The following is a 144,179-nucleotide window of genomic DNA, read 5'->3' on the forward strand; positions in this document are numbered from 1 at the left end:
CCTGGTGGGACTCAGCATCCAGGGCTGCTTCCCACTGGGTTATGTGATATTTAGAGATGGATATTCTACTGCAAGGGACGCGGGTGGTGCTGTGGGTTAAACCACAGAGCCTAGGACTTGCCGATCAGAAGGTCGGTGGTTCGAATCCCCGTGACGGGGTGAGCTCCTGTTGCTTGGTCCTTGCTCCTGCCAACCTAGCAGTTCGAAAGCACATCAAAGTGCAAGTAGATAAATAGGTACCGCTCCGGCGGGAAGGTAAATGGCATTTCCATGCGCTGCTCTGGTTCGCCAGAAGCGGATTAGTCCTGCTGGCCACATGACCCGGAAGCTGTACGCCGGCTCCCTCGGCCAATAAAGCGAGATGAGCGCCGCAACCCCAGAGTCGGCCATGACTGGACCTAATGATCAGGGGTCCCCTTTTCCTTTACCTTATTCTACTGCAAAATGCTACCTGGCAGGAATGGCTCATGTGTGCGTTATTTAGCTCTCTCACTTTAAAATACATATGAGCTGTGATTAGGGCTGGATGAGGCCCCCACTCTCACACACAAGCACACACACAAGCCATTCAGACTTAGGCAGCTCATGTAGTTTGCATCTCCCATAAGAAGTGTGGAAAATTGGCCACTACGTTCCAAGTAAAGGTAAAGGTAAAGGGACCCCTAACCATTAGGTCCAGTCGTGGGCGACTCTGGGTTGTGGTGCTCATCTCACTTTATTGGCCGAGGGAGCCGGTGTACAGCTTCCGGGTTATGTGGCCAGCATGACTAAGCCGCTTCTGGAAACCAGAGCAGCGCACGGAAACGCCGTTTACCTTCCCGCTGGAGTGGTACCTATTTATCTACTTGCACTTTGACATGCTTTCGAACTGCTAGGTTGGCAGGAGCAGGGACCGAGCAACAGGAGCTCACACCGTCACGTGGCTTTGAACCGCCAACCTTCTGATCGGCAAGTCCTAGGCTCTCTGGTTTAACCCACAGCGCCACCTTTCCCCTTAATAGAGCTGTGGATTGGGGCATCAGAATGTACGTAGCTCGTTTCTGGGTTCAACTGAGTGAGCCAAGCAATCAGAAATAAAGAAGGGTACCCCACAACTTCTGCCTTGAAATTGATAAAGTTCTATAAAAAGGCCATGAACAGTCCTACAGCAGGAAGTGAAGAGGCATAAATACTGTATATAGAAGTAAGAAATTCATTAGAAAGTCGAACAGGAAAGACCCCTTTGGGGCAGCCAGTATCTCGCCCCCCCCCCCCCAGCACATACAGAAGCGTAATGTTAGTCCCAGAGTATTTGGTCATCTGATCTGTGTTTCACACAGGGAAGAACAGGAATGATAGTAAGGCAAACACTACGAGAATCAAGAGCGACACACACAGCATTTCTGAATGCTTCCTGTTCAGACTTCTGCAAGGAGTGGAATATTTGGGACAACAGAACTAATGATACCGTTTTTTTGACAACAAAAGATATAATGGAACAGGGTGGGTGGGTTTGACTCTTTATCCTTAATGCCCTTTTTCGTTGAAAATGTTATTTTATACACAGTACTAAAATACAGTGTGAAAGAGACAGAAAACAACACAATTTCAGGAGTTAAGTTCCTTTCTTACATGATCTAGCAGTTCCTATGATTTGTAATAGAAAAACTTGAGTAGAAGTCCAAACGTAGAAATTTTGTAACTTTCAGTTTGTTATTATGACTGATTTGTTGTGTCACGTGTGCCTATTTTTGATTTGTAGGTTATCAGGATTGTAGCCAACCAAAGGAGTACTCAGAGCAGACCCACTGAAATTAATGGACCTATGTCCATTAGTTTTAATGGGTTTACTGTGTGTTTTACTAGTACTGGACACAATGCTCAGCTTCTCTATTCTTTCTGTACAATGGGCGCAATCCAAGCAAAGTGAAGAATCACTGATTTTAGTGGGAGCGATTCCTATGAAGCATTTGACCCGAATGAAATCAGCAAGACCCTGGAGTTCTGTTTACTGACCGAATTGTGCTTGCCCCCATTTCCCCCCATAATACAAATAGCTACTACTTCAAAAGCTTACAGGATGCACCCGGACTGACATGTGACATTGTCATTTGCACCACCAGAAGGATAAAATTCTTTCTTTTTTTTTTTGCACATGATAGTAATTCGAAGTAGCCAGAGATTTAGGCTTAAGCCCACCTGGATTTAAAATTTTTTGAACCACCTCATTCCAATATGAAATGTAGTTTCATTTCTTGTTAGAAAGCTTTACAACATTTTCTTCCTCCAACATTTTAGGTTGGCATAATAAATGATATTGCTAGAAATTTTCACTCGAGGCATTGCAGGAAGCCTTATATTTGAATATTTTTTTCTAAACTCTGCAGCCCACGAATTAAACTTGCTTTAAATTTGCTCTTTCCTGATTTGTTGGTAGTAAAATATAAATGGGATAAGCAGAGATTTGTTGAACTAGTTTCTTATTAATTTATGATCAATTGTCAGGGGTGAACCCGTGGCTCCTGCAATCTATGGCAGAGCACACTTTGTCATAGCAATAGTTGTGTTTTTTGGTTGGAGTTGCCTCACCTGCCTCGGGGTCTGTCACCGTGATGGGACTATCTCTTGCAAACACCTCTGTAGACTCCCTCCATATGCAGTCTGCTGTCACCTTGAAATTATAATTGTGACACTTTGGTCTAATCACTTGTGTTGCATTGCTGAAAATCTGTCGGCTATTTGAAGTAGCAATTTTAATTTTCAGCGCTGCATCCACTCGATCCACTACAGTATAAGTGCCTATGCTTCCATCATCAAAACCTACAATGATGTTCAAATGCCTCTGGGAAAGAGCGAGGAAAGTCGGTGTTTTGTAAAGGGAGCAAGCACCAATGTTTTTGCCATCTGCTAGTCTCATTACAATCAAGATAGAGATTGCACCATTATCATCATCCTCTTCACCAGTGCGAAAACAAATGTATACAAGGTAGCGGCCATCCCGAGACAGCTTCTGCCTCCAGATGATACCGGAAGCATGGACAACGCGAAGTTTGCCACTGTGAAGATCAAGTACGTTGATATTCTCATCGCCGCGGGATATGATGCCCAGTTTTCCATTGGGTGATATTTCAAAATCTTCCAAAGTCTTCAAGAAAGTGTTGGGCAGTTGCACACGTCTACAAATTACTTCTTCAGTAAGACTCCAGATGTTTACAGTTTCAGTAGATGTTATGAAGACTACAATATCAGGGCAATCTGGGATCAGCTTAATATCGACGATGGCAATGCCATCATCGCAACAGAACTTCTTGGTTATACTCCCTGTCCACAAACTCACCGCCAAGACTTTATTTTTCGTCATTCCAACGACAAATGTGTTAGCGGTAGTTATAAATGCATTCTGTAAGGCTACAAGAATATTGCAAACTCTGTGGCCTGTTGCCAGTCTCCAAACCCTTGATGCATTTTGCTCACAGAGGGAGACGACAAACTGATCGTTGTGTGTTATCAAGAGCTGACATATCTTTTGTCCGTTGATACGGAACAGATTTTCACCAGAGCCAGTGTGCCATACATACTGACTGGATTTATCATCAGACGTAATCATCAGATCACCAGTGGAAGTCAGCACGCAGTTTTCAACAATGCTTTCATGCTTAAACACAGCTTCAATGAACCCCGTGCCAAAATTCCACTTATGTATAGTTTCAGACCCATCGAGTGTATAAATCACTTCACCCCGGGCAGACAAGACCAATCTTTGGATTGGCTTGCCTGTTTTGTCAATGTTGGACATAGCAGTTATGATATCTATATCCCATACAGAAAGGACACCACTGGTAGATAAGGATAGCAGCATGTTATGATGGTTGGATTTAATTAATCTGACTATGTTCCCTGAGATTTCTTGTAAACTGGCCATGCACTGCCCCGTGTCTCTCCTCCAAACAAAAATGGCAGAGGTATTTTCAATGGAAGCAACAATACAGTCACCATTTTTGGACAGTACAGCGGATACAAATCGCTCGTTATGTTTCGCTCTAAACTTTTCAACTATTTTCCACATGGCTGTGTCAAGAAGTTCTATATTGAGGGCCTTACATATTAAAATTGCACTTTGATCTTCAGCCAGTTCCAAGCTGACAAAGTCACTGTCCCCTCTCTTGCAATCAAAGTCATCTGTTAGTTGGGGGTTGGCGACATCCTCCGTGTTCCAGATCGAAAGACCACCTTCGCTGTCCACCATCACCATTTCTTGAGCTGTATCTAGGACAAGAAGGAACTTGACAAAGCCACCGGAAAACTCAGAGGTCACAGTGGCCAGCTTGTCCCCGCTACCTAAATGGAATATCGATGCAGTATTCAAGTACTGTCCGCAGAAAGCATACATTCCATCTGGGGAACACTGGACACAAGTCACTTCATACCAGCAATGGAACTGATAAAGTGGCCAGCCATAAAGTAGATCAATCACGGTAACATCTTTGCTAGCTTCTAGCCAAGAAAGGGCATGGTTTACTGACAATGTAAATCCATTTATAAAACTGGAATCTACACCAATCCCACCGTGTTTTGATCCCTTAATCTCTACCTCAGACAGAAGGCAGGAATTTAGGTTGTCATAAATCAAGAGCGTGTTCTTTGTTGTGGCCACCACAAGGTATTTTTCATCACTTGTAAGCTTCATGCCCAAGATGACTGACTGAGCTGTTGTAATTTGCCTCAGTAGCTGGCGGGTCTCCACATCCCAGGTACTGATGGAGCCGTTTTCTAGAGCCACAATGACCGTATTTGGATTAAAAGTGGGCAGGATTTCTGTCACTTGAGTGCAACTGGAGGACAAAGGCAATCTCTCGGGGCTGTAACTCACATCCATAGAGGAATGCAATGGAACAATGGAGCAATATTTGGGGCCATCTTTGTCACATTCCAGAAGAAGCTGCCTCAGTTTCGGCAAGGAGCTGGCAACTGGGAGAAGCCTCTGTTGCAATTCAGCTGAGAGAGTGCCTGGGTATTTCATCACTTTGTATTTTATCGCACGGAGCGTGGTTGCAAGGAACTTCAGCTCTTTTTCCTGCGAGTAGCTATAGGCCAACTCCACATCAGAGAGGGCTTTGTCAAACTGCCCAATTTTGATCATGGTGTACAGCCAACTGAAGTTCATAATGACACCGTACAACATGTCATCTGTTTTCCCACATCGTGTGAGGTGGTGCAGAAGCTCTGTCATTTTCCTGTGGTTGACAAAAAATATGTCAGGCTCCAAAGGGTTGCACTGGAATACCCAAGGCTGATCAGGTGACTGCCTATCAAAATTTGTCTGGTCCATGATGTGCCTCTCGTCATCATTCATGCTCCGGCTGTCGCTGTCAAGGCAACCATTCAGATATTGATCTTCACTGTAAAGAGATTTCCTTCTGCCTCCTGACCAAACACCCAGAAAATACTCTGCCATCACCGTATGCATTTCGTGAACGTCTTCTTCGTTGTGAAGATACATCTTTTGGGCTATAAGTTGCAGGTGCCTGTTTGCCCAAACTAGTAGCGTAACGTTTTTTACTTGCCTTTCTATCAGGTATCCTGTTAGTCCTTCTTTCAGCTTTGCAATGTAGATGTAAGGTACCCTCAGAGGGTTGTGTTGCCTGATGCTTTCGTTTAATTCAAACATAACCGTGTTGTCAAGCGCTAAAATGTCTTCCAGTTCCATTTCACTCAGACCGGATTTTGCCATGGTGATGTAGCCAAGGGCTCGGGACAAAAGCCTTGGCCCACAGCTGGTCTCTAGAGACCAGAACATCTGCTCTATGCTATCGTGAACAGTAACACAGAGAGAAGACTCATCAACATCCTTGTGAGATCTCCAGTTTCGGACTTCTCGGAAGGTTAGATTTACAAACATGGGCAGTGTGCATTTGGAAAAAGCTTCGTTGACATAAATTTGCTGGCCTGATGTTACTTTTCTCTTGACTTGTAGCAGCTGCTGCTTGAGAACTTGACTACACATCTTCCTGTCCCTAGGAGTCAATTCAATATAGTTATCATCGTCGTGTATAAGGCACCTCAGTTTTTGCAGTATTCCATGTTTGTTCGGCAGTGTTGACAAAATAATTCGGACCGAACGGGGCAGATGAACAGGGAGCCACCATAACTTTCTAGCATCATCGTTATCCGAAAGCTGCTCTAGAGCATCGAATATCAGAACCAGAGGTCTATGAAATGAAGACTCATTCAAAAGGTTTATAAACAAGTCCCGAAGGTCGTGGATTTTTTTGGGGTAGCTTTGTACGAGGCATCGGTAGTTAATTGCTAACTGCTCGCAAATACTTTGAAGGAGATTCCTCAGATCTGTACTCATCTCTGTGGATCCCAAAAACCTTATAACTACCACAGGGTCAGATTCTGGTCCCATTTCTTCCTTTAGCCAAGTATAAGCCTACAAATGCAGAAGTATAAATAGATTAATATGTGGACTAGGGGAGATAATGCAAATCAAACAATAAAGAAAGAACAATAAAAATGTGACAGACAGAAAGCAGTTCCACTCTGCTTTATGAACAAATATTAAGTAGTAGAGATTTAAGGGTAATATCCAACTAAATCATATTCATTCAGTGAAGTCAATGACTAACTTTCACCCATTGATTCAAATGGATCTATTCTGAGTATGACTTAGTTAGATAATAATAATAATAATAATAATAATAATAATAATAATAATAATAATAATTTATACCCTGCCCATCTGACTGGATTTCCCCAGCCACTCTGGGCGGCTTCCAACAGAGGACTAAAAACAGAATAAAACTTCAAACATTAAAAACTTCCCTAAAGAGGGCTGTCTTCAGATGTCTTCTAAAAGTCAGCTAGTTGTTTATTTCCTTGACATCTGGTGGGAGGGTGCCACCACCGAGAAGGCCCTCAGAGCTGGACCTCAGTGTCCACGCTGAACGATGGGAGTGGAGATGTTCCACCCTTAGGTTGCAATCCTGGGAGTGAGCCGCAGTGAATTTAGTAGGACTTACTTTTGAGTCAAGGTGTGCTGTAAGTCTGTGTTGGGGTTTTCCACTCTACTGTGGAAGTAGATGCTACACAGCCGCCTACCAAGTGAGTTGTGGCTCTGCCCCTAGTACTTCAACCTTGTCAGCACCTTCTTACTTTCCCTACCGATAACTTTGGAAGCCATAACCTACCATTTGGCTGGCCCACTGAGGAGGTGAACAAAGTTGGGTGCTGGAGACTGCAAACATGATTATTATTCTATTCTGTGATATTCAAATGAGCAACAGGAATATTGCAAGGGATACTGTTTAAGTCTGCAGGTCGCTATTGCTAATTAATTACATCATGTGGCTTTCTCTTTTATTCTCTTTTTAATAAATGGAAAAGTCAGAGATGTACTATTTTTTTCCTGGATATTCTATACAAGATCTTTGTATGAATTCATGTTTGGGCAGTGTAAATCGTAGCAACTAGACAGGAACTTAGGGCTTCACCGAATGGCAGGTTCTACATGGATCCTACTGAGGTAGTCATGTTGAAAATAGTGGGTTGGATCCATTTACTCATGCAGATATATATAATTTTTAGGAAAGATAACCAAGTGGTGGTAGGACATTAGAGTTAAGGTACATGGTTATTTATGAGGTGGAAGACCCACCTTCCTCAAATTTCACATTATAAAAAATGGGGAAAATATCCTTATGTGCTACAAAATGATTTCCATAAAGCCTTGACTTTACTATATTGTGCAAGGTTATTTTAGGTCAGGAAAGCCGAGAAGGAAAATCACTTTTTGGTGCTACTTCCACCACACAATTGACTGGCATTTACTTTTTAACAGTATTTATAGGTTGCCCTGTGGCAAAAAAACACCCCACAAAACTATTTGGGTGGCTCATAAGAAGAAATAAAACCATTTGGAATTAAACAACAATAAATCTAAAGATATAATACAGATAAAAACATTATGTTTTTACCTATATATTTCCCCTGAAACACTCCCCGCCCCCAATGCTAACCATTCCACCAGAATGATTTCAGGAGTCTGTCTACAGTGACAAATGTTGCATGGGAACCAGTCCCACTGTTACATATGGCAAGTCATTAAAAGTGCTGTTAACAATTTAAGTGCAGTATTGTTTGCAATGGAAGTGTAATTCTTGCACATTTAATGAAGTGAGTGTATGGCTGCCTAGCTGGATTTTATTTTTTCTTATCTACACAGTGCTGTGGCTTGAGCAGGTGCTCAGTTCAACAGCGGAGGAAGTCTATACATGCATCTCCCTCACAGGAAATTGATGGATCACAGCATGCCAGCAATTTTAATGCCTGCGATAGAAAATCAGGGGGGTTTCTCAGTGGTGAGAAAAATAATGGCCCACAGGTTTTCCTGAAAAACAGTTTCAATGAAAGCCATGGTGGACAGTTGGATATATTCCCAGGTAAACGTTCAGTTCACAAATGGCAACGTTAAGGCTTAAGAAGCCAGCATATTACTTTATGCGAACTGACTGGGCCTCCTAGAACATGCTCAAGAATTTTCTGTGCCAGATGAGCACATACTCAGGGGTTTCTTGGCGCAGAAAGAATAGTATTAAAAGAAGGACAATTTGCCAAACTGCTGGATATTATATATGGGATGAAATGTACCCCTTCTTCAACAAGATGTAAAGAAAGCAAATATGTCTTTACAAAACATACTTTTATTTTTTAGCAAAATGAAGACTGTGGTCACTAAAATAATCCACCCACCCTCAGAACCTCAGAGCATAGGAAAAAGAGGGTGTGTTGACAAATTTATGCAAATTTATTGCAATTTTTGTACCAATCTGCTCTAAGAATAGGACAACACAGTGGGAGTCTTTAGGAGCACCTATAATGATAGCTGAGGACGTGGGTGGCATGAGGACGTGGGTGGCGCTGTGGGTAAAACCTCAGCGCCTAGGACTTGCCAATCGCATGGTTGGCGGTTCAAATCCCCGCGGCGGGTGCACTCCCGCTGCTCGGTCCCAGCGCCTGCCAACCTAGCAGTTCGAAAGCACCCCCGGGTGCAAGTAGATAAATAGGGACCGCTTACCAGCGGGAAGGTAAACAGTGTTCCATGTGCTGCGCTGGCTCGCCAGATGCAGCTTGTCACGCTGGCCACGTGACCCGGAAGTGTCTGCGGACAGCGCTGGCTCCCGGCCTATAGAGTGAGATGAGCGCACAACCCTAGAGTCTGGCAAGACTGGCCCGTACGGGCAGGGGTACCTTTACCTTTTATAATGATAGCTTGTCATAAAAATATGGGTTTATAGATGTACTCAAATTAAAACATAGTATTTTTGCAGTTAAATTTACAGCAGCAAAATAAATACACATAGGTGTTTGCGTGTGTTTTACCTTCTTTGCCACTTCCGCTAATAAAAATGTTTTTCCAGTGCATGGTCCTCCATATATGACAAGAGGGTTAATGTGTCCCATTTTCCTAGGTAGAATGTATTTGTGCATAATATTCCTAGCATCACATCTGTACTCATAGAATGACGAGTAGGTTCTACATAGTGAGGAATGTTGAAGGACTTCATCATACAGCCAGTCTGTCTCTATGTCAAAATTCTGTTGCACAGTTGCCTGGATTATATCCACCATGTCTTCGTAGAACTGTTTGCCAAGCCCTTCGATGTAGTGGTTCTCCACTTCTTGGGTGTAGCCATGTTTGATGTCGCAATGAGTAACAGAGGTGTAGACTCTCAAATTAGATGAAGCAACAATGGTAGGAACAAATTCATCCCTGAGTTTGATGAGTTTCTCCAGCGCTTCCGGGTCCCGCAGAAACTTTCCACCCGTATGAAACACGTCCATGTATTTCTCCATCTCGGGAACTTTAACAAAACGTTCTATGTTTGCAATCTTCCGAATGTAGCAAACGCACTTCTTCAGGAAAGCTGGGGTTTGTTTTCCTAAGGCAAAATCAAATTCATCTTCGATAGCTGGGAGGGGAACAAAAGAGCAAAGAGGAAAACTAAAGTCCCCGCAAAACAGAATGAAAAGTGCTCTGTCACATTCAAAACTGAAGCAGACCACCTAAGCTTCCTCCAACTCTTCCCTTATACAGTGGTACCTCGGGTTACATACACTTCAGGTTACATACGCTTCAGGTTACACACTCCGCTAACCCAGAAATAGTGCTTCAGGTTAAGAACTTGGCTTCAGGATAAGAACAGAAATTGGGCTCCGGCGGTGTGGCGGCAGCAGGAGGCCCCATTAGCTAAAGTGGTGCTTCAGGTTAAGAACAGTTTCAGGTTAAGAACAGACCTCCGGAAGTACTTAACCCGAGGTACTACTGTATTCTGTTGCTGGTGACAAGGTTCCACAAGGGAGGAATCGATGCACTTTGTAGTCTCTGCGTTGCCTTCTCTGTCTCTTGGTTGCTCAGCGCCATGACCAAGAGACAGAAGTTATGCATGGTCATAGTCGATTAATAATTACACACAATTATTACAATCAAAATAAAAGGAAAATGTTCCCTTTTTTGCATGTACTTGGCTGATCACAGAAATATATGTATGTACACTGCATGCCCAAATTCGATGTTTACCAGAGGAAAGATATCCGTGGAAGAATGGCAGGTGAAGGTTATAGACTATATGGGACTGGCAGAAATGACCGGGAGAATCCGAGACCAGGGAAAAGAGACGGCGGAAGAAGATTGGAAGAAATTTAAGGACTATCTTAAGAAACATTGTAAAATTACTGAATGTTAGAACGATGTTGATTTAGAAATCAAGTGGTTTCTAGCTGTAATGATTATGTAATTAAGAAAAGAAAGGCCAAAAATTAAATAGAAATAAGGGGAAGGATTTGCTGAATTGAAATAACTAGAGATTGGAATACAGAAAGGGGAGGTATGAGGAGGTCGGGAAAGTAAGTTTTATGAATATAAGGGATTGAAATTATACTTGTTGTTGTATGTGTTTTGTATGTATTTTTGCTTTTGCTTTTTTCTGCTTTTTCTATTTTATACAAACGTTTGAAAACTTTAATAAATATCTTTTAAAAAAAAATACCAGAGGAAAGATATCTCTTTGCTTGATTGTGTTTCATTTTCCCTTTTTCATAAAGTATCTTCACAGCTGTCTTAATCATCATCTTAATCTCTTCTGATATCTCCTGCCATTTGCTGTCACTGACAGGGTTCGAAGATGCTTCCATCTTTAAAACAACAACAAAAACAAATAGTTAATTAAATCTGAAGATGCCAGCATCAATTTCTTCACCAACCACCAAGGTTGTATTTAAGAGATCGGGCAACAGTAGCTAAAATAACATAGCAAAGACAAAATTCCCCCATAGTTAGAAATTTCTCATTTTTCCTTATTTCCAGGAATGCCTAGAATAGATGGGGCTTGCACCATGAAGGATAGGAAATAAGGAGTATAACACCTACTGAAAATAAGGAAAGTCTCATTACAGAGCTGGCCTGCACATCCATATCCCTAACAAGATTACTGCAACATCAAGTGACAAATCGAATGTTATAATTGGATATCAGATACTCTAGAGAGAACTGTGATATAATATTTCATGCTGCTTCATGTCACCTGATATGCAGTGCATTTCAATGGAGTCAGTTCATACATTTAGCTGCTGTTTATCAAAGCTGAGTCTACACGCGCTTCCAGTTCAGAATTCTAGCCCAGTGTGAGGTGAAAGGGGTGACAGTACCACTTCTGTCTACACACATTGAAGACTCTCTCACATTAAAAAATTACAGAAAATAAAGGCTAACAAAGCAGGGGGAAATGTTCTAGGTTAGCCCATTCCCTGCTGTGGGAGTTTTCTGTTTTCAGAAAAGCAATGCAAATTTCTCCCTCAGCTGCCTTGAGTTTGAAGTGGCCCTGTCTATTCTGCTGCACACGTAGATCAATCAATGTACAGTAACAGAGTTATTTACATGCAAATTTGAGGAAGACTTATGATTAGAGAGTGATAGGTGTGAGGCTTAACAGCACACAATAAAGTACTACCACATATTATCATAAAATTGTTCAATAACCCAATAACTCTGCAACCCATCCCCTCTGCAGGGAGGTGGGACCAATTCGGATGGTCCGCCCCCGCCACTTAATGGATCCAAATGGTTTCCAGAGAGTGGTAGGGGATGCTTTATCCCATGTTGATGGCCTTTCAGCCGATTCCCTGGTGGCCCGCTGGAATGTGGAGTTAACCAGGGCTATTGACTGTTTGGCTCCAAAGCGCCCTCTCCGATTGCATGGAGCCCGGAGAGCCCCGTGGTTCTCCACGGATCTGAGGGCAATGAAACAATCGTTGAGACGGCTAGAGCGCCGGTGGCGGATAACCCATTCCGAATCTGACCGGACACAGGTTAGAGCTCAACGTCGAGCCTACCAAGTGGCGATAGCGACGGCGAAGAAGACGTTCTTCGCCGCCTCTATTGCATCTGCAGAAAACAGCAGCAGGAGACTTTTTCAGGTGGTTCACAATTTAGCGGAACCACCTGCGACATCTGGGCCCAGTATGGGCCACATGATCTCCTGCAATGATTTTGCAAAGTTTTTTGCAGATAAAATCGCTCAGATTTGGGAAGAAGTAGACTCCACCGTGGGAGCAGAGCCAGGGCGGGAGAGTGCTAGAGTCCTGTCTAGTCAAGTTGTGTGGGATCAATTCCAACCTGTTACCTCCGAGGATGTGGACAGGCTGCTTGGACGAGTGAAGCCAACCACCTGCCTCCTGGATCCTTGCCCATCCTGGCTTATAAAAGCTAGCCGGGAAGGACTGGGCGATGGGCTTCGTGGGGTGGTGAATGCTTCCCTCCGTGAGGGAGCCTTCCCAGACCCGCTGAAAGAGGCGGTTATTAAACCGCTTCTTAAAAAACCATCTTTAGATGCGGCCACGATGGCCAATTATCGCCCAGTCTCAAATCTTCCATTCTTGGGCAAGGTGATTGAGCGAGTGGTTGCTGAACAACTCCAGGCACGCCTGGAAGAAGCGGACCATTTGGATCCCTTCCAGTCGGGATTCAGGCCTCATCATGGGACTGAAACTGCCTTGGTCGCACTGGTTGATGATCTCCGGCGGGCTAGGGACAAAGGTGAGAGCTGTTTCCTAGTTCTGCTGGATCTCTCAGCGGCGTTTGATACCATCGACCATAACATCCTTCTGAACCGTCTTGAGGGGCTGGGAGCTGGGGGCACTGTCATACAGTGGTTCCGCTCCTTCCTCCTGGGCCGTGTTCAGAAAGTGGTGGTGGGGGATGAGTGTTCAGACCCCTGGGCCCTCACTTGTGGGGTGCCTCAGGGCTCTGTCCTCTCCCCCATGCTTTTCAACATTTACATGCAGCCACTGGGAGAGATCATCAGGAGGTTTGGGCTGGGTGTTCATCAGTATGCGGATGATACCCAGCTCTACCTCTCTTTTAAATCAGAACCAGTGAAGGCGGTGAAGGTCCTGTGTGAGTGCCTGGAGGCGGTTGGAGGATGGATGGTGGCTAACAGATTGAGGTTGAATCCCGACAAGACAGAAGTACTGTTTTTGGGGGACAGGAGGCGGGCAGGTGTGGAGGATTCCCTGGTCCTGAATGGGGTAACTGTGCCCCTGAAGGACCAGGTGCGCAGCCTGGGAGTCATTTTGGACTCACAGCTGTCCATGGAGGCACAGGTCAAATCTGTATCCAGGGCAGCTGTTTACCAGCTCCATCTGGTACGTAGGCTGAGACCCTATCTGCCTGCGGACTGTCTCGCCAGAGTGGTACATGCTCTGGTTATCTCCCGCTTGGACTACTGCAATGCGCTCTACGTGGGGCTACCTTTGAAGGTGACCCGGAAACTACAACTAATCCAGAATGCGGCAGCTAGACTGGTGACTGGGTGCGGCCGCCGAGACCATATAACACCGGTCCTGAAAGACCTACATTGGCTCCCAGTAAGTTTCCGAGCACAATTCAAAGTGTTGGTGCTGACCTTTAAAGCCCTAAACGGCCTTGGTCCAGTATATCTGAAGGAGCGTCTCCACCCCCATCGTTCTGCCCGGACACTGAGGTCCAGCTCCGAGGGCCTTCTGGCGGTTCCCTCACTACGAGAAGCCAAGTTACAGGGAACCAGGCAGAGGGCCTTCTCGGTAGTGGCGCCCGTCCTGTGGAACGCCCTCCCATCAGATGTCAAAGCGATAAACAACTACCTGACATTCAGAAGACATCTGAAGGCAGCCCTGTTCAGGGAAGTTTTTAATATGTGACATTTTAGTGTATTTTTTATCTTTGTTGGAAGCCGCCCAGAGTGGCTGGGGAAACCCAGCCAGATGGGCGGGGTACAAATAATAAATTATTATTATTATTATTATTATTATTATTATAACACTGTTTTAATGGAAGGAGTGAAAACCCAGTCTTCTGTCTCGCACATTAAAATCAACATTGCATAAAACCCCTTATATGTGGCTAGTTTATGTCTCTAATGTCATATAGTGTTATTCAAAATACATTTACATTCAGCGCAGACTTCAAGGGGGATTGCAAGGTAATGCACAATTTCAGCAAACTTAAGAAATGTGAAAAAGAATAAAACATCTGGATAAAAAACCAGTAACAAACATAGCTGTAACATTCTTCTTTTTTTTTTTAAGCAACAAAATCTATAAGTCCAAAATAACAGATGTGGGGAACCTCAGGTCAGGAGGTCAAATATGACCCCCCCCCCATAAAAGATATAAAAATCGTAATCCTAGTTGTTATATCAAGGAGTCCAGTTCATAAACTGTGCAGCATCCCTGTACTCCCTATGCCTGAAAAAGAATTTGAGGCCTCAGTGTACTGGGCTTTGGTTTCAGACCTTAAATCTCCTGTAGCAGCTCCAGGGGTGCCAACTTGCCCCCCCCCCACATTGAGGGGGGTGCGGTCAGGTGACGTGTCACATGACTTGTCACATGACACGTCGTGTGATGCTGCCCAGATGATCGTGGTAGAGGACGACCTCTGGGCTGCTGGGTGGAGGCTGGGGCGTGTGGTGGGTGGCGGCCCCCTAAATATTGGGGTGCTGCTGTTCTCTGCCCCAAAATATTGGGGCCACTGAGCAGCTCAAAAGCCTGACACCTCCGTATTAATCAAACTTAACCAGGTTAACTCTTGTTTCAATATGTGGTAACTGTGCCCCTGAAGGACCAGGTGCACAGCCTGGGAGTCATTTTGGACTCACAGCTGTCCATGGAGGCGCAGGTTAATTCTGTGTCCAGGGCAGCTGTCTACCAGCTCCATCTGGTACACCGGCTGAGACCCTACCTGCCCGCAGACTGTCTTGCCAGAGTGGTGCATGCTCTGGTTATCTCCCACTTGGACTACTGCAACGCGCTCTACATGGAGCTACCTTTGAAGATGACCCGGAAACTGCAATTAATCCAGAATGCGGCAGCTAGACTGGTGACTGGGAGTGGCCGCCGGGACCACATAACACCGGTCCTGAGAGATCTGCATTGGCTCCCAGTACATTTCCGAGCACAATTCAAAGTGTTGGTGCTGACCTTTAAAGCCCTAAACAGCCTCGGTCCTGTATACCTGAAGGAGCGTCTCCACCCCCATCGTTCTGCTCGGACACTGAGATCCAGTGCCGAGGGCCTTCTGGCGGTTCCCTCATTGCGAGAAGTAAGGTTACAGGGAACCAGGCAGAGGGCCTTCTCGGTAGTGGCGCCTGCCCTGTGGAACGCCCTCCCAGCAGATGTCAAGGCAATAAACAACTATTTTAATTTTAAAGGACAACTGAAGGCAGCCCTGTTCAGGGAAGTTTTTAATAGTTAATGCTGTATTGTTTTTAATACTTGATTGGGAGCCGCCCAGAGTGGCTGGGGAAACTCAGCCAGATGGGCGGGGTATAAATAATAAATTATTATTATATATTTCAATACGGTCATTCATGCATAAAACAAAAAAATATATAAAAGAAAGCTGCTTTTGTGTTTGTCTAACAGCTGAACAAGTTTGAAATCAGTTTGAAGTTCAAGGGGATTTAGTTTGGCACAGTGTTATCGCCCTTTGAACCTATTAGTTTACAGATTTCAACTCTGCTAGGAGCTGTGGACAACTTTAGGGAGGGATCCCGTTCTGCTTTACAAATGTATCTTGACTCTGTAGCTGAAGAAGAGGATAATTCATTCTCATGAAACGTTGGCTGTTCTGCTGAGTGCCAGGAAGAATGCCAACCCCGGAATGGTGTGCATGTTTCTGTGTGTGCTATGGACTCTTGCCAGCTGGGAGCTGGATTGCAATCAACAATTTATTTTGCTCAACAGCCGCTAGATATGAATGCCTCCCTATCTCTTCCAACCAGCGCAGTGTTTGAACTTTTTATTCAAGGGTGGTCTGACTTGGGCTCTTGAATTGCACTCGCAGCTCCTGGCCAGCGAACCGATGCAGAAACAGATGGAGGAATAAGATGGAGATGTAACAGTAATAGAAGCTAGATCGTGATAACAGAAGGGCCTTTGAGATGCCTGTGTAAGCATAAGTCTACACAGTAAGTTTAGCAATTTACTGTATTTTTCGCTCCATAGGGCGCACCTGACCATAGGGCGCACCTAGTTTTCAGAGGGGGAAATCAAGGGGGAAAATATGATCCCTTCCCCAGCCCTCCCAGCTCTGGGAGAAGTGGACAGGCCGCACGCAGCCTGTGCGCTTCTCCCAGACCTTCTCCCTGCTTTTGCGGGAGGTGGGGGAATTCCCCCACCTCCCGCAAAAGCCCACAGGAGGGAGATGGGACTGACTCGGCCAGTCAGTCCCTTTTCCCTTCTTGGGGAAAAGCCCCCAAGAGCGGTGCGCTCTTTAAAGGCTGCACGGCTCCTGCGGGCTTTTCTACGAGGTGGGGGAATTCGCTCCAAAGGCTTGCGGATAGCTGCCTGAAGCCCCCGGAGCACAGCGGCAGTTCTGCGCTCTGGGGGCTTCAGGCGGCTTCAGCGAAAGCAACACGAAGCCTCCGGAACGCGGGGGGGGGGAGCGCTCCCTCTGCGCTTCGGAGGCTTTGCGTTGCTATCGCTGAAGCCAAGGAGCCTGCATTCGCTCCATAGGACGCACACACATTTCCCCTTCATTTTTGGAGAGGGAAAAGTGCGTCCTATAGAGCAAAAAATACGGTAACTGCCACGACTTTCTCAATGAAAACCTGAGAACTGTAGGATGCTGAGAGTTCTGTTAGAGACCTCTAGCTTTCTTGCAGTCCTACAATTCCGACAGATTCTTGGACAGAACTGCAGAGTTTGCATAAGGCAGCAAACCTCCTTGTCCCTTCCAACTCCACAATTCTATGATTCTATGAAAAAAATATGATTGCTAAGTCATAGACCAAACCTTGTGTTATGTACTGAGTTGAATAGGATCCAAAATGCAGCAGTCTGATTGGTCTTAGAACAATAGGATTCAGAATGCAGTAGTCTGATTGGTCCTAGAACAATGCAGCAGTATGATTGGTCTGCAGGAGCCACCCAATCCAGCTCCAGATGGAAGTGAATCCACAACCTGATTGGCCTAGAGGAGAATCCCGGAATAAGCCAATCACGTGGGGCCCATTGTGTAAATAATCCATATAAAGCAGACATTCTGGGGGAACTTCCATTCCTCCTCACCACTATGAGCTGAATAAAGAGCATGAAATCCACTCTCGATTCTGAGTATATTTCACCTTGCTTCACACATTGTGATTTGTTTGGAGCAAAATAGACGATCCCTAGTTTGGAAGCAATACTAAGTCATGTAGTTTGTTTCTCCTGCTCACACTGGGAAGAAGTGAAGCAGAGGTCACCTCCATAAACGTGGTAAACTGTTAACTATAGTCAACTATGACATTCAATGACTATGAAACAAATGGAAACCTATACATTTCAGGAAGGCGATTTACCATGTTGGGATTGTTCTTCGGCATTTCAAATTTTGGTTTGAGGTAATACATCGGTGGCACCGAGTTCTCATCTCTGCAATACCACTCTTCCAAAATCTTTGTTTCCAGCTTGGCCTCGATAGCAGCATCCAGAATCATTTCAAATTCAGATGCTTCCACTTCTCCTGGTATTCGGATGCTCCCATATTTTTCTCCCAAAAGGCCCTGTGTATGTGCAAGACAAAGTAAAGTTTAGTAACAAAGCTAAAGACATATTAAGTGATGTCTGAGTTACCTAGTTTGTGCATGTCTTGCTTGCTATGAAGATACTCTTGCCCATTGGGGAGGAAAAAACTCTTTGTTTCTGTTGTGGTGTTCTGTTCTGTATGCTATAGTGTTATGGTTTAGTCTTATTCTAAGTACAGTTATACCTTGGGTTACAGATGCTTCAGGTTGTGTTTTTTCAAGTTATGGACCCGCCGAAACCCGGAAGTACCAGAACGGGTTACTTTCGGGTTTCGGGGGTCATGCATGCGCAGAAGTGCTAAATTTCACTTTGTGCATGCGCAAAGCACCGAATCGCAACCCGTGCGTGCGCAGATGCACCGTTGCGGGTTGCGAACGTGCATCTCGCATGGATCACATTCGCAACCTGAGCGTCCACTGTACAGTGGTACCTCGGGTTACATACGCTTCAGGTTACAGACTCCGCTAACCCAGAAATAGTGCTTCAGGTTAAGAACTTTGCTTCAGGATGAGAACAGAAATTGGGCTCCGGCGGTGCGGCAGCAGCAGGAGGCCCCATTAGCTAAAGTGGTGCTTCAGGTTAAGAACAGTTTCAGGTTAAGTACGGACCTCAGGAACGAATTAAGTACTTAACCTGAGGTACCACTGTATTGTAAGTTTCATTGCAAGTGCTGCCACTGGATTTTTATGGATTGTGCCAATCCTGAACGTATTGGATTTGTGACCATTCTGCTCATTTGCCTTCAGTAGCAAGTAAAGCTCTGCTGGATGAAGTACAATTGCCTCTGGTCTATTTTTGGGGAACTCTGCATCGTGTTCATGCAAACTGACAGATACAGGCCTGGTTTGCACATTACGCTAAACCAAACCATGGCTCAACATGAACAAACCATGGCACAACGTGAATGTGCTGCTTCTTTGCTTCTCCTTGGTTGTTGGTCATACTCCCTCCCTGCAGTAAAGATGTATCAATAAAATTTAATAACAGACTGTTGCTATCGTTTAAAGCAGTGTTGCAAATAGCAATTGTTGTAAATAGCAATTGGGCTGCTTGTGTGTGGTAAGAAGAGACCAAGAAGGGAAGCTTTACAAGATTATTTTTCTACAAAATGAAGGTAGGTAACTGGTGATTCTCTTGAGCACCTTCAATACAAGGTCACATCACACTAAAGGTAAAGGTAAAGGTAAAGGGACCCCTGACCATTAGGTCCAGTCGTGACTGACTCTGGGGTTGCAGTGCTCATCTCGCTTTACTGGCCGAGGGAGCCGGCGTACAGCTTCCGGGTCAAGTGGCCAGCATGACTAAGCCGCTTCTGGCAAACCAGAGCAGCACACGGAAACGCTGTTTACCTTCCCGCCGGAGCGGTACCTATTTATCTACTTGCACTTTGACGTGCTTTCGAACTGCTAGGTTGGCAGGAGCAGGGACCGAGCAACGGGAGCTCACGCCGTAGCGGGGATTCGAACCGCCGACCTTCTGATCGGCAAGTCCTAGGCTCTGTGGTTCAACCCACAGCGCCACCCACGTCCCTACCACATCACACTAGATAACAATTTAAAACAAACCATGGCTTAAAACGAACAAGCTGTGTGATGAAGTTTTCACACTGAAATTCCCACACTTCTCTAAAGCTCCCACAGTGCTCCTCTTCTAGTTCTGCTACATCACAGATGAAACAAGCTAGAAAATGATTGTCATGCTGTGCAAACCTGGGATCATGCTTTGTCTTCCCCAAACCACAGGTGGTAAGCTAAGAACAAACCTTGCTTACTACTTGTGGTATGTTTGGAGGAAGCAAGCCATGCGCCTGAGTTCAAATGACATGGAAGCCAGCCTCTGGTTTGTTTTGGTAGCAGATGATGTGGGTGCTGTGGGAACTTTTAAACACCCTGCATTAGCACACTGCTTGTTCACATAAGCCCCATAGCTTGCTTTAAACCACGCCACTGTATTTTTATCTACCCCCTGCAACTTGGTGCCATTTGAATTTCTGTCTGCCGCTTAAAATCACAGACTCTTGGTTAGTTGGGAAAATGGCAAGTAAGGGGAAACAGGTACTTCTGACTTAAACAGCCAAAGCTAATAACTACTAAATCTACTTACCTACCTACTTACATTTTAAAAGGCACTATTAAACAACACAGTGAATACATAAAAGTTGAATTCGCAAGGATTTCTGAAAAGTGCCTCTTTGTCTTCTGGAAAAGTCAAACTGAAATAATTTAAAGTGCTAAGGTTTTAAGCTGAAGACCATTGTTCAAAGCAATTAAAGCTAAATTACTGGGGAGCTTGAAATGACAATAGAAGTGGAATCTGAAGGCGCTTCCAGATTGTCAGTATTTTGGGGAAGGGATTCAAGGGTAAAACCAGGATATTTGTGAATTAAGATGGATTAAGGTGCTCTGTTGCCACAGAACAACAAATACACTTAAAAAATAATAATCAACTTTTTGTGGTTAGGAAAGTGACAGGGAAACACACAGATACTCCACAAGTACCGTAGATCAGGATGAATGCTCTTTGCAATGTAACTTCCCCACAAACAATTCCAAAGGAATGCTCAATAAATAGGTAATCTGGATGAGCCCCAAGAAGGCTTTTCATCCTGAGGTTCTTTAAGATCCCGGGTGAGTCATGACGTTGATGAAAAGCACCACACATACTCTACAGACTTTGAGGTAGATTATCTTCCTAATTTATACGCAGATAATAGTAGCCCCTCTTGACTTGATTCCTGTACAGTTGATTATTAACGAGCGTAATCAAAGGGGAAAGTGGGACTACAAACAACTTAGCTCCCAAAATAAAACCTGCCACAAATGTTCCTGACAGCGAAGTGAAACCAGAGCAGAATAAGGTTCAAATCTTCCAGTCATGCACGGAAAAGTAATTTATAATAATGATGGAAACAATCCCACGTAGAATTTCTTGCTATTGAGTAACTGCCACCAAGTCAGTGGCACTTACTTCTGCGTAAACATTCAGGATTGAGTGGTAAGAATAGCGGGGTAAGGAGAGCCACATCTTTCAAATCTGACAACCCTTTGGTTTCAGATAGTACATAGGTAGAGTCTAAAGAGCCTAGGACACAAATTTTCACAGCTCCCTAGCAGCTATGGTGGCTCATTTACCAAAAATAATGTATTTAGCATTAACTCTGGAAGTGTATAGACCAAAATATACATCAGGAGCCTTAGTTTGGTCAGAATCGAGTATACATTTCCAGTATTTAACATAATGAGCAGATTAAACAAATTTAAAAATTTCCAACAATCACACATGGAACTAGCATATAATATTGAGCCACTAGATGGCATCATATTAGAACTAGTTGATTTTTAGAAATTAAAAAAAAAATCATATTCAAAGACAGTAGGAATGTCTAAAAGCTGTTATGCAAATAATTACAAATTCTTATTTGTCTCAGCAACTGAGTTATTGAGGTGAAAAGGAAATGAGTTTCTTTCTTTTTAAACCAATTTATTATATTTTTATCTCACCATTCCTTCAAGAAATCCCAACACAACTTATGAGGTGGGTTATTGTGAGAGAACGTCACCAGTCCAAATTCAGCTACTAAGTTTCATGGGGAGTAGGGATTTGAACATTCCATCCACTACCACACTAACTTTAAAAACGTAAAGATTATGTAAAAATGTTCCCACTGAACTACTGAAGTGGTTTTTCTTATAGAAGGTTTATAATATAAGCTTTATATGCCACCTTTGTGCAGCTTCCAGAGTGATTTACAAAAGCAGGATGGAATATGCAAATAACACATAGAATCAACATGTTAAAAAGAAAAGTACATTCTCTAGCCATTGAAAAACTTGAGGAAATAAAATCTATTTTCTTAGCTACTTTGAAACCACCTGTAGCAAAAGCAGATGTTTCAAATACTGCCAAAGATTTGTGAAGAAGAAGAAGAAGAAGAAGAAGAAGAAGAAGAAGAAGAAGAAGAAGAAGAAGAAGAAGAAGAAGAAGATTTTTAACAAATTGAACGTGGAGAACATTTCACACAGTGACCAAATTTTACATGTATCTAGAGTCTGTTGAGAACACAATGCAGATTCCCCACTCTTCCCTTTTCTTTTCCTTTTGTTTCTTGTCTGTTCCACTGCAACCAGCTAGCAGGGATTTACCGTATTTTTTGCTCTATAAGACTCCATATTTTTTGCTCTATAAGACTCACTTTTTCCCTCCTAAAAAGTAAGGGGAAATGTGTGTGCGTCTTATGGAGTGAATGCAGGCTGCGCAGCTATCCCAGAAGCCAGAACAGCAAGAGGGATTGCTGCTTTCACTGCACAGCGATCCCTCTTGCTCTTCTGGCTTCTGAGATTCAGATTCCCCCCCCCCCCCGTTTTCCTCCTCCAAAAACTAGGTGCGTCTTGTGGTCTGGTGCGTCTTATAGAGCAAAAAATACGGTATTTTCATTTTCATTGTTTAGCATTCAGAACATCATTTAGCAGTTTATAAGTAACAGTAATGGTTTTACAGAAATTCAATTTTTGACTTTTAATTTTTCAGCTCCCCTCCCTAAAAAACAAAACACACCAGTGCATATTTCTGCTTTGTCATAGTCCGGAGCAAACAATGGACATGATTCGGAAAACAGCTGCACTGACTCTGCCTCCTGCCCAAACCAGCACAAGCAATCCTGGCAATCGAGGGGTTGGAGGATCAACAGCTCTCAGTTCGGTTCCCTTTTATTTAGGGCTCACTGTTAGTATCCAAGCCAATGCTAAAGAGAGGCTTTGAATAACAGGACATCATGGCCCTTAAGCAATACTTTTCTGCCTCTTGGCTGTCAGACCAAAAGATGAGAAAATAGTGCTCGGTGTTTCTCTGTTTAATCATGTTTTGTTTCTCTGAAAATTCAGGCACATGTGGCCTGAAAATAATAATATTTTGCCTTCATCTTTTGAAATGACATTTGATCAAAGTGAGGGATGGCTAGGCGTTGACCTTTCTGCTACAAAGAAGAACGGAAGCATCAGTGTGTCCTTGTGACATACTGGTGTCTGTGTGTGGGAGAGAACGACGACTTCTGCACAAACTGAAATTGCGATGCTGGAAGAGCACGTGATGCTGTACAAAAACCTGGCTCATAAAGAGATTGGCCTCTCAACAGCAGTGTGACCGAAGGCTTGTAGGAAATGACTACTCCATTTGAGCAGAGCTATGGTAGCCTTTGGGACGCGGGTGGCACTGTGGTCTAAACCAAAGAGCCTAGGGCTTGCCGATCAGAAGGTCAGTGGTTCGAATCCCCGTGACGGGGTGAGCTGCCGTTGCTCGGTCCCTGCTCCTGCTAACCTAGCAGTTCGAAAGCACGTCATGTGCAAGTAGATAAATAGGGACTGCTCCGGCGGGAAGGTAAACGGCGTTTCCATGCAATACTCTGGTTCGCCAGAAGCGGCTTAGTCATGCTGGCCACATGACCCGGAAGCAGTCTGCAGACAAATGCCGGCTCCCTCGGCCTATAGAGCAAGATGAGCGCGCAACCCCAGAGTCGGTCACGACTGGACCTAATGGTCAGGGTTCCCTTTACCCTTTATGGTAGCCTTTGGGACGTGGGTGGCGCTGTGGTCTAAACCACAGAGCCTAGGACTTGATGATCAGAAGGTCGGCGGTTCGAATCCCCGCGACGGGGTGAGCTCCCGTTGCTCGGTCCCTGCTCCTGCCAACCTAGCAGTTCGAAAGCACGTCAAAGTGCAAGTAGATAAATAGGTACCGCTCTGGCAGGAAGGTAAACGGCGTTTCCATGCACTGCTCTGGTTCGCCAGAAGCGGCTTAGTCATGCTGGCCACATGACCCAGAAGCTGTACACCGGCTCCCTCGGCCAATAAAGCGAGCTGAGCGCCGCAACCCCAGAGTCGTCCGCGACTGGATGGACTAACAGTCAGGGGTCCCTTTACCCTTTACCTTTACGGTAGCCTCATTGAGGAAAGAAATGCCTACCAGCAAAGTTAAAATTATAGGCAGTAAAGAAGCAAATGGATCAAACAGCAACGGCACCGCAATTTTCTCGCCAACATTGCTGGTGCAAAGCTCCAAGGTGGCTGCTTAACTGCAGAAGCTGGTATTGGCATCTAACAATCAACCATCGGCCATGCCAATCACAATATGTTTCAAATATGGAGGTGAGCTATACAAGCAGCTCACGATTGTTGAATGTGTTGTGAAAGAAAAAGTCATTCCACTGAATTGGTGTTGCACTCAGTGGAATGGCAGGAGGTCAGGGAATCTCTGGGTTAGTTGCACACATATCTGCAGGGAAGTTGCTGCTACCCGCCCCCTGCCACCCAATTGCTTTGCTGAATTTGCTGCTATGAATAGAGAAGACACAACAAACATGAATAGAGAAATATCTTCTATTACTTTCCTATTATTCCCTGTTATTCTTTGGTACAGAGCCATAAAGAAAAGAAAACTCACACAAAGCTATATTAAGTGCTTATCAGTGTCCCGTACTACAATTCTTCCTCCAATTTCTCCACTTTTTTTTAATGAAATGAATCTGTTGCTTATAACTTTGTAATCCAGGACACCCATTAACAGATCCAACAAGGAAAAAATATGAAAGTATCTCCACAAAATTGAGCCTGTTACAAATACTTCTTGAGATGGGATAATCTATGAATGGAATTGTTCTATTAACAACCACTGTGATTCAGCACTCTGGTAATCTCTGCACTCTGAGCATTAAAATTCTAAGTTGTGATTGGAAAATTGTTAGAAATGAGCTACAGCTCAACTTCTTTGAACGCATTAGCATAACCAGCAATTAAAAGCAAACATAAGTCTGCATAACACAAAAACCGCCAACAAGTGACAAAGGCAATTTCTACATTTTCCCTTCGGATCTGAAATTGTGGTGAAACTCTTTATGGCCACACAAAAAATCTTAGCGAAGTTGTCTTGTTTAAGATAACTCACTGGCTAAGAAGCCTATGCTATATTTGGCAGTTTTAATATACTCCTATTGATGGTCATCTTCAAACAATAAAAAGCCAAGATGGTTCTTGAACCCCCAACAAAAAACAGGTGACTCTTTGTCTCTCTAATATTAAAAGCATCTATCTCTAAAAGCCACAGGCCTACAGCATATGAAACAGCAAATTTTCAACTACTGTATTGTATGCATGTGAGCAAACCATGAGCAAACCATAGAATAGTTTATCCATTTTGATTTATTGCTTATTTGTATATTTCTCTCTCTCCCTCCACCAACTTCTTGCCTCCTCTCTCTCTCTATTCCCCCTTCTCTCTTTGCTTATCTGCTCATTTCTTTCTCTCTCTCTCCTCGCCTCATTTTCTCACAGCACCTATTTTCCCAATCCCCCCCCCCCCATCTCCTTCTTGATACATAAAGTGTTTCTGGTAAAAGTTCGCTGCCACAAGCACAATCCCCATGGTAACTTTTTCACACCTCCTGCTTATTCCCTGACACTCCCATTAGGTCCACCTGTAGTATCTTCACCTGCCAGATTTCCTCCCTCATCAAGCTGCCATAGGGAGAAAACAGGCCAAGGCAAAGAAGGTGGCCCCAGCTCCTGTTCTGGTCAAGAAGCAGGAGACCGTGAGGGCCGTCAACACACTCTTTGAGAAAAGGCCCAAGATCTTTGGCATCAACTCCCATCTCTTGCAGGGGTGCAATTAGTGCCAGCACCGTCCGTTAAGAGTTTGGGTGTAATCTTCAACACCTCCCTTTCCATGGAGGCGCAGACTGCAACAAAGGCGGCATTTTTCCATCTCCGCCAAGCTAAGCAGTTGGCTCCTTACCTCTCTCGCCCTGACCTAGCCACTGTGATCCACGCGACGGTAACCTCCAGACTGGATTATTGTAACTCGCTCTACGTGGGGCTGCCCTTGAGACTGACCCAGAAACTCCAGCAGGTGCAGAATGCCGCGGAGAGACTCCTTACGGGGTCCTTGCTGCGGGATCACATTCACCCGGTGCTATACCAGCTGAACTGGCTCCCGGTAGAGTACAGGATCAGGTTTAAGGTGCCGGTTTTAACCTTTAAAGCACTATACGGCCTAGGACCCTCGTATCTACGGGACCGCCTGTCCTGGTATGTCCCACGGAGGACCTTACGGTCTTCAAACAAAAACATCTTGGAGGTCCCGGGCCACAGTGAAGTTAGGCTGGCCTCAACCAGAGCCAGGGCTTTTTTGGCTGTGGCTCTGATCTGGTGGAATGCTCTGCCACAAGAGACTAGGGCCCTGCGGGATTTGACATCTTTCTGCAGGGCCTGCAAGACAGAGCTGTTCCACCAGGCCTTTGGCCAAGGCACAGCCTTTTGTAATCCTCACAGAACTCTAGCCCAATGGTTGCCATCAATTTGATTTGAACTGATTTTACAATGAATTGATTTTAGAATGCTGTATTATTTTACAGTTATTAGCCGCTCTGAGCTCAGCTTCGGCTGGGGAGGGTGGGATATAAATAATTTATTATTATTATTATTATTATTATTATTATTATTAGGCAAGATAGCCAGCCCAAATGGGATGTGACCCACTTTGGGAAATGGTCTTGTTAGGTCTGACCAGGGAGCCATCCTCTGCAAAAGACTGAAGGTGCCCCTGGCAGATAAATAGCTCCCACAAGCTACTCGGCTTCTGAAACTGGCTCACAAATACAGGCCTGAGACAAAGCGAGAGAAGATGATTCTGGCTTGAGTGGAGCAAAACGCTGCAAAGATGCTTCTACCCAGAGGGCTCCTGGGCTCAGAGCAGGCATCAGTGCAATTGCAACCCTGGAGGAGAACAAGAAGATACAGCTGGTGGCGATTACAGATGATACAGAGCAGGGATGAGAAACATGGGATGAGGAACGGCTAAGGGAGCTGGGCATGTTTAGCCTGGAGAAGAGGAGGTTAAGGGGTGATATGATAGCCATGTTCAAATATATAAAAGGATGTCACATAGAGGAGGGAGAAAGGTTGTTTTCTGCTGCTCCAGAGAAGCGGACACGGAGCAATGGATCCAAACTACAAGAAAGAAGATTCCACCTAAACATTAGGAAGAACTTCCTGACAGTAAGAGCTGTTCGACAGTGGAATTTGCTGCCAAGGAGTGTGGTGGAGTCTCCTTCTTTGGAGGTCTTTAAGCAGAGGCTTGACAACCATATGTCAGGAGTGCTCTGATGGTGTTTCCTGCTTGGCAGGGGGTTGGACTCGATGGCCCTTGTGGTCTCTTCCAACTCTATGATTATATGTGTCACTTGGAATCCAACTGCCGTCAGCCCCAGCCAGCAAGGCCAAGTATTGAATGTGTTACAGCAAGGAATAGTTTGCTGCTGAAAATTTGCTAGTCTGCTGCGTCTGTTTGTGGGTTACCGCAATAGTTTTATTGTGGTGGCGGCTGGTGTGGTGTCTTCCAGAGGCTGCTAGACTGAAACCCCCATCATTCCTCACCACTGGCCATCTTGGCTGGGGCTGATGGAAGCTGAAGTCCAGCCAAGATCTGTAGGACTGGCTACCCCTGTTTCACCCCCATTCAAAACATCCGAAACCTGAAACAGTTGCTCTAAAAACAAATCTGCAAGCGTTACGTAAAATATATACTCCCTCCAATGAAGCAGCAAAGATTGAGGTCAGCTCCTGTGCCCCATAATTTACATAACTAATTTTCACAGGGGTGTCAGTAACATCATGAGGTTATTGGAAGAGTTGCTGATATATAGGCACTCTGTAGTGAGGTTGTACAGAAAAATAAAGTGAACTATTAGGTTGTTTGTTAAAGGTATGTCCTTAGGAAAGCATCTATAACCACACTACGGCTTGTAGGTTAATTAGATAAAGCATTATTTTTATACCCACAACAAAACATGGACCTGCAGATGTTTTCAAGCAATCTTCTAGGAGCCTCATACGAGTTTTCTGCAACTCTGGTCTGTCCCATTCTTCGGGTTCCACTCCCCAGTATAGGTCAATGACCTGGAAATCCAACAAGCAACGTGGTTGTTAATACGCTTCACAATTTAACATCCCAACATAGAACAATGAAGCAGTCAGAGATTTGGGGTTGACTTTGTTTACTTGTTTGAGCTTGATCCCTCTTTTAATCTTGGGTGGTAGGGGACCCCAGGCATAGCTGTCAACTTTTCCCTTTTCTTCCGAGGAATCCTATTCGGAATAAGGGAATTTCACTTAAAAAAAGGGAAACGTTGACAGCTATGCCCCCCCGTGGCACAGAACAAGAACAATTTGGGGGGCCCGCCCAGAATCCTAGAGACTGAAGCTATTTACCTGTACAGAGGGACACGGGTGGCGCTGTGGGTTAAACCACAGAGCCTAGGACTTGCCGATCAGAAGGTCGGCGGTTCGAATCCCCACGACGGGGTGAGCTCCCATTGTTCGGTCCCTGCTTCTGCCAACCTAGCAGTTCGAAAGCACACCAGTGCAAGTAGATAAATAGATACCGCTCTGGCAGGAAGGTAAACGCCGTTTCCATGTGCTGCTCTGGTTCACCAGAAGTGGCTTAGTCATGCTGGCCACATAACCCGGAAGCTGTACGCCGGCTCCCTTGGCCAGTAAAGCGAGTTGAGCGCCGCAACCCCAGAGTCGGTCACGACTGGACCTAATGGTCAGGGGTCCCTTTACCTTTACCTTACCTGTACAGAGCCTTGATTGCCACCAGCAACCATTTATAACTATGAGGGCTAGAATCTTTTTAAATGGAAAAAAAAGATAAAGTTTCTCAGTATCCCAAGTGCCCATGAGAGAAAAGTTCTTTTGTATGACAGTTTGCATGTGCCATTCAGGTCTTGAAATATTTTTTAAGAAAATGTTTGGTGTTTTCTGGGGCCTGATTTTGGTGCGGGTTCATTGGGTGGAACCACAGAGCTAGTGAAGATGAAGTCCAGAATTTGGGGTCAGGTTTGAGTGTGGATTCCACCACTCTGAGGAAAGATCAGCCTCACATCAGTCTCTACATTTAAGGCCAGCAGTTTGAGAAGAAAGAAATAGCCTTGCTCACTTTCGGCAGGTGGCTCAAAAGTTAAAAAGGAAGAACAAACAAATGAACGAAGCAAAGGAAAATAAAAAGAAGCCAGGTTTGAAACCACCACTATACCTTCCATAGAAGACAAGCCACTACAACTCAGACCCCCATAATGCCATTCCCGTCCCCATTTAATATTTTGTTGTTTTGGAAGCAATAGTCCCAGTGAATATAAAATGACAGATGGCTTGCTGTTTAGACTTTCGATTTTGCCTAAAGATCTAATTTGAATAATGTTAATAAGATGCAAGTTACGTGTGTGTTTGTGCGGGGGGGGGGGGAGAAGCTGTTATATTTATTTAAAGAGATTAAGTGAGACAGTGTGGCATCACTTCACTTCATAATTTAGCTCAGATGGAAAAGAGGGACACTGCCGTGTTTAAAGGAGCAAAGACTGGCAAAATAATTCCGGGCAGTATGTTTTGCCTATACAGTGGTACCTCAGGTTACATACGCTTCAGGTTACAGACTCCGCTAACCCAGAAATAGTACCTCGGGTTAAGAACTTTGCTTCAGGATGAGAACAGAAATCACGCGGCGGCGGTGCGGCAGCAGCAGGAGGCCCCATTAGCTAAAGTGGTGCTTCAGGTTAAGAACAGTTTCAGGTTAAGAACGGACCTCCGGAACGAATTAAGTACGTAACCAGAGGTACCACTGTATCTGCTGCTGCTGAATTGCACCGTTTCCCCTGTGCCTGCAAATTCTGACATCCAATTTACACATTAGGGCCCCAATGGGGAGATCAGCTAAAAAACCCAAAACCTTTCCCCATGATGAAGTATGGGGGATATTTGCAGGGTGTGGGGGCTAGGACTGTGCAACAGGAGGAACAAGGGAAGGTGTGGGAACAGGAGAGAAGGAGACTGCATGTGGAGTGCTCTGAGAGGGGGTGTTGCAGCTGCTATTATCAGCTCTTCGTTTGTCTGGTGCCAACAATGTGCTATGAAATGAGTCATGACAGGAGAAAAGCTGCAACTCTACAAACTTTTCGGTCTGCTATATGCTCCAGATGCCTGGGATGAAACTCCGCTCTGTCATTTGTACAACTCTACAACAGTACAGTCCTATGCCTGCTTACTCAGAAGTTAAGTCCACGGGATGTACCCTTAAGTAAGAGAGTACAGGACTGCATCCTTCAAAGCCTTGAAAAACTACTGTAATGGTTTCTAAGGGGTTGCTCGTGCGCAAGCAGGCAACTATCTCCCAGGCTGGGTGCAAACACCTGGCTGGGCTGCCAAAGTAAACTTTATCTGTCCGGACCGCCACTCACCCGTGGCTGACTCAGTCGCTGGCAGAATCCGTGAGTGGGCGTTTCTTAAACTTCTTCCAGCAAAGAAGCTCTTTGACGCCTAGTCTCCGCCTACCCTCTCTGCGCGAAAGCCTTCTGCGCAAAGAGGGCGTGGGCAACGGAGGACCCCTACTCTCCCCGCTGGTCCCAGGCAAGGAGTCATGGGACCGCCTCACCACTTCCCCCACCTGCCCCCCTTCTCCACTGGTGCTACGCTGATTCTCTTCCCCAGAAGATGGGCTGTGTCTCCCGATCCCTGGACACTCTCTGGAAACCCTCTGGCTTTTGCTCTCTCCCTCCGGCACTGATGGCAGTTCCCTGACAACTACATTATGAGATGAATTCACAATCATCATCACCATTACCGTTTATTCAGTTTCTATACTGCCCTTCATCTGAGGGCAGTGTTTACAATACAAGGTAAAGGGACCCCTGACCATTAGGTCCAGTCGTGGCCGACTCTGGGGTTGCGGTGCTCATCTCGCTTTATTGGCTGAGGGAGCCAGCGTACAGCTTCCGGGTCACGTGGCCAGCATGACAAACCTGCTTCTGGCAAACCAGAGCAGCGCATGGAAACACCGTTTACCTTCCCGCCGGGGCGGTACCTATTTATCTACTTGCACTTTGACGTGCTTTTGAACTGCTAGGTTGGCAGGAGCAGGGACCGAGCAATGGGAGCTCACTCTGTCACGGGGATTCGAACTGCCGACCTTCTGATCAGCAAGTCCTAGACTCTGTGGTTTAACCCACTGCGCCACTCAAGTTTACAATATAAAAACACAAAATTACATAATAGAGTAATAAACCAAAACAATACCTCCTGCAGTTTCAAAGGGCCCAATTGTTAAATTAGACAAAGAGGCCTGGGAGATGAGGAATATTTTTGCCTGGCCCCTAAATATATGTAATGAAGATGCTAGGCAAGCTTCCCTGGGGAGAGCAAACAGGGAGGCACTTAGGAAAAGGGCCCATTCTTACGGTGCCATCTTCCAGACCTCTCAAGGAGGAGGCACACAAAGAAGGGCCTCGGATGATGATCGCAAGGTTTGGGTTGTCTCATATGCAGAGAGATGGTCCTTGAGGCATTGTGGCCCTGTGCCATTGACAGCTTTATACCGTATTTTTCACTCCATAAGACACACTTTTTCCCTCCTAAAAAGTAAAGGGAAATGTGTGTGCGTCTTATGGTGCGAATGCAGGCGGGAAAAGCCCCCAAAAGCCGCACACACGCGCCGCGCGGCTCTTGCGGGCTTTTCCCCAAGAGGGAGAAGGGACTGACTGGCCGCGTCAGACCCTTCTCCCTCCTCAAAGAAAACCCCGCAGGAGCCGCACGCTCTTTAAAGGGTGCGCGGCTCCTGCAGGCTTTTGCGGGAGGTGGGGGAAGGGACAGAGGGCAGCCCCTCAGGCCCTTCCCCCACCTCCCAAAAAAGCCCCCAAGAGCCGCACTCCCTTTCACGAGCGACGTGGAGTGTGTGTGTGGCTCTTGGGGGCTTTTCCCCCCGAGGAGGGAGAAGGGCAGCCCGCCACTGATGGCCAATAAAGTGAGATGAGCGTCGCAACCCCAGAGTTGGTCACGACTGGACCTAATGGTCAGGGGTCCCTTTACCTTTACCTATGCAAGGCATGGGACACTGCTACTGGCACAATCCCTGGTTGGTGGGCTATGCTGGTTTTCTCCACGGACAACAGCGAGTGCGTCTGTCATTTTTACATGCTGTTGGAATTTTGTACACTTGTGTTTCCTCCCCTTTCCCTTCTCGGGCCGAGCACTTATTGGATATGCAGACATTTCACTGGAACAGTGACAACTCTATTTCTAGTCTCCATATGATGAAAGTACAGGATTGCTCTGTCAGTTGCTATCGACAATGGGAAGCAGTCACTGAAATAGAGAGGGTCTTCAACTCTTGCAGGAATGAGAGAACAGGGATAGCCCATGTTACTGTTTCTCCAGTCTTTCCAGAATTTAAAATATAGCAACACGGGTGGCGCTGTGGGTTAAACCACAGAGCATAGGACTTGCAGATCAGAAGGTTGGCGGTTTGAATCCCCATGACGGGGTGAGCTCCCATTGCTCAGTCTCTGCTCCTGCCAACCTAGCAGTTCGAAAGCACATCAAAGTGCTAGTAGATAAATAGGTACCGCTCTGGCGGGAAGGTAAACGGCGTTTCCGTGTGCTGCTCTGGTTCGCCAGAAGCGGCTTAGTCCTGCTGGCCACATGACCCGGAAGCTGTACGCCGGCTCCCTCGGCCAATAAAGCGAGATGAGCGCCACAACCCCAGAGTCGGCCACGACTGGACCAAATGGTCAGGGGTCCCTTTACCTTTAACTGTAGTTAAATAAGTTTTAGTTACTAACAGGGGTAATCCTATGCAAGTTTATTTGGAAGACATACCATGGAATACAGTGGGCCTTGCATCCTACTAAGTGTGCACAGATTGCTCCTTGAATTAATTGCAAAGATTTGCATACTATCACCAGAATAGCTTCTGCATTGGGTATGTTTGTGTTCCGGCTGGATAACATAAGGACTGCAGAACAGTTTTGCTAAAGATCATGGTCTTCTTAACAGCACAGGCACTTGAACATCTTTCTTGTTTATATTTACATCCCTACTACTGCTATTTATAGGGACACGGGTGGCGCTGTGGGTAAAAGCCTCAGCGCCTAGGGCTTGCCGATCGAAAGGTCGGCGGTTCGAATCCCCGCGGCGGGGTGCGCTCCCGCTGCTCGGTCCCAGCGCCTGCCAACCTAGCAGTTCGAAAGCAACCCCGGGTGCAAGTAGATAAATAGGGACCGCTTACCAGCGGGAAGGTAAACGGCGTTCTGTGTGCTGCGCTGGCTCGCCAGATGCAGCTTGTCATGCTGGCCACGTGACCCGGAAGTGTCTCCGGACAGCGCTGGCCCCCGGCCTCTTGAGTGAGATGGGCGCACAACCCCAGAGTCTGGCAAGACTGGCCCGTACAGGCAGGGGTACCTTTACCTTTACTGCTATTTATTGAATATGGCCTACTATTGTATTCTTCAACATCTATTGTGCATCACAAGCTTCTGCCAATGTGCTAACTCTTGGATTCAGAAAGGTTTGAATTAAACAGCTCTTTTAATTATCTCAAGGATGTGTAATTTAAAGAAGGAAAGCAGAGAATTGTGAGAGGTTGGGGACTAACCTTTTTTTTCTAAATGGCATGCCTGATAAGGAACTCTATTACCAGTATCTTAAGGTAGCGTAGGGCCTATTGAAATAATGCTAGGATTTATTTAGGATTTCCTTTCTATTGAACATAGTTTGCAGGCTAATCCCCCAAATAAGGGATCTAGTCAAGGCTTGTGGAAATAAAACCTTATGGTATGGAAGTCACTGAAGGTACCAATATTAAAAACACAACAATTCTCTTCTTGGATCAGATTGAGGGGCCATGTATTCTGGTTTTCCATTAATAGCCAGCCAGATGCCTCTGGGAGTTCCCAAACAGGGCACAGCGATAAAAGCTAAGCCCTGTCGCTTGTCACCAGCATCTGGCATTGAAAACAGGTACTAAATGTGTAAGTCAAAAGTGCAGATTTTTCCCTTTTGTCCTTGAAGGCAGCAAACCTCTGGATTTTTACTGTCGATATATTGGGAACTTCTTCTGGTAATGGGTGTTGGGATTTCCTCTTAATATTCAAATTTGCTAATGTTTCTGAATCCAATAATATAACCATGTCTAAGAAGCTGAAAAGAAGGGGAAGAAATGGAGGCAGTGAGAGATTTTACTTTCTTGGGCTCCATGATCACTGCAGATGGTGACAGCAGTCACGAAATTAAAAGATGCCTGCTCCTTGGGAGAAAGGCGATGGCAAACCTAGACAGCATCTTAAAAAGCAGAGACATCACCTTGCCAACCAAGGTCCGTATAGTTAAAACTATGGTTTTCCCAGTAGTGATGTATGGAAGTGGACCATCAAGAAGGCTGATCGCCGAAGAATTGATGCTTTTGAATTATGGTGCTGGAGGAGACTCTTGAGAGTCCCATGGACTGCAAGAAGATCAAACCTCTCCATTCTGAAGGAAATCAGCCCTGAGTGCTCACTGGAAGTACAGATCCTGAAGCTGAGGCTCCAATACTTTGGCCACCTCATGAGAAGAGAAGACTCCCTGGAAAAGACCCTGATGTTGGGAAAGATGGAGGGCACAAGGAGAAGCGGACGACAGAGGACAAGATGGTTGGATAATGTCTTCGAAGCTACCAGTATGAGTTTGACCAAACTGTGGGAGGCAGTGGAAGACAGAAGTGCCTGGCGTGTCTCGTCCATGGGGTCAACGAAGAGTCGGACACGACTAAACGACTAAACGACAAAAGAAGCTGAAAAAATAGGTGGCATGTATAAATGCCACAAAATATAGCATCCGACACACGTAACTGCACTAATCCTTTACATTATCAAGTTAGAAGGGAGGGTGTAAAGTAACAACAACAGCAACAAAAACCATCCCCAAACCAACAACTACTTAACATCAGTATTCACACAACGTGCAACTGAAAGGCAATTCGTTGACCTTTAAAAAGAGAGGAGCTTGCAAACGAAAAGCCTGCCCTTCAGCGTAAGTTGGCATACTACTGTCCCAGTTCTGGTTTCCATGTGCCAAGCATAATCACATCATTGCAATTCAGTATTTTTGGCCACTGAACAGCAATACTTGGATGCCTGATTAGGTATGCACACATTCTGTTGTACAACATAAGAACCGAGTCCCGTTTTGTGTCTGTGTTCCTCGTTCGTTAAAAACTATGCAAAGCTGATGCTTCTGTGTCACAGCCCTATGACGTTAATGTTGACGGGAAAACCAAGAGGAGCTGAGAAGCACCTGATTCAACATTATTTACCCCTTACAGCTGATCAGCTGAATGTTCTGGGTTTTCAAACTGATGATGAGATAAGATACCAAGCCTGTAGAGACAATCGACAGCCAAGGAACTACAGTGGTACCTCTGGTTACGTTCTTAATTCGTTCCGGAGGTCCGTTCTTAACCTGAAACTGTTCTTAACCTGAAGCACCACTTTAGCTAATGGGGCCTCCCGCTGCTGCCGCAGCGCTATTTCTGTTCTCATCCTGAAGCAAAGTTCTTAACCTGAAGCACTATTTCTGGGTTAGCAGAGTGCGTAACCTGAAGCGTATGTAGCCTGAAGCATATATAACCCGAGGTACCACCGTACTGCAAATTGTATGCATGAAAGGTCCATAAAGGGTACGATATATTGTATATATTTTCAAGGCATTTGTATGATGCCTTATGTTGCCTTATTGGGTTACAATTTACACAGTTACAATATGTAACAAATGACCAAAATCAGCCTTTTTACCTGAGGATTAGAAGGTAACTGATTTTGTAAAAAATTCGTTTCAAAATAACTTTTTCTAGGTACTGGAATTACTTCCTCTAGTAATGTAACCTGCTGGTGAATGTTGACAGAATTGTAGCCAAAATCAGTAAGAAACAAAATGAAGATATCAGCATTGTTACGCTAAACCCCAGGTTTGGCAGAAGTATAAAAGGCACACAGGAATGTTGCTTCCGATGTCAGTGAATACTTTGAAAACAAAACAAAACATAGCACACCTAATGGAGCAAAACAAAAAGGGCCCAGCGAGAACTGAGGTCACAGATAATGGCCACAGATATTGCCCTTCCATTGAGTACATCATATATGTGTCTCATTACAAATGAGAACTCGGAAAATTGTAGGTTCCCCTGCCAATGGGAATATCCCAAAAACTAGCCCAACTAATCCACTGTCTATAAACCATGATTTCTACACATTTCATTTGGATTAGTGTTAGCCATGATTGGTGGAGTTATTTCAATTTTTTAAAAATGCATTTATTTTTCTTCCTAGTTGCTTATTGTTTAGAGATTATCTTTTGATATATTGTAATCATGTTAAGCTCAACATCAAAAAAACGAAGATCATGGCCACTGGTCCCCTCACCTCCTGGCAAATACAAGGGGAAGAAATGGAGGCAGTGAGAGATTTTACTTTCTTGGGCTCCATGATCACTGCAGATGGTGACAGCAGTCACGAAATTAAAAGATGCCTGCTTCTTTGGAGAAAAGCAATGACAAACCTAGACAGCATCTTAAAAAGCAGAGACATCACCTTGCCAACAAAGGTCTGTATAGTTAAAGCTATGGTTTTCCCAGTAGTGATGTATGGAAGTGAGAGCTGGACCATCAAGAAGGCTGATCGCCGAAGAATTGATGCTTTTGAATTATGGTGCTGGAGGAGACTCCTGAGAGTCCCATGGACTGCAAGAAGATCAAACCTATCCATTCTGAAGGAAATCAGCCCTGAATGCTCACTGGAAAGACAGATTCTGAAGCTGAGGCTCCAATACTTTGGCCACCTCATGAGTAGAGAAGACTCCCTGGAAAAGACCCTGATGTTGGGAAAGATGGAGGGCACAAGGAGAAGGGGACGACAGAGGACGAGATGGTTGGACAGTGTTCTCGAAGCTACCAGCATGAGTTTGACCAATCTGCGGGAGGCAGTGGAAGACAGGAGTGCCTGGCATGCCCTGGTCCATGGAGTCACGAAGAGTCGGACATGACTAAACAACAACAACAATCATGTTAAACTGTGAACCATTGTAGAAAACCTAAAAGTCAAATGCATTTGGTCAAAATTCAATATCCCTGTTGCGTCCAACTCATGAATCACTTCCCCAACCTGGTGCTTTCCAGATGTTTGGGGCTACAAGTCTCACCAGCCCCAGCAATTGTCCCGGCTGGTTTGGCTGATGGGAGCTCTGGTCTGAAGGGAAATGTCTGAAAGGTGCTAGGGGAGTTGGAAACGAGTTTGTGATCTCCGTTGAGTGAAGGAGAAGCTGGCAGGGAAACTATGGTGCCCACCTAGATTTGACACAGGAACTCATCTTCCGAACAACACCTATGTATGCAAGAGCAGTTAAGTGTGTTTCCTTGCCAAAGCCACTTTGCTTGTTGATTAATAATAGGCACAGTCCAGTCATTATAAACTCAAATCCGACTGATACGTCCAAGTTGAAATTCATCCCCACGATTTAAAGACTATTTGAATAAATATTGTCACATTAAAAATTAGAAATTACTTGAAAGTACTAAATAGGCCTAGGATGAAAGTAAGTGTTAGTAAAATAATTGAGATTTAGAACTTGAAGAAAAATTAAGAAATTTGATTTTAGTTGGAATATTGTGTTTTAATAATGATATTAGAAAACTGCTACATTTAAATACAAGGAAATTCAGATGGGGGGGGCTCAGAGGAAGTCAAAACCATGTTAATGACGTAAGAAGTTTAAATAGCCAGTTAATTTGTATTGTTTGGGTGTTTGTTGATATGTATTTTTATTTTCTTATTTTCTCTTTTGTTTATATTTGTGATTTTGTTTTCTGTTGTAGTATGTGTTATATTTGTAAGAAACTTAATAAAAACTATTATTATTATTTTTAAAAAGAAGAAATTCATCCCCATGGGGTCAAAGCAAGTGATGGATTTGGGAGCCTTCATTATTACACTAACCTGTCTGGCTCTCAGTCACTCACACACCATAGCGTGCTGGCCATTACTTGCAACAGGAGTCCAGTGCATGTTGATATACGATATACGATATCTTTATTGTCATTGTCCCATACAGAACAATGAAATTGAAAAACTACATAAAACATTCAAAAACCCCTAAAAACTCTGAAACCCCATTTTAAAATACACTATACTAAACTATACTATAAAAAGGTAAATGTACCCCTGCCCAAACGGGCCAGTCTTGACAGACTCTAGGGTTGTGCGCTCATCTCACTCTAGAGGCCGGGAGCCAGCGCTGTCCGCAGACACTTTCGGGTCACGTGGCCAGCGTGACAAAGCTGCTCTGGCGAACCGGCACCAGAGCAGCACACGGAATGCTGTTTACCTTCCCGCTATAAAGCGGTACCTATTTATCTACTTGCACTTAGGGGTGCTTTCGAACTGCTAGGTGGGCAGGAGCTGGGATCGAAAGGAGCTCACCCTGCCGCGGGGATTCGAACCGCTGACCATGCGATCGGCAAGCCCTAGGCACTGAGGTTTTACCCACAGCGCCACCCGCGTCCCTAAAATATACTAAAAAATACACTATACTATTGAGACCCCTTATGCTGCGTTTAGAACCAGAATTGCATTTGCGTAGAAACTGTTTCTCAGGCGGCTAGCCCTGGCCTTTATAACCCTATACCTTCTTCCAGAAGGCAGAAGCTGAAAGAGATCATTTCCGGGGTGCGCACTATCCTGCGCTATCTCTGCCGCTTTCTTATGGCACCTGGCAGCATAGATTTGATCTAAGGTGGGAAGAGTGCACCCAATTATTCTCTCTGCAGTCTTTACAACCCTGGATAGCATTGTTTTTCCCCTGGCCACGTCTTGTACATGCTCATCCATTTGCCCCCTTCTCTTTTGCAAGGCCTCCTCAAATTACTGGGCTGGTGACAAAGAAGAGCAGAGGAATGGGTGGAGGTATATAGAGGCATGTGACACTCTCCTTATGGAAGTAGTAGCCAGTGCCGTAGGATGTGTCTGTAGCCAAGAGTCAGCCAGGGAGGAGGAGGAGGGAAGAGATGGTTGCAATGAGCTCAAACTGATCCTTCCCACAAGTGTAGCTACACCTGCGTGTGGAATGATCACACCCCCTTTTATTTTTTTAAACAAATTCTGCATAGAATGATACCTTAAGGTCCACTGTACAGCATCAATCTAAAAGATTCCCTGCATGTGCATCACAACTTAAATACCTGAAATTCAAGTCCGTAGTTTTCCCTGCAGAATTCTCGTAGTTTAGGATACACATGTTCTCGTAATGCGCTTCTTTCTGCTACTGTATCTGCAGGCAACAAAGAAACGAGGCTTGTTAACAATAGTTGTGACAACTGTGGGCTTAAATAGCGCTGTAGTTTCATGCAGGAAAGAACACTAATCTTAAAAGCTGTGAGCGCAAGCTTAATGCAGCAATCTGAACTCGATGCTCTAGGGAATATCTTAGTGAGCCAAAATGCTTGTTGTGACATTTACCAATATTTAATTTAACACTCACTCCAGTAATTCAACCTTGTGCTGTTGTGTATAATACATTATTATTATTATTATTATTATTATTATTATTATTATTATTATTATTATTATTATTAGCAAGGAAGAAGAGACATTCCAAAGGCTAGCAGCAGCCCAGCAGTTACAGTTAATAAACATTTTAAAAGATTTTCTATTATACTTTATCATTTATCAATGCTACATTTTTTATAAGTACAGTGGTACCTCGGGTTAAGTACTTAATTTGTTCCGGAGGTCCGTTCTTAACCTGAAGCACCACTTTAGCTAATGGGTTAGCTAATGGGTTAGCTGCCGCCACGCAATTTCTGTTCGCATTCTGAAGCAAAGTTCTTAACCTGAGGTACTGTATACTCTTGCAAATGTAAGCTGGGGACAAACCTGATTTTGCAAACTAAGGTATGATACACATATAAACATTAATGCATCAGAATTGGCTGTAGCCCTGTTAAGGGCATTCTTAGCACCAGACTTGAGTTTGCTATGAGTAGTGTATCAAACAGTCCACTACAGTAGATCACCGTAGCACAATAAAAGCAGATCCAGTCTTTCTCGGTAACTACTTCAAAATGTTGTAAGAATGGGATATTTTTACATTTAACTGAAAGAGAAAGTGAAGGTTACCTAGGCTGACAAAATCCTTAGCAAATACCCTTTGCTAGACTCTGGGACAGGCATAAGCAAACTCGGCCCTCCAGATGTTTTGGGACTACAACTCCCATCACCCCTGACCACTGGTCCTGTTAGCTAGGGATGATGGGAGTTGCAGTCCCAAAACATCTGGAGGGCTGAGTTTGCCTATGCCTGCTCTAGGGTCACTCACAATGAGAGATCTAAAATAGAAAACTGGATATGCAATTCAGCTCAAATGTGTATCAGAATGATACAGTGATCATAAATAAATAATGATAAAATGTTTTGAACAGTCCAATAATCCACAATCATAGTTATTCCAGCAACAATCAATTATCTGGAGAAGGTTTTGGAGTGGATGAGGTTGAACAAGCTTAAGCTTAAGTGGTTCACCTGGACAGAAATGCAAGCAGTAAGTCCTTTGTTTCTTCTTATGACCTCACAGTGGGCCAAGCTAAGCATGTACTCTTGAAATAGATTGAAATAATAGTCGAGAACTGAATCAAGCAGTGATTGAAGAGAGCCAGTGTGGTGAGGTGGTTAAGAGCGGTAGACTCGTAATCTGGGGAACCGGGTTCGCGTCCCCGCTCCTCCACATGCAGCTGCTGGGTGACCTTGGGCCAGTCACACTTCTTTGAAGTCTCTCAGCCCCACTCACCTCACAGAGTGTTTGTTGCGGGGGAGGAAGGGAAAGGAGAATGTTAGCCGCTTTGAGACTCCATCGGGTAGTGATAAAGCGGGATATCAAATCCAAACTCCTCCTCTTCACTAGATGATTTTGACAGGTGGATGGGGCTACCCACCTGTCAATTACCTGCCACCATAGAATCATAAAATTATAGAGTTTGAAGGGAACCTGAGGGTCATCTAGTCCAACCCCCTGCAAGAAGAATGATCTCACCACAAGAGAATAATTTGTGGACATGGCTCCAGCCAAACCTGCAGAGGAAGAGCCACTCTGTTGCCAACTTCAATTAAAGCCAATGCAAGGGAATATTGGTGCTTAAAGCAGGGATCAGCTATGGATTGGCACTTTTGCACATGTGTTTATTCCGCAAACCACTTAAAAGGCAGAATAACTCTCCCTGCTTAAATAGAGCGTGTTAACGATTCTTATAAGTATGTATGTTAGAAATTCCTGCACACCCTCCTGTCTTTCCGGGGTCTGGTGCTTCCGAGCTTGGAAAGGAAATGACACATAATTAAGATGGAAGGAACTAATTAGGTTGCATGACAGATAACCTGGTTTAATTACATACAAATCTAAACCGACTTTTCATGATGAGAAGTCTGCGGGATTAGCTCACTCTAAAATAAAACAAGAAAGAGCTGTGCCAGAAGGGAGGTTTTCAAACGCCAGCCTTCTGCACAGGAAAATACAAACTTAAATGTCCTTTTGCTGCTGCCAAAATAGAAATGGACCACAAGTTATTTTTGTATCACGTTAATTAGGCATTCTGAAATCTGCGTGTTAGTGGGCATGGGAGCCTGTTTGTAAAAAAAACCCCAAAATGAATTATGTGCCAAGAATCTTTTAGTGTCTTTGAAGTCTCAAGTCACATAAGAATGTGTACAGATAACAGGTTTTTTCAGACTGACAGCACAATCCTACAAGTTTAAAATGGCCCTTCTTGTTGGAGCTTTAACAGCAGTGTGCACCAATTAGCAAACGATAATGTTTCTCCACCTAATTCTGGGAGGTCATCTGCTGTTTAAAAAAAGCACAGCTACAGGGCTGGTTGAGCTGCTGAAAATCCTTAGTATGACATGTCTGCGCAGGGACTGTATCAGAGATGACAATATAGCAGATGCAAAAAATAGAGCAGAGGCAGAAGGGAGAATTTCAGCAGATGCAGATTGCAATGCCTGCTCTTCTGTGCACAAAAGTGAACAAGTCCTTGTCTACTTTTGCTTCTGGCCACTCAGTCTCAACACTACTGCTTTTATGATCCTGTGACATTATCTTATGCTGCCTGTGTTCAACAACCAACCTATACACTGCACTGCTTGTCTCATTGCGCTTAAGAGGCAAGGATTAAAGTATAGCCTTTCTCACAATCAACAGGAGGTGAAACACAAAAACGGAACTCACAAAAGGGCTACACAGCTAGTGGCAGCCTAGCTCAGTCCCGGCTCCAATTTGAATGGCAGACTGGCAAAATGAAGCACTCAGTTATCAGTCTTACCCAGTCCTCAATGCTTCAGGCAGGCTGCTCACAATCTATCTACAGTGGTACCTCGGGTTACTTACGCTTTGGGTTACACACTCTGCTAACCCAGAAATAGTGCTTCAGGTTAAGCACTTTGCTTCAGGATGAGAACAGAAATCGTGCTCCGGCGGCGCGGCGGCAGCAGGAGGCCCCGTTAGCTAAAGTGGTGCTTCAGGTTAAGAACAGTTTCAGGTTAAGTACGGACCTACAGAATGAATTAAGTACTTAATCTGAGGTACCACTGTATATCTATCTATCTATCTATCTATCTATCTATCTATCTATCTATCTATCATCTATCTATCTATCTATCTATCTATCTATCATCTATCTATCTATCTATCATCTATCTATTTATCATCTATCTATCTATCTATCTATCTATCTATCTATCTATCTATCTATCTATCATCTATCTATCTATCTATCTATCTATCTATCTATATCTATCATCTATCTATCTATCTATCTATCTATCTATCTATCTATCTATCTATCATCTATCATCTATCTATCTATCTATCTATCTATCATCTATCTATCTATCTATCTATCATCTATCTATTTATCATCTATCTATCTATCTATATCTATCTATCTATCTATCTATCTATCTATCTATCTATCTATCTATCTATCATCTATCTATCTATCTATCTATCTATCATCTATCTATCTATCTATCTATCTATCTATCTATCTATATCTATCTATCTATCTATCTATCTATCTATCTATCTATCTATCTATCTATCATCTATCTATCTATCTATCTATCTATCTATCTATCTATCTATCATCTCTCTATCTATCATCTCTCTATCATCTATCTATCTATGCCAAATTCACCCTTGCCCATTAATTAATTAATTAACAGGTTTCCCTACCCCCCCCCAACAAATCAGTAATTTCAGCAGGCATTTGAAGTCATTTATGATTTTATGGGTAGTTTTTAATTGATTTTATCCTTATTGTATTTGCTACGTTTGTTGTACGCAGCTTAGAGATGATTACAATCGTAAGTGGCATATAAATAGCATGGAGGCTGTAAATGGTGCAGAATGAAGCAGCCAGAATGAAGTCCGCCATGCTTGTAAAAACTCCTATTACACCTGAAGCATCTGCAATGCTTCTGAGCCCAATTCAAGGTGTCTATGTTAATGCATGAAGTCATCAGCAACCTGGGGCTCAAATACCTGAAGGAGCACCTCCTCTCCTCTCGTGCCAGTTGGCGTATTGAGATCAGCAAAGGCCCTGTTGATAGCGCTGCCATCCTTAGAAGTCTCAGGGGGCAATAGCTCATAGCAGGGCCTTCTTTTTATATGCAGTGGAACCTTGGTTCCCGAATGGCTTAGTTGCCAAACAAATCGGCTCCCAAACGCCGCAAACCCAGAAGGGTGTGTCCTAGTTTGTGAACGTTTTTCAGAAGCTGAACATCCGACACGGCTTCCGCTTGAGTGAGGGAAGCTCCTGCAGCCAATTGGAAGGCACACCTTGGTTTTTGAACGGTTTCGGGAGTCGAACGGATTAATCCTGGAACGGAATAGCTCCAAGAACCAAGGTACCACTGTACCCTGGCCTTTAAAAGCGTAGTGTGAGTTTTTCACTGACCTCCCTGTAAACGGTGTTATCAGTTACAGTTTATGCTTCATGCTTTTATTGCTGGTTTTATGGTTTGTTCATTATGCGTTATTTCGTGGTTGAGTTTTACTTCACAGAACCCACCCCGGGACCTTAAGGTGAAGGGCAACGAAGAAAAACCTGGAATAAATAGGTCAGTAAATAGATCACCAATTACATTCATTAGTATATCATATTGTGTATGCTCTATTCAGTCCACTGCTGTTTGGAACTGGGAAAGATCGGCTTGAATCTCTTGTTAAATACAGGGGGCAGGGAGTGACATTTCAATCACACACAACAATATCCAGCAACAAATAATTCCCACTAAGCAGCATTTCTTTCAGAGAAATTGCTTTGAATCGCTGTGTGCTGCTCATGTTACAAAAAGCTTTTGAACACCACCGAGGAAAATAAAGCTGTCAGTCTTCTAGTGTTATGGCAATGTTGTCTCTGCATATAATGCCCCAATAATCACAGCTATCTGAATTTCTACACACTCTTTCATCTGAATCTCTCAACCCCCTTTCCCGACATTAGAGAAGCTGAAAGTGTAGGAGCTGCCATTGTATAGAGAAAACTGCTTTTTTTTTTAGGTACAGCATCCATCCTTCAGAAGATCCTTGAGCTTCAAGTCCAAACTCCATCTAAGGCTTTGGCAAAGCTTTCTTTCGCCCTTTTGAGCTGATCTGTAAATGCAGAGCACTTGCAAGTGGAAGTCAGGGATATGGAAAAACTTCATGGGGGAGATGTATTTGGGTGGGTTTTTCTTCTCTTTCCACTGTTCTTCCAGGCTTTCTTTTCCTCCTCCCAGCTATCTTCAGATGTATGCTACCTTCAAACAAGTAAAATAGTCTGAGCTGGAGGCCAAGGTGATGACCCCACAGTTCACCATACTGTGATTGCTTGGCAATCACAGGGGTTGATGTTTCATATTGCTCAAGAGGTGCCTGGATGAAGACCCAGTATATATATAAATTGCTGTATTTTTCCATCTATAAGATGCCCCCATGTATAAGACGCCTCCTATTTTAAGAAATGTAAGAAATTGGAGGAAGATGGCCCAGAGTATAAAATCCTCCCTAATTTTTGACTTTTTTTTTAGGGGGGGAAACCAAGTCTTATACACGGAAAAATACAGTAGATTCAAAGGTGAGTTGACTCTCATAGCTCCAACAGGACAGAACTTACCCTGGGCTCCCCAGGACTCAGAATACTTCTGCTTTGCTTTAGGGACAGGTATACTTTCCTCCCCCCATTTATCTATGGTCACATATCTGCAGACCTTTTAGAAAAGTTATGGCATCCTTTGCTCTTTAATTAAGGCGTGTATGTATTGTAATCTGCTAAGATCATGGCCACTGGTCCCATCACCTCCTGGCAAATAGAAGGGGAAGAAATGGAGGCAGCGAGAGATTTTACTTTCTTGGGCTCCATGATCACTGCAGATGGTGACAGCAGTCACAAAATTAAAAGACGCCTGCTTCTTGGGAGAAAAGCAATGACAAACCTAGACAGCATCCTAAAAAGCAGAGACATCACCTTGCCAACAAAGGTCCATATAGTTAAAGCTATGGTTTTCCCAGTAGTGATGTATGGAAGTGAGAGCTGGACCATAAAGAAGGCTGATCGCCGAAGAATTGATGCTTTTGAATTATGGTGCTGGAGGAGACTCTTGAGAGTCCCATGGACTGCAAGAAGATCAAACCAATCCATTCTTAGGGAAATCAGCCCTGAGTGCTCACTGGAAGGACAGATCGTGAAACTGAGGCTCCAATACTTTGGCCACCTCATGAGAAGAGAAGACTCCCTGGAAAAGACCCTGAGGTTGGGAAAGATGGAGGGCACAAGGAGAAGGGGACGACAGAGGATGAGATGGTTGGGCAGTGTTCTCGAAGCTACAAACATGAGCCTGACCAAACTGCAGGAGGCAGTGGAAGACAGGAGTGCCTGGCGTGCTCTGGTCCATGGGGTCACGAAGAGTCGGACACGACTAAACGACTAAACAACAACAACAAAACCTGCTTATATTGTAACTTTGCTGTCTATAGCAGCATTTTTATATCTTCTGTCACTCCTGTTTTCTATAATAAACAAGCTTTCTTTGTTTCTTTACACAGGAGCTTCTTGTGGGCATAGATTAACACACATTCATAACAAGCACAAGCCATAACTCCAGCAAAAGATCCTAAATCTCTCAGCACTGGGTATACGAACATACAATAGTCCTGGCTGTGTACAAGCGAGTCCAGGTACACACTCATTGCAGACTTTCTGAAAGTAATTACCGCCCACTCATCGAAACAGTGGGCAGAGTTTGCGACCGTGAGTGGGCTTCCCGTGCCAGGGTGACACCCCCCTTCAGTTCTTGGCTGTTGCTCCGCCCCCTCCCCAGCTACCCAATTGGCGGCTAGCTGGGGGGCGGAGCAAAGACCAAGTACCGCTGGGCTCCAGCTGACCATCTCTCCATTCGGTCTCTGGAGCATCACCCACCCCATGCCTTCCTCTAATTTTAATATGGTTTTCTTGTAGGCTAACCTTTTCCTTTTCAGGTCTCCATGGGTGTTGCTACGGTCGCACGATGGTTGCCATTTTCCAGAGCCGGGAAGGAATTTTCCCTGCTCTGCGGGTTTTGCCTTGCCCGTAGCAATTGTCCCATCTTTGGTGGTTTTTAGGCCTTGGATAGAATCCTATAGTCTATCTTCAGATTGGGGGGGGGGCGTATGTGGCGGCATATGCAGGGCCCGTTAAAGGGTTGATTGCGGGAGTCACTGGCCTAGAGTGGCGGCATAAGGCCAAACTCCCTACATCAGGTGAAGTGGGGGGGGCACGCTGTGTAAATTCTTATTTTACAGTCCCCTTCACAACACCTGTCTGCCCTGCGCATCCTCAGACCCAACTGGGGCTGAGAGGGATGCCGCCCAATGCCTAAGTATATCTGAAGGACTAGTATACCTGAAGGAGTGTCTCCACCCCCATCGTTCTACCCAGACACTGAGGTCCAGCTCCGAGGGCTTTCTGGCGGTTCCCTCACTGCGAGAAGCCAAGTTACAGGGAACCAGGCAGAGGGCCTTCTTGGTAGTGGCGCCTGCCCTGTGGAACACCCTCCCACCAGATGTCAAAGAGAACAACAACTACCAGACTTTTAGAAGACATCTGAAGGCAGCCCTGTTTAGGGAAGCTTTTAATGTTTGATGTATTACAGTATTTTAATATTTTTTTGGAAGCTGCCCAGAGTGGCTGGGGAAGCCCAGCCAGATGGGCGGGGTATAAATAAATTATTATTATTATTATTATTATTATTATTATTATTATTATTATTATTATTATTATGCCAAGGTTTTCTACATCTGAAAGTTTTGGCTTAATTTGATCCCATACACTTGTTGTCGCGTCTCCTTATTTACGGGCTAGCTCCCGGGCTGGGGGGTTAGCACATGGGCTCGCAACTGTGTTGGCCTCAATCTAATAATAATAAACAGAACTCAATGGAATCTGAAGGATGACTGTCTTTCTCCCTCCTCTTTATTCTAGAGACATTAGAGAATCAATTATAACATTTTTGATAACCTTACTCACCATGGAAGAGAAAACATCAATGTTTTAGGTATTTCCCCAAACCTCTAGTAACTAACAGATGTTTTTCCCCACTTGAAGGTGCACTTGACTCACCAAAAAGGTTGCTTTTAGAATATGAAAGCTGCTTATCCTCAGAGGATTTCACTTCCTGTGCAAACTTTCCTTTCCTGAGCAGCAACCCAGGTGCAGATTAATGTTTGGAGTGACAGATTACTAAATATACCCATAGCGATTTGGGATTTTAAAAGTGCTCACAATGGGATTTTCACCTACAGTATAATTCCAGCTTGCCTGGAACATATCATATGAGAATATCAAACACTGGTTCACTCACCACTTTTGCCCTTCCCCTTGAAAATAATGTAAAAGGAGATGAATGCTGTTTGTGTGTTTGGTTTGCTTACATTCATTCCTTAACAAGAAATATTTTTTAAGATTCTTGTGAATGAGATATTTGTGATGTCACAGGAACAAAACAAATGACACCTTGCACAACACCCTATTCAAACTGAACTGTTCCAAAATGCTTCAGAAAACAGTTTTACATACATTACGGCTGGATGCAGTGAGAAGGCCACCAACTACCTCATGATCTTCAAATTTTATATCAGTCACCTGCATTTTATTACATGCTCAGATTGTCTGGCTTACTGGTGCAAAGAAAGAGAGAGGGCTGGCAGAATATTAATGAGTAATAACACAAGCATTACACTTTTGCTATGCAGTCTTTCGGGTTTCAAAATTTAACTCCTTCTGTATTTTAAATACAAATAAACGATACACCGTGTCTCATTAATTCAATAGATTGGGTTCGTTGCATCCATCTACTTTTTAACTGCAATACTACTTCTGATTACCGTTATGCTGTTGTCACACATTTCGTTTCCTTTTAGAAATCACCCAGGAAACATAATCTGAGTACAAGGAGTACTTGTTTTTACAAATTAATTTTGATTGCGGTAATTCTGGTCCTTGTAGACTTTTCTTCAAAGAGCTCAAGGTTCAGGCTAAGGTGCCTGGTGTATGCATATGAAGGTTAGGGAAAGGATTCCCTCAGGAATGAAGGCATACTAATATATTAATCATATTAATTTAATTTAATTTTTAAAAATATTGATTTTATTTATATCATTTTTGTTAATGCAGATTGTTGAATGGCATTATATAAAGGGCCATAATAAATAAATAAATGACAATAATAAAGTAGTTTGGGCTGCTGGAGCTAGCTGATAAGATGCATCTTCGGGAAGGTTCAAAGTGTGCTGTCGCATATGGGATCTGACACTGCTTTAGGACTAACAATGCCTATTTGTGTGTCTGCTTGCTTTCTACTTCATCTGTTGTTGTTTAGTCGTTTAGTCGTGACTGACTCTTCATGACCCCATGGACCAGAGCACGCCAGGCACTCCTGTCTTCCCCTGCCTCCCACAGTTTGGTCAAACTCATGCTGGTAGCTTCGAGAACACTATCAAACCATCTCGTCCTCTGTCGTCCCCTTCTCCTTGTGCCCTCCATCTTTCCCAACATCAGGGTCTTTTCCAGGGAGTCTTCTCTTCTCATGAGGTGGCCAAAGTATTGGAGCCTCAGCTTCAGGATCTGTCCTTCCAGTGAGCACTCAGGGCTGATTTCCTTCAGAATGGAGAGGTTTGATCTTCTTGCAGTCCATGGGACACTCAAGAGTCTCCTCCAGCACCATAATTCAAAATCATCAATTCTTCGGCGATCAGCCTTCTTTATGGTCCAGCTCTCACTTCCATACATCACTACTGGGAAAACCATGGCTTTAACTATACGGACCTTTGTTGGCAAGGTGATGTCTCTGCTTTTTAAGATGCTGTCTAGGTCTACTTCATCTACATATTTGTAAATATATAACATTTGCAAATATGACAAACACGTAATAGATCTCCAGTGTTCTCTCCTCACAAGGAAGCTGACTTTGCTGTCAAATGTATTCCCACTCAGGGACCTGGATGGGGGTTACGGTTGCTGAATAATATTGGCCTCCAGGCTGCAATCATGGCCAAGGCAATGACTACACACATGCGAGGCTGTGCCCGCAATACAATATCCTTTTCTGCATCAGGAAAGTTATATGCATCATTTTATGGGCTTGACACCAAGTATAGGCTTTTTGGTTTCACCCGGTTTTTGGCCATCTATTGTTTCACCCAGGTTTTCCTCCATATGCAACAAGTTTCAGAAAAGTACATAATTTGGTAAAGTAATCTCTGTGGCAGCAGGAGTCCACTGCACACTTTTAAAATGAGCAACATGTGAGAAAGCACATGAAATGCTAAATACAGTCAGTAAATGTAGTTGTGAAAAGTGCTCAGAGGGAAGATAATACCTTAAGAGTTTTGAGCCCCTGCTTCAGTTCAGGGATGACCTAATTACAGTGCCTTTTTTTAGCAGACTCCTAGTTTCACAATGTGCCACTGTCGGTAAAGTGTACCGGTTTAATTCCCTCAATTTTACGTCTGTCTATCTTTTCATTTTCATAATGCTGCATATCAGGCACATAAGAAACCAACTGTATATTCGCTACGTACGACTAAAAATAAAGTTGGGTAAGTATCAGGTTGCTTGCTCCAAACACGAACTGGGGACCCTTGAGCAGCCGAACTGAACAAAACCTACTGCTGTGCTGGTTGGGATGTTCAGTTAAGCCATTGGAGATGGCCAAATCCCTGCTTCGTTAATAAAAAGTAATTATGCCTACATTCCGGAAGACGCACTTGCAGCACAACTCTAACCAGTCTTAAGGATTGCAGCCTTAAATGCCATGTACAGCTGTACCTTGGTTTTCGAACAGCCTAGTTCTCGAATGTTTTGGCTCTCGAACGATCGAAACCCGAAAATGAGTGTTTTTGAATGTTCTTTTGGAAGCCAAACATCTGATGGGGCTTCCGATTGGCTGCAGGAGCTTCCTGCAGCCAATCAGAAGCCGCGCTTTGGTTTCCAAATGCTTTCAAAGTCGAACAGATTTCCGGAACGGATTCCATTCAACTTCCAAGGTACGAGTGTACTGAATTAGCTGGTTATAAATGTATAAAAACATACCAGACTTGTTTGCAGAAAGCATGACTTAAAAAACCCACACACCATAGTGGCCATAGTCAATCAAATCTTAGCTTAATAAAGCAAGATATCATACCTTCCTGCTATGTTTGAACCAGGAGTGATAGCTAATAGCTTCCAAACAAACCAGGACCTGGAAGCCAGCTTTAAACCATTGCTTCATATTTTATCTTGCTTGGAAGCTCTTAACTATAGTGTTTTTTCAGTCCTTCCTGATTTTCATTTTGCAGACTTAAAAGACACCAACTCCATATGCCATTCCCTTAAACCAAATCTTTCAAAAACAATTCTACAAGTCCACAGATACTATGTAGCATTCATAAATTGTAGCATTCTTTATTAACAATGCTTAAAGGTACCTTTAAATATATATAGAAACAAAACACTAAACATAACAGGATGAAAAGTTACATGTTTTTATGCTTGCTTGTTACTTGCTCGAGGAGTTAATAACAAACTGGGTGCCAAACTAGCTGCTACACCAATGCAATCTCACACTCACAAGGCATCCCTAACCATGTCTACTCAGAAGCAAGTCTGTTTGACTTCAGTGAGACTCACTCCAAATCTTCTCCATGTGCCAGGTGGCCTTTGACACATGAAAGATATTTTAGCACCCACCCCATTCTTCTGCTTGCTGGTATTTGTTTCTTTAAGGCTGATTTCAAAATTGCATTTTTATATTTATGGTGAAAGGTGAGGAAGAATTCCTACAAATATTATTATTAAATATCATTACTAATAACCCCAATAAAGCCACTTGGAGGAAACCACTAGGGGTGCAGTTAGCAGTTTGATGTGTGATTTCCATAGAAAAATGTCATAGACAAAAGGCTAAAAGCCCATTTCCATTCTCTGTAGCCCTAATTCAGATGTCCCCTGGAGTTGCTTTTAGATTGGTTAAAGGTAAAGGTAAAGGGACCACTGACCATTAGGCCCAGTCGTGGCTGACTCTGGGGTTGCGGCGCTCATCTCGCTTTATTGGCCGAGGGAGCCAGCATACAGCTTCCGGGTCATGTGGCCAGCATGACTAAGCCGCTTCTGGCGAACCAGAGCAGTGCACGGAAACGCCGTTTACCTTCCTGCTGGAGTGGTACCTATTTATCTACTAGCACTCTGACGTGCTTTTGAACTGCTAGGTTGGCATGAGCAGTGACCAAGCAATGGGAGCTCATCCCGTCACGGGGATTCGAACCGCCGACCTTCTGATCGGCAAGTCCTAGGCTCTGTAGATTGGTTAAAGGTGTGCAAATACTTGGTTTTGTCTGTCTTGAACCCAATGCCAGTTTCACTGAGCAATTACCATGTTCCACACCCGCTGAGAAGGGAAAAGACCTCTCTAATCTTCCAAATAACCACTAATTTCACATATCCTTGCTATATCTCCCCTTACATCATATTTTTTCTAAAGTAAAAACACCCAAACGCTTCCACCTTTTGTTGCAGAGAAGGCCGGTCCTGCCTATTTATCCTTTTTCATAGTCCCTTTCTGCATCTTTTCCTACTCTAAATCAGCCTCTCACCAAGAGCCCGCAAAAGTTACTAGCCTTCAAAGGAATTCACTAGTCTCCCAGGGGATGGCAGAGGAGGAACAGTGGGCTATGCCTTCTGGCCCCTTAGCACCATACTTGTTTTCTATCATGGGTGCAAAGGAGGGATGAGGTGCTAATTCCCTCTAAACCACAGAGCCTAGGGCTTGCCAATCAGAAGGTTGGCGGTTCAAATCCCCGCGACGGGGTGAGCTCCCATTGCTCGGTCCCAGCTCCTGCCAACCTAGCAGTTCAAAGGCACACCAGTGCAAGTAGATAAATAGGTACCACTCCAGCGGGAAGGTAAACGGAGTTTCTGTGCGCTGCTCTGGTTTCGCCAGAAGTGGCTTAGTCATAGACCCAGAAAAACTGTCTGTGGACAAATGCTGGCTCCCTTGGCCAGTAAAGCGAGATGAGCGCCGCAACCCCAGAGTCGTCCGCGACTGGACTTAACTGTCAGATTAAACCACAGAGCCTAGGACTTGCCGATCAGAAGGTTGGCGGTTCAAATCGCTGCGACAGGGTGAACTCCCTTTGCTCGGTCCCTGCTCCTGCCAACCTAGCAGTTTGAAAGCACATCAAAGTGCAAGTAGATAAATAGGTACCGCTCTGGCAGGAAGGTAAACAGCGTTTCTGTGCGCTGCTCTGGTTCGCCAGAAGCGGCTTAGTCATGGTGGCCACATGACCCGGAAGCTGTACACCGGCTCCCTCGGCCAATAAAGCGAGATGAGCACCGCAACCCCAGAGTTGGTCACGACTGGACCTAATGGTCAGGGGTCCCTTTACCTTTGCCTAGTTTAAGAGTGCATTCAGCTTTTTGTGACTGTGATAAGAGTTGGATGTGCTGATGCCAGGGGTACATCAGGATGCAAGGCCATCTCTTTTCTGAAGCAATCACTAGCACCGTAAATTGCAGGTACTCTGCCCCCCCCCCGGATGCCCAGTGACGACCACCAACATCACTTATGAGGCCCACATACGTAAGTCAATAATTAGGCACAATGGATGATGACTCAAGTTGCAGTAAACAGAACTAAATGACCCACGAAGTCCTTTCCAACTTTATGCTTGTATGAGTTATTCTAGATTTATTTGAACTTAAGCATGACTGACTCTGCCCTCCGATCTGATCCTCTGTTATCCTCCCTTAATTAAATCCCCAGAAAAGAGGATAAAGTAGCTATCTTAAACTCTGCTTACATTAAGGAAAATGCTCCAAGTTCTAAAAATATTCCTCGATTATTATTCTGGCTGAAATCATCAAATTTTTTCTTGTAACCTAGATTATAAGCACCAAAGCATATTGAGCTACTCCAATGCTATTAGGGGAGTCATAACATGACATGTGCTAATTCTTCTGCCGCCACTAAAAATAATGCTTACAGGGACCTATACAATGATCACGTTTTTCCCCAGAAGCCTTTTTTATCAGAAGTGTATCTGCTGGGCACAATAATTTTATGAAATTAAAATCAACAAAGGCAATGTCTTTCATTTCAAACCGAAAATCCTGGTGCTCAAATCATATACCCTACTTGTGTGCAGCTACAACCAGATTCCAACAATATATGGGGGCAAAGGCACATGTCAGCAATGATGCCAAGTCAGCAACGTACAATACACAAGCAAGAATTGTTTGTAGACTTTGGATTTATTACATGCTATTCACGGCAAATGGTAACCAGTTTAGGCAAAAAAGCAGCATAAAACCATCTAAATAACAGGTGGGGGGGTTGTTATGGGAGGGGTAGTACCTCTGGTGGGGGACATGCTGTGTTTCTTCTGGGGTAGTTTGTCCACCTTTGAGCCCCACCCTGCTCTCAGCTCCCACCAGCGGCTCCAAGAAGCTGTCAGGATTCGACAGTGGCCACACCCCAGGAAATGGCTTCAATTAGCTGGCTAAACCAGGTGAGGGTAGCCAATGGGTCTCAAACCCTTGGTGAGATAGAGAATTCCGCTGCATACAAAGACAGGCTCTTGTGGATTGACCAGATAAGACTGATAGGGGTCCCAATGGTCAAGAAGGGGGTTTCTGCATGTCCTGTACAGGGAAGTGAGGGGCGGATGGGGCTCAACAACCTGGGAAGGTAGTCCATCTAGGAGAAGGAAAACTCTGATCCTAAACCTCTGCTGCTATGTGGGATATATTGGGAAGAAGAAAAGGCTAAGGAGTAAAACCCTACACAAAACTGGAGTGGAGTCCCTGAGATGGTTGGATGTCACCTTGTACACATCCTTCTGACGACTACTGCAGCCAAGTTGGTGCCAAACATATTGCTCTGTTTTCCTTCGGACCACATCAGCCCAGGACCTCCATACACACTGCCCAGGCTTGTACCATGGGGAGGTAACTTCAGCACTGCTAACACAGCAGTTTGGCTTCACCCCCAGAGATGCACTCTACTGTCTTTTGAGGCAGATGGATGCCAACATCACCACCACCACCATCATCAGACCAAAGCTGTCGACTTACAGATTTGAAAATAAGGGACCAGCAGCCTCGAAAATAAGGGATCAGCAGCCAAAATATGGGATTTTAGACAACCAGCTGAAATACGAAGTTAAAAGGGACCAGATAATTTTGGAGAGATTTTTAGCCGGTTTTTAGCCCTTTGTTTCCAGAGGTTGCTGCTCAAGACACCAGCTGATGAAACACTGCAATTAAATAACTACAAGCAGCAACCACTTTTCACGCAAAACGAAGTCCAAGCTACAAAGATGCTGCTGCAGTTCTGTATCTTTTCTCTCGTGCCCCATCTGCAGCTCTCAGTTCCATCAGGTGGGGCAGGAGGGAGGGAGGGAGGGAGAGGAGCTGCTTCCTTTGAAACCCGGGAAATTTAAGGGACATCATCAATAAGGGACAGCAGCGGGACACGGTGCTGGGATAAGGGAGTTTCCCACCAAATAAGGGACAGTTGACAGCTATGCATCAGACAGATTGGGATCTGAAGAATTGTGCAATATATGTAGGTTACAAATGCCCACGGCTGATATTCCCTCCATGTCAAGCGCATGAAGGGGCTGTATATATACAAAGAGGCAGTGGGACCATGCCACTGGCTCAGCCCTGGCACTGTATGCCTTCCACACACCTGCTGTCCATGCTTTACCATGGATGTTTGCATTGGTGAAGCCTATGTGCAAGTAGGCTTCAGCGGAGGCTGGAACCCTGATTACAAAGCACCGGCTTGAATCCTACTTATTTCTGCAAGCTCTTATGTAAAAATATGATGTATTTTTAGGGAACTGCCAACAGTATCTGTTGGCTTTAGTATGAATTTTTCAGGTGTGGTTATCTGCTCTTCTAGTGCATCATTGTATTAGCTGAGCTCCAATACTTTGGCCACCTCATGAGAAGAGAAGACTCCCTGGAAAAGACCCTGATGTTGGGAAAGATGGAGGGCACAAGGAGAAGGGGACGACAGAGGACGAGATGGTTGGATAGTGTCTTCAAAGCTACAAACATGAGTCTGACCAAACTGCGGGAGGCAGTGGAAGACAGGAGTGCCTGGCGTGCTCTGGTCCATGGGGTCACGAAGAGTCGGACACGACTAAACAACAACAACAAATGGTTTTGTATGTTTATAACCCACCAACAACGATGAGTGAGATATCCCACCCTCAATAACTCAAAGAAGCATTACTAGAACAATTTTATACGACCTTGTCTCCATGTACTACTTATTAATTTGTGTTCTAAGAAAGCCAGCACAGCCAAGCAGATAGGAAAGATCTCCATGTTGCATCTAAACATAAAATATTTGTTAACAGCTTAGCATATGGCTGTTGGGGCTTTAATAAGGAAATAAATAAAAATTGCTCTGCTGAAGCAGCCACTACAAAAGGAATGGAATTCTTCTCTCTGCAATGTCAGTTGCCTTATTTGTGAGGTTTATTTACGTTCTGTTGCTCTTGCATGCAGCTGTGCATGCAGTTATGATGAACGAAACCCACTGCGCCACTACACATGGATGTTTAAGGATCCAGGAAATCCTCATTAATTGGGCCAAAAGTGGGCCAATTATTCGGCAGAAAGGGCACTCTGTTGTAGACTATGGGGAAACTGACTGTTTGTTATGATCTGCCAGAAGAGGATGTGCCCCTTTTGCTCCCTATACATTATGTCTTCCCCTTAAAAGCTGGGGCTTTTGTGTTGAGGGGATTACTGAGGGGCACAAAATCATTACCTCTCTGTGTAAAGAAAGATTGGCAGTGCTTTCTCTGTCGCTCCAGATCGATACAGATCCAGGCAGGTGCTGTTTGTGTTTATACTTCAAAAGTACCTGGAGACTGTGCTTGTATTTCTCAAAAACCCCAGGGAGAGAGCTAAAAGAATCTGGAAACAAAGCAACTGTCAGTTTTGTATCTTCCATCATGTGGGAGTGTAGAAACCTGCACTTGGGAATTAAGAAAAAGATATGAAATAGGTGGATCTAAGGAACGCTGTAGTCAAAACCACAGCAGCCTTCTGCCTCTCGCCATAAGGAGGTAAACACAGTTAAAGATGTGAATAATATACCCCCCCCCCAAGGCTCACATCATGTTAATCTGAAGTACGATTGCCACTTTTCTTCTTCCAACAGAAATTCGGAATCTTTAGCATATAACTGACAGGCAGAAATGCAATAAGTGCCGTGTTTCCTGACACAGAGACGGGAGATGACACACTTGTTGAATTTCTGTCAGTCATGCAAATATTAAAGTCACAGAGATTTTCTCAAGACAAATTGATGGCAACCTTAAGTAAGGAAGACTTACAAGTGCCAGAAAGAGTCAAACAGTAGAAGCAGGTTTTGTTTTTTTAAAAAGAGACACTTTCTACAAGTTGAAAACTTAAAATCTGCTTTTCTTAAAAAAGCATGTAAATACATAAATATAAAATTACTTTTTTAAATGGCTTTTTAAAAAAATTCACCCTGCAAGGCCAGAGGTTAAGTGATACACAGCACTTTGTCCAACGAACCCGTTCCCCATTACGCCATGTTCCTTCTTGATTCTGAATGTACACACCCCTCTAAATGCAAGGGTTCTTTAGCATTGCTGAAACATTGATCTGCCACAACAAGCTGGAAAGGCAATTATAACTGTGGTTCCAAATGGCACTTTTATTGCCATTGATACCCACAAAATGTGTGCAGTGGGAGAGGCAAAAAGTGTGTGGCATTGCTGACCTTGGATTTCAGCAAGTTCTGAAGAATGCTTATTAAGAAGTCCTGTTCAGTGCAAGAAGACATATTTCTTAGGACTGCAGCCTCTCCTATGGTGCAGGATTTTTTTTAAAAAAATTACAGTTCCTGTGCTGTGCCTAAGCATTAATAGAAGTGAAGAAAAACATTAATACTTAGCATCCTTGAGGTAGTTTTATGGAGCGCTGGTAATGTTTACTCCTCCTTGTTGGTCTATACTGTGCAATGGGACTTGCTCTCTGGAAGGTGTGCTTAAGTTTGCTTCTGGAGCGCAAGTCAGCCAGTGAGAACGGTGTGTGCCATCTGAAGAACAAAAAGCCACTGTCACTTGTTCCTGCTCTATTTCCTACTTTCTGGAAGGGCGCCGCTATCCCCTTGTGCAGATGGTATGGCTGCAATTAAACTGCAGAGAGTGCAGAAGGACTGTGTGAGGATGTGCCAGCAAGTGTCCCAGGGCTGAAATGGGCTTCTCACTGCCTCAGGGACCAGAATCTGTAGGGTGGTCAGCTGCAGAAGAGGACCTGGCTCCTGCAGCTCTAATAGTTGTGAGGAAGGAATTTCAGCAGGTGTAGCAGAAATGTGTGTGTGTGCATACACGCATGAGAAGAAAATTCAGAAAGAAGGAAGAGAAAGGAGGATATATATTGTAATTTTAAAAAGTGTATTCCATGTTTCAGGTCTGGAATGGTCTTTATGATATATATTCATTGAAGAAAGAACCTTTTTTTGTTTTGTTTAAAGGCCAAAAATGAATTTGCATATTTAATGCTTGTTTCTGATTACTCAGAGACAATGTTGTGTTCTGTTCCATTAGGCAATGAAACATACCGTACTCTTGTGCTCTCAAAATACTGATTGAAACATTTCCCTCCTAGCTGCATAACCTAACCTATGTCATTTATTATTACGACTTGAATCTTTTGTGACGCTCCCTAATAAATATTTCACCACAATTTGCATGTGAAAAGATGAGGACCAAATGCTAATTGAGCCGAAGCGTGAAAGCAATGTCTAACTTAAGACATGATTAACAACGCACAAGCTTGATCTTCAAGTTGTTATTTATCGCTTTTCTAGCACTTCTTCAGTATGCAAAGCTCCAGTTCAGATCTCATTTACATTAAGCAATTTAAATACACAACACTAAACATGCACTGTTGGATCAAAGCAAAGCAGTTACGTTTGCTAAGCTCATTCATAAAAATATTCAAAACACAGTATCCCTAAACTCAATTAGAATACTGTTCTCCAATTTTATGCAAATTACTGAGCACAGTAGGCAGTATGGCAGCTACATTCTTACACAACACTAAACCATGCTTAGGAGCTACATATGTGGATGAGCCCGAACAAAGTTTCTGGCTCACATGTTGTTGTTTAGTCGTTTAGTCGTGTCCGACTCTTTGTGACTCCATGGACCAGAGCACACCAGGCACTTCTGTCTTCCACTGCCTCCCACAGTTTGGTCAAACTCAAGTTCGTAGCTTCGAGAACACTATCCAACCATCTCGTCCTCTGTCGTCCCCTTCTCCTTGTGCCCTCCATCTTTCCCAACATCAGGGTCTTTTCCAGGGAGTCTTCTCTTCTCATGATGTGGCCAAAGTACTGGAGCCTCAGCTTCAGGATCTGTCCTTCCAGTGAGCACTCAGGACTGATTTCCTTAAGAATGGATAGGTTTGATCTTCTTGCAGTCCATGGGACTCTCAAGAGTCTCCTCCAGCACCATAATTCAAAAGCATCAATTCTTCAGCGATCAGCCTTCTTTATGGTCCAGCTCTCACTTCCCTGGCTCACATGCGACACCCCTATTGCTACACTTCCACAGAGTTTTGTTTCACTTTTAAAAAGTCATAGCTTAGCATTAAACCAGGGTTCCTGACTTAAAACAAACTCTTTAATCAAGTTTAAACTTTTAACAGCACAGAGATTCTTGGTAAAACTTGGTTTGTTATGAAGCCTAACAGAACTTGTTTAACCAGGATTCCTGGTTCAAACATATCACCAAGTCAGGAACTTCAAAAGAAAAACTCAGCTGCACAGGAAGAAGCAATGGATGGAAGAGGAGGAGTATGCAAGCTCAACGCTTTGCTTGGGCTTATTCAGGCACTGCTAAACCATGGTTTAATGCTCTGTACTCACTCTATTGTCAGCAGGAAATGATGGTTGTTAGCATTTAGCGGGTAGTGGTTCACCTGATGGGTTGAAACTGCAACGGCTACTTCCTGTAGCCAATCGAAAGCCGCGCCAGACGTTCAGCTTCCGAAAATCGTTCAAAAACCGGAACACTCACTTCCAGTTTCAATTGTTTGGGAGCTAAGGCATTTGAGACCCAAGGTACGGCTGTAAATGATGTCAATTTTTATCAGTTTCCGCCACAAGGCAGTTATGCTAGACTACTAAAGTTTAAGGTGCTTTTGCAATTCCAGTACTCTCTCACAGGTTGAGAAGGGGTCTTGACAAACAGGCTGTGCGGTTATTTTTAAAAATTGTTTTAACAATGTCTCTTAGGGGTGAATGAGATAGAGAATTGCTATATTAATTTGGTGTGTGCGTGGTGTATATGTGCGCGTGGTGTATATGTGCCAAACACTAAAATTTTACTGAGCTTGCAGGAAACTGTGCTGTTTTAACGCACTCTGTGAGGGGCTGCCCTTGAAGATGGTTCAGAAGCTGCAACTGGTGCAGAACACAGAGGATAGGATGCTGACATCCGTTCTTTAAAAAAGCTGCACTGGTACTTCTGAGCCCAAGTCAAGATGCTTATGTTGACATAGGTAAAGGTAAAGGGACCCCTGACCATTAGGTCCAGTCGTGACCGACTCTGGGTTTGCAGCGCTCATCTCACTTTATTGGCCGAGGGAGCCGGCGTACAGCTTCTGGGTCATGTGGCCAGCATGACTAAACCGCTTCTGGCGAACCAGAGCAGCACACGGAAACGCCGTTTACCTTCCCGCCGGAGCGGTACCTATTTATCTACTTGCACTTTTGACGTGCTTTTGAACTGTTAGGTTGGCGGGAGCAGGGACCGAGCAACAGGAGCTCACCCTGTTGGGGGATTCGAACCACCAACCTTCCGATTGGCAAGCCCTAGGCTCTGTGGTTTAACCCACAGCACCACCCGCGTCCCTCCTATGTTGACATACAAAGCCCTAAATGTCTTGGGCTCCGAATATCTGATGGCGTGCCTCTTCCTATATATGCCTGCACAGGTGCCGAGATCTTCCTATATACACCTGCAACAGGTGCCCTGATAGCACTTTCGCTGCTTGTGGTACAGTGGTGTGTAAGAGGGCAGCTTTGGCAGTAGGATTCTGCCATGCTTCCTCTTCCACAGTGCTGTGCTGTTATCTCTGGTCAGCTGAGCAAGCAGGTGGGAGAACAGAGTTCCTGTTGCAGTTCCCCCCTGCAGCTAATTTTATCAGTGATAACAGCTCAGCAATGGGGAGAAGGGGTGCAAGGAGACAGGGTGGGGTGGGTCTGGGCAGTCAGTTCTGCATCCTTGCCCTAAAAAGGCAGTTGATTTTTAGATTAAAGTGTGTATATCAGAGTTTTGCAGTCATTTCGTCTCTTATAAACTAATTGTAAACTTCCACAGAGTTGGTGTATGTAAAAGAGGGCATGTAGCAGAAAAATAGCTTGAAAAACCACATGAAACATTTGAGCTGCCAAGTAATTCAAGTAGCTCATTGTTGATTTGGCAGATGGGCTTCAAAACATGGTTGAGCTGCTGATTATTCTCAACAGAACACATATAAAAATAATAAAAGGCAGAGGCTTTTTAAAGCATTTGTTCCAATCTAACAAAAGTTAGAAATAGCTATGGCTGTACTCCTTTGCACACTTAACTTGGTAGTGAGACTCACTGAACACAGTAAAGACTTACTTCCAAGTAAATCTACATAGAATTGGGCTGCAGTTCTTACTGCCCTATAAAGGACTGCAGCCTTACAGTCAATAAATCTTAGGATCTTTGCCAACAATGACAGATTGCTTTATCATTTTAAGTACCTGCAGTTATTGGTTTTTATTATTGGGATTTTGGGGGGGTACAAGTTACTTGCAACCTCCAGCCTAATTCTATGCGTGTCTGCTTGGTAGTAAACACTTATTCTGTCTAATTCCCAAATCCATATGAACAAGCTTGAAGCCTAACTCAAGTCTCGTTGATTTCAGCTGAGACTGACTTTGGCTGGATTGAAACTAACTGCCTGCTTTTAAAACTAATTCATTGCTGATTATTCTGAAGTAGCTTGCAAATGAAAATGGCAACAAGCAGCTTGTCTAATGCACGCTAAACTACTGAACACATAATTGTGCTGACATATACACTGCATCCAAATATATCAAGTCTACGAGTATGCAGTAGTTTCTCTTGCAGACCTATCATATGAATATAAATGATTTGGTTTAATTGGTATATGTCCTATCCAAAATGCACATGAACACCTCCCGAAATGTTTAGAAAGCTTTGTAATTAGCATTTCCAGAATTAGGATTCCCAAACACTGATGGCCGACAATGAAATTGTCTAAGTGAGTTGACAAGATAACTTGGTTATCTTTGTCCTTGACTTATGCATGTACAATGGAAATTCCTCCTAAGTTTGTATATGCAGAATCACTGCATGACAGCCATTAAATCTTAGGATCTTTGCTATCCATGCCTATTGCTTTATCACTTTAAGTGTAATATTCAGTTATTGTTTGCACTATTGATATATCATTTGACTAATGAAATCAAAGATCTTGATGAAGGCATGGCACTATGTGAAAAGCACAGGGCTTTCACTTTGAAAATGTGCCACAAGTCATAGGTTTGAATCCTGATTGCAGAGAGGGAACAGCTCTGACACATAACACATGTTTTATATGCAAAAGGTTCCAAATTCAACCCCTGTTACCTCCAGTTACAGGACCACAGGAAGCAGGACTGCCTGTGGCCTTGAGACAGCCACTGCCAACCAAAATAGTCAATGAGTAGCTGTATCAGTGGTTTGGCTCAGAGGCCTATTTTGACATAACACTAAATTATGAATGAGTGGGTATTAACCTTGGGCTCATACACTCCCCTTGGCTGTGAGGGTTTGGAAGCATCCATTTCCTGCCTTTCACTAACTATTGTTTATTGTGTCTAAAAATGGTGCCAACTATGGCTAGTTTAAACTAGTGGAAGGCAAAACATAGACAAGGTTCCAATGGTAGTTCTGGGAATGATCAGCAAGGGTTTCTGACTCCCAATAATTTAACCATAGCAAGTAAAATTTTATCTCCCTGCCTTTAATGATCTTGGGCTAGTCACTTATTAGTCTCTGTGTTCCTCTCCTGTAAAATATGAACATAAATCATTTGCCTTTGACAAGGTCTTTGTGCATATATTGTTGGCACAAAGTTTTGTATTCCAAACCCCTGATCTGTACGAAGATGTAGATATGTACTCATATCTTCAGGTTATTCCAGTGTATGATTTATGTCAGTCAGTTCCAGCCCATGAGCCAACATTTTGCACCTGGCCCTGGTTTCTAGGAAAAACACATTGTAGATCCCACAAGCCTGAAGTCTGAAAAGCACTGGTTTAAATTATAGTTCATTAACAAGCCAGGTTGAGATATGGTTTAAACTAATCACAGTCTGTGCGATGTACCAGGAAACTGCAGTTAGTGAAAAACAGGAAGTGGATGCTTTGAATTTCCTCAATGCAGCCTTTTATGGTTTAGCATTATACCTGAAACAAGGACGTACATGGCAGATTCATAAATTCCTTACCTAGATATTACCTCTGTGTAAGAAATTCTGCCCCAATTCCTGTGTGCCACAATTACATGTTTACATATTTGGCTGATAGCTCATGTAGCAAAATATATGGAATATGCAATTGCAGAAATAATGGCCCATATGTGGGTTACAATGAAAGTTCTATCCAGCTAGGAAAACGCATCACATTCGAATTTGACTAATAGTGCAAACTGGTATGTAATTTGCAAATTGGGCAGGGTTCTTGGCGAGTGGATTTATTTCCTCAGATTTGGACTACTTTGTGAATTGTTTTCATTGTGAGCTTGGGAGCTATTACAACCAAAAGGTCACCAATAAATAAAGTAACCAAAATAACAATATTTTTATATGCCTTCACCTACAACTGCTTTCTAGAGTGGCAACCTTTAATCGGCGTAACTGGTAATCAACTAAAGCGGGGTTGCTGCTACCTTTTTAAAGGATTGGGCTCAAGTTGGCCAGTCATCCAAAAGCTATTTGCCAGCATGGGCACAAGAATGATCATGGCCAAAGTGGTTGTGTATACACAGAGATATACACCACAAATTCACAATATATACACACACACCACACATAGATGAAGGAAAACTCACTTCTCACACTCCTATCTTCAAACACACATCACCTCACTTGCACACACAACACTTGTCCCCACTTCAGTGAAGATTCAAAGTGTCCCTCCCATCATCCTAGCAATTCAATGGGGCAGTGCTTCCTTCATAAATATTGAGAGGAGAACTTTAAACTTCTCTTGTCAGCCTGTTGCTGTGATGGTGATTCAAATCACCAAGTGGCAGCTGTCGGGCCACTTGTAGTGGTTTGGCAGGCTGGACTCAGCCTAATGGGACACGGTTTGCCACCCTTCAGTGTTCCTCCATCTGTGGGTCCCCAGACGTTGTTGGACTACAACTCCCATCATTCCTAGCCAGCATGACCAGTGGTCAGGGATGATGGGAGTTGTAGTCCAACAACATCTTGGGGACCCACAGGTTGAGAACCACGTTAACCAATCTAAGAGTCATCTTTTTTCCAAAATGCAGAACCACTTGTAACCTGAAATGACCCGGCAGCACGGGACTCACATTTTGGAACTATTTTTCCGTCTCTACATTACAGATGAACAGATGCAAAGCAGGACAGGACTCCTATACCGTCAACAGCTTTGTGGAAGAGCGATTTTGGGCAAGTGTAGTTTGCTGTGCAGGAATGAGCAGCGAGGGAGGGTCATGAGAGCGCTAAGTCAACTCAGCACTAGGGGCTGCTTCAGAGGCAGTAACTATACAAGAACACACACACACAAACACACACACACGTGGCTGCAGCTAAATGCACAGATGTTCTATGTTAAGTTGTGGGTGAACATATCAGACGACACAGCGATTCTTCAAACAGCTCTTGTTTATTCACAGGCCAGGACAGAACTGAACTGAAGGGTTCAGTCAGCCTGCTTATATAGAGCTCCAGTACAACGTAACTGTAACAATTTTCTAAAACTATCCAATCACTGAACGTCACTTTCGATCCCTTATTTGCATAACTATCTACAGTATCCCCCTGCTGGCCCAGGGTGAGAACTTCAGTACATAACATTCTACATACAAGAACTGAGGAGGCTTCATCAAGAGAGACTGTAAGCATCTTCCTCTTATTCCCCACTACTCTTCCTGTAAGTAATGGACTAGGCACCAGTGCTCCTTGGGACATCATGTACTGCAGCCACCAAGGTCCCAGTTTTCAGCTGTGCTTTTGTCTCAAACTAGGAGAATGAGCATGGCAATAAAAAAGCAGGCAAGTGAGGAGGTCTCCTGCTAGCAAGGCCACCAGACTGATTAGGATATTTCCTTATTTAGTGTGCTTTATCAGCCAAGGCTGAAGTAAAATGGGGATGGGGAATAGCGGAGTGTCTATCCCCGAAGGAAACTGAAAAAGAAGCGTTTAATGGAGTTTGTCTTCTACATAGGTTCGGAAGGGATTTCAAAACTGACCTAATCTGCCCGTTTAAATATGACACTCACGTGCCGGAGTGCTCCACAAAGCTATACTAATGTGCATGTCCACACAGAATAAATACCATAAACTGCCGAATGAAGTCTATTGGATTCTAAGTTTAGAAGGTACTCACTGACATACATAACGAAGTGGAACTGTAAGGCAAGCTATTTCCCTTTAAATACTATACAAGTCCCAAGTGGCAACCTGCTCTAAATCTAATGATTGCCTCACTTACTGACTGACTTAATGGCACTTTAATTGCAAAGGTTCTTTCAGGTTAGCTAGACCCTTCAAATTTGGGCCATGCACAGTCCAACTGATCCCCCCCACCCTCACTTTACTAGGAGTTTGAAAGGGGGAAATGTGCAGATTAGAAATGGAGGGCAAGGAGCGAAATGATTAGGGTGATTCCAGGCCTGGCATTCAAGTAGAAACACAACACTAGGATTGCACAAAAAGTCTAAAGGCCCCTCCAGACCGTTTTTTTGGGCAGGTGCATTCTACAAGATGTCATTGGTGCAGTAATAGCGCAATCCACACATCCATTCCACTTTATTAGTTGTTCTGCTGTCACATTATTGCCATCTGGAGGGGCACTCTTGCACTATAGCACAATAAAAGCAGGAGGGGGTGGGAATAAACCGGAAGATTTGTGCTATAAAAAGTTACAGGATTTCAGCAGCAAGTTATAGGATGGGCAACGATAGCAAACAAAGTAAGTGGGGTAGCTCGGTTGGAAGAGCATGAGACTCTTAATTTCAGGGTTGTGAGTTCGAGTCACAGGCTGGGTAAAAGATCCCTGCATTGCAGGGGGTTGGACTAGATGATGCTTGTGGTCCCTTCCAACACCCCCCCCCCCAAATACCATGAAGGCACAATAAAAAGGACACCCGGAGGAGTCCTCAGAAGATGTTCACCTACCCACAAAAACCTCACATATATACTAGGTAAAAGATAAAAAGTTTACTACCCCCTTTATCACTCAACCCCCCATCTCTCTTCTCCCCCAACCTTATACTGCAAACAACATTGAATCTAACTGATCTATAGAGAGGACTGTATGATCTTAAAATTGAGACAGTGCATGTACTTTTATACAGTGCTTTGTTCTGGGGGGGGATGCATGCCCCTAAACATTTTGTGAACCTTTGTACTTTTGTCCATTTACTGTATTTATTTCCCCCAATTTGAACTATAAAATTGTGATTTTCTTGAGCCAAAATGAGAGTACCACTAAACATTTTTTAAGAAAAAAAGTGCTGCTTTTATAACCCCAGAAAATCTTTAATAAAAACAATTTGAAAAGGAGACGTTCCCCTTTCCCTAGAAGGGGGGAGGTTAGAGGCGTACCCCAAAATGGCGGAACCACTCATAGGCCATCCAGAAAAATGAAACGTGGTAGTCCACAAATAAATAATAAAACTAGTTGGAAGTTTATCTCCCCCCCCCCCCAAAAAAAGCAAAAGTGTTCAGAGATTAGGGGAATTGTAGTCCAAAAACAGCTGGAGACCCAAGTTTGGGAATCCCTGCTCTAGCTTCACACCATTGTTTTATCCCCTGATGTCCACATGTTGGGCAATATCGATGAGGCCAGTGGCAGCCCTGTTTAGGGAAGTTTTTGATGTCTGATGTTTTATTGTATTTTTAATATTTTGTCGGAAGCTGCCCAGAGTGTCTGGGGCAACCCAGCCAGATGGGTGGGGTACAAATAATAAATTATTATTATTTATTATTATATCTCAGGACATGAAGCTGATCTCGTGACAGAGGCCAGCATTCCATCCAGCCCCTACCCCCAACCAAAGCCGCACGTGGGACGAAACGTCGCTCTGTGGGCTGTTAGAGGCGCAGCGGCCTCTCAAGGCTCAGCTCTGGGGTGTCCAGAGCGCATGCCCAGCAACCCTGAGGGGCGACGCATGCGTCTGGGCTGCGTGAAGCCTCCCACCAAGCGCAGAGCAGGCTGCGCTGAAGTAACTGTGGGGTAACTGTGCCCCTGAAGGAGCAGGTGCGCAGCCTGGGAGTCATTTTGGACTCACAGCTGTCCATGGAGGCACAGGTCAATTCTGTGTCCAAGGCAGCTGTCTACCAGGTCCATCTGGTACGCAGGCTGAGACCCTACCTGCCCGCAGACTGTCTCGCCAGAGTGGTGCATGCTCTGGTTATCTCTCGCTTGGACTACTGCAACACGCTGTATGTGGGGCTACCTTTAAAGGTGACCCAGAAACTACAACTAATCCAGAATGGGGCAGCTAGACTGCTGACTGGAAGCGGCCGCTGAGACCATGTAACACTGGTCCTGAAAGACCTACATTGGTTCCCGAGCACAATTCAAAGTGTTGGTGCAGACCTTTAAAGCCCTAAACAGCCTCGGTCCAGTATACCTGAAGGAGCGTCTCCACCCACATCGTTCTGCCCGGACACTGAGGTCCAGCGCCAAGGGCCTTCTGGCGGTTCCGTCACTGCGAGAAGCGAGGTTACAGGGAGCCAGGCACAGGGCCTTCTCGGTAGTGGCACCCACCCTCCCATCAGATGTCAAGGAAATAAACAACTACCTGACTTTTAGAAGACATCTGAAGGCAGCCCTGTTTAGGGAAGTTTTTAATGTTTGAGGTTTTATTGTGCTTTTAATTTTCTGTTGAGTGCAGCCCAGAGCGGCTGGGGAAACCTAGCCAGATGAATGGTGCAATAATAATAATAGTATTAATAGTAATAGTAGTAATAGTGGTAGTAGTAATAATAATAATAATAATAATCATCATCATCATCATCATCTCCAGGCTCGGCTCCGGGGCATCCAGAGCGCGCCCAGCTGCCCCGCGAGGCGGCCCACGCGCCTGGGCCGCGCGCAGCCTTCCGCCAAGCGCGGAGCTGCCGCTCAGAGGTAAAAAGGGACGGTGGACGGGGCTGCGGCCAAGACTTCCGAGCCCCTCGGGGAAGCGCAAGCTTACCTTCGGGATTGGCGCTGATGAAAACCCTGACGCTTCTCCCGCTGGGCGCCAAGTGCAAGGGCAGCGCCGAGAGGTTCCCGGAGAACGCCGCCCTGCGCAGCGCCGAGTCCCGCGGGCAGGGCAGCTTGCCGGCCGCGCCGCCCGGCCACATCGCCGTCGCCGTCTCTCTTCCTCCTCCTCCTCCTCCTCCTCCGCCTCGCCGTCCTGCTTTCCCGGCCGTCCTTTCGCGGAAGGGCGAAGGAAGCGGCGGCCGCAGCTTCCCTCAGGGCGCTCGCTTCTTCTTTTTCCTCCGCAGCCCTCCCGGCTCACCACCACCGCCGTCGGCGCTCTCCGGCCATGCGGGTCCTCGTCAGCCCGCCGCCGCACCGCCGCCAGCTCCCCTCGGGGGCGAGCCGCGGCGGGAGGTCACGGGGCGACCGGGAAGCGGGGAGCTTTCAGGCGGCGCTGCGGCGGTGGCGGCGGCTTCGGGAGAAGCAAGAGCGCAGCGCTCTCGGCCGGAGAGGAAAAGTTTGCGCCCCGGGCCAAGCGCTGGGGCGCGTCGTCGAGGCGCGGGGGGTAATAGGAGCTGCCCGGCCGGCAGGGGCGCGCTGCAATGTCAGGGCCACGCCGGGGCCGGCTTCTCTTCGGCGCCCTGCTCTTCCAAGGCCGCTCAAGTCTTGCAACTCTTGCTCTAGTTCAATGCAAGCGGCGCTTCGAGAGACGACGCCAGTCGGCCGCTTCCTTCTCGCGCGCAAAAACGCACAAGCAAAAAAAAAAGGAGATCTGTTTGGATCAGGCGCTAGCCGCTGCTGCGGTTTCCCTCTCGGCGCCGAGCCGCTGGGAAGGCTGCGAAATGGTTTTGCTAAATTGCAATGCCACTTCGAAATCGCCAGGCAGGCAGGCAGGCAAGCAAGCCAGCCAGCCAGCAAGCTCGGGCTGAGCTTTCCTCTTGCAACTCTTCTCTGTCTCTCCTCCAAGTCGTCTTCTCGTCGAAGTTGCTCGTGCAATCTCTCTCCTGCAAACGAGATATTTTTATAGTCCTGCACGGCTCGGGCGCTCCAAATGGGGGGGGGGGGAAGAAAAAAGAAAAGAAGAGGAGGAGGAAAGAGTTCAGAGAACCCCCTTGGATGTTTTGTTGCAAGGGCACGGCGAGCGCGCGGAAAGCAGCAAAGGTTAGGTATTCACCAAGCGAGAGAAAAGCCCGCTTTGAAGCGTAAAAGCAGCAGACGGGAAGGAAGCGGCGCGCACAATGGAAGCCGGCGAGCTGCTTTGCAGCGGTCAGTGTCCCGGTATCCCGGCGAGCAGCTCCAATGAAATATGCAGAAAGGTTGATGATGTCTGGCCGGGCGCAGACAGCCGCCGCCGCCGCCGCCGCCTTGCCAGCCTCCTTTTGCCGAGACACAAGTCCATACGCAGAGAAACACCCCTGCGCTTCCTCCAGGGGGCGGAGGCGCCTGCCCGGCCCCCAGCCGCAAAGCGTGCCAGGAAAAGACCGCGGCGAGGAGAGCCTGGCCCGGATGATCCGCTGCGAGAAGAAGGGGGGCGCCGATCTGGAATCGTCTGCAGGGCTTGAGTGTTTCCCCTGGAGGCAAGAGAGAGACTGTGAGCTCTGGCATCAGATCAGCTGGGCACGGGCAGGGTAAGGAAGTGGGTGCAGCCTTCGCAGTTGCTCAGCTGCTTTCGGGAGCACTTTGGGCTCACCCAAAGTTCGCAAGGTGAAAGTTGTGGGTGATCTCCTTGAATCTCCTGGAAATTTCATAGCACTCAACTCCTAGGGGCTGAGGTTCCCCTCAATAAAATATTTGAGAGGGCCGAGCCCCCACCCCAAACTGATGGTCATTGCCATTCCAATGGTGTGTGTGTGCATTGCATATTGTGATTGATTATGCGGGGCGCGGTTTACCTGCCCCCATTTATTCAACTTGGCACCCTTGCATAGAGTTGGAAGGCAGGGCCATCTGTGCCAACCCTCTGCAATGCAGGAATCTTGCCCACAGCCATCCCTGGGTGGGCTGTAATCACCAGCCTTCTGGTTAACAGCCAGACACACTGACCCATTGCACCACAAAGATGGCTGAATGTCAGGTGCTGGGAATCACAAGTGGGGAAAATGCTGCTGTGCTCGAGAGCCAGTGTGGTGTAGTGGTTAAGAGCGGTGGACTCGTAATCTGGTGAACCGGGTTCGATTCCCCGCTGCTCCACATGCAGCTGCTGGATGACCTTGGGCCAGTCACACTTCTTTGAAGTCTCTCAGCCTCACTCACCTCACAGAGTGTTTGTTATGGGGGAGGAAGGGAAAGGAGATTGTTAGCTGCTTTGAGACTCCTTAAAGGGTAAAGGGACCCCTGACCATTAGGTCCAGTCGTGACCGACTCTGGGGTTGCGGCGCTCATCTCGCTTTATTGGCCGAGGGAGCCGGCGTACAGCTTCCGGGTCATGTGCCCAGCATGACTAAGCCGCTTCTGGCGAACCAGAGCAGCGCACGGAAATGCCATTTACCTTCCCGCCGGAGCGGTACCTATTTATCTACTTGCACTTTGACGTGCCTTCGAACTGCTAGGTTGGCAGGAGCAGGGACCTGAGCAACGGGAGCTCACCCCGTCGCGGGGATTCGAATTGCCGACCTTCTGATCGGCAAGTCCTAGGCTCTGTGGTTTAACCCACAGATCCAAACTCTTCTTCTTCTTCTCACACCAGAGGTGCAATTTAGGGCAGCGTGACCAGTTTCACCACACTGGGCACGCTGCAGGGCATCACAACTATGCCATAGGAAACTGAGCAGAACAGAAGGCGAGGTGTGCGTATGGGGTGTGAATCTTGGCCTTGCACAGAGCGCCGCTGAAAGACCCAAGTCTGCCCCTGCTCATGCCCGGCTTGTGGGCTTGCCATGGGCGTCTGTTTGGCCACAGTGTAACTAGAATGCTGGCCTGATCTAGCAGGGTTCTTCATAATTTCTTATGTCCCTATGCAAACCTAGAAGCCCTTTTTGCATTCAGTTTATAGCAGGATAAGACACAAAAGGTAGGGTTGGGCTAAGATCACAATGCAGCTAAAACGTACAATCTGCAGTAGAAGGGCTCTCAATTCCTCCCAGTCCCATATTAAATCCCATACTTTAGACTTGACCACTGGAAAGGTTCAAAGATGACGTTAGGCAAATATTATATGTCTGTCCTGTGGATACCTGGAAGTATCAGTCTTATTATTAGAGATACATATCACGCAGGTATTCATATAAACTGCTTTAAGATTACTTTTCTCTTTTAAGGAGATATTTAAATATATTTTTAAAAGCCTCGGCAGACATATATTAAACAGCTCATTGTATTATCATTGTTCTTTCGAAACTTGAACTTGCATGGCACATGGACCTTAATGTTAGAACAGTGTAGATGATGGATAGCAAAGGTTGAAGTGATATAGTAATCCTAGCAGTTACAAATCCAAGTCTACACCATCGTTTTATTTATGGCTGAAACAGATGACAAACCGTTCAGCCAGGTAGCAGTTCAAGAAACAAACCAGAAGATACATTTCTTCAAATCTAGACATGTATTAAAGATGATAAAGGGACACAACCAAACAGCTTCTCCCATCCTTTTTGTCATTCTCTTCTTTTATTTAACTCCATTGACTTTATACTTTGCTATAAAGACATATTATTTGCTGATTAAAATTATTTATAAACCAGAAGTTACCAAGGCAGTGTAAAACATAATCATTTAAGACAACCCACTAGAACAACATTAACAACCATTAGAATATAAACATTTACTCCCACCATATATGCATCTATTGATAAACGTTGTTAAATGTTTTATAATATGTCCTTGAAAGTGGAGTGGCTTGGTACTGGTGTTATTTGATACAGTATTATTAATGCCTATAAAGTGTAGCATAGCAGTCTTCTTAGCATACATAGAATCCACACAGCTTTTGGATTTTATTTTGTATTTTGGAAACCTCAGTAAATGATTAATAATGGATTACGTGGTTTAGATGTGGCCTTTCGGTGCCCTGTCTTTTAGAGAGAGCTGCTGTCACTCCCTTTGTGGCCTTGTATGAAATGGAGGGGAGAAACACCTTGGTATTTCTGATGAACCGGTGAATGAAGCACGGCTGACCTTTGCTTAGCTTTGCAGATCTAAGGCACACAATGAGATAGTAGTTACTCTAATGATGCTGTTCATTTCCCCCCTCCTCATCCTACTGGATAGTTTGCATTCAGCTGCTGCTGAAACATCTTGTCAGCAACAAGTCATTTTCCTAGTGTGTTATGCCTTACCTAACAGCAGCTTATTGAAACACTGGAAACACACAATTCAGCTACATGTCATATTATTGTACTTGAAGATGTATTTGCAGAGCATTATCTTTTCTTCCAAGGCGGCTCAGAATGAAAGGCAAGCTGCAGGTACACAAGAGCTGTGAAAGGGGGCTTTGCTTTGGGATTCGAGGACCCGCCACCGGCTTGAGGATAAGAAAGACACATGGATATTAGGTTAATGGGCTAAAAAAGGCCACAACTGTATTGATTACAGCATGTGAGAGGTATTGGCTTAGGTACAGTGGTACCTCGGGTTACATAGGCTTCAGGTTACATACGCTTCAGGTTACACACACTGCTAACCCAGAAATAGTGCTTCAGGTTAAGAACTTTGCTTCAGGATAAGAACAGAAATCGGGCTCCGGCGGCGTGGTGGCAGCAGGAGACCCCATTAGCTAAAGTGGTGCTTCAGGTTAAGAACAGTTTCAGGTTAAGAACAGACCTCCAGAACGAATTAAGTACTTAACCTGAGGTACCACTGTATTGGATAAAACAACAGAGCATGACTCCACCCCCTCAGGGAGGGGTGAGTCTATCAAGGGTTAACCACCAGTGGGAGGAGCCTGTTGATGCAAATACAACGGAAAGCTCCCCCTGATGTCACCGGGGGTCATGCCATGGCCCTAGCCACCAGCAAGGGCGTCAGACAGGATCCACAACCGCCGGATTCCTTTACTGGAATACCCTTGAAATGGAGGGGTAGGCGATGGCCACACCCTGCCCTCCAACACACAACCATATTCCCATGCCTAACCACCACCCAAGCCAAAAGAGGCTCGCCGCCAACACCCTCACAGCTGCAACCAATCTCTAAGGCTTCTGATGATGTCAGCCAGCCAAATATCATTGCCGAGGTCCGAAAGGTGAACTCCGTCATCACGAAATAAAGACCATTCGCTGAACCGGATGTCAGCATGCTGAATCACTTGGCCATACATATAGCGCAATTTGCGCGCCACCACACGGTTAAAAAGTTTCCTGGATTTTTCAACGGCCATAGGGCTATGGGAGCCACGCCAGACCCTTCTCTTCAGAAGGTTGGATCAAAACAACAATGTCCCGGGGGATAGAGCAGCCAGCTCGTCAAAGTCCATTTTTATGCTCCATAGCAAGTCTACGCTCTTTCTGAAGGCTAAATCATTCTCCCCCAGCTGGATGATTAGGCGGTGAAGGTCCTGTGTGAGTGCCTGGAGGCGGTTGGAGGGTGGATGGTGGTTAAGAGCGGTAGACTCGTAATCTGGTGAACCGGGTTCGTGTCTCCGCTCCTCCACATGCAGCTGCTGGGTGACCTTGGGCTAGTCACACTTCTCTGAAGTCTCTCAGTCCCACTCACCTCACAGAGTGTTTGTTGTGGAGGAGGAAGGGAAAGGAGAATGTTAGCCGCTTTGAGACTCCTTAAAGGGAGTGAAAGGCGGGATATCAAATCCAAATTCTTCTTCTTCTTCTAACAGATTGAGGTTGAATCCTGACAAGACCGAAGTACTGTTTTTTGGGGACGGGGCGGGAGGGTGTGGGGGACTCCCTGGTCCTGAATGAGGTAACTGTGCCCCTGTCCATGGAGGCGCAGGTTAATTCTGTGTCCAGGGCGGCTGTCTACCAGCTCCATCTGGTACGTAGGCTGAGACCCTACCTGCCTGCGGACTGCCTCGCCAGGGTGGTGCATGCTCTAGTTATCTCCTGCTTGGACTACTGCAATGCACTCTACGTGGGGCTACCTTTGAAGGTGACCCGGAAACTGCAATTAATCCAGAATGCAGCAGCTAGACTGGTGACTGGGAGTGGCCACCGGGACCACATAACACCGGTCCTGAGAGATCTGCATTGGCTCCCAGTACGTTTCCGAGCACAATTCAAAGTGTTGGTGCTGACCTTTAAAGCCCTAAACAGCCTTGGTCCTGTATACCTGAAGGAGCGTTTCCACCCCCATCGTTCAGCCCAGACACTGAGATCCAGCTCCGAGGGCCTTCTGGCTGTTCCCTCATTGCGAGAAGTAAGGTTACAGGGAACCAGGCAGAGGGCCTTCTCGGTAGTGGCGCCCGCCCTGTGGAACACCCTCCCAGCAGATGTGAAGGAAATAAGCAGCTATTTTCTCTTTAAAAGACATCTGAAGGCAGCCCTGTTTAGGAAGTTTTTAATATTTAAGGTTCTATTGTTTTTAACACTTGATTAGAAGCTGCCCAGAGTGGCTGGGGAAACTCAGCCAGATGGGCGGGGTATAAATAATAAATTATTATTATTATTATTATTATTATTATTATTATTATTATTATTATTATTATCGGGGAAACCAGATCTGATGAGAAGCAGCAGCACAATCGCTGAGAAACGCTCCTGCGGCCGTGTTTGAGCGGCTAAACTCTGCCCCCAAGCCTCCAGCCGATTGAGGAGGAGAGGCTTTCCCAGAGTCCAGCTGGTTGCTGGAGCTAGATCATGTCAGAATTCACATTGTGAGCAAGGTACAACCAGTAGTACCTATCACCTTATCACCTTGGGCAATGTATGAACTCCCTCATTACAAAGAATCACAGAATCGTAGACTTGGATGAGGGTCCAATCCCTTGCAATGCAGAAATCTTTTGGCCAACATGGAGCTTGAACCCATGACCCTGGAATTAATAGTCTCATGCTCTACCGACTGAGCTATGATTATTTTCACTAAGTTTTAGTGTTATGTACTGAAGTTCTCACCCTGGGCCAGCAGGGGGATACTGTAGATAGTTATGCAAATAAGGGATCGAAAGTGACGTTCAGTGATTGGATAGTTTTAGGAAATTGCTACAGTTACGTTGTACTGGAGCTCTATATAAGCAGGCTGACTGAACCCTTCAGTTCAGTTCTGTTCTGGCCTGTGAATAAACAAGAGCTGTTTGAAGAATTGCTGTGTCGTCTGATATGTTCACCCACAACTTAACAGCTGACCCCTGCTGTAGTGGTTAGCATGTCATTTTAGGACGTGGGAGGCCTGGGTTCAAATCCCTGCTCAGCCATGAAGCTCACTGTGTGATTATAAAATGGGGAGGAGGAGAACCATGTAGACCCCCTTGAGCTCCTAGGTGGAAAGGTTGGGATATAAATGTAGATTATGTAATAAATAAATAAGAATAAAACAATCCATGCCCATTACTTACAAAGCATTTGAACTTAGACTCTAAAACAGTAGAAAATGGTTCCAACAGTAAGTGCTTCGTTTCCGCCCTGCCAATTCAGCTGCGTTCTCGCTGACATGGCAGTACAGATAGCGCTCAGTGTTTGACTGTAGACCCATTGAATGCCAAAGTGGTTCTGAGAGATCTGCATTGGCTCCCAATACGTTGCCGAGCACAATTCAAAGTGTTGGTGCTGATCTTTAAAGCCCTAAATGGCCTTGGTCCTGTATACCTGAAGGAGTGTCTCCACCCCCATCGTTCAGCCCAGACACTGAGATCCAGCACTGAGGGCCTTCTGGCAGTACCCTCACTGCGAGAAGCGAGGTTACAGGGAACCAGGAAGAGGGCCTTCTCGGTAGTGGCGCCCACCCTGTGGAACACCCTCCCTTCAGATGTGAAGGAAATAGGCAGCTATCCTATCTTTAAAAGACATCTGAAGGCAGCCCTGTTCAGGGAAGTTTTTAAGATTTAACGCTGTATTGTTTTTAATACTTGATTGGGAGCCGCCCAGAATGGCTGGGGAAACTCAGCCAGATGGGCGGGGTATAAATAATAAATTATTATTATTATTATTATTATTATTATTAAGGTGGGGACGTTCCCTTAAATTGTTAGCCCTCCAGGAACAGTGGTAACTTTGGTACAATTACCATGACCTGTGCTGAGCTCATGGGTTAGGATGGGGGTATTTAAGGTAAAGGTAAAGGTACCCCTGCCCATACGGGCCAGTCTTGACAGACTCTAGGGTTGTGCGCCCATCTCACTCAAGAGGCCGGGGGCCAGCGCTGTCTGAAGACACTTCCGGGTCACATGGCCAGCGTGACAAAGCTGCATCTGGCGAGCCAGCGCAGCACACAGAAACGCCGTTTACCTTCCCGCCAATAAGTGGTCCCTATTTATCTACTTGCACCCGGGGGTGCTTTCGAACTGCTAGGTTGGCAGGCGCTGGGACCGGGGGATTTGAACCGCCGACCTTTCGATCGGCAAGCCCTAGGCGCTGAGGCTTTTACCCACAGCGCCACCCGCGTCCCCGGGGGTATTTAACAAGACAATTAAAAAACAACAACACTTGTGCAAGAGATGTGTGAAAAATATTCCTATGAAGTCATGAAGCACGACAACATTTCAGATCTAATATTTGAATTATTTCACATTAGGAAACAGACCAAACCCAAGAAAGGAGCACTACAGAACTACTCCTCTTAGCTACTGCTGCTGAAATGCAAATGCAGAAATATTCCCCTTTCATTTCTAAGTTCTAGTATGGTCTGCCAGCTGGCAGTGGTACAAGCAATGTTATTTCATCTTCAGCTTTAAAGAAAATCTGCCTTATCTTCTGTAACTGCAGAAGTGTTGGTAAAATGTCAAATGGAGTTGTTTTTCCTTTTCAAAAAAAAGGAGGAAAGGAAGAAATGTGGCGGTCTAAAATTCTCAGCTCCCTTCGAAGCTAGATAAGTAAAAGCTCATCATGTTTTCCTCAAATTCTAAACGTAGGTGTTTAAATCATATCAATATGGCTCGTATCCATCCCTTGTTACTGGTGCTTCTTCCATTCCTCCCCCTTCTCTGTTTTTTTTTAGTCATTCCTCCCTTCCCCCTCCTACACCGGTTGTCTTCCCCAATGCCAAATTTAGATATGATCCAGTCAAAGTTAAGCATTTAAGGATCTCGTTGAGAGAGCTTGAATAGCCATCATTTAAATCAAAGGGATTTTAAAGAACTGAATCTTGCCCTAGATTGTTAACTCCTTAGGTAAGGAACCATTTGTAGTCTAGATATGTAAGCATTTTTATCCTTATCCCTCTCCTGCTTTAAAATGTTTCTATGGCTTTAATACAAATGCCGTTTCTCAAATTTCTAAATATTTGTGCTCAAGAAAAGGTATTATTGAGTTGGACCTAGACTTTATCTTCTGCAAATGGAAAGGCTCTTTCTGTCCATTGAAGCTTTTATTATGATCCAGCAGGGGATTCCTGTTGAAGAAACGCAGCGATGGGGATGGCATGCAGTGCCAACAACTTAATTCTATTTCTGGATAATTGGATGGAATGGTGACCGTAAAAATGGGAGGCAATCAAATTGGGTAGTAGTTATGAGGTATTAAGTGTGCAGGCCCCTTCTAGAGGGTTCCACAAAAGGGAAAAGTTGACTGCTATGATTTGAGCTGCCAAGCTCTCATGATGTCACAGAACCTTGCAACAACTTGGCAGCCCAGTGGGTCAGGGCAGAAGTGGTACCAAAGCCACCAATATCCTTTTGCCCCTCAAATCCCCCCTCCTGGAGGTAATGCAATGGTTCAGAGAGCCCCTTTGACCAATTTCCCACCCTACGCCAGTAGCTACTGAACAGTGTGGGAGGAGGTTGCAGAGGGAGGAGGAATAAGCAAAAGTCTTTTGCTTCCTGTGCCAGTAGGAGCAGTCCCCATAGTTTATAGCAGGACTCAGCAAACTTTTTCCACAGGACCTTCCACTGTCCCTCAGACCCTGTGGGGGGCCAGACTATGGGCCGGATCCAGAAGGCAATTGGGTTAGATCCGGCCCCCGGGCCGTAGCTATGGTTTATAGCTACAGTTTATTTTATTTTTTTAAAAAAAGATTTTTATTAAAGTTTTCAAAGTATTACAAAAAGAAAAAAAGAAAAAGAAAAAATACAAAATAAAAACAGTTAAAAACAATTCAATCTTTTCATGTCTTATCTTTCATTCGCTTGTTCCCCAGACCTCCTCACACCTCCCTTTTTTGTATCCAGTTCAATTGGTTGGTTCAGCAAATCCTTTCCCTCTTTATTTTTATCCATTCTTTAATCTTAATATATTATAACTTTAAATTATCCCCTGTTAACAGTCCATTTTTACACATCTTTATAACATTACTGCTGAAAACCACTTAGCTTCAATCCAACATCGTTCTAACATTCATTAATTTTGCAATATTTCTGTAAATAATCTTTAAATTTCTTCCAATCTTCTTCCACCGACTCTTCTCCCTGGTCTCGGATTCTGCCGGTCATTTCCGCCAATTCCATATAGTCCATCACTTTCATCTGCCATTCTTCCAGGGTGGGTAGATCTTGTGTCTTCCAATACTTTGCGATAAGTATTCTTGCTGCTGTTGTGGCATACATAAAGAAAGTTCTATATAGCTACAGTTTATAGCATGGGTAGGCAAAAGGCCCAGGGGCCAGATCCGGCCCAATCGTCTTCTAAATCCAGCCCGCAGACAGTTGGGGAATCAGTGAGTTTTTACATGAGTAGAAAGTGCCCTTTTCTTTAACATGCATCTCTGGGTTGTTTGTGGGGCCTGCCTGGTGTTTTTACATGTGTAGAATGTGTGCTTTTATTTAAAATGCATCTCTGGATTATTTGTGGGGCATAGGAATTTGTTCATTCCCCCAAAAAAATATATTTCGGCCCCCCACAAGGTCTGAGGGACATTGGACCGGCCCCCCGCTGAAAAAGTTTGCTGACCCCTGGTTTATAGCTTTTGTAGCACATGCCCCCCCCCCCCTGGTGCACGTTACTATTCCCATTTTACAGAAGGGAAAATTGAGGTTTAGAGGAAGTGACTTACTGAGTCCATGGCAAAGGTAGGACTTTGACCCAGACCACACAGATTCTCCAAGGTGGCACAATAGGGAATCAGAGCTCAGTTAGGATATAAAAGCAGGGAAAGGAAGCTCACGAAAATGTTCTCATGCACTTCATTCAATCTTGCTTTGTCCCTGCTCTTGAAGAAAATTGTTATGGCAAGTAATCTTACAACAGAATTTGAAACGGCAATTAGGAAGATGCTAGATCCACGGAGCACATAACATGCCTGCAGTCTAGCTAAGAGAAGACCATCTGTTATGGAGAATATCATCAGCATTTTCCTCCAGTTTAACTGAGCTGCACCTTCTGTACATTTGGTAATTTAGAGCTGCAATCCTAAACATCTTTACTTGAAGAAGAAGGGTGCTCATTTAAAACAAATGGCACCCCGACACAAAATATGGTTTCGGTTTGTGATACATACTTAAGACAAAATAGTCAGTATTCAATTATTAAGCTTATGAGCAGAATTCAAAGCACACACTTAAAAAAAATACAGGTCAGTATTATTGTTATTGTTATTATTGTTATTATTATTAATTATTATTATTATTATTATTATTATTATTATTATTATTATTATTATTATTATTATTACTACCCTGCCTTTATTTATACCTGGCCTTTTTTTCTGAAGGGACTCAAGGCAGCTTACAGATAAGAATAAGAACTGCTAAAAACATGGGGGAAAACAATAATTGAAAACAATTAAGCATTGGAAGAATTAAAATAATATATATATTTTAAAAATCTATGTACATATATACAATTATATCACTTAAATTAATTGTTCTACCATTTCTCTGAGGTTGCAGTCCTTATGCATATTTATTTGGGAATAAGACCCACTAAACAGGATTCACCTCCAAGTCAACAGGCTTAATGCTAGACTGTAAATAAAAGGTGGATAAAGAACCATGTTAATATCTCATGGTAGTTTTTGTGGGCACCCCTGCAAAGATGCTCAGAGCGGTGTCATCATCATCGAAAATGTCCTTCTCATTGCTAGGGTGGCTTCTCCAGATCTGCTAAGGTTCGTGAAATCAGTTGGGGAATCCAATGCAACAGCTGCCAGTATTTTTACACTCATTTAGCTGCGTGTTTAGGTTATCCTTTTTCATTGCCTATCTCGTGACTTGCTGCCGCAGATGTGCCAAAAAGCCTCTACACCTGTTCCAGATCTGGAACAAAGCACTTAATCTCAGAGACAATCCTTGCAATCAACTAGGAATTTCACTGTGTGATTCTAGGCTGTCTTTCTCCCCCGTGGCAGAAATAATAATCAGTAGGATTTCTGGCTCAAGTCTACCGTACCTAATAGAGATTTCTGTAAGCTGATGGAGCATGCTGCACTGCCTTACTAAATGCCATCTTGGATATGTTCTGCAAGCGTGGCTGTGCCAGAGTTGTGCTCTGAAATGTGATGAAGGAAGGACTAGGACAGGAAAAAACACTGAATCAACCATTTGCCTTCTAGCATAGCACGTGGCTTGGCTCACTTGCTCAAGACATCTGGAAAGGGTTTCCACTTCCCCAAGAGGGAAGCCTGGATATGATGAATAAGCTAGAAGTCTATCCACATTCAATGGTGTATTTCACAAATGCATATCTTTTGGATTTAACTGCAAAAAGCTTGCTTCAGGAAGGGAACGACATTATCCAGCTTTCTGCTCAAATCATTGCAATAGAGATCATACTCTGCACTGTAATAAGAGGCATGCAGTTTCTCAGACCATGTGCAATTATTACCTCTGAAATGAATAGGAATATTTTTGGATTGGGGAACTAGTTGACACAAGGTTGTCAGAAGATAGATTCATATAAATATAACTAAACATGTGCACATAATAAACTTAGTTGGTCTCTAAGGTGCTACTAGAAGGATTTTTTTTTTAAAAAAAATTCATGTGCACATACATTTGCTTGGATAAGGTACAGCCAGTTTCACCTGAGAATGCAGACATGATGTTTGGAGAAGTCTGTTCTACAGCTTGCCTTCTACAGGGCTAGCTCTGAGGCTCTGTTCCTCATCAAGAGTTGCTAATCTGTGGCCTTCCAGATGTTATTAGGCTACAACCTTAGTTGACATTAGACTAGATGACTCATGAGATCCCTTCCAGCTCTACAATTCTAATGCTTCTAAACTCTCATCACATCTAGCCAGGATGGCCAGTGGTCAGGGATAATGCAAATTGTAAGTCCAGCAACGTCTGGAGGGCCACAGCTTTACCAATGCTATATCTGGTCTGTATCCGATATCCAGGTGGGCAGAGCTGTGTCAGGTCAAGCTCCCTTACTCAGGTGTCAGCGTGAGTTGCCCTTTGTTGTTGTTTGTTGTTTAGTCGTTTAGTCGTGTCTGACTCTTTGCGACCCCATGGACCAGAGCACACCAAACCCTCCTGTCTTCCACTGCCTCCCGCAGTTTGGTCAAACTCATGCTGGTAGCTTCGAGAACATTGTCCAGCCATCTCGTCCTCTGTCGTCTCCTTCTCCTTGTGCCCCCATCTTTCCCAACATCAGGGTCTTTTCCAGGGAGTCTTCTCTTCTCATGAGGTGGCCAAAGTATTGGAGCCTCAGCTTCAGGATCTGTCCTTCCAGTGAGCACTCAGGGCCGATTTCCTTCAGAATGGGTGAGTTGCCCTACCTCTGTTTTTAGGATAGATGTTCAGAGAGACATGGACATTCTTCCTTTGAAAATATAAAAGCCAGCAATAATTTCAGGTCTGCCTCAACTTAGTCCTTTTTAGTGGATCAATGCCATTACCTGTAGTTCTTGATGGAACTGAGATCACTGATGCTCTGGGAAAAGAACCTGGGGAGAAGATAATGGAACATGTCTCAGCAACTGATGTCTCATACAGAAATGGGGAAAACCCATGGCTACTCCTCCTAGGTTATGGGTGCTATAGGTGAAGGAACTACAGCATGGCTGGCATGTTGACATTTTGGACCAGTCAGGTACTTCTCTTTCAGGCTGGACTGAGCTGTATTTCAGAGGCTGATCTTGAAGGTTGCAGCACATGGTAAGGCCAAATGCCTCTTTGCGGTGTTTTCATTCATTGTTAGCAGCCAAACCTCAAGAAAGAGCCATTTGTCCCTCTGGTTTGCACTGTGTATTTATTTGTTTGATTTTTTAGCCACCCACCCTTTACCATGAGTTTCCAGGGGCCATTTATAACAAAAAAGGGAATATAAAAAAATCAGTTTAAACGGTGGCAGTATCTCTGAAGAAGACAACTTATGTAAAGTGATATTTTTATTGAGCTAACTTACGAGCCCCTCATCAGACATTCTATGTATAGCTGGGAAGAGTCCAGCTTTTACTGTGGGGACGCAGAACTTTACACTGCCCACCTCCCCCTGTTCAGCTACCTCTGTTGTTGATCGGTACCTCTGGCTTTTTATTATTTATAGTCCTTTATGTGACGGTCCTCTCAATCCTTCAAAGAGATTAATGAATTTGTTCTCATGCTTCCTTTCCCTTATATTAGTTTTACAGACTAAACCAGAAAGTTCTTGAATATGGAATGATTCATCAGAGGAAGTGTGTACAGAACCTTTCGCCTCTCATTTTTTGCTTCGCCACCTTATTTCTCAAGTAAAACTTCCTTTGTTTTTGTTACCTAGACAAGGCTGAGGGCTGAATTGCAATGGTTTCCAGCAAGGGATTCATGATTCACTAGTGCTTCCTCTTTCTGAAGATCCAGAGTGGAGATTTGCACTAATCTCTACTAGGGCCCAGTGATTGAAGATATGAAGTGCTGATGTTCTAGTGCAGTGGTGTCCAAACTTTTTTCAAAGAGGGCCAGATTTGATGAAGTGAAGGGCCGTGGGGGTCCACCATTTTAATGTATTTTTAATCTTTGTTGGAAGCTGCCCAGAGTGGCTGGGGAAACCCAGCCAGATGGGCGGGGTAAATATATTATTATTATTATTATTATTATTATTATTATTATTATTATTATCATCATCATCATCATCATCATCATCATCATCATTACCAAAGGGCTGACCAAAGTTGTTGAGCTCCTTTTAGGATTGAAGTTGTTGAGGTTTTTTTAGGCTTTACCCCAGGAAATAAACTGCCACAGGGGCTGGATTAGACCGGGCGACGGGCCGGATTAGACCCCCGAAACGGACTTTGGACATGCCTGTTCTAGTGCTACTGGCAATGTCAGATCTGCAGCAGATGTCAATCTGGCACATGCCAGGGGCAAGAAGAGACAGAAGGTTCATGTAGGCGGAAACAGTCCAGAAGTATGGAGGAATCACTTCCTGGCTTCTTTCACTGTCAGGGAGAATAGTAGACTTTAGGGCTGTAAAATTGACACTGGGCATGAGATTGGTTCATGGAGACTACCCAATTCCAAAGACCAGAAAGATTCAGGTGTGTGCTGTTAGGAATCACAGAAATGAAGAGTTCAAAGGGATCAAAGTTATTCCAACCCTCTGCAATACAGGAATCTCAGCTAGATCATACATGACAGATGGCCATCCATCCTCCAAGGAAGGAGAACCCACCACTTGTGAGAGTTTCTTCCACTGTTGAACAACTCTCACTGTCAGAACATTCTTCCTGATGTTTAGTCAGAATCTCCTTTTTTTGTAACTTGAAGCCATTGATTCATGTCCCATCCTCCAGAGCAGGAGAAAACAACCTAGTTCCATCTTCCATTTGACAGCCCTTAAGATATTTGAAGATGACTATCCTGTTTCCTCTGAGTCTCCTGTTTACCAGACTAAACATACCCAGCTCCTTCAACTTATAAATAATGATACTTTTAATCAGTTTCCCCCACAAGGTAGTTATGCTAGACTACTACAGTTCAAGGTGCTTTAGGGAGTTCAAATCAGGTTAACTTTGAAAGTTTCTTAGGAAGTGATTATGGTCTCTTTACTAACAGAACCCCATGATCATTGCAGATGGTGACAGCAGTCATGAAATTAAAACACGCCTGCTTCTTGGGAGAAAAGCAATGACAAATCTGGGCAGCATCTTAAAAAGCAGAGATATCACCTTGCCGACAAAGGTCCGTATAGTTAAAGCTATGATTTTCCCAGTAGTGATGTATGGAAGTGAGAGCTGGACCATAAAGAAGGCTGAACGCCGAAGAATTGATGCTTTTGAATTACGGTGCTGGAGGAGACTCTTGAAAGTCCCATGGACAGCAAGAAGATCAAACCTATCCATTCTGAAGGAAATCAGCCCTGAGTGCTCACTGGAAGGACAGATCCTGAAGCTGAGGCTGCAATACTTTGGCCACCTCATGAGAAGAGAAGACTTCCTGGAAAAGACCCTGATGTTGGGAAAGATGGAGGGCACAAGGAGAAGGGGACGACAGAGGACGAGATGGTTGGACAGTGTTCTTGAAGCTACCAGCATGAGTTTGACCAAACTGCGGGAGGCAGTGGAAGACAGAAGTGCTTGGGTGCTCTGGTCCATGGGGTCACGAAGAGTTGGACACGACTAAACTACTAAACAACAACAACAACAACTAACAGAACCTCTAAGTCAGAGCAGGACAGGATATTACAAGGTAGAATAACAAAGAAGGATAGAGCAAGCAGAAAACAGCCTCAGCGTGTAATTGGAGGGTCCCCCAGTAGTGATTTTAGTATGAGAATAGGTGTTACAAAGATACAAATGTTCCTATATTCATCCATGAAATGTTGGAGGGGGATGGATGTCACAGAGACTGTTTGCTTAATCTTCAAGGAAGGAGGCCAGCCAAACTGCTCAGACACTGCTCTCTGCCAGATAATCCATTGAGCAAATAGCTAAGGTTGCACGGCTGTCATTGCAAGGTTAAGACATTGTAGCTGTGAGCTGGAAACATCCCTACAAAATGGCTGGAAACTGCAGGGGAGAAAAAAAATCCAAAAGGTTTTTTTTTTTTTTTTTTGCAAATGAAACATTTATCTCTGTAAGTGGCTTGTTAACTACTTCTGAGATCACACAAAATGTTGCTCCAGTTATTAATAATAGAACATTTTACGGAAACGTATCCTGTATCGTGTGTTTTTTTTATAAACACTTTAAATTGGGTTTCAGTACTATAACTGTATTATTCTGACACATGTAACGTTATTACAATTTAATTTATAGAGTGTTTAATTGCCAAGATGGGCTTCTAAGCTGTTTACATGAAACCAGAGGCAGGCTTGATTCAAACGCAAACATGCTGTCGGTGCACAGTTATGCAGTTTAACTGAAAAGTGGGTAAGAATGTTGACAATTATAGAGGTGACCACGCTGTGCTCAGCAGTGTCCGAGAAAAGAGATCGCAGCATCTCTTGTGGCATCAGCAATGGTGGTTCCTCAGCACAGTGGCGTAGCGTGGGTTGTCAGCACCTGGGGCAAGGCAAGTAATTTGCACCACCTAACCCGTGGATTTGCACCCCCTAACCCGTGGATTTGCACCCCCTAACCCCCAGATGTTGCGCCCGGTGCGGCCGGCCCCCTGCACCCCCCACGCTACGCCACTGCCTCAGCACCCTCAGGCAGCTGCTGCTGGTCCACCACAGCAGTGGCCATCTGGTGCTCCTCAGAAGAATGCCACTATCATTGCTTCCATCATCCCTCTCCTCAGGTATGCCCTGCCTCTCTCTTAACATCTAGTTAAATAAGAGCGAGAATGGAGAGTCAGTCCGTCACCAACATGGGGGGAGGCACAATGGTGGCTCATGCCACGAGCCCCTCCAATTTGGAATCAGATTGAAAGATTTTCAGCTCTGGTGCTACTACAAGAGTGAAAGGTGAGGGAATTGAAAAAGTGAGTCTGAACAACAAGACCTTCATATCTTCATCCATCTCTGGGTCATTGCTGGAGATGTTTGGACACCTTGTTTTCCTCCTTGGACCATCTCCTTCATGAACTCCATGTTTCCAAATGTATGAGTCAGGAGGAGGATTTAATTTTACTCCTTGTGTCAAAATCTGGAATGCCCTCCCTTCAGTAATTGATGAGACAGATACAGTACAGTGGTAAAGGTAAAGGTAAAGGGACCCCTGACCATTAGGTCCAGTCGTGACTGACTCTGGGGTTGCGGCACTCATCTCGCTTTATTGGCCGAGGGTGCCGGCGTACAGCTTCCGGGTCAGGTGGCCAGCATGACTAAGCTGCTTCTGGCGAACCAGAGCAGCGCACGGAAACGCCACTTACCTTCCCGCCGGAGCTGTAACTATTTATCTACTTGCACTTTGACGTGCTTTCGAACTGCTAGGTTGGCAGGAGCAGGGACCGAGCAAAGGGAGCTCACCCCGTCGTGGGGTACAGTCGTACCTCGGGTTAAGTACTTAATTCATTCTCGAGGTCTGTTCTTAACCTGAAACTGTTCTTAACCTGAAGCACCACTTTAGCTAATGGGGCCTCCTGCTGCTGCCGCGCTGCCGGAGCACGATTTCTGTTCTCATCCTGAAGCAAAGTTCTTAACCCAAGGTACTATTTCTGGTTTAGCGGAGTCTGTAACCTGAAGCGTTTGTAGCCTGAAGTGTATGAAACCCGAGGTACCACTGTAATGTATGTTAAATGCCTCTTTGAAAACTTACATGTTTACCAAAGCTTTCCTAGACACTGGCTGCTAATTTTAATTTTTTGTTTTGTGTGGTACTCAATTTATTTGATATATATATATCAATAAAAACATAACACAATAAAACTTTAAATATATTACATTTTGATTTTTTTTATGTAAGCCACTTAAAGCAGGAATGGGGAACTGGAGGTCTTCCAGATGTTGTTGGACTCCAACTCCCATCAGCCTCAGCTTGCATAGCCAACTGCTATGGAGGATGGGAGTTGGAGTCCAACAGCATCTGAAGGACCAGAGGCTTCTCACCCCTGGCTTTGAGGTTGTGAGTGTTAATAGCAGTTTATAACTAAAGAAAGTAATGAAATAAAAGGCAGTTGATGTTCTGATCTCTAGGTAGCTCCAATATAACCTCCAGGTAGCTGCTGGGGATAATTGCTGGAGGTAAGGGAATGTGCTTTTAAAAAGCAATTTTCCCTGGTGGAGAAGGGACTAAAAAAGGGTATTTTCAAACTATGTGAAGAGTCACTTTCAACATTTATTCTAAAACACATAATTTATGTAAGGAAGCTGTGCTATGGAACATGTATTTTAATATTAAATGCTTGTGGTTTTTAAATAAATGTAGCACTTAACGTTTGTCTGAAAGTGCCCAGATTCCTGGAAAAATAATTTTGCAAAATCCCTCTAGGCATAAATCTCTGGATCAGGCTGACATTGTCTCCGGAAGTTCTGAGGAAAGGTGATTCACTCTTGCTTTTAAATGTATGCCACAGTGAAACTCGTTTTCAAGGTGCCATGAGATTCTGTTCCTCTTTTTAAAGAATTTTCTTCATTTCAGATGGAATGCCGACCTTCTTCTTTGAGTAACTTTTTTTTTTTTTTTTTTGCCTCTCTGGTACATTCCAGGCAACTTATCCATATGTTTCTTCTATTCTCAGTAAGGTAAAGATAAAGGGACCCCTGACCATTAGGTCCAGTCATGACCGACTCTGGGGTTGCGGCGCTCATCTCGCTTTGTTGGCCAAGGCAGCCGGCATACAGCATGTGGCCAGCATGACTAAGCCGCTTCTGGCGAACCAGAGCAGCACACGGAAACGCTGTTTACCTTCCCGCCAGAGCGGTACCTATTTATCTACTTGCACTTTGACGTGCTTTCGAACTGCTAGGTTGGCAGGAGCAGGGACCGAGCAACGGGAGCTCACCCCGTCGCGGGGATTCGAACCGCCAACCTTCTGATGGGCAACTCCTAGGCTCTGTGGTTTAACCCACAGCACCACCCGCGTCCCTTCTATTCTCAGTAGCCTCACATTATTCCAGTTTTGGATATATATATATATATAGTAGCACCACGCCTCAGACTTTGCACCTTCATAAGAAGTGGCTAAAGAAGGCTGATTGCCGAAGAATTGATGCTTTTAAATTATGGTGCTGGAGAAGACTCTTGAGAGTCCCATGGACTGCAAGAAGATCAAACGCATCCATTCTAAAGGAAATCAGCCCTGAGTGCTCACTGGAAGGACAGATCGTGAAGCTGAGGCTCCAGTACTTTGGCCACCTCATGAGAAGAGAAGACTCCCTGGAGAAGACACTGATGCTGGGAAAGATGGAGGGCACAAGGAGAAGGGGGAGACAGAGGACGAGATGGCTGGATAGTGTTTTCGAGGTTACCAGTATGAGTTTGACCAAACTGCGGGAGGTAGTGGAGGACAGAGGTGCCTGGCGTGCTCTGGTCCATGGGGTCACGAAGAGTCGGACACGACTAAACGACTAAACAACAACAATAACAAGAAGTGGCTCTCTTCACCCCCACCCCAGTTTTTGGCATATCTTTTGGCACTACCAATCTCATTCTTGTTGGGGGGCTAGCTTATTGTCAGTTTGTGATCAGAGGTTCTCTGCTTTGTTTTAGATACATTTCCCCACACTTTTGATGCCAAAACGTGTTTCTCCAAGACAATGGCTTTATTAACAGCAGTAGTTGAAGATTGCTTGGCAAACAGACAAGCTATTTTGCAGCATTTTGTTGACACCCCCCCCCCCACATTTCTCTTAAGCATGTCATCTGGTACTGCATGCCCACACACCTGAACCCCCAAACCCTGTTGGGTGTTTCCATTACCTTTCATGTATCTCTCACTCATAAACGGTGTGGGCAGGACATAGAGGTTCTTGCCCTCTAATTGGCTCTCTCATTCTAGATAGTCCTCCCTTATTGACCTTACTGGGCCAAAGCAAACTTGTACGCTTTCATGAACTTATATACTTTGTATATGCAGTGGTACCTTGATTCTCAAACTTAATCCGTTCCGGAAGTCCATTCCAAAACCAAAGCGTTCCAAAACCAAGGCACACTTTCCCATAGAAAGCAATGGAAAATGGATTAATCCATTCCAGACTTTTAAAAACAACCCCCAAAACAGCAATTTAACATGAATTTTACTATCTCACGAGACCATTAATCCATAAAATGAAAGCGATAATCAATGTACTGTACTATAAAATAAATAAGACAGTATTGTAGATGATAAAAATTGCACTGATGTTAGTCATTGTTTGGATCGGGGGGGGGGGGAACTTTTATCCATTTCTGCAGTCACACAATCAATCAGTAGCTGAACTGGGTTCCACACAGTCACAAAAACAAACTAACCGGAAAAGCCTCAAAAACAAAAATGCAAATAGCAAAAATGAAAGCGCCTAACTTAATCCATTCCGGAAGTCCGTTTGACTTCCGAAATGTTTGGAAACCAAGGTGCAGCTTCTGATTGGTGCGGGCGCCCTGGAAACAATAGCCAACAGCCGCCTCAGATGTTCAGCTTTCGAAAAACATTTGAAAACCGGAACACTTACTTCGGGTTTTTGGCATTTGAGAACCAAGACGCTTCTTGATGGTTGAATTGCCAAAGAGCCAGCCAAGTATCTATCATCTATCTATCATCTATCTATCATCTATCTATCTATCTATCTATCTATCTATATCTATCTATCTATCTATCATCATCTATCTATCATCTATCTATCTATCTATTATCTATCTATCATCTATCTATCTATCTATCTATCTATCATCTATCTATCTATCATCTATCTATCTATCTATCATCTATCTATCTATCTATCTATCTATCTATCATCATCTATCTATCTATCTATCTATCATCTATCTATCTATCATCTATCTATCTATCATCTATCTCATCTATCTATCTATCATCTATCATCTATCATCTATCTATCATCTATCTATCTATCTATCTATCTATCTATCTATCTATCTATCATCATCTATCTATCATCTATCTATCTATCTATTATCTATCTATCATCTATCTATCTATCTATCTATCTATCATCTATCTATCTATCATCTATCTATCTATCTATCATCTATCTATCTATCTATCTATCTATCATCTATCTATCATCTCTATCTATCTAATCTATCTATCATCCATCTATCATCTATCTATATCTATCATCTATCTATCATCTATCTATCTATCTATCATCTATCTATCTATCTATCTATCTATCTATCTATCATCATCTATCTATCTATCTATCATCTATATCTATCTATCATCTATCTATCTATCATCTATCTCTCCATTGAGGCAGCACCTGATGTTGAAATTTTGCACCCCTAACAATTTTGTGATGTATGGAAGTGAGAGCTGGACCATAAAGAAGGCTGATCACCGAAGAATTGATGCTTTTGAATTATAGTGCTGGAAAAGACTCTTGAGAGTCCCATGGACTGCAAGAAGATCAAACGTATCCATTCTTAAGGAAATCAGCCCTGAGTGCTCACTGGAAGGACAGATCCTGAAGCTGAAGCTCCAATACTTTGGCCACCTCATGAGAAGAGAAGATTCCTTGGAAAAGACCCTGATGTTGGGAAAGATGGAGGGCACAAGGAGAAGGGGACGACAGAGGACGAGATGGTTGGACAGTGTTCTCGAAGCTACGAACATGAGTCTGTCCAAACTGCGGGAGGCAGTGAAAGACAGGAGTGCCTGGCGTGCTCTGGTCCACGGGGTCACGAAGAGTCGGACACGACTAAACAACTAAGCAACAACAATTTTGCACCCCTATGTGCCTCCCCCATTCTATGCCACTGACTGCAACCAACCTCCTCAGTGTTTACGGTATATAGAATCATAGAATCAAAGGATCACAGAGTTGGTAGGGACTACGACGGTCATCTAGGAAACATACTGCAATGGGTACAGAAACAAGGTGTGCAATGGAGGTCCTAGGTATTTATTATCTTGTTCGTGCCTCATATTGTGTTTGCTATACATTCAGCTCACATTATGGCACATGCCTGTTAGGGTATTCATGGATCGCCTGTTTTGGAGGAGGTGTGAAATCTTGAAGCACACAACTGTCACTTGTTCATCTGGACGGAAAAATAATGTTCTATTTTTGGTTGAGTCCATTGCAAAAAAGAAGAAGGAGCACAAGGACAGTCAATGATTAATAGACATGCTCCAGGATGCTGTCAGCAGGAAGCCAATCTAAGTGCTGGGGACACCTAAATAATTGAAGGGAACAGGTGAGAGAGGCAGCCATTAGTTATAGTTGATAAGGGAGGCTTTCTGCTTGGGCAAGCTGCCCAGTTGAAAGGGCAGGTTTCCCAATTGAGAAGATTTGTCTTCATGAATGTTGTGATATGCTGCAGCACCCTTTAAAAGAGAACCCATTTTTAAATCCAGAAATCTACCTACTAATTTTCCATGCAGCAGCAGTGCGCAGCTCAGCATGCTTAAAATGCAGGAAGTCAGTAATAATAGCGGGTGTTGTTGTTTAGTCGTTTAGTTGTGTCCGACTCTTCGTGACCCCATGGGCCAGAGCACGCCAGGCACTCCTGTCTTCCACTGCCTCTCGCAGTTTGGTCAGACTCATATTTGTAGCTTTGAGAACACTGTCCAACCATCTCGTCCTGTCGTCCCCTTCTCCTTGTGCCCTCCATCTTTCCCAACATCAGGGTCTTTTCCAGGGAGTCTTCTCTTCTCATGAGGTGGCCAAAGTATTGGAGCCTCAGCTTCACGATCTGTCCTTCCAGTGAAGGGCTGATTTCCTTCAGAATGAATAGCGGGTGAAGCTAGTTAAATGAGATATTACTGGCTTGCTAGCAGATTATGTGGGTTTTTTAAAAAAATACAGTGGAACCTTAGTTCTCAAATTCAATCTATTCTGGAAGTATGTTTGACTCTCAAAACCATTCAAAAACTAAGGCACGGCTTCCGATTGGCTGCAGGAGCTTCCTGCACACCAGCAGAAGTTGCGTTGGACATTCGGCTTCTGAAAAACGTTTCAAAACCGGAACACTTACTTCTGGGTATTCGATGTTCAGGAGCCGATTTGTTTGTCAACTAAGCCATTCGAGAACCAAGGTACCACTGTAATGGGTTAGCTGACGTTTGGTTTGTGACCCTCCCCCCAAAAAAACCCACATCAGGCCCAGGAACCCTTGAGGTGTTGGCCTAGATTGACAAGAGGTCTTTCTGAGCATTGTCACCATTCTTTCCTTTTCCTCCAAGTTTCCTGCAATAATATTGAGAACTTGAGGTGGGGCATCCATCAAGATAGTGTTACATGCCACCCCAGTCATCAAGTGCTGTGGGAGTCCAGGGGTCTGTGTTTCCTTTTGGACAGTGAGGCACAGCAGAGACTGTGGTGTCTTTATGATATATGGTTTATTTATACACACATATATACCTGAGCCTAGATGGAGAGAGTGCAGAACATTCACATCCCAAGAGGGTTCTGTTCCTTCCATTACTGCAGGCTGCAATTCCATTGTGTCAAACTCTCTCTGAAACATAAAACCAGTGCTTTTTCTCTCTCTAAAAAAATGTTGAGGTATACTCTTATTTTGACTCAAGAAAATCACCATTTTATAGTTCAAATCGGGAAAAATAAATACAGTAAATGCATCACACATTGAACTCTTGCTTCCGTCTGAGACTCGGGAAACACTGGGAAAGGAAATGAGGCCACCATCGGGGGTAGTAACAACGAAACTGACTAGTCGCCATGCTAGATTCCAATTCATACTTCACACATTAAATGCTCGCTTCCATCTCAGACTCAGGAAACACCGTGACAGGAAATGAGGCCGCCGTCGGGGGGTAGCAACGGAACTGACGATTCACCATGCTAGAGAAGAAACTATTTTTTTAAAAAAATAGTTTCTTCTCCCGTTAGATTCACAAAATTTTTAGAGGTACGCATACCCCTGCATCCCCCAGAAAAAAGCACTGCATAAAAGAAACCACCCTCTTCTCTCTGGCCCTCTCTCTCCAATTTGCAAAACTGACAATTTCCCCCTGTTTGCTTACGTCATCCAAACTGAAATCCTATACCTTTTAATCTCTTTTGTCTCTGTCCACTAATGCAGTAGTAGTAGCAGCAACAACAACAAGTCTGTACCCTCTGCCTCCCAGGAAGAAAGAGTGTGACTCTATTCATCAGCCAGAGAAGGTGCAGATGGAAGGTTTAGATTCCCTCCCTTTGCAAGAAACGACTCTTGGCTCCAGCTGTCAGTAGACCTGGGACTGAAGAGCAGAAGGAAAGAACAATCTGGTCCCATCCATTTGCCAAGGAGATAAGAATGGATTGTATGGGTTTGGGTCAAGTGTGTGTGTTGTGGCAGGCTGTTGTAAGCCACATGAAGGATCATTCCATTAAAAAGTCAGATAAATATGTATATTCTAAAAAAAAAAAAAAACCAAAACAAAAAAACAACTGATAAAGAATGTATAATTGCAGTCATTGCCTTCCCCAAATCCAGATTTGGGACCCCATTTATCTCCCTGGCTCCCTTGCCAGGGGCCCAATCTCGTTTACCCTCTACATTTGTATGTAAAAGGTAAAGGTAAAGGGACCCCTGACCATTAGGTCCAGTCATGACCGACTCTGGGGTTGCGGCGCTCATCTCACTTTATTGGCCAAGGGAGCCGGCATACAGCTTCCGGGTCATGTGGCCAGCATGACTAAGCTGTTTCTGGTGAACCAGAGCAGTGCACGGAAACGCCATCTACCTTCCCGCCGGAGCAGTACCTATTTATCTACTTGCACTTTGACGTGCTTTCGAACTGCTAGGTTGACAGGAGTTGGGACCGAGCAACGGGAGCTCACCCTGTCGCGGGGATTTGAACCACCGACCTTCTGAACGGCAAGTCCTAGGCTCTGTGGTTTAACCCACAGCGCCACTCACGTCCCGCATTTGTATGTAATTTAATTTAAATATGCCAGCCACACAATTGCCAATTGCTTGATTGCCATCTTGTCGAGTTTGACCCTAAAATAAATCTTGTCAAAGGTAGAATTGCCTCCAGTCCTAATTCCGAAAAAAGCACATATTTGTGCCCAATAAATAAGGTAAAGGTAAAGGTACCCCTGCCCGTACGGGCCAGTCTTGCCAGACTCTAGGGTTGTGCGCTCATCTCACTCTATAGGCCGGGGGCCAGCGCTGTCCGGAGACACTTCCGGGTCACGTGGCCAGCGTGACAAGCTGCATCTGGCGAGCCAGCGCAGCACACGGAACACCGTTTACCTTCCCGCTAGAAAGCGGTCCCTATTTATCTACTTGCACCCGGGGGTGCTTTCGAACTGCTAGGTTGGCAGGCGCTGGGACCGAACGACGGGAGCGCACCCCGCCGCGGGGATTCGAACCGCCGACCTTTCGATCGGCAAGTCCTAGGCGCTGAGGCTTTTCCCCATAGCGCCACCCGCGTCCCTGTGCCCAATAAATATGTTATTATGAATAAAGAATACTGGAGGAAACACTTGTCAGTATACTTGTAGTAGTCAGATCTTGCATTCCAGTTTTTATCCGAGCCCCTGTGGGTAAAATGTCAATGTCCAGATTAGTTACCTCTTCTTAGGAAGCAGGAAGAGATTGTGTCAGGGACAACTTCAGAGGGAGATGGTTAAAATTCAAAAGCTACCATCAGGTTGTTCACGAAAGCTTTGCATGTTTGAAGTTTTTTTTCAGAAATTTGAGAGGACAGCTGGTACCGAACTCAAAAGAGACTCATGCATCTTCTTTTTTCCTTGTTAACTGTCAACATCAAACAGCAAGGAGTTTGAGTGACAATAGGCGATAGCCCTGTTCTATCCACGATGATTTGTCGCATTCACACATGCAAGTCACTCTTTTGATGTTACAGCCAATAAAGGGGCAACTCCAACCATGTTTGCTCAGCATTCAACACCACCGAATCCGGTTGGGCTTACACTCATGTAACTACTGTTAAGATTTCAGCGTAAAACTATAAGCATACATGTGTGAACTGACTATGCTAGAATTCCAGGAAGCATTGAGCTGGAACATGCCTAGTTGTCTTTGACATGTCAAAGCATACCTGCAGTGTGTTCCCCCCTAAAATATAATAATGTTTAGGGGTACTCTCATTTTCCTGTTGTTGTTGTTTAGTCGTTTAGTCGTGTCTGACTCTTCGTGACCCCATGGACCAGAGCACGCCAGGCACTCCTGTCTTCTGACCACATCCAACTTGCCAAGGTTCATGGTTCTTACATTCCAGGTTCCTATGCAATAATTTTCTTTACAGCATTGGACTTTCCTTTCGCTTCCAGGCATATCCACAACTGAGTGACCTTTCGGCTTTGGCCCAGCCACTTCATCAGCTCTGAATCAACTTGTGCTTCTCCTTCGCTCTTCCCCAGTAGCATGTTGGACACCTTCTGATCTGAGGGGCTCATTTTCCAGCGTCATAACTTTTATATGCCTGTTGTCTTTGTCCATGGAGTTTTCTTGGCAGTGGCTTGCCAATTCCTGCTCCAGGTGGATCATGTTTGGTCAAAACTCTCCACTATGACCTGTCCATCTTGGGTGGACCTGCACGGCATAGCTCATAGCTTCTCTGAGTTATTCAAGCCCCTTCGCCACGGCAAGGCAGTAATTCATGAAGCGGCTCATTTTCCTACTCATATGGAAATACTGCCCCTCAATGAGGCCAAACTTAGATTCACAAAATGTTTAGGGGTATGCGTACCCCTGTATCCCCCCCAGAAAAAAGCACGGCACACATATAAACTTTTTCTACCCTCCAGTTCACCCAGTAATGTTTGTAACCCTTCTCAGACTGGAAGTAAGCCCCATTGACTTCAGTGGGACTTTCTTCTGGTCAGACATGCATATGATTTCACTATTAATCATTCATCTCTATTCACCCGCAACTGATGCCGAAACATTTCTGTACATGAAAGTACTTCAGATTGTTTCCCACCTGTTTATTTTGCTTCTTTATTTACAGCTTCCACCCAGTGCTACCAACTGCAGCTCTTTTGATGCATGCTTTTCAGCAACACATATTGTAAAAGAGAACGGGAGCGTTTTTGTTGTCGTGGCAGCTAGTGCTTGGATCTCAGAGACTGATATCCTGAGGCATAAATCAAGTTAACCATGATAACTTCAATCTAAGGCAGGCAAACTCACTGGGGATGTGTTATTGTTTGTACCACGGATAACCAACTTTTCTAGACCCTCAGTTGCAGGTGTGCTAATTGTGGTCCTGAACCAGCAACTTTGTCCCTGTCCAGGGTCCTGATCTTCCTCACCTTATGCTTCCAGTCTATTCCAGCACCTACCAGTCTTCCTCTTGCTGGGGCCATCATATCACAATGGATCAAGACAGACTAAAGCTTGTCTTGCAGAGGTAGGGCCTTGTCTTGAGCTGGATACTGGAGATCACTGATCTAGAAATGATAATTCACACAACCCCAACAGAAGGAGTTATTTGCTCATTCCTAATTCTCAGTCACCAAGCTTTGTGTGCAATTGGTAAGCGATACAGAATAAATTTTTCCACGAGGAACTGCTAACTAACTCCTTGCCTTGGGCTAGTTGAGACAAGTTTTGTGATGGAAATATTCTTTTAAATTCCCCAGAAGCAAATAAATATATAATGGCTCAGTGGACTACAGTGTGTACATCAAGAACAATGAGAGTCTGTTCCAGATAAATTATAAATGAGACACCCAATAATTTCAACAGATGCTACCTTCAGGCCAGAGTGACACATTTCATAATTTTGTTGCCACATGCTTTGTCTCTAAATAAGTGCTACGCCGAACATCTGCATGGAAGGTATCCGTCTGTTGTTGCTTTGATAGCCCAATTGAATGCCAACAAATATAGACATCTGTGGCTAGTGCCCTGTTTTATGCTAGTTTAGCTAGTTTCCATTTAAATTACAGTTGTTTCAGATTATAGCGATCTTCTCAGTGATTTTGAAATGCAAGTGCATATTTGATAAGATAGACTGAAGCCAGCCTGAAAAGTCCTTGGCCCCTGAACATGGGTAATGCTTTGTAAAATGAGGTTTTAAAAAAATGAATCAGGAGGCCATGGTTTTAAAAAAATCTGTTCTTTTTTTAAAAACGAAACCCAGTGACCTACTTTTCTCATTAAGTTCTTCTTGTCCCAGTCCAGAGGTACGGCTGGCATCTGAAAGACTAAACGACTGATCCAATTAAAACTTAGAGACACCACTACCATTTCAGCTATCTTATCTTCCAGAAGAACACAATACAAAACAGAAGGTTCATGTGTAGAGGATTGACAAGGCAGTTTAGGACTCGATACCGTAAATGTCAATTGGAAAGGGGGAGATGGATGTCTGTTTCTCTTGCAGTTGTAAAAAACCCAAAACTCTTGCATGCTGTCCTTGTGATACTGGCAAAAGGGGGGGTGGTGGATTATTGCAATGTGGACATAGACTTCAGCTACTTTATAACCCTGTGACAGTGTTGCTGTTTTGTTTTAGTATAAAAATGTTTTGGAAAAATGCCTAGACTGCCCTGTCAAAATTCTTGGCAATATATTGTTTTAGGTTCTCTGTTTCTCATTTGCTAGGAAGCATAAAGCAGCCTTTGCCGGGTAAGTTTTCTGTGGAGAAGGGGGCACTGGATACATATGGTACTAACTTCCTAATAATCTGTTTATTTACAAATGTATAAACAGAAGCCAGCACATAAGCAGTAACAGATTCAAAGCACCATTAATACAGATTCCTCTGGAGCCCACACTGTTTCTTTAGAGTTTCCGCACATGTCTTTAAAAATGCAAATAGCATCAATGGAGAGGGGACTGATAATTTTCAGGATCCTAGCAGCCCTGCCCCAAGCAGATCCTTTTTGTGTAGTTTGGCCTATGCTTCATTTATAACCTTTTAAATGAATTTTTCCATATCATCATTCTCTTGTTTGTTTGTTTAGTTGTTTAGTCATGTCCGACTCTTCGTGACCCCATGGACCAGAGCACGCCAGGCACTCCTGTCTTCCACTGCCTCCCGCAGTTTGGTCAAACTCATGCTGGTAGCTTCGAGAACACTGTCCAACCATCTCATCCTCTGTCGTCCCTTTTTCCTTGTGCCCTCCATCTTTCCCAACATCAGGGTCTTTTCCAGGGAGTCTTCTCTTCTCATGAGGTGGCCAAAGTATTGGAGTCTCAGCTTCAGGATCTGTCCTTCCAGTGAGCACTCAGGGCTGATTTCCTTAAGAATAGAGAGGTTTGATCTTCTTGCAGTCCATGGGACTCTCAAGAGTCTCCTCCAGCCCCATAATTCAAAAGCATCAATTCTTCGGTGATCAGTCTTCTTTATGGTCCAGCTCTCACTTCCATATACCACTACTGGGCAAACCATAGCTTTAACTATACGGACCTTTGTTGGAAAGGTGATGTCTCTGCTTTCATTCTCTTAAGTACCTCTAACTGATGGTTTGGGTCTGAAGGGTGACATCAGCCATGGCTAATGACTTGGATGCAGCCAGAGGAATTCTAAAGTTCTTCTCTTGAATGTCTGATCTTTTTGATCAATATGTTTGGAATCCTCATCACTATCTGGCAGAATACATTTTGAGAATTACAGTACAAGTTCAACCATCCCTGGAACTACATGAGAGCTCCTTTCTAGGCCATTCTTCTTCTGAGAAGTTGTTTGAAGATTCTTGAAAACGTTGAATGAACGAACTCATGTATCATATGCACATATTGTGCTATAACCAATGTTGTCTGTCCAGCAGCATAATCAGCAGATGGCAGAGCTTAAATGGTTGGGCCACCAAGGAACCCAATGCAACAGTTGTTCTAGCAGAAGCTTGTTGTGTAAGAGCTGATTCTTGCTGTGAAATAGCTTGCACAACAATATTTGCAAAGTTATTTGTGTTTTTCCTTATGCAATAGCTGTTTCTTGTTGTGCAATCTGTTGGACAACGCTTGATGACAACCTTGTGCAACGTTATTCTGTTAGCACAAGTTTACTGCTAAGTGACTTTAATTTAGTGGTACATTGGGTACCTTGCTGTTTTGTACATATTTATTGTTTTGATTGCAAGCTGCAGGCTGTAAAGATTCAGCAAAGTTTGCAGAACTATTTTGAACTGTGGATATTGTACACATATGAACCTAGAAAAAGTGAGACCTTTCAGCCGACCACACAATAATCTGTATAAAGAAAATAATTGGTGGCTTCTTTCTTACACAATGAATGGCCATTCCCAGCAGAACTGCAGGTGCCACAAACTGAACTGGAACAGAATGATCTGAAATACTTGAGCAGCGATTCTTTCCTTTCTTAGGTCTCAGTATCTAGGGCATTCTTTTAGAGATGCTGAGATCCTACGGGCTTTGGCTTTTGGCACTGTATTGTATGACAATACTTAAATGACATTTTTATTCTTGGAAAACCGCATCATTTATCCTATTCTTTCAGTTGATACATTATAGGCTTGATTTGCTGCATTCAATTGTCACACTCGGGGTTTAGGTTTAAAAAGACAGAACGTGTTGTATAATTCAGGCTGTAGACATTATCAGAGTGTTACACAAATCTCAGAAGTTGTCAGGTGAAATAATGGAAAATTTTATTATTATTTTAAGGAAGAGAATAGGAGATGAGAGGCAAAAGTGCCAAACCAACAGCACTTGTAATAGCAAACTCAAGTCATGCCAACATTATTCTAGCCACAATTGGGCTACAGAGACATAGGGAGGAGTCAAGGAAATGCCAAAGTTTGCACAAAAATAAGGGATAAAACCTGTAAGGTTGCACACACACACACAAAACCTTCCACAACAGCCCAATGAGGACTGAGCATGCTCAGAATGCCAAAGAATACTGGGAATTTAGGGGGGGAATGAAAAAAGCCCCTGCCGGAAATGGAATATTTTATCATGGGAGAGGATGTGACTGAAACACAGAACAGGATCACTCCACGGTATACAGTGGTACCTCGGGTTAAGAACTTAATTCGTTCCGGAGGTCCGTTCTTAACTTGAAACTGTTCTTAACCTGAAGCACCACTTTAGGTAATGGGGCCTGCCGCGCCGCCACCACGCGATTTCTGTTCTCATCCTGAAGCAAAGTTCTTAACCTGAGGTACTATTTCTGGGTTAGCGGAGTCTGTAACCTGAAGCGTCTGTAACCTGAAGCGTCTGTAACCCGAGGTCCCACTGTATATATTTTTCCCTGTGCCCTTTGTCTACAGGGGTGGAACTGGTGATCTTTCATAACATGGCGCCCTGTGTGAGACCAAAATTTGGTGCCCCCAAATGGATCTTCTCAATTATGGAGCTTCTCAATTTCGCACCTCCTCATGTTGGCACCCTGTGGGGGACGGGACCACCCCTAAATCTGCACTGCTTGTCTATAATTTGTTTGCCAGCTGGGGCAGACTGAATGTAGGTACTAGAGGGAAGGGCAGTGGTGGGGAGGACAACGAAGGAGAGAAAGAGAAGACATGAAATTACACCCCAGTTTTGTGTTGTTAGTGCTTATGTGGATGTGTGTGTGAGAGGACCATTGGGAGAAAGATAATCACCCCATGAAATAATATATCTCACTGACCCCTGAAGCCTTTTCTCTGATGTAGGAGGTGTGCGCACCAAGTGAGGGAAAAGTAAGACACAGACTTTTCCATACTTATGTATACATGTACCCAGTATATGCAATGCATCTTTAGTTGCTGAGCACATCAATTTTAAAATTAAACATATTTTTGTTTTGTTTTTGCACAGTCACTAGAAATTATGCAGTTCTCATTCTCCCCCCTCAACACTCCCAAAAGAAAAAATAATGACCTACTATAGGCTGCCTCGATTTCCTCCACTACAGGCAAAGACCATTTTGCACATGGGTTCCGTTCCTGGCCTGTGTGTGTGTTGGCACAGCGATCATAAGCACAATTCTGCCCTGCCCATGTTCCGACCCCTGTTTTGCCCCCCATTTCCCTCCATTCTTCCCTCTTTCTGGTCCAAAAGTACCTGCACGTTGGTAATTTGCACATGCGTAAAATGGTTGCCATCTGCACTTAAAGTAAAATCACAGTCACCTGCTTAAAGAAATGACTGCAACACAGATCATGAATCGGGGGAGGATGTTAAGATTCCTGCTCCATGATTGCAGTCATGGGATTTTTGTCTTTCACATGACGGTATATGTTTTGACTCTACAGAGTGGGATGTGATGGAGGCAGGATGTTTGTGTTACTGTGTTCCGTGACGTGGGACTGTTGTCCTTTGTTCTTTTTTTCTTTGCTGTCTGATGCTAGAGAGAGAGGGAGCCATGTTGCAGTGCTCCAGTGTGTGTTTATATGTAAATAAAGTAGATTAGCCAAAATGCTGAATTGCTGAGGTCTGTCACGCAAGGTGCGCAAACTCTGCGAATCTCTGAGTGTGCTGGTGTCGGTTGACATCAGTCACTGTGATGTTCGGGCAGAAGAAAGCTTATGAAGCTCCCGAACAATCGATCAGGAGGGAGAGAACCTGCCAGTCGGGCATGTGTCTCTGCCAGGGTCTTACTCGAGTATAAGCTGAACTCCTGACAACAATGACAATATTAGTTTTAATTGCTGAGTCAATCAGAATTGGATATTTGATTACAGATGGCCTTACTGGAAACACTATGCACTTAAAGCAGATCTGGTGTGAATTTTTCCAGACATGTAAGAGGACGGGGGAAGTAGAAACTTTATAATTTCTGATAAAAAGTTTCAGTGTTTTGTCACACTCCAGAAAAAGAAGCTTACAGCGATGAGAAGCTTGCAGATGCATAACCTTTGATAGTGTTGCAGAAGCAAGGGAGAGATGCAAGGGTTCCTTTCTTCTTGGAATCTGAGGTCATTGATAATAGTCAGGCCATTTTGACTCACTGAGGTTTGCTGCTGTTGCTGCTGCTGTAGGCAACAACAAGTTGGCTAGCTCTTTGCAGAAAATGAGAGGGGGAGCAAAACCCTGATGATTTTCACACAGGGGAAAGAGAATCTCTCGCTTGCTGGCGCACTATGCCTCACCACCGCTACCCTTTTCTTCTCTCTAGGGTGACAACCTTACTTGGTGGCTGAGGACACAGTGCAGGGTGGCCCCAACACTCATTTTTTAATAATAATAATAATAATAATAATAATAATAATAATAATAATAATAATTTTTATTTATATCCTGCCCTCCCCAGCCGAAGCCGGGCTCAGGACGGCTAACAACAATAAAATAATACAACATTCTAAAATCATTTCATTATAAAATTAATTCAAATCAAATTGATGGCAAGCATTGGGCTAGAGTTCTGTGAAGATTGCCAAAGGAGGGAGTCAGGCTGTGCCCTGGCCAAAGGCCTGGTGGAACAGCTCTGTCTTGCAGGCCCTGCGGAAAGATGTCAAGTCCCGCAGGGCCCTGGTCTCTTGTGACAGAGTGTTCCACCAGATCGGAGCCACAGCCGAAAAAGCCCTGGCTCTAGTTGAGGCCAGCCTAACCTCTCTGTGGCCTGGGACCTTCAAGATGTTTTTGTTTGAAGACCGTAAGTTCCTCTGTGTGACATACCAGGAGAGGCGGTCCCGTAGGTACGAGGGTCCTAGGCTGTATAGGGCTTTAAAGGTTAAAACCAGCACCTTAAACCTGATCCTGTACTCCACAGCTGGTATAGCACCGGGTGAATGTGATCTTGCACCGAGGACCCCGTAAGGAGTCTTGCCGCGGCATTCTGCACCCGCTGGAGTTTCTGGGTCAGTCTCAAGGGCAGCCCCACGTAGAGCGAGTTACAATAATCCAGTCTGGAGGTGACCGTCACATGGATCACAGTGGCTAGGTCAGGGCGAGAGAGGTAAGGAGCCAACTGCTTAGCTTGGCGGAGATGAAAAAATGCCTCCTTTGTTATCGCTGCAATCTGCGCCTCCATGGAAAGGTAGGTGTCGAAGATTACACCCAAACTCTTAACGGATGGTGCTGGCACTAATTGTGCCCCTGCAAGAGATGGGAGTTGCCCCCCCCCAATCCCATATTGTCCCGACCCAGCCAAAGGACCTCTGACTTCGAAGGATTTAACTTCAACCGGCTCCCACGTATCCAGCCAGTCATAGTCTTAAGTCAATGGCTGTAGCAGATGGGCTCTCTCTTGACCTCCTGACAGCTAAGTCACTGCTGCTTACCAGGAAAGAGAAGAGAAGCAGCGAGTCGACAGGGAGGTTGGCATGGTGCGAATGCACTGGCAGGAGGTTGCATTGGCTCTGCAGGTGTATTTGAACTGCAACATCCACACTGCTCTGCCCACTCCTTCCTGGTAAATTGCAGTGATTCAGCTGTTGGGAGGTCAGGTGAGCATTGCTGCCCCATTCTGCTATCTGCTACTGCTCAGGAGGCATCAAAAAATGGGCTTGGACACTAATTCTATTTATTTTATTTCCTGCATTTGTTTCCTGTCAGATTAGCTAGCAGTAGGCTCTTAAACCATCATTCGTTGAAATCTACAGCATTTCAGTTATCTGTATTCATGGCTAGAGCCTTAATATGAGCCTCTTGAGAGCCTAAAATTGGAAGCAGTGAAGGAAGATTCCACAGGGTGTGTGGTTCCCAGGGAGAAACTCCATTAAGCAAATTTGTAGCCAGAATGGCTACCAAAGAAGAACACCAATGGACTCTGGGAAGTGGGTGGGCAACCCTTTTTATGTCAAGGGCCGCAATCCCTCAAGAGTAATCTGTCAGGGGCCACATTCTGGCATTGGTCAGAGCCAGAACTTATGAAGGACAGTGCGAGAGACAATGGTATTAATCTGGACTCAAGATCAATTTTCATCATGGCTAGCTCAGATAAAATCCTCAACCCTGTGCAGGACTACTCAAGACTATGCCCCACTGGGTTTGATAGGGTCACTGTCAAAGAAGAAAAATAAGAAGGCAATTAAGAGAAGGCAGGAACTAATGGGATGGAGGAAATGGGGCAGCATCGGGAGGTGTTGAGGCTGCATAAAATGTGGTTGACCCCCTCAGGGCTACAGGTTGTCCACTTATGTTGTAAAACACTAAGCACACTGCTGGTGCAATATAATCAATTTTTTTACTAACAACAGAAATGCAATGAGAAGCTGATCACACAAGGGCATAAAACTGGTTGTTGAGGTTTCAAAGTAACCCTGAGATTTATTGAAAGTGAAAGGAGAAATAGGTCAGGATGACCTTGAACTTTCAAGGAAGTGCTATCTTAGATGTGATGAAGACCCGGGAGGCTTTCCCCACACCACATCAAATTTGACCTTTCATCCTCCTCGTCTGTTGTTGCATTACACAAGTGCATTTCCTGAGAAATTCATGTCAAACAAATATTTCCAGTGTCGGTTGTCCATGACATCTTTGGCCGAGAATGGCAAACATTGTTTTGGCTAACTAGAGTACATTTCACACAAGATAACAATCATTTTAGAATAGAATACAGTATCATTTTAGCACAATGCCTTGTGGGGAGTCATGCTGATTCTGAATAATGTGCACATCTGGGCAAATTATTTCAAAATCATTTACAGAAAAGAAACTGAAGCCTATTGGCAAAAGCTGGACATATATGTCTTCACTTGTTGCTGGAAAGTTACTGCTCTAAGCACCAGGTGATCTTCTGTAGGTGGAGAAATCCTATGGGTGGGACAGCTGAAATGTCCTTTCCCCAAGTTGTCTGCTGTCTCAATGCTGGTCATAGGGTTGTTGTTGTTTAGTCATTTAGTCGTGTCCGACTCTTCGTGACTCCATGGACCAGAGCATGCCAGGCACTCCTGTCTGCCACTGCCTCCTGCAGTTTGGTCAAACTCATGCTGGTAGCTTCGAGAACACTGTCCAACCATCTCGTCCTCTGTCGTCCCCCTTCTCTTTGTGCCCTCAATCTTTCCCAACATCAGGGTCTTTTCCAGGGAGTCTTTTCTTCTCATGAGGTGGCCAAAGTATTGGAGCCTCAGCTTCAGGATCTGTCCTTCCAGTGAGCACTCAGGGCTGATTTCCTTGAGAATAGATAGCTTTGATCTTCTTGCAGTCCATGGGACTCTCAAGAGACTCCTCCAGCCCCATAATTCAAAAGCATCAATTCTTCAGCGATCAGCCTTCTTTATGGTCCAGCTCTCACTTCCATACATCACTACTGGGAAAACCATAGCTTTAACTATATGGACCTTTGTTGGCAAGGTGATGTCTCTGCTTTTTAAGATGCTGTCTAGGTTTGTCATCACTTTTCTCCCAAGAAGCAGGAGTCTTTTAATTTCGTGACTGCTGTCACCATCTGCAGTGATCATGGAGCCCAAGAAAGTAAAATCTCTCACTGCCTCCATTTCTTCCCCTTCTATTTGCTAGGAGGTGATGGGACCAGTGGCCATGATCTTCGTTTTTTTGATGTTGAGCTTCAGACCATATTTTTTCGCTCTCCTCTTTCACCCTCATTAAAAGGTCATAAGGTAGCATCAACAAATAATGTTAGTCAAGAGAAAAAAGAAAAAGTTGCTATCTGGAAACACAGAGATCCCATGTGTCTAGGATTTTCCATCAACCTTAATGAATGGTCCATGGAGCCACAACCACACAGTATTTTAGTGAATGAGGATGTTTTTGCTCACATGGCTGGGATGCAGTTTTTGTTTCTTTCCCCCTTTTTTGCCAAAAAATTCAGAAAAAGCACTATTCTTTCACCAGATGAGTTTTGCATCTAGCTGTCAAGGAGCCTCCTGAATGGAAGGCTTTAAAGCTGTGTGGTTGCTTTCAGTGGAACATGCTGCATTAAAAGACTTGTGCTGCCTTTCTAGGTGCCATCCTGCTCAACTTGTAAATAAAAATACAGGAAGGCAACGTAAATCTCCCGTATGTGCTAGGATACCACCTCTAATAAAAGATGCACTGATATTTTCATTTTTTTCCTTTTCCATTTTATTTTCAACATTCTACCAACATTCTGGGAATATGGCAAACATGAATGACAATATAAAATGTTTGTTGTTGTTGTTTAGTCGTTTAGTCGTGTCCGACTCTTCGTGACCCCATGGACCAGAGCACGCCAGGCACTTCTGTCTTCCACTGCCTCCCGCAGTTTGGTCAAACTCATGCTGGTAGCTTCGAGAATACTATCCAACCATCTCGTCCTCTGTCGTCCCCTTCTCCTTGTGCCCTCCATCTTTCCCAACATCAGGGTCTTTTCCAGGGAGTCTTCTCTTCTCACAAGGTGGCCAAAGTATTGGAGCCTCAGCTTCAGGATCTGTCCTTCCAGTGAGCACTCAGGGCTGATTTCCTTCAGAATGGATAGGTTTGATCTTCTTGCAGTCCATGGGACTCTCAAGAGTCTCCTCCAGCACCAATATAACATGTAGGATGGCTGAAAAGCATGTTATTGTAAGTATGAGCACTGTATAGTCTTGCACAATACCGAGCCAGAGTGCTGAGCAGAAATTATTATTGTCTTTTCTTAAGCCAAATTGTCTTGAAGAAGCCGGTAAGAAGAGCTGCATGGAGATTTAGAGAACTTATTATCACATTGATAAGACTTGGATGTGTGTGGTTTTTTTTTTTTTTAATAAAAGAAATACAATTTGAATCTCCACTATATTTTCTATTTAATGTATTTCTCTATCTTCCACTGCCTTTCCAACCGTGGGACATAAACTGCATCTCCTTGGCAGAGTAAAACAACAACAGGAATGTGTGCATTCACATAGATCCATTAAGACACCCTGTTAAAAGTGATTCGAAACAGAGTTTTCAATCTGCTTTTCATTTTCATTGGAAATAGTTTTCAAAACTGGGAACCATCTTTCTAATGATGCATAGAATGATGAATCTCTTTAATTTTAGTTTCTTCCACTGCTGATGAAACAGGGAAGTCTCTCTCTCTCTCTCTCTCTCTCTCTCTCTCTCTCTCTCTCACACACACACACACACACAGCTTGTATTCCATTAGTCTTGCCATTTGATTAAATAAATTCAGTATACTTACCACAAGCTAATAAATTAATTGATCATACCCAAACCACACCATTCTCCTTACCCAAGTGGGGTGACTGTGCCCCTGAAGGACCAGGTGCGCAGCCTGGGAGTCATTTTGGACTCGCAGCTGTCCATGGAGGCGTAGGTCAATTCTGTATCCAGGGCAGTTGTTTACCAGCTCCATCTGGTACGCAGGCTGAGACCCTATGTGCCTGCGGACTGCCTCGCCAGAGTGGTGCATGCTCTGGTTATCTCTCGCTTGGAGTACTGCAATGTGCTCTATGTGGGGCTACCTTAGAAGGTGACCCAGAAACTACAACTAATCCAGAATGCGGCAGCTAGACTGGTGACTGGGAGCGCCCGCCGAGACCACATAACACCGGTCTTGAAAGACCTACATTGGCTCCCAGTACGTTTCTGAGCACAATTCAAAGTGTTGGTGCTGACCTTTAAATCCCTAAATAGCTTTGGTCCAGTATACCTGAAGGAGTGTCTCCATACCCATCATTCTACCCGGACACTGAGGTCCAGCTCCAAGAGCCTCACTGCAAGAAGCCAGGTTACAGGGAACCAGCCAGAGGGCCTTCTCGGTAGGGGCGCCAGCCCTGTGGAACGCCCTCCCACCAGATGTCAAAGAGAAAAATAACTACCAGACTTTTAGAAGACATCTGAAGGCAGCCCTGTTTAGGGAAGCTTTTAATGTTTGATGCATTACTGTATTTTAATATTTTGTTGGAAGCCGCCCAGAGTGGCTGGGGAATAAATAAATTATCATCATCATCATCATCATCATTATTATCTGTCTACTGTTTCAAGGCTGGTTGACGGCTCACCACTGACTTTATTTCTATCTGAACATATGTATAGAGTATCCCTTGGAGATGCTGACTCAGCTCTGGAGCCTATAGCTGTTACAGATGCTATTTACCATCCATATGAAGCCACTGAATCAGATGATAGTTGAATGGGGGGTAATGCTGGTGAAGAATTCTCAGATCTTGGAGGAGATCAAGTTACACGAGCTAGGGAGAGTGGTGGTATCTCCATCTGATCTTAGAGGAACCCCAGGGTGTTGCTTTGAGTGGTATATCCCACCCTACCATCCATAGGAGTCCAGATCAGCTAGGTGTTGCTTGGTTTTTGAAGCAAGTTTCTGATGTGGCTGCAGGGAAAGATTTCTGCTAGCAGAGTTTAGGTCTTTAGGCTCCTAGAGAAGGAGTTAGCACCCAAGAACTGTCAGGGCTGGGCTGAGGGCATCAGCCTGAGCTGAGGCAGGAGCCAGGAGGAACTTGAGGATAAATCCAGTACAGTGGAGCCTTGGGTTAGGTTGCCTCCAGCTTACATCACACTTGGCTTGAGACCGGTGCAAATCCGGAAGTACTGGAATGGGTTACTTCTGGGATTGCGCCATTTGTGCACGCGCAGAAGCGATGCTTTGGGTTGCATCATTTTTGGGTTGCGGCAGGGCCTCCGGAACGGATCCCCACTGTAACCCGAGGTTCCACTGTAGTTAGGACCACAGAGAATATTGGGGCAAAGAACCAGGAGACAGGATGTTCTTACAGGTACTCAACAGGAACTCATGAGGCAAGGCAGGTTGAATTTCAGTACCTTGGATAGCTCCAAGTGAACAACTCTCGAGCACTGCTTGAGCTCCATGTACTCCAGTGGTGTCCAAACTTTTTTCAAAGAGGGCAAGATTTGATGAAGTGAAGGGCCATGAGGGCCAATCAAAGTTGCTGAGGTTTTTTTTAGGATTTATCCCCAGGAAATAAACTGCCATAGGGGCTGGATTAAACTGACTGGCGGGCCGAATTAGGGCCCCAAAATGGACTTTGGACATGCCTAATGTACTCTCTGTGGCCAGCTCCCTGACCTGAAGTTGAGTGCTTGACATCTGCTCTGTAGCTTCTTGCTTCTTGCTGTAGCTTCCCCTCCACCATTGAGCAGGTGAAGAGCAGGGGGCACTTTGTTCCTCAGGCAAATTGGGCTCAGGGGAAGACATCTGTGCAGGTCCATGAGCATCAGTTCAATATTAGGAACCCAGGTCAGTCATCCATCTGGCACTATAGCAAACTTGACTGGCTCATCCTCCTCTACCTCTGAATCTGGACAATGACATAAAGAGAGTTAGATGGTGGAAGGGAGATAATGTACCAACTAAATTGGAATGGCAGGTGAAGTTATTTGAATATGTAGAATGAGCAAAGATGACAGGGAAAATCAGGAATCAAACAAACCAAGAATGGGATTGACTGACCGTTAGGTCTAGTTGCTGACGACTCTGGGGTTGCGGCACTCATCTCGCTTTACTGGCTGAGGGAGCCGGCGTACAGCTTCCGGGTCATGTTGCTAGCATGACTAAGCCGCTTCTGGCGAACCAGGGCAGTGCATGGAAACACTGTTTACCTTCCCACCAGAGCGGTACCTATTTATCTACTTGCACTTTGTGCTTTCAAACTGCTAGGTGGGCAGGAGCAGGGACTGAGCAACAGTAGCTCACCCAGTCGCGGGGTTCGAACCGCCAACCTTCTGATCGGCAAGTCCTAGGCTCTATGGTTTAACCCACAGCGCCACCCGCGTCCCGCCTTCCCTGTACTCTTAACCAATTTTGGTTTAGACAAGCATATCCAGACATACATAGGTTATATGTGTTTCCCCTCTTTTTTAGCTAGTATTGATTTTAATTTATCTTTTCAATGCTTTTAGATACTTGGCTTTTTATTGGGAATTTTAATGTTTTATTTTACATTTTTGCAAATTGCGCAGAGTTTTTGTTTAGTTTTTACAATCAGGCAGCATATAAATTTTGTTACATAAATAAAGTAAATAAACAAAAAACCTAAAGGATCCCTGGCAGGTCCCAACAAGAGCAATACAGTCCTGTTGAATCATGATTTGGAGATCCCAATCAAGCATGTCTTACGGTTTTAAACTCTTTACTGATTATTGTATTTGTACCACCAGCCCACTCTAGCCAGGATGGGAGGACAATTCCCCTCCATTCCACTAAATGTTTTATTTTTTATTTTCCTTGCTATTCACACTGGGGTGGGGTGGATGACATGCTCCTTTTGGGGTACGTTGGGGAAATGAGGGGGCTTTGGATTCTGTTGGCTACCCTGACACCACCCAATTTCAGCCTCGATCAACCCCAGTTTGAAGAAGAAGAAGAGTTTGGATTTGATATCCCGCTTTATCACTACCGGAAGGAGTCTCAAAGCGGCTAACATTCTCCTTTCCCTTCCTCCCCCACAGCAAACACTCTGTGAGGTGAGTGAGGCTGAGAGACTTCAGAGAAGTGTGACTGGCCCAAGGTCACCCAGCAGCTGCATGTGGAGGAGTGGAGACGCAAACCCGGTTCACCAGATTACGAGTCTACCGCTCTTAACCACTACACCACACTGGCTCTAAGTTTGGTTCCTACCACTGACAAAAGACCAGCATAGCAGGTGCCCCCCCCCCCCCCGTGGATAGTGCTCCCCTCCCCTGGTGGAGCAACATTTACCCAGATTCCGAAGCTCCCTCAGCTGGACTCCTGGCAAACAGAGGCTTGCTCTGTCACTGCCGTATCTTTTGGCAGCAATGAAACTGAAGGCAATGCTGAAGTACCCATAAGTAAGCAATCCTACTGGACTGCGATCGTTCCCTCTGGCATTTCCAGCAGAATAAATAAAGCAGAAGGCAAGCTTCAAATCTGATTTGGAGATTAATTTCCAACTGTATTGTTGATAAGGTTGTAAGAGGATAGTTTCCTAGGGGCATATGAATGTGTTATGTGAAAGCCCAGATGGGAAGACTACAAAGAAAACATGATACCTGAGCCTCCTCTTCTCTTTTGTAATAACTGTTGTTAATACACAGCGGCATATGGGAATCTTGTAGCACAATCAATTGCATGATATTCAAGATTCAGCATTGTTGGCCTCTCTGTATTCATTCTGCTGTTTCTTTCCAGCAATTTCTTCCGGTAGCACTCTAAGTAAAAACAACCCAGAGTTCCCCTCTCTTGAAACATTCAGCAAGCATGTTGACGTATCAGCTTCATTCAAGGTCAAAATGGCAAGAAGCAGAAGCAATTTTTTTATCTAGCCATAATGCCAAGCCTGGATTTTCAATGAATATTGGATAATTTTGTGTGGACACAAGTTATAAACCCAGCACTGGGAATGCAGTGAGTTCACAGTAAACAAGAGTGTAAACACAGTCATAGTTGAATATACTGCACAGGAATTGGCATTAGTGGCTCATGCCTCAATAATCTATTCGTGCACAAAAATCCTTTGCAAAGCTCTGCCCATGTATATACACTCTGTTGGCTGCAGCCCAGATAAAGCCACTTTGAATACCACATTGTCGCCTGCTACTCACAAACTCCGAGCCACAAAAACGTCAGCAGAAGTTGTGTCTATAGCAAACTGCTTTAAAAAAAAAAAAGTAAGGTAAAGAAAAGAAAGATTAAACAGTACAACATCTAAATCAATTTGCAACCTAAGTAACTACACACTGAGACTAGAGGGGGGAAACTCTCCAACAATCAGGTATGTAATAATAGAACTGATTTGTTCTACCAAGCTGTCAGGTAGTTAGTGGACAATTCATGTTAAATTAGAGAACAGAGACCCTGCAGTGAGACATTTTATAAGAAGTTTTACTTACCCATATATTCCCAAAGTACTAATATGCATAACCATATATGTCTGCAGCACATTGCTTGGGGGTGATCATTATGCTGTCTGTCTCTTTTTAGAACTGTTTCTTTGCCAACTATAATAGCTGTTCTGTAAATGCCAACGATTCCTTCCCATCCCCCACAATGTCTTATATTTCGTAAATATCTTGAACTCCAGCACACTTGGCTTAACAGAAGCTTTATAACTTCCCCCTCCAGAATTGAAAGGCCATAAATGCACACTTTCCCGGTGACTGACACTTTTGTAACAGCTCTGTCGCTCACCAGGTAGTTAATTCTGATTAGCTAAGTCAAGGCGCTCGGAAATTCATCTCTTTTCGCTGCACTTGGCTCCTGCTCATATGCGTTCCGAAGAATTCTTGATGCTGCCTTTTCTTTAATGCCAGTAAATTGTCCGTTTTCAGCCATGCCAAGTGTCATTCAGGGCCAGCCTATCCGTTAGGCAGGTGGAGGAAACTCATCTCAGGCAGCAGATTTTCATTAAAACAGGGGTGGATAGCAGTTCCGGCGCTACCTGGAGAAGTCCGGCATCATGGACAGGCTCACCAAAGTCCTGGTGGCCTTATACGAAGAACCGGAGAAACCCAGCTGTGCCTTGGACTTTATGAAACATCATTTAGGAGCTACTGCTCCAGAAAATCCTGAAGTGGAAGCCCTTCTGTAGCCTTTCAGACCTTTCCCATTGGTTGGGTCTGCGTTGCTCCTGAGAGGGAAGGAAGGAGCCAAGAGACACCGAGGTTTGGTTCAGAGAAAGAGTCTTTATTTCTGCTCTCCGGAGCAGCAGAAAGGCACTGTGTGAATCAGTTCACAGCAAGCACAAAAGAAAGAGAAATTGCATACAGTATATATCCTCTCCAAGCCCCCTCTCCCCCTTCCCCAGGAATCCAGCCTCGTGAGCCTGTACACGTAGAATCATAGAATCATAGAGTTGGAAGAGACCACAAGGGCCATCGAGTCCAACCCCCTGCGAAGCAGGAAACACCATCACAGCACTCCTGACATATGGTTGTCAAGCCTCTGCTTAAAGACCTCCAAAGAAGGAGACTCCACCACACTCCTTGGCAGCAAATTCCACTGTCGAACAGCTCTTACTGTCAGGAAGTTCTTCCTAATGTTTAGGTGGAATCTTCTTTCTTGTAGTTTGGATCCATTGCTCCATGTCCGCTTCTCTGGAGCAGCAGAAAACAACCTTTCTCCCTCCTCTATATGACAGCCTTTTATATATTTGAACATGGCTATCATATCACCCCTTAACCTCCTCTTCTCCAGGCTAAACATGCCCAGCTCCCTTAGCCGTTCCTCATAAGGCATCGTTTCCAGGCCTTTGACCATTTTGGTTGCCCTCCTCTGGACACGTTCCAGTTTGTCAGTGTCCTTCTTGAACTGTGGTGCCCAGAACTGGACACAGTACTCCAGGTGAGGTCTGACCAGAGCAGAATACAGTGGCACTATTACTTCCCTTCATCTAGATGCTATACTCCTATTGATGCAGCCCAGAATTGCATTGGCTTTTTTAGCTGCCATGTCACACTGTTGGCTCATGTCAAGTTTGTGGTCAACCAAGACTCCTAGATCCTTTTCACATGTACTGCTCTCAAGCCAGGTGTCCCCCATCTTGTATTTGTGCCTCTCATTTTTTTTGCCCAAGTGCAATACTTTACATTTCTCCCTGTTAAAGTTCATGTAAGTTGACATCCTTGAGCATCCTTGAGCATGAACAGATATCCCTGTTCCTGTGTGCTTATCTTGGGTCAAGAAGGTCACCCAGCTATAGGGGTACTCCTGGTGCCATCTCCGGAAGCAGGGGCTGACAGGCCTGAAAGGCAAGGTCTGTGGTCAGGGTATTTACAACCTACAAGATAAGACCAGGATCTTCCATCCTGTCTCCACTCGGAACTGACAAGGCCATCCGTCATTAAGCCTTCATGGATTGATAAGGGAGACGGCTATGTTTGTACAGCTGGGTTCAATGCTTATACATTGGCTCAAGTTAATGGACTTTAGCTAATGGATCGTTGCAGAAGGGATTTGGGAGTTATTGGGGCCTGATTTGGGAGCTCTGCGCAAGCAGGTTTCAGGCTTGGTTAACCTGTTCCTTCACTTCGCTTGGAAGTGGCAGAGATGAAAGAGAAGTACGAAGCCATGTTGGAAGAAAATAAGAAACTCAAAGCAAAGCTCGCTCAGTATGAACCACCTCAAGAAGAGAAGCGTAGGTAATAAGACCCTTTTGTATTACTTGAATAAAAGACCCTGAAGCACACACACACAAAAGTTTAAACAGGGGTGGATAACTTTTTATGCCCCAAGCGATGACCCAGAGAATCAGGCAGAGGCTGGCAAACAGCCTAGATAGGAGGATTTAACAGAAGCAGGAACAGAAATGGCGCAGGCAACCGACACTTCATTAGACAGCGTAGGTGACCTGCCTTCCTCTCAAACGAGGAGGTTTTTAAGGATACGAGAGCAGCGTGTGCAGAGGAAATTGTCCAAGAGAAGACTCCGTAGGAGCAGGTGTTGCTGGGAAAGAGGGAAGGAGGAGCAGTCAGAGTGAGCAACTCATCTTGTCTGTTATCGCAGAGACTGAATAAATCTTACTTAAAAGCTTTCTTGTTTCCTCCAGGCTCCTTGAATCGCTAGGGAGGGGAGGGAGGGATTCCTCAGGCCTGACACCACCCATGCATGAAAGAACTGCAAAATGTTAATTACCTTATTTCAATTATTTTTATTTTCCCCAGAGGGCCAATTTATATTTTTCTTCAGCAGGTACCAACATACCTTGGGCAGTCTTTGATTACATCAATGCTTAAGATATGTTTCCTGCATACAGTGACAGCTCTGCCTGTCAGAAGTGCAGTAGAAAGAGAATGTTGCTGCAAGGCAAAAATGATTTAAACAAGCAAACAAATATGCTTTAATTCTCCTCTTCCTCCTCCATGTCTCACATACAGTATCTTGTAGTATTTCAAATCTTGTAGGGAACTGAACCTGCATTCTCCACCTCACATCCCCATCATAAAAACAGAACAAGATCCCTGATGGATGAAACAAAGGGTGCATTTAGATCAGTATCCTATTTCCAACTTTAGCCAGCCTGATTCTTCACAGCTGTGGGTTCCATATATTACTACTGTATGTGTAAAACAGGACTTCCTTCTGTTCATTTCGAACTTGCTCTAGACCACTTTTATTGGGTAATCCTGAGTTCTGTTATTTTGAAACTGGGGAATAAATCCCCTCATGATTCTCCTCCATACCATATGTAATTTTCTGGACTTATTTTTGGTCATCTTTTTTTCACTAAAAAGGAAAGCGCCACATTTTAGCCCTTTCCCCCCATAAAGTATATCCTTCTCAGATCCTTTGATCTTATAACTTTCCCCCCTGAAACTTTTCCAGTGCCACCATTTTCTTTTTGAGATGATGTACATGGTTATTCCAAATACAGCCTTCACGTATATTTATTAATAATTTTCCACAAACAAACTTCAGAGTAATGGATGTCAGCACCTATAAGGACACCGAGAGACCCTTTAAAGTTGTTAGGTAAAGGTAAAGGGACCCCTGACCATTAGGTCCAGTCGTGGCCGACTCTGGGGTTGCGGCACTCATCTCGCTTTACTGGCCGAGGGACCCGGCGTACAGCTTCCAGGTCATGTGGCCAGCATGACTAAGCCACTTCTGGTGAACCAGAGCAGCGCATGGAAACGCCTTTTACCTTCCCGTCAGAGCGGTACCTATTTATCTACTTGCACTTTGACGTGCTTTCGAACTGCTAGCTGGGCAGGAGCTGGGACCAAGCAACAGGAGCTCACCCCGTTGTGGGGATTTGAATCGCCGACCTTCTGATTGGGAAGTCCTAGGCTCTGTGGTTTAACCCACAACACCACCCGTGTCCGATGTCAAATCCCCAGTTATTCATGGAGCTCATTGGATGATTTTGAGCTAATCACCATGTCTCAGACCACCCTCCCTCTCAGAGTTGCTGTGTTGCTAACATGCATGCCACCCAGAGCTCCGCGGAAGAAAAGCAGGATAAAATGCGATAAAGTATTCTTAATAAATAACTCAGACGGGTTCTGTTGTAAAACACATCCTCATTTCAAAATGTACGAAATGTTCACGCCTCACCAACTGCGTCTTCTTTGATCCAATTTGGACCTTTGTATCTGGATGGCTTACAACTAATTGATGAAGGGTGACAGGTATTAGGTAAGCTGTCACTTATTTTCCGCCAAAGAAGATTATAAAGATGGGCATAGTAATATGGTTGTCAGTCATTTTGTCATCTTAAATGTGACTGTTGCTGACAGGCTCATAAACAGCCCAGACTGGAATCCATGTTAGAATGTCAAAATGCAAATTAGTATGCTAAGAAGGGCTCTGTTTCTTATTCAGGTCTTCTGGACTTTAACCAGCCATTGCAGCTACAAAAATTTCTTCCATCAATCACCACAATCTTAGTTTTTCAGCAGCTGGGCTAAAGTCATATCCCCAGCAATCTTCCTATGTAGGTTCTAAGACTGATATTAATTGGAACAGCATACTTGCTGTCAATCAAATATCCGTCGAAAGATATTTGAAACTGTTTGAGGCAAGGCTCTTTTAAAAATCCAAATTACAACGTTTGCACTGAACACCTAAGGCATCTGGGAAAAAGGCTTGTCTCAAAAAATCTCACCAGAATCTGAGGCGGTAAAGAACTAGAATAGGATAGGAAGAGAGCTTCACACACCAGCTGCATAACAGGGGTTGTTCCTCAAATTACAGTAAAGGTAAAGGGACCCCTGACCATTAGGTCCAGTCATGGCCGACTCTGGGGTTGCAGCGCTCATCTCGCTCTATTGGCTGAGGGAGCCGGTGTACAGCTTCTGGGTCATGTGGCCAGCATGACAAAGCCACTTCTGGCGAACCAGAGCAGTGCACGGAAACGCCGTTTACCTTCCCGCCAGAGCGGTACCTATTCATCTACTTGCACTTTGACGTGCTTTCAAACTGCTAGGTTGGCAGGAGCAGGGACCGAACAACGGGAGCTCACCCCGTCGTGGGGATTCGAACCGCTGACCTTCTGATCGGCAAGTCCTAGGCTCTGTGGTTTAACCCACAGCACCACCCGTAGGCTCTGCCAAAAGAACTTGATTATGGTACTTGTTGGTATAGCCTTTTTTGCTCAAGACTTGGGGTTATCATTGAGTTTACCTGCTGGTCTTAGAAATCTCCATAGCATTTCTTATTTTGTCCTCTGCCTAAAACTCCCCTCCTTGTCCCCAAATGTGCTTACTGTAACATCCACCAGCTAATATCAATAAATGAGTGGTTTGGACATGCTGATTCCTGTCCTCACATAAACCAGTTCAGTGATGATGATTTATTGAATTTACATACTGCCTATACCCGGGGGTCTCAGAGCGGTCCATGGAAAAGTTCACAACATATATAATCAGCATAAAAACAACAACCCAATAACACCCCCCTCCCCAGAAAAGAGCCACATTTTAAAAGGGTATAGGATGTCAAACAGATCAACCAAAGGCCTGTTTAAAAAGGAATGTTTTTGCCTGGCGCCTAAAGGTGTGTAATGAAGGCGCCAGGCGAACTTCCCTGGGGAGAGCATTCCACAGACGGGGGGCCACTGCAGAGAAGGCCCCGTTCTCGTGTTGCCACCCCCCGGACCTCTCAAGGAGGAGGCACACGAAGGAGGGCCTCAGAAGATGATCTCAGTCTCCGGGTAGGTTCATATGGAAAGAGGTGGTCCTTGAGTTACTGCGGTCCTGAGCCATTTAAGGCTTTAGAATGATGGCATGGAAAACAACAGCAATGGGAATCTACTATCTTTGACTGGTGTTGAGATACTGAGGAAGCCTCTTGTAATCACGCCCCACACTTTTACTTGAACAGAAACCCCAAACTCAACCAGTGTTGGGTGAAATGACCCTTTTGTGATTTGGAGTTACATCACCAAGAAAAATGTTCCCATTGGCACCAGTGGGAAGTTCCCACCCCCCTTAAGCTATCTGATCACTGGGATCAATTTTTAGTTCTGATCACATTGGGAAGGGAAGAGATAAACCTCCCCTCCATGCGTAATGCATTTCCAATAGGAATCGCCCCTCTGTAAAATACATGTGCAATGTGTAGTCGGGGCCTGATTTATGAGTCCAGTGGTATATTATTGAACAAACATTCCTATGTTATCAATTTCAGAAACAGCCAAATTTTTAGTGCATACGCGTCACACAAGTACAACTTTCTTCACCCGTCTTCCCCTTTAGCCTGGAGAAGAGGAGGTTAAGGGGTGATATGATAGCCATGTTCAAATATATAAAAGGATGTCATATAGAGGAGGGAGAAAGGTTGTTTTCTGCTGCTCCAGAGAAGCGGACACGGAGCAATGGATCCAAACTACAAGAAAGAAGATTCCACCTAAACATTAGGAAGAACTTCCTGGCAGTAAGAGATGTTCGACAGTGGAATTTGCTGCCAAGGAGTGTGGTGGAGTCTCCTTCTTTGGAGGTCTTTAAGCAGAGGCTTGACAACCATATGTCAGGAGTGCTCTGATGGTGTTTCCTGCTTGGCAGGGGGTTGGACTCGATGGCCCTTGTGGTCTATTCCAACTCTATGATTCTATGATTCTCTGATCCTATGTGTGTGTCATGAACCAGGATGCACCCTTCTTTGACCAGCCAGTCTTATCACGTGTTTTGTTTGCAAACCAAGGAGACAGCAGGCATGAAGAAACCAAAAGCAGAAGCACCACATTGTTCATCAGAGAACCTAATGTGTTGCAGCTCCTACCAGTCTCATTTTCTGTCCTTGCCGTTTACCAGGAACTGGTGCATTCTGAATGCTTAGTAATTCCAACCACCCAGACCACGTGGGTGCAGGGGGGAAATGCCACAGTTTTAATTATGGACATATTACAATTTCAATGTCTCGCAGTCAGAGATGATTATACATCCTTCTTGACTCGAAGGATGGACAACATAATTAGAAGTTTTGCTGGTGTCACTAGTCATACACATGGCTTCATGTAGAACCATAGAGTTGGAAGGGACCCAGAAAGTCATCTAGTCCAATGCCCTGCAATGCAGGAATCTCAACACGCAGTCCTCCATCAAATTTGCTTAGCTTGGCAAATGTGCTAGCAGTTTTATTGCTGCACCGCTACGTTGGGCCATAGCAGGGCTTGTTGCTTGAATGCAACTTGAATGCTTCCACCATCTTTCTGCTTCATCATAGCCACGGCTGCTATGGTTGCCAGCACAATGGGTTTTTTACTGACAAGATCTCTATGGCAACAGCAGAAGCAATGAAATGAGGGAAGGGCAGGAATATTCAAACTGTTCCCTAGGGAGTCACCTTCATGTGATGACACTTTAGAGAGAAACTGTGATGGCCTGGGATTCAGACTTGGATGCTGAACCTGAGGGATCTCAGCCTGCACAGGATTCCCCGCCTCCAGAACCAGCTGAGCCGGGGCTGGGGCATGAGCCGGAAGGGTCCTCACCTGTGCTGGATCCTCAGGTGCAGGCATCAGCTGAGTCTGCTCTGGTTCCTAAGGTGATGGAGGACCCATTGCCTGCAGGTGCTCCACCCTCAGCCCCGTCAGAGGAAGTTGAGGTTGCCTCTGGGTCCAGTAACCCTCCAGCCTCTCCTGAGCTACAGAGGCTCAGGGCAGAGAGGCGGAGGGAACTAAGTTCCTGCAGGAGGAGTGCTCACCTCCAGGCCAGGAGAGGTGAGTCACCAGAGGATCGGGGCCACCCTATGCCTCGGGGCAGATAAAAGCCGGCCAGCCCCAATCCCAAGTTGTGGGAGCAACATTGTTGGTTGTTATGTCCTGCCTGAACCCTGTCCTGCTTTCCTGCCTGAGCTCCTGACCCGCCCTGGCTCCCTTCTTGCATGCCTGTTCCTGACTTCACCCGACTCCCTGCCCTGCACCCAGCTTCAGCTACTACGGACTGCCTCCATGTGCACCTTGGACCTCGGACCGGACTTGGACCTCACCTCTCTGGTAACCCACGGGACCAGCACCGAAACTTGAATGTCCACACTATTGTTCCAGATCCAAATACAACTGATGGAGGCGATTCTCACATGGTTCTCTTGCAAACCCAACCTTCACATTCCAACCTTCACATACTTTCCACAAACATACTGTTACTTGTTCTCCAACATTCTGGATTGGAAGACGCTGTCTAGGATTTAGGGAAGTGCAACCGGTTCCGTCACACTGTGTGCTGAGCCAAGGAGGTGCTGCAGGGCACCACAACTGTGATGTCGTGAATTGAACAGAATGGAAGGCAAGGTGTGTATGGGAGTGGAATCTGGCCTTGCAGAGGGCACTTCTGAAATTTGAAATACCAAAGTCTGCTCCTGCCAGGACTAACTAGCTTGTCCCTCCTGAAATTCCTGTATGGAAGTCCATTGCAGTGGTACCTTGGTTTATGAACTTAGTCCATTCCTGAAGTCCATTCTTAAACCAAAACCGTTCTTAAACCGAGGTGCGCTTTCCCTAATGAGGCCTCCCGCTGCCAGTGCCCTTCCACTATTTGGCTTCCATTCATAGACCGAGGTAAAATTCACAAACTGGAACACTACTTCTGGTTTTGTGGAGCTCGTAAACCAAATAGTTCGTAAACCGAGGTACCACTGTATGTTCTTTAGTGTGGTTTAACTTAATATATAAACGTTATTTATTATTTTATATTAAAATGGCAATTAATTTAAGCAAAACCTTTCTATAATTCCCAAAAAGTAAATGTCAGAATTGCAGGTTTGCTCTCTCCACCTTAAACGTGTACTACGGTGTTAGAATTATTCATGTTTGTGTATGTGTGTGGCAGTTCGGATTATTTTCCTAAACAAAACCAGCAGTGTGCACACCTCCTAATTGGACCGGTGTTTAACAATTTTGAAATATTCACATCAGCACAGGAACTGTTCGAAGCCATGTGTAATGAAAACATGTTGCTATAGCTGTCCTGTCTTTAATACCCTAAATAGATCTTGTTCGCTAAATTCTTGTCAAATGGTGTCTAATTGTGAAGAGTATATTTTTAACATAGGCACAGCTTTGTACAGAACATTTCTGCATGAACTGTCCAGACTTCTACGTGAATATTGATCACAGCCTCAACATAACCTGCCTGACAGCCTTCTGAAGGACCCTGCGGATCCTGCAGGTTTAGTTGCCTGGCGAGTTCCCCCCTCCCACCAGTAGAAATAAAGACACCGGACAACATTATTTAGGTTAATGATCGAAAATTGGCCACAACTTTATTGGTTACAGGTGATGAGCGGTATTGGCTTAGGCATTGGTCCTAATCAACTATCCGGCTTCAGTCTGTCTGTCTGAGAGGCCGGGAAGGGTTAACACCAGCAGGGGAAGCCCTGCTGATGCACATCAACTAGGCACTCCCCCAGGGTCACCGCTCGGGGGCGTGCCTTGGGCCCTGGCCTCCATAGGCTTTGGACGGGGCCACACACCCCAGAGTCCTTTACCAGACTACCCTTCACTATCCGGGGGAGATGATGGTGCTCCTCCCCCCATTCATCTACATAACAATACCCCAACCAATGCCTAACCGCCACTCGAGCAAAGCTCGCCGCAAATACCCTCAGACCTGCAACCAATCCTTAATCCCCACAAAATGTCAGCCAGCCAGACATTGTTCCCCTCATTGGAAAGATATACGCCATCCCTGCGGTAGAGGGTCGCCTTGCTGAATTGAATGTTGGGGTGGGCAATAATCCGTCCCCCCAGTGCCCCCACTCTATGAGCCACCAAGCGTTCCAAGATCTTTCTTTTTTTTAAAAAAAGATTTTTATTAAAGTTTTCAAAATGTTACAAAAAGAAAAAAGAAAAAAAAATACAAAGTAAAAACAGTTAAAAACAATTCAATCTTTCTGTGTCTTATCTTTCATTCGCTTGTTCCCCAGACCTCCTCACACCTCCCTTTTTTGTATTCCAGTTCAATTAGTTAATTCAGCAAATCCTTTCCCTCTTTGTTTTTATCCTAATCTTTAATCTTAATATATTATAACTTTAGATTATCCCCTGTTAACAATCCATTTTTACACATCTTTATAACATTACTGCTGAAAACCACTTAACTTCAATCCAACATCATTCTAACATTCATTAATTTTGCAGTATTTCTGTAAGTAGTCTTTAAATTTCTTCCAATCTTCTTCCACCGACTCTTCTCCCTGGTCTCGGATTCTGCCGGTCATTTCCGCCAGTTCCATATAGTCCATCACCTTCATCTGCCATTCTTCCAGGGTGGGTAGATCTTGTGTCTTCCAATACTTTGCGATAAGTATTCTTGCTGCTGTTGTGGCATACATAAAGAAAGTTCTATCCTTCTTTGGCACCAATTGGCCGACCATGCCCAGGAGAAAGGCCTCTGGTTTCTTCAGGAAGGTATATTTAAATACCTTTTTCATTTCATTATATATCATCTCCCAGAAAGCCTTAATCCTTGGGCACGTCCACCAAAGGTGAAAGAATGTACCTTCAGTTTCTTTACATTTCCAACATTTATTATCGGGCAAATGATAGATTTTTGCAAGCTTGACTGGTGTCATGTACCAAGATCTTTCTGGACCCCAGCTGATCGGTGGCAAAAGAGGGCGCTCCTCTGCCATGCTTGCCCTTAAATGGGGCAAGCCACACCCCCTGAGCCAGCCGATTGGCTGGCCAGGGAATGACGCGGCAGAGGATTCTCCGGGTCGCGCGGGGCTGGGAGTCAGCCACCGCACGAATGTTGGGTGCGGGAAGCCCGCAACACCACCTCCTCCCTAGGTCGGAAGTGGCTCTATCCCCGCATCCTCTTTGAACCAGTTTCTAAACGTTCTCTAGCCTGTTTCTGAAGCAACATTCACACTTATGAACCAGTGTGTCAACAGGCCTGTGCCAGGTACCCCACCCCCAACACCACACAGCAGCTTGCCCTGTCCCCTGACTAATAATAATAATAATAATAATAATAATAATAATAATAATAATAATTGTTATTGATACCCCACTCATCTGGCTGGGTTTCCCCAGCCACTCTGGGCAGCTTCCAACAAAATATTAAGGATACATTAAAACATCAGTCATTAAAAACTTCCCTAAACAGGGCTGCCTTCAGATGTCTTCTAAAAGTCATGATCCACATATCGGTGAGAACTTTGGCAGCAACGGACATTTTGTTTGTATGAAAGACTTTACATTCTTCCATGCAATCTGGAAGCCTGGTTCAAGCAGTGAGCATCTGTTAGAAATTGTGCTGAGCCACCCCCTGACCCTGAATCTTCCCAGGAGCAGGAGGACAGTATAGATTTGGAACAGTGGTTTGCAGAGGGTCATAGTTCAGAAGGTAGAAGCTGGGAAATAGTGGATGGGGAACAGCTAGCAGAAGAAACACTGGAAGAGAGAGAGAGTTCACAGATTCACAGTCTCTGGATAGCATTCACTCCCCGTCTCCAAAGTCACGGAGAGCTCAGAAAGTATTAGAACAGAAAGCGCAGAGGCTACAAACTCAGATTACAAGATGTAGGAGTGATGTAGATTAATAGGGATGGAGCGGGGGAATGATCCTTAACCGGGAACACCACCATTTCGAGGAGACGTGTTTTTTGTTCTCACACTGTGATTATTAAAGATTCTAACTGGCAAGACGTTCCTTTTGTTTGATCTTTTGTTTACTACCACAGGGCACAGGGGAGGAAGCTGATTCCTCAAAGCCTGAGAGCATCACTCCTGAAGAGGGCTTTTTACAATATTTGACAATGGGTTGGCTAAGCTGTGACCCTCAGATGTTATTGGACTCCAATTTCTGTCAGTGCCAGCAATTTCTGTAGGCCAACAACATTGGGGGGGGGGTGTGTGTCACAGGTTAGCCAGCCCCATTTTAGGAATATGCCTACAGAGATCATAACTTGGAGCCAAATGTTCATCAGTTTTTTAGGGTACATCGTACTTCCCGGAGGCAGAAATATTTCCAAATAAATCACTATACTGTGTACCATTATCTTCCCTTTATTTCCATGACCTTTGGCAAAATTCTTTGGCAAAATTCTGCCCCCATTGTCTTCTTCCCAGAGTAATCACAGCTAACCAGGGATCACACCCTGAACTTGACAACATCACAATGTTATGTAACCACTCAGATTTAGCTGCATAACGACTTCACAGAGGGCTTACAAAATCAGGTTAGAGTGTAGGCAAAGCATCCTGGACAGGTCACATGGGCAATCCTAGCCAATGAGGGATTATGGATTGGACAAATGAAGTCATTGAAGACAAACCGGGACTCATCCAGCAATTCTACTCGGGAAAACTGCTTTGCAAAAAAATGCGTATGTTAGGACAAATTTGCAGGAAAAATGCTAATGAATTTTCGCAATGACTTTCGAAAATTGATGTGGAAATGTGAACTGGAAAAGAAGAGAAAAGAAGGGGGAAATCGAAATTGGCAGACTCACTCACCCCTAGTCAGGAAGGTTGGGGCTGCCTCAGGACAGAGTGAGAATGGTGGGGCAGTGCCCCATTTGCCCCAATGTTCCCCAGAATGGAGATCTACAGGAATTCTTCTTGACTCGCAGGCTCTGGTAACAGCACAGCTCATGTTCCTCTCTTCTCCTTTAAGTCATTCTGTCAATTCAATGTTATCTGCACAATCCTCTTGCCCACTGGTTTCCATTGTGAAAGTAAAAGCTCATCTGGATGCACGAAGGAACAAATATCCCCTGCTACCCTTTGTTTGAATCCTGATCTGTAGACTCTCAACCTTGCTAAATTCTTTGTGAAGCTGAATACTCTTGGCAAAAGAATGGGGCTTGAACAAAATTGTTCCCGTCTTCAAAAGAGTGCCAAATTGGACTCAGAAACGCTTTGATTAGATTGGATAAACGTTGTTAATAGAAAAAGAGTTGGAGCTTTAAAAAGATCACATGAGTATGTGCTTCAGCCGATGCCCCTCCAATGCTTAATAGCTACTTGGGCACTGAGTCTAAATGGTAGCTGGTGTCTATTGAATTTCTAATTGATGAAATATTGGAAATTAACTATCAGAGCTTACCTGCTAAATGCACTTATATGGATTTCCCAGTATAGTCGGCACTGTACTGGGGGCGAAAGTTGGTATGATTAAGTACCATTAAAAGCAGCCTAATATAAATTATAACCCAGTTTATGTTCCGTCTGGGACAAACCGAAAGTGTTAAGTGACCACAGGGTGACTATGACCATGGTGTTGGGGGCAGGGCGAAAAGTTAACAGCCTTACCTTTTTATTTAAATGGAAGGAAACTGCTTTGTCTCTCTTGACTGGCATGAAGTGAAAAACCCACTGTCATTCTCAGAATTCTCTGCAATGTTCAGAGGAGGAAAGGGGGCCTGTAATTTCATACCATGTAGCTGGAGCAGGTGGTCCCAATTTATGGAATCACATGTGTGTATGTTTTTGTTTTTTGTTTTGACAAAGTAATAAAAAATAAATAAGAATAAAAATGTGCACCCCACCCCCGAGACCATTCCATTGTAACTATCCAACCTCCCAAAATTTCAACACCTCTTGCGATGGTTTGACCCCTTTCTGCTTTAACGGTACAAATTCCACAAACACCCTCCATATCTCCTCAGAATCATTTCTCCTGCATATTCCCCATCTGACCTTAATGGCACATGTTAATTTATTATTAATAGCTATATCCCACACCTTTTTATAGAGGGACGCGGGTGGTGCTGTGGGTTAAACCACAGAGCCTAGGACTTGCCGATCAGAAGGTTGGCGGTTCGAATCCCTGCGACGGGGTGAGCTCCCGTTGCTCGGTCCCAGCTCCTGCCAACTGAGCAGTTTGAAACCACGTCAAAGTGCAAGTAGATAAATAGGTACCGCTCAAGTGGGAAGGTAAACGGCGTTTCCATGCGCTGCTCTGGTTCACCAGAAGTGGCTTAGTCATGCTGGCCACATGACCCGGAAGCTGTACGCCGGCTCCCTCGGCCAATAAAGCGAGATGAGCGCTGCAACCCCAGAGTCGGCCACGACTGGACCTAATGGTCAGGGGTCCCTTTACCTTTACCTTTTACACCTCTTTATATCATTCTTCCATTTGATATTCTACTTGCCCCTTCCACTTCTTAGCTATCAAAATGCGTGCAGCTGTCAATAATTTTGTGAGCAAGCCCTTCATAGCCCGTGAACCTTCCACACCATCGTAAATTGATAGTAATGCTACCTCTGGACTTTCGGACAGCTTTACCCCAGTGATTTCTGTTACCTCCTTAAACACCCTTTGCCAGAAAAATTGTACATATTTACATCCCCACCACATGTGAACATAATTCCCTGTTTCCTGGCATCCCCTCCAACATAACACCGGATATTCCTTGTTCATTTGATTTAATATGACTGGCGTTAAATACCATCTCCAAACTAATTTATAATAATCTTCTTTTATTCGTATAAACAGCATTTTCAACGTACGTTTCTCTCATAATTTCCCCACACCTCTTCTAATTGATCTTCTCGATCCTCCATTTCTATGGAATCACATTTGTGTACACCTATTTCCTCGGCTTAAGGAGCTGGCACACACCTCAGATTGTGGTCTGTAATGCCTTTCCCAGGATTTCACAAAGAAAATGCTCAAGAATGTGCTTTTACTCAGAGGCCATTAACTTTTTATCTAATAGTCTTTGAACGAGGCTGGCGAACAGTCCCGTATTGATCAAAGCAGCTTCTACTAACACAGTGGTGTTTGTTAATTCTCCTTTTCTGTAACTGAAAATGATTCATTTTGACACCAGGCAGCATTTACGCTTGTGTTTTGTGAACTGGGGCAGGAATTGTTTGACAGTTCCTTATATCTGCCTCTCTATTTTTATTTTTATTTAATCCTATGATTATAAGATGTGACTGCGGGCATGCGATATACATTTCACAGGCTGTTTGCCAGGAGCGCTGTTACAAGACACTCACCTCTTTTTAAAACCAAACCAAACCAAACCAAACAAACCCATGCACTCTGCAACAAGGACAATGCGAGCAAGATTTGTTTGCTATTTTTAAATTGTTACTAAGATCTGCCTTTCTAGGTAGCTTTCCAGGACTATAATTTATCTTCATGAAATCCTAAGTCACTTTACCTAGGAGAAAGCACCACAGGACTTACTTCTGAGTAGACATGGCTAAGCTTGCACTGTTAGCTGTCCTTTGCCTTTTGCGTTGTGCTGATGAACTAGCAGCTTTGTTTTGTCTACAGTGGTACCTCAGTTTACAAACTTAATCTCTTCCGGAAGTCCGTTCTTAAACCAAAGCTGCTCATAAACTGAAGCGAGCTTTCCCTAATGAGGCCTCCTGCCGCCGGTGCCCTTCCACTGTTTGGCTTCCATTCATAGACCGAGGTAAAGTCAGCTAACTGAAACACTACTTCCGGTTTTGCGGAGTTCGTATACTGAATAGTTCGTAAACAGGGCTGTTCTTAAACCGAGGTACCACTGTATTAATGTAGCATTTCAATTTGTAAGCTGTGCAGGGGTCAGCAAACTTTTTCAGCAGGGGGTCGGTCCACTGTCCCTCAGACCTTGTGAGGGGCCAGACTATATACCGTATTTTCCCCTCTATAACACGCAGATTTTTTCTCCTAAAAAGGAAGGGGAAATGTCTGTGCGTGTTATAGAGCGAATGTGTGGTCCCTGGAGCCAAAAAATCAGGCAAAAGTCAAATCGCGAGTCACGGAGAAGGGAAACCTGAAAAGAGGAAGTGGCTGCTTTCCTGTATTCTGCCTCAGGGTCTTACTGCCCACCCTCCTCTGTTTCGTTGCTGTGTTTGCTCAAACGGAACAAAGAGCAGGGAAAGCCCCTCCCCTCCAGGCAAGCAGAGTGTCGTTCTTTCTAATTCCTCTCTGTGCTCCGGTGCTGCTGGGGGAGAGGGAGAGAGAGTGGGGGAGGGAGAGAGAGAGTGGGGGAGGGAGAGGGAGAGGGGGGGAGGTAGAGGGAGAGAGAGGGGGGAGGGAGGGGGAGAGAGAGAGAGAGAGAGAGAGAGAGAGAGAGATGGCTGGCTTGGGGGGGGGGGAAATTTGCCTTTCTTTCCTCCCACCCGTTAAATCCCTCTCCAGCATTCTTAGCCAGCTGCTTCTCTGCACACCCCTCTCATGTCCCTTCTTTGTTTTTCCTTCGCTCCCCACTTAAAATGTGGTTACAAAGCATAGATCAACATGGATCCTCAGGATCTTTGCATTGGGTCACCCCAAATTCACCATCAGATCACATAGCATGTCCATGGCTACAGCCTGCCCCCCCAAAATCACGCACCCACTGTTGCCTGGGGCTGCAATGGTGCAAAACGTGGTTAAAAAGCATGGATCCACATGGATCCTCAGGATCTTTGCATTGGGTCACCCCAAATTCACCATCAGATCACATAGCATGTCCATGGCTACAGCCTGCACCAAAAAAAGCACGCACCCACTGTTGCCTGGGGCTGCAATGGTGCAAAAATGTGGTTACAAAGCATGGATCCACAGGGATTCTCAGGATCTTTGCATTGGGTCACCCCAAATTCACCATCAGATCACATAGCATGTCCATGGCTACAGCCTGCACCCAAAAAATCACGCACCCACTGTTGCCTGGGGCTGCAATGGTGCAAAAACGTGGTTACAAAGCATGGATCCACAGGAATTCTCAGGATTTTTGCATTGGGTCACCCCAAATTCACCATCAGATCACATGTCTGTGGCCACAGCATGAAGCACAAAAATGAGACATCCACTGTTTCATTCAGAATGTTTTTTCCCTTGTTTTCCTCCTCTAAAAACGATGTGCGTGTTATGGTCAGGTGCGTGTTATAGAGCGAAAAATACGGGGTGTGTGTGTGTATATATATATATATATATATATATATATATATATATATATATTGGGAGGGGGGAAATGAACAAATTCCTATGCCCCACAAATAACCCAAAGATGCCTTTTAAATAAAAGCACCCATTTTACTCATGTAAAAACACATGTAAAAACACCAGGCAGGCCCCACAAATAACCCAGAGATGCATTTTAAATTAAAGGGCACATTCTATTCATGTAAACACACGCTGATTCCTGGGCTGGATTTAGAAAGCGATTGGGCCGGATCCGGCCCCCGGGCCTTAGTTTGCCTACCCATGGCTTAGAGCATCCCATTTGGGCAAAAGCAACAGGACAGACATTAGGACATCACTCACTAGATGTTGAATTTGAAGTTCTCAATGAATTTGCTCTAACGTCTCTTGCCCCAGCAAAAACAATGACTACAGGTGCTGGGAATGGTTGATGCCAAGTTTAAGGTAAATTTAGATGGATTCACATGTAAATAAATTCACTGCCACAGCATGTGGAGTTGCTGCTAGATGCCTTGGTGTCTTTCACAATGGGATGAGGGAGCTTGATGCAAGGAAGGGTTTATCAAAGGCTTGAGAGCCAGTGTGGTGTAGTGGTTAAGAACGGTAGTCTCGTAATCTGGTGAACTGGGTTCACTTCCCCCGCTCCTCCACTTGCAGCTGCTGGGTGACCTTGGGCTAGTCACACTTCTCTGAAGTCTCTCAGCCCCACTCACCTCACAGAGTGTTTGTTGTGGGGGAGGAAGGGAAAGGAGAATGTAAACTGCTTTGAGACTCCTGAAGGGGAGTGATAAAGCAGGATATCAAATCCAAACTCTTCTCTTCTTCTTCTTCTTGTAGGCAGCTGTGCCCCAGATGACAGATATAGATGTTGATGGTCCAGCAGCCTAGAACAACATTTTGTGGATCAGAAAATGTTGGGAGCCTATTTGTAAGGGAGACCTAAAACTGAACCTCAGTGATCAGTGGCAATATATTTCTGAGTAACAGATGACAAAGAACATGATGTGCTACCAGCAGGGATGGGAGAATATTTTAAATTTGCTTTCTCTCATTTACCCGTTCTTAAATGTGGTCCTCCACATTTCCACATCAGTCTGCATTTTTTTAAGTCCTTCCAAAATACCATCAATATTTGAGTATGGATTTCTCCTAATACACACATTTTTTTGTATGCAATTTTGCCCAATATACATGTTTTTGCACGGCAGTTTCCCCAAATGTAATGCATGTTTGTATGCTCTTTTCAGTAATACACACACACACATGCACATTTTGTATTTTTCTACACTTTGTTTGGCTGGAGAACTGCACTGCAAAATTTAGAGAAGTGCAAATTTTCAGAGGATGTGTTTTGCTCCACAGCTTTTCAGAAAGTGTGAACTAGGTAGGTTTCCCTGTAAATGCAAACTGCTGCCTCATCCTTAGCTGCAACTGGATGTACAGTTCGTCCCACAAAGATACAATCTTCTGTCCAGGCTCTTTCCCCACAACTATCAGGGGATCAGTTGTCTTCTTTAACACCCTTCGCTATCTTGACCACAGGTTGACAGCACATGGTCAAAGAGACATTGGGGAATGTTCTTCAATGTACTGATTTCCAGGGTCAAACACTGCGCTAGAAACAACTTTAGTTGAGATATTAATTTCTGAGAAAGGAGACAGGGTTACGAATCGAAGAGGGTCAATAGTGGGAGTTTCTGTTGTAGCCTAGAATAGCAAGCTTTTGTCATGTTATACATCGAAAGAAAATTATATGAAAATGATGTACCGATGGTACCAATGGTATTTAACTCCTAGCAAATTAGCAAAAATGGGACGCGGGTGGTGCTGTGGGTTAAACCACAGAGCCTAGGACTTGCCAATCAGAAGGTTGGCGGTTCGAATCCCCGTGACTGGGTGAGCTCCCATTGTTCGGTCCCTGCTCCTGCCAACATAGCAGTTCGAAAGCACGTCAAAATGCAAGTAGATAAATAGGTACCGCTCCGGCGGGAAGGTAAACGGTGTTTCCGTGCGCTGCTCTGGTTCGCCAGAAGCGGCTTAGTCATGCTGACCACGTCACCCGGAAGCTGTACGCCGGCTCCCTCAGCCAATAAAGGGAGATGAGCATCGCAACCCCAGAGTCGGCCACGACTGGACCTAATGGTCAGGGGTCCCTTTACCTTTAAATTAGCAAAAATGTATTTTTAAAATGTATAAAACATGCTCATATGTATGCTGGAAATGTAAGAAAAAGGAAGGTACCTTTTGTCATATGCGGTAGAATTGTAAGGTGGTAAAAGGATTTTGGGAAATGATATATAATGAGTTTTTAAAAAATGTTTAAAATAACCTTTGTTAAAAAGCCTGAAACCTTCCTTTTAGGAATTCTAGGGGCCGAAACCCCAAAGGAGCAGAAAAGACTATTTATGTATGCGACCACGGCTGCATGGTTGTTACTGGCTCAGAGATGGAAAGAAGATACAGTCCCTACCACAGAAGAATAACAGATGAAATTAATGGACTATGGTGAAATGGCTAAATTGACCAGAAGAGTAAGAAATCAGAAAGACCAAATTTTTAACAAGGAATGGAGGAAAATTATAACTTACCTTAAAGACCATTGTAAACAGTTAAAGTCATTAGTAGGATTGGAATATCACTTGTAGTCTAAGGCTGAATTCTGGACATAATGGAGGTGTAAAAGATTTGGATTATCATAAAAGGGAGATGCGGGAGGAAAGAATTAATAATAGGACCCACAAAGGGGAGGGTGGAAGTCCAGGAGATTCCTTGGAATCTTGTTTTTATGATTTATGTTTGATATATCTCTGTAAAATTCTAAGTTGAAAAACCAAATAAATAAATTAAAAAAAGAGACAAGAATAGCAAGCTCTCTGTATGGTGAGCTGGTGGACAGAGAAAGAATAGCCAATGATCAAGAAAAAGACAAGCAGAGATCGCCAAGACCAGAATCAATTTCTGGACAATTGATAGGCCAATCCTATACAAGTTTACTCAGAAGTATTCCCACTGTGTTCAAAGGGACCTGCTCCCCAATAAGCATGTTTAGAATCGTAGCCTCAGAACACAGACACAAAAGTGGGACTGAGGAAAGAGTCAACATTTCTCATTTTAAAAAGCCGTGGATTTCGTTTGGTAACAATTACACAAAGCAAACAATTAGCCACTTTGTATTGTTGGATTAGCAACCAATTAAAGTTCATTAATGATTAACTCTCATATTGTCAACACGCTAGGATGTAATAGCGGCTGGTTGTCCTGTAGCAATATTAAATGTCAAAGTGCAGTATCACTACGCAGTAGGAAACATCTCAATGTTGAATGAATCAGGGATCTGGTGTCTGAATCTGCAGTGCTGGAAAACCTGTAACGCCTGTGCTCATGTTTGTGTACAGATGCAAATCAAGAAATATCTCTCTCCAGTATAGAGAGAAAGGCATCACACAATGTAGGGAAGTCTGTGACGAGGTCAGTAGCATGTTTGATCAGTTTGCTGTCCATGTGCAAACTCTTATTTTACTTATTGAATTTATATACCACCCTATACCCAGGGCGGTTCACAGAACTGTTGATGGGAGACTAAACCTTCCTGCTGTCTTCTTTCTTGATCTTTAAAACAGACTTGGACTGGGAAGCTCTTCAAATAGAGGCCTGTCCTCTGCAAAGCAGGGCACATACCTACCCTAATTAGAAGCTTTCACAACTGTGGTCCACCAAGCTGAACACAGCCCATAAGGCTTACACTTTTTCCTTGTGCTGGACAACACACTCATTCTTTTTTTAGCAATTCTAAAGGTAAAGGGTAAAGGGATCCCTGACCATTAGGTCTAGTCGTGACCTCTGGGGTTGCGGCGCTCATCTCGCTTTATTGGCCTAGGGAGCCGGCGTACAGCTTCTGGGTCACGTGGCCAGCATGACTAAGCCACTTCTGGCAAACCAGAGCAGCGCATGGAAACGTCATTTACCTTCCCGCTGGAGTGGTACCTATTTATCTACTTGCACTTTGACATGCTTTCAAACTGCTAGGTTGGCAGGAGCAGGGACCGAGCAACGGGAGCTCACCCTGTCGCAGGGATTTGAACCACCAACCTTCTGATCAGCAAGTCCTAGGCTCTGTGGTTTAACCCACAGCGCCACCCGCGTCTAGGTAGGCAGCAAAGAGAGGACGTTTACTGAGGTCCTCCTGGGCCACCATACTTGACTGGTCGGTTGTCATGTTAGCTCCATGGCTCACCAGCTGTGGAGGCCCAAATTCAGATATCTAACGTAAGAGCAACTATTTGTGTGAGCTGGTTGTCTGGAAGTTCCTTCTGAGGGGAATCACAGACTGCATTCCACTTCCCTTCTATTTCTAGGGCTCTCTCGCTCTCTCTTTTTATACTCTCAGGTCTTAAGTGATGTGGAAAAGAGGCTCCTGCTGGGATGTTAAATAGCATCTCAGCAGCTTGCTGCCTCTTGAAGCTAGAGGTGATGAGCTATTAGCATTTGCCTTCCGTTAGGATTAAAACTCAAAAGGTATAGCCAAAACAAACATTGTCAAATTGGCCTGTGATGAAAATTTCATAAACCCTTTCCTTTGAACCTTGCTCTCAAATTAAACTCTTCTTTATCCTTCCACTAGAGGTGGTCTGTGCAGGGAAGAGGTGATGAAAAGCCTCTCCTGTATATTTTCCCCAAAGCCAGAAGGAGGATGGAATTCATTGTGACTGTGCTTTATTCCAGCTGGGATTAAAAAAAGGGGGGGATTTAATTAATATGAATTATGCAATTCACAGCAAGATGGTAATGTGCCTGCTAAAAAGATAGAGGGGGGGGGGGGAGAGAGAAGAAAGAGACTGTAGAGCTATAAACATGAAGTCATTCCCCTACCCCAGAAATCAATTTGTTGTTGTTTAGTCGTGTCCGACTCTTCGTGACCCCATGGACCAGAGCACACCAGACCCTCCTGTCTTCCACTGCCTCCCGCAGTTCGGTCAAACTCATGCTGGTAGCTTCGAGAACACTGTCCAACCATCTCGTCCTCTGTCGTCCCCTTCTCCTTGTGCCTTCCATCTTTCCCAACATCAGGGTCTTTTCCAGGGAGTCTTCTCTTCTCATGAGGTGGCCAAAGTATTGGAGCCTCAGCTTCAGGATCTGTCCTTCCAGTGAGCACTCAGGGCTGGTTTCCTTAAGAATGGATAAGTTTGATCTTCTTGCAGTCCATGGACTCTCAAGAGTCTCCTCCAGCACCGTAATTCAAAAGCAACAATTCTTCGGCAATCAGCCTTCTTTATGGTCCAGCTCTCACTTCCATACATCACTACTGGGAAAATCATAGCTTTAACTATACGGATCTTTGTTGGCAAGATGATGTCTCTGCTTTTTAAGATGCTCAATACGCTAACTTTAAAACAGGGAGGGAAAAACCATCTGGTATGGTGGCAAACAGGAAGGTAATAAAAGTAGTAGTTAACAGTGTAGCAACAGGAAGTTGTTTTCTACTGAGTCAGGGCATTGGTATGCTGTCAGTATGACATTGCTGTTAGTATGACTGACAGAAGCTCTTCAGAGTTTCAAGCAAAGGCATTCACAAACCTATCTGGAGATGTCAGGAATTGAACTCGGGACCTTCTTATAAATAAGGCTTGCTGAAGGCACTTATTAGGCAGGCTAGCTGACCTTTCACAAAATTCCCTCTTGTAAACATACACCTAATTTAACTCAGGAAAAAAAGATGGTGCCCATTTAAATCCTTCACATAGATGCTCATTTATTTGGTAGAGCATGTGTCTTAATCTCAGGGTCATGGATTCTGTGGAAATGTCAAGAATTGTAGGAAAGGATATATTAAGTATTATCCTACCTTCACTCACGCTAGAAAGTTATGTAGCAGAGCAAATTCCCCTCAGTATAGCTGGAAGCTAGTTTGCAGATTCGTTTGAATCTCTTAGTTAAGATTATTTTCCTGGTGTCCCCTTTAATCCCTCTTAAAAGAATAAAGACACAAGACTCTTTCCGAGTAAAGTAACAAAAAGTTTACTCACATTTCAGTTCACGGTTTGATCCCTGAAAGGCAGGCGTTTTCTTATGGTTACACAAAGAAACTCATAGGGAGACTGAACTCATGTGCTGCTGGCTGAGAGCCAGCAGACAGCAAAAAATTACATTAATAGAATACAAAATGGCTGCAGGAGAGCAGCATGGCAGCAAAAGAACAGTATCAAGGCCAACAAGAATCAAGATTGACAAAATGGCTGCACGACTTGGCTCTTTTGTGGAGTCAGCCAGAGCCACACCCATCTCCCAGGTCACATCCAGGGAAGGAAGTTCCAGACCAGTGGAACAGGAAATTATACTGACTGGATGTCCCCCTGTCTGTACCCACTTTAGGGAAATAAGGAATGTTGTTTACCTTCCTGCCGCAGTGGTACCTATTTATCTACTTGCACTGAAAGCAGTGCTTTTGAACTGCTAGGTTGGCAGGAGCTGGGACAGAGCAACAGGAGCTCACCCTGTCACGGGGATTCGAACCGCCGACCTTCTGATCAGCAAGTCCTAGGCTCTGTGGTTTAGAACACAGCACCACAGCTGCAAGACAGGGAGCCGGAAGTCCTTTTATTCTTCTTTATCTTTTAAAAACCTTTTCTCTTTTTTTCTCTTTAGGAATGTTGCATTTGATTGCACCAGTGGATTACATCCCGAAAATTCGAGCCCCACATTGGGCAAAAGATTCATGCTCTTACGGGGCGGGGGGGGGGGAGCTGACCCTCCTGGTCCCTTCCAACTCTACAATTCTACTCTGAGATTCTATGATCTGTCCCTCATACTACATGAGATGTGTGGTGATCACAGGGACATGTATAGGGTAGCTGCTTTATGCATCACCCCCAAAAAGAGTATAAAGGAAGACATAAATGCTGCATATGGCAATTTTTATGTAGACAAATTCATAAATAATTACTATAATTTAAGTAGAGATGCATTGCATCTCACCATTGTGGGAAAGGCTGTTAACGTCTTTAATTAGAGAAAAATCGTTAATGACATTTATCAAGGATTGGAAATTTCTTATGGACTTTTGGCATGAAAGAGAAAATGAACTTGTAATATCTGGATCTGAGGACTGAAAAAATAGTGCTTTACAGAAGATAGAATGATTGGATCTTAATTAGTACAATACTATACTTAGTTGCAGTATTAATAAAAGATAAAATGTAAAGGTAAAGGACCCCTGGACGGTTAAGTCCAGTCAAAGATGACTATGGGGTGTGGTGCTCATTTAGCTTCAGGCTGAGGGAGCCAGCGTTTGTCCACAGACAGCTTTCCAGGTCATGTGGCCAGCATGACTAACTAAACCGCTTCTGGCGTGACAGGACACCGTGACGGAAACCAGAGCGCATGGAAACGCTGTTTACCTTCCTGCCACAGCGGTACCTATTTATCTACTTGCACTGGTGTGCTTTTGAACTGCTAGGTTGGCAGGAGCTGGGACAGAGCAACGGGAGCTCACTCCACTGCGGGGATTTGAACCGCTGACCTTCTGATCGGCAAGCCCAAGAGGCTCAGTGGTTTAGACCACAGCACCACAGCTGCAAGACAGGGAGCCGGAAGTCCTTTTATTCTTCTTTATCTTTTAAAAAGCTTTCCTCTCTCTTTCTCTTTCTTTCTATTGAGTTCTTTCTTTTCCTTCCCTTTCCCCCTTTCTGCCTTTGTTCTTTTTTCTTTTTTAGACCAAAGCAGTTTTATTTCAGTATATTATTTTTTAAATAATACTTTCTGATGGGGGGGGGGGAGAGAGACTTCCTCTTGATTGAGATAGCTTAATTCACCTCTGTTTTAGGACAGGAATGCCATTGTCCATCTAGCCTAGTATTATCTAATCTGATTGGCTCTCCAGGGTCTCAAGCAAAGACTTCTTCCTCCCACTCCAATTCTTTTAATGAAAGATGTCAGGCCCTGAGCCTGTAACCTTCTCCGTTCAAAGGGTGTTCTCTGCTGCTGAGGGATGGCTGCTCCCTCTCCCAAGCAAATGTACCTAATAATAATATAATAATACTAATTTATTATTTATACCCCACCCATCTGGCTGGGTTTCCCCAGCCACTCTGGGCGGCTTCCAACAGAATATTAAAATAATCTATTAAACATTAAAAGCTTCCCTAAACAGGGCTGCCTTCAGATGTCTTCTAAAAGTCTGGTAGTTGTTTTTCTCCTTGACATCTGGTGGGAGGACGTTCCACAGGGCGGATGCCACTACTGAGAAGGCTCTTGGTCTGGTTCCCTGTAACTTGGCTTCTAGCAGTGAGGCAACCGCCAGAAGGTCCTCGGAGGTGGACCTCAGTGTCTGGGTAGAACGATGGGGGTGGAGATGCTCCTTCAGGTATACTGGGCCGAGGCCGTTTAGGGCTTTCAAAGTCAACACCAACACTTAGTAAAACCTGGGCACCATGAAGGTGTATCACATGTGTATCACACATACACACACACTCCTTGCCACTGCACTTGAATGAGCATAGGCACCAAAGTATGTGGGGATGGGGCTGAGCAGGGACTCCCAGAACCTCCCCACAGGCCTCACTGGGCTTCTCCACAGTGGTGGCAGGCCTCCCTGGGCCTCGTGGCCTCCTTCCAGAGTATGTGTTGCACACACACATGCACACAATGAGCCCCTCCCCCCGCCAATGTTGATGGGAACTTGTCACCTCTGAAAGTGAGAATGGAAAAAAAAGTTCAGAATTAGAAACAAAATGAAGGTTCCCATTTGACCACCTGGAGCATGTGGCTCCAGACTGGCAAGACAAGAATATCGGAATGAGTTGCCCAATATGCAAGCTTAATATTCTTGCCAATTAAATATTTAAAGGTCCAGAATGTCTTCAGTCTGGTTGCCAGATGGAAAATAAACACAGTGGTTGCCATGGAAATTCATTTATTTTCCATTTGTGCTTCTCTATCCCATTACCCATGATCCTTTGTGGACCAACATTACCTCTTTTTAAGAATTCTTTCCAGGATGTGCTTCCTCTGTTTCTAAAATGGACTCGTTTGTCGTGTCCTGATGCTTTTTTGTACAATTACGTTTCATCAATATTTTAATAAGGCATTATCTGCTCTGTGACTTATTCACTGGGTGGCGTCCAACTTAAGTTACACTCAGAGCAGTCCCATTGAGATTAATGGACGTAAGTGAGTCATGTTCACCAGTTTCATTGTGATTTGCACTAACGTTGGATAGAGTCCTCTGGATGGTAGTCAACTAAGTTTTACTTAAAGGAGACCCACTGAAATTTATGAACATGACTAGCTTAGGGACACTGATCTTGATATGTCTACTCTGAGTAAAACTTAGTTGAATACCACTGTCAGAGCTGCCCTAGGTCCCAGCTCACAAAGGACCAATGCCAGATCGTTGTTATATGAAACAGTCTTTATTTAAGCTCAGCTTCGCTTTTACATTCTCGGCGCGCAGCTCTACGTCTCAAACCCTAGACCGCCGAAGCTCCGTCTGAGTCTCCTCCCCCCTGACACCAGTTTAAGACTCTAGCCTTGCTCCACCTCTTCCTTAGCTCTTTCCTCCTCTGGGTCCGCCTGTCCGCTGGGGTCTTGCCCTTCCTAGACTCTTCTGACGCTGAGTCTCCTGAGTCTTCCCCCTGCCTCCGGCGGGCTTTAGGACCTGGTTCCCACTCCGGGTTGTCAGCTGTCCCGCGCGCCTGTACATTTGAACTTGGCGCGCGCGCGCAGCCTGACACCTTCCTCCTAACCATTCCACTGCTCCTGACGCTACTCTCCCCTCCAGGGGTGCTAGCTGGGTCTGACTTCCCCTCCATTCCCTCACTCTCCGACAGGGGCGTGGCCAGCCCTGACTCCTCTTCCCTCCCTCCTGGAGTGGACGCTGGCTCTGTCCCAAGGGACTCTTCCCCCCCCCCCCACTACGCTCTGGTGGGGAAACTGGTCCTGATCTCCAGCAACTGCTTTGGGAGTCTCCGCTGGCCCCTTGCTTCTGGTGCATCCCCCCTGGGACCCCCCTTTCCCTGGCCGTCGGCGCCCCCTTCTGGGAATCCTCTGATTCACTGGAGAGGCTTATGGAATCTCTCGGGTCACTGTCATTCTGTCCTCCGCTACCCTCAGATTCCTCTCCTTCGCTCTCCATATCCTCTCTCCCCTGTGGCTCAGTCCCTGAGCCCCTGACAACCACCCTCTGTGTTTATGTGTAAGGCTAAATTGTCTTTATTCATACAATAAATGTTTAAAACGATAGATATACAGTGGTACCTTGGTTTAAGAATAGTTTAGTTTATGAACAACTTGGATTAAGAACGCTGCAAACCCGGAAGTAGGAGTTTTGGTTTGTGAACTTTGCCTTGGAAGCAGAACACGTTCCGTTTCCTGTTGAGTGTGTTCCATTTGTAAATTGAGTCCCCCGCTGCAATGGGAAAGCACGCCTTGGTTTAAGAACGCTTTGGTTTAAGAACAGACTTCTGGAACGGATTAAGTTCGTAAACCAAGGTGCCACTGTATATAAATAAAACCATAAAGTACTACAAAGCATCCATGTGGAAGTTTGTATTTAAATATATACTTAAATACTATTGTATCACAAAATGCACATCTGTAAACATACTGTATCTCAAGGACTCAATTTCTAAACACATTGCATCCTAAAATACACAGTTTAATGCATTCTGGTACTTTTTTAAAAAATAAAACCTCTAGAATTGTATCACAAAATTTGGAAAAGTTCAAAATCTAAAGGATAATGATGTTCCATTTTGCATATTCATCTGGTAGATGTGGAGCAGGCAAGTATTCATCAGAATTCACAGAGCTCAATTCTTCAGACTTCCCTAGCTGGAGGTGCTAAGTTTCTGCATTTGCACAGATGATACCTTTAATTCCTGAAAACGATGCTTTTGTTAACTGGCATTGTGCAGCCAATGTCATTGTGCTTTCGTTACATTTTGCAGTTTCCTTTTCACACTTGCTTGTGCCATTCCTTACAGACTGCTTTAGTCTTGTCACAAGGTTACCGGTGAAATGAAGTTATAGGCTTTGAAAGGAAGGGGTCTGGATGGAGTCATTGCAGTCATGGACTGGATGAAGGCTAACAAAATGGATATGGAGTCCTGACAACACAAAGTCCCGATGGATGGGTGGCTCCCCAGGTCTGGGTTGTGTTACCTGTTCTGGATAGAGTTGCACCCCCTGAAGGAACAGTTGTGTAGTATGGGAGTGCCCTTGGAGTCATCTCTGTCGTTGGAGGCCCAGGTGGTCTTGGTGGCATGGAGTACCCACTATCAACTTCAGTTGCTATGACAACAGCATCCATTCCTGGATAGGGATATGGGATCATCCTCAGAAGGCAGTCCTTCTTGCGACTGGGTCCCTGGACACACCCCTGACTAAGTAGGTTTCATTTCTAGGTCTAAGTTTCATTTCTCTAAATAGGCATCACGGGTCACAGCCAATCAGGAAATGGGTGGGGGGTAGCTAAGGAATTATATAAGCATTAGCGCAAGAGTGCCCTAGGCACTTGATTGGCGCTGCTGTACACCTGCCCTCCCGCCCTTAGTGTAGGTTCTTGGCTTTGCTTTGGATTATGTGTGTGTCACCTGTCTTGGGACAGGTGCTGGGTAGGAATTCTTATCCATTTGGCAAATTGGCACTGACCACTTGGTTTTTTGCCTACCCCCTTAGCAATCCTCACAATTTTCCAGGTTAGGCGGTTAGGCATTGGCTTAATTTTGTTTGTGGAGGGGAGGTGTGGCCATCACCTGCCCCTCAATGATCAAAAGGTATTCCGTTAAAGGAATCTGGGTGTCCTGGACCTCGTCCGCTTGATGGGCTAGGGTCATGCCAGGATCACAAGAACCTCGCGGTAAGCTTCTGTTGGGCAAAACCCTGATGTTGCTGCCCCGATGGATTTACCTACATAGACTCTGTCAACTGGGGCAGTAGTCTGTTATATTATATTCAGCCAATGCCTATGCCAATACCACTCACATTTAATTTGCAACCAATAAAGCTGTGGCCTTAATGTTATCCATCAACCTTAATTCTGTGTCTGTGTGTAGTTACCGTATTTTTTGCTCTATAAGACTCAGTTTTTCCCTCCTAAAAAGTAAGGGGAAATGTGTGTGCGTCTTATGGAGTGAATGCAGGCGAGTGAATGCAGGCTGCACAGCTATCCCAGAAGCCAGAACAGCAAGAGGGATCGCTGCTTTCACTGTGCAGCGACCCCTCTTGCTGTTCTGGCTTCTGAGATTCAGAATATTTCTTTTCTTGTTTTCCTCCTCCAAAAACTAGGTGCGTCTTGTGGTCTGGTGCGTCTTATAGAGCGAAAAATACGGTATTTCATGGGGGGCTGGCTTGGGGCCTCAAGACGCAAAGCCTGGCTATGTTGGTGGTTCATCATCATCATCAATTTATTATTTGTACCTCGCCCATCTGACTAGGTTGCCCCAGCCACTCTGGGCAGCTTCCAGCATACACAGAAACATAATAAAACATCAAACGTTGAAAACTTCCTGATACAGGGCTGCCTTCAGATGTTTTCTAAAAGTTCTGTAGTTCTTTATCTCCTGGACATCTGTTGGGAGGAAGCCACTGCTCAGAAGGTCCTCTGTCTGGTTCCCTGTAACCTCACTTCTCACATCTGGGCTGAACGATGGAGGTGGAGATGCTCCTTCAGGTATACAGTGCCGAGGCCATTTAGGGCTTTAAAGGTCAGCACCAACACTGTGAATTGTGCTCAGTAACGCACTGGGAGCCAATGTAGGTCTTTCAGGACTTGTGTTATACTGTCCCGGTGACCGCTCCCAGTCACCAGTCTAGCTGCGGCATTCTGGATTAGTTGTAGTTTCCGAGTCACCTTCAAAGGCAGCCCCATACATGCTTGGGTAATAGAACAGTTAGACTACTAGAAAGGTACTAGAGTACCTGTCTCCTTGCTTTGGAAGTTTAAGCTAGTGCATAATGCAGCAGCTAGGATACTCAGTGTATAGTCCCACCCTATGCCTGTGCTGAAAGAACTGCATTGTCTGCCTGTAGACTCACATACAGGTGGATGAACACGTAAAGGGACCCCTGACCATTAGGTCCAGTCGTGGCCGACTCTGGGGCTGCAGCGCTCAGCTCGCTTTATTGGCCGAGGGAGCCAGCTTACAACTTCCGGGTCATGTGGCCAGCATGACTAAGCCGCTTCTGGCGAACCAGAGCAGTGCATGGAAACGCCGTTTACCTTCCCGCCAGAGCGGTACCTATTTATCTACTTGCACTTTGACGTGCTTTCAAACTGCTAGGTTGGCAGGAGCAGGGACCGAGCAACGGGAGCTCACCCCGTCGCGGGGATTCAAACTGCCAACCTTCTGATCGGCAAGTCCTAGACTCTGTGGTTTAACCCACAGCACCACCTGTGTCCCTAAATGGATGAACATGCACACACACACAATTTAAAAAAAAATTGTGTTGTCACTTGGGGTAACTTTTAGACACTGAGTTTGGAAAGCAGTAGTTTATTGTTTGCACGAAAGCTACTTTTTGGGGGGGGGGGACCCAAGCCCTTTTAGGTAAACACATAATTAGGAGCCCCTCCCAACACACTGATTAAAAAGACGACAATTCAGCCAAAAACAATACTTGCTTGTTTGAAGTATTTCTAGGCTGTGGTGCAATTCTCTAATGAGGAGAGGAACCAATTAAAAAGTTAAAAATAAACTGTGGTATGTGTACTGCTGGGGAGTTTATACTGACAGTAGAGCTTCTAAGCTATGCCCTGGAAATGCAGCAACTAAATTCTTCCTCCTCTACCCGATTATTCAAGGTGTAGGGTCCCTGCCCCCTTTTTCCATCTTCCCACCCTATGTTGCAGGTGTCAGTTGCAACCAAAAATAGCAGCTCCTGTCTCTTACTTCTCTTCTCCCCACTGAAAAACACAAGCAGTCACCTTGCACGGAGTCAGAACGTGGGTTCATTTAGCTCATCATTGTCTGCAGAAAGAGCAGGCAGACTTCAGGCTTGTGAGAAGAACTGATGCTTTTGAATTATGGTGCTGGAGGAGACTCTTGAGAGTCCCATGGACTGCAGGAAGATCAAACCTATCCATTCTTAAGGAAATCAGCCCTGACTGCTCACTGGAGGGACAGATCCTGAAGCTGAGACTCCAATACTTTGGCCACCTCATGAAAAGAGAAGACTCCCTGGAAAAGACCCTGATGTTGGGAAAGATGGAGGGCACAAGGAGAAGGGGACGACAGAGGATGAGATGGATGGATAGTGTTCTCGAAGCTACTAGCATGAGTTTGACCAAACTGCGGGAGGCAGTGGAAGACAGGAGTGCCTGGCGTGCTCTGGTCCATGGGGTCACGAAGAGTCGGACACGACTAAATGACTAAACAACAACAATCAGCTGAAGCCAAGTGTTTACATAGTGGTTCAGTGGGGCAGACTTAGAATCAGTGCCAGATCTACAAATTTTGCCTTAGGAGCAAAAGCCTGCACTTCTGACCTTCTCTCTTTGTTGCATCCAACTAAATTATACTCAGCATACACCCATTGAAACCCAAGATAGTCCTGTCCAATAACTTCAATGGGTCTCCTCGGAGTAGGACTAGTATTGGAACACAATGCTGCGCCTGCATTGCATTTGAAATTGTTTTTATACATGTTTCCCTTGTTTCACCACTTGTTTCATGGGAAGCAATTCATCAATGGACTAAATAAATCTGATGTATATCAAATTTAATCCTTTGATTGCTTTAGGAAGCCCGTTCTTGTCATCTCATGTTGTGTTCACCAAGTGCTCTGTGATGGCTCCTGTCATTTGACATGGAATTCTCTGGTAGGCATGATCACATAATTGATCACATGACCCAGCGCACACACACCATTTGAATGGGACTCACCATCAACTTTGTGGGGGCCCGGCCCCATATAACAATAACAATAACAATAACAATAATATTTTATTTATATCCCACCGTCCCCAGCTAAAGCCGGGCTCAGAGCGGCTAACAACAGTAAAATAATACAGCATTCTAAAATCAATTCATTAAAAAATCAGTTCAAATCAAATTGATGGAAACCATTGGGCTAGAGTTCTGTGAAGAAATTACCAAAGGAGGGAGTCAGGCTGTGCCTTGGCCAAAGGCCTGGTGGAACAGCTCTGTCTTGCAGGTCCTGTGGAAAGATGTCAAGTCCCGCAGGGCCCTAGTCTCTTGTGACAGAGCGTTGCACCAGATCGGAGCCACAGCTGAAAAAGCCCTGGCTCTGGTTGAGGCCAGCCTAACCTCCCTGTGGCCCGGGACCGCCAAGATGTTTTTGTTTGAAGACCGTAAGGTCCTCCGTGGGACATACCAGGAGAGACGGTCCCGTAGGGGCCAAAGCCCCCACAGCCCATAGGAGTTGGCTGTTATGCTGGTAGGTAAAGAATTCTAGTGGCATCTCTTCCTATGTGGAACCATCCCATAAACCTCCTTTGTCCTAAACCATGAATGAACCAAAGAGTAAAGGTGAGGAAGCAACACTTATTGACAAAACACAGATGGAAAACACTGGGGTTTATTTTCTGGTATGGTTCCCATTTGTCTATGTGTTAAATGCCATTGATTTTCAGTAGGGCACCATCATCATCTCAGTGCCAGACTTCTAGCTGTTGAAATTCTTGCAACAAACAAATAAATAAATAAATCTCATTGAGCTGCTGAAAAAGTTGGCCAAATGCCTAGATGAACTTGTGAATTCTCAGAGTGGTTTTGGCTATTATCCTAATGGACGGAGAGCAGAAACTGCC

General features: G+C 44.6%; 1 protein-coding gene across 2 annotated transcripts; it reads right to left on the minus strand.

Moving 5' to 3' along the window:
• Nucleotides 1-852: 852 nt before the first annotated feature.
• Nucleotides 853-68,432, minus strand: NWD2 (NACHT and WD repeat domain containing 2). Of its 2 annotated transcripts, XM_028744011.2 has the most exons (7): nucleotides 68,025-68,432; nucleotides 39,163-39,251; nucleotides 27,909-28,025; nucleotides 17,856-18,059; nucleotides 11,028-11,172; nucleotides 9,361-9,950; nucleotides 853-6,412 (listed from the first exon to the last, which is right to left on the minus strand). In XM_028744011.2, exons 1-7 carry the CDS (start codon nucleotides 68,173-68,175, stop codon nucleotides 2,474-2,476), a joined length of 5,235 nt encoding a protein of 1,744 aa, XP_028599844.2. In that variant the 5' UTR covers nucleotides 68,176-68,432; the 3' UTR covers nucleotides 853-2,473. The 2 variants fall into 2 exon arrangements, with proteins under 2 accessions (XP_028599844.2, XP_028599845.2); XM_028744012.2 differs by lacking the exons at nucleotides 39,163-39,251; nucleotides 68,025-68,432 and having other exon boundaries at nucleotides 854-6,412; nucleotides 27,923-28,028.
• Nucleotides 68,433-144,179: the final 75,747 nt, after the last annotated feature.

The sequence above is a fragment of the Podarcis muralis genome, chromosome 9 (assembly GCF_964188315.1).
Source record: "Podarcis muralis chromosome 9, rPodMur119.hap1.1, whole genome shotgun sequence".
In the NCBI taxonomy this organism is placed as follows: Eukaryota; Metazoa; Chordata; class Lepidosauria; order Squamata; family Lacertidae; genus Podarcis; species Podarcis muralis.

Bases quoted from the DNA above. Each gene is read 5' to 3' on its own strand.
- NWD2 (XM_028744011.2), bottom strand. From the start codon at position 68,175: ATGTGGCCGGGCGGCGCGGCCGGCAAGCTGCCCTGCCCGCGGGACTCG. The intron at 18,060-27,908 runs GTGGGTATAAAA...GCACATACACAG, and splicing joins CTGCAGGTCCATGTTTTGTT to GGCCTTTTGGGAGAAAAATA. The intron at 9,951-11,027 runs GTATTTTTTTTT...TTCCCCTCCCAG, and splicing joins AAAGAGATATCTTTCCTCTG to CTATCGAAGATGAATTTGAT.